This window comes from Doryrhamphus excisus, linkage group LG2, assembly GCF_037039965.1.
Source record: "Doryrhamphus excisus strain RoL-2023G ecotype Guam linkage group LG2, RoL_Dexc_Guam_v1.1, whole genome shotgun sequence".
Classification (NCBI taxonomy): Eukaryota; Metazoa; Chordata; class Actinopteri; order Syngnathiformes; family Syngnathidae; genus Doryrhamphus; species Doryrhamphus excisus.
The window spans coordinates 3,974,724-4,104,818 of record NC_136358.1 but is presented as its reverse complement, the minus strand read 5'-3'; the positions used below and the strand labels follow the sequence as shown (position 1 = coordinate 4,104,818).

At 39.6% G+C, this 130,095-nt stretch overlaps 2 protein-coding genes across 2 annotated transcripts; both read left to right on the top strand.

The window, feature by feature from the left end:
• Positions 1 to 14,607: 14,607 nt before the first annotated feature.
• Positions 14,608 to 104,093, top strand: LOC131125136 (phospholipid-transporting ATPase ABCA1). The gene is made up of 49 exons (XM_078795770.1): positions 14,608 to 14,729; positions 21,147 to 21,275; positions 24,053 to 24,146; positions 24,220 to 24,361; positions 24,430 to 24,557; positions 28,608 to 28,729; positions 29,084 to 29,281; positions 32,247 to 32,321; positions 32,410 to 32,605; positions 38,155 to 38,294; positions 40,216 to 40,332; positions 43,052 to 43,249; positions 44,214 to 44,419; positions 44,526 to 44,702; positions 56,721 to 56,943; positions 58,913 to 59,134; positions 60,468 to 60,672; positions 61,512 to 61,628; positions 62,661 to 62,832; positions 62,941 to 63,072; positions 63,142 to 63,281; positions 63,951 to 64,088; positions 65,102 to 65,290; positions 65,874 to 66,214; positions 66,991 to 67,042; positions 67,271 to 67,369; positions 67,464 to 67,496; positions 68,945 to 69,081; positions 71,744 to 71,871; positions 74,266 to 74,364; positions 76,190 to 76,379; positions 82,707 to 82,801; positions 84,331 to 84,436; positions 84,567 to 84,641; positions 86,656 to 86,825; positions 87,563 to 87,740; positions 87,823 to 87,938; positions 88,715 to 88,859; positions 88,950 to 89,073; positions 89,872 to 90,001; positions 90,081 to 90,201; positions 90,416 to 90,478; positions 93,683 to 93,789; positions 94,927 to 95,068; positions 95,409 to 95,543; positions 96,955 to 97,058; positions 97,217 to 97,309; positions 102,193 to 102,436; positions 103,798 to 104,093. Exons 2-49 carry the CDS (start codon positions 21,210 to 21,212, stop codon positions 103,900 to 103,902), a joined length of 6,729 nt encoding a protein of 2,242 aa, XP_078651896.1. The 5' UTR covers positions 14,608 to 14,729; positions 21,147 to 21,209; the 3' UTR covers positions 103,903 to 104,093.
• A 7,794-nt stretch (positions 104,094 to 111,887) lies between these two features.
• caap1 (caspase activity and apoptosis inhibitor 1) lies at positions 111,888 to 116,065 on the top strand. The gene is made up of 6 exons (XM_058066366.2): positions 111,888 to 112,095; positions 112,266 to 112,457; positions 114,044 to 114,128; positions 114,213 to 114,267; positions 114,338 to 114,384; positions 115,229 to 116,065. The coding sequence occupies exons 1-6, from the start codon at positions 111,991 to 111,993 to the stop codon at positions 115,606 to 115,608; spliced, it is 864 nt and encodes a 287-aa protein (XP_057922349.2). The 5' UTR covers positions 111,888 to 111,990; the 3' UTR covers positions 115,609 to 116,065.
• The last annotated feature ends 14,030 nt before the right edge of the window (positions 116,066 to 130,095 follow it).

Here is a 130,095-nt window from a genome sequence, read left to right as displayed (position 1 = left end):
GGATAGTGGCGGTCTGGGTGTGAAGACGTAGGCAAGATCAACTAGCGCCGGAGCTCATTACTCTCGAGTGGACGGAAAAAGATACGTCAAAGGACAATGTAAGGTCACACAGACTGATAAAAACAATACCAATCTATATCTGTTGACTGGCAAAGACAAAGGTCACCAAAATGAACCATAAAGTCATACGCCCCCGAGGTTCCTCAGAGCGAACTTGTTTTTGAGATTTGTCCGACTGCTACCAAATTCGAACCAAAGTACGAGACAGATAAGCAATGCAAAATTGTAAAAATGTTGACCATGGAAGCCAGGCATAATAGTCTCCGATTGCTTTTTTTTTTTTTTCATAGATTGTCCTTGAACTTAAGTAAAACTAAAATCATGCTGTTTGCTAACAGCAGAAAGGACACGTACCAGCAAATACAAATAGACGTGTGGACATTGAAAGGGTGAAGACAAATACATTTCTGGGGATCACAATAGATGAAAATATGAGCTAGAAACCTCATATTACAAATATACAACATAAGGTGGCCGGAAATATTTCAGTATTGAACAAAGCAAAACTTGTTCTCAATCAGAAATCACTCCACACTCTTTATTGCTCTCTGGTTCTACCATATCTTACTTATTGTGTGTAAATATGGGCTAATAACTATAAAAGCAATCTTCACTCGCTAAATGTTCTGCAAAAAAGGTCAGTTAGGATAATTCATAATGCCGCCTACAGAGAACATACTAACTCCTTATTTCTAAAATCACAAATAATTAAACTTGCTGATATAGTTCATCTTCAAACAGCTAAAATGATGCATAAGGCTAAAAATAACCAATTACCTACAAATGTCATCCAATACTTCTCTACAAGAGAGGAGAAATATAACATTTGAAACACTTCTATGCTAGGACTACGTTAAAAAGCCATAGCACCTTGTCATATCACCTTGTACTTTGGTACGTGACAAAAAAAACAAAACAAAAAAAAACTTAAACTATATTAGGAAAGCAGGAAGTGAACAAATGTAACAGTTACTGATTGTAAAAGCACCAGATGGAGGGGTAGGATTTAATAAGCTTTGCTTCTTCCTACTCCTTTTGGACATGTGGAACTGTGAACTGATTATGGGATGCACTTAATTGTAATCTGATGCATGTTCCAATATACCCCCCCCTTGACTTTAGCACTCCTCTCCACTACTTTCTTACATCCATCATTGTCACGGAATTTGATGTCCTTCCACTCTTTCATCATACATAGTACGTACCTCTCCACCATCTTCATTCTTATTCCACAGGCTGTTAAACAGAGTGGGGGGTGGACTTATTTGCGGGATGTCCTGCTGTGAAACCTCACCGTGACGTCTTTGCTTGTTCGAATGATCTTAGTACGTTTGATTTGCATTTATTCATCATACGGGTTTTCATTTATATGCAAAAAAGCCTGCCTGCATGTGTGTGTGTCTGAACCATGAACACAATTGGGAACCGGCATGATCGTTTAATTATTAAAAAGCCCTTATTCTTTATTAGCTTAATAACCGCTTCAGACCTCCGCTCAACAGCTCATCATGCTGACCTATCTGGCTAAGGAAACTGCATTTAGCACCATGATTCATTGGGTCAATACCACAGGCAGTTGAAGAACTTTATTTTTATTTTTTTGCTGTTTCTTGTCTGTGGTATAGCCCAATTATTTGGTAATGGTTTTATTTCATTTGAACATGCATCAGATTACAATTGAATGCATCCCATAATCAGTTCACAGTTCCACATGTCCAAAAGGAGTAGGAAGAAGCAAAGCTTATTAAATCCTACCCCTCCATCTGGTACTTTTACAATCAGTAACTGTTACATTTGTTCACTTCCTGCTTTCCATAATACAGTTTAAGTTTTTTTTTTTGTTTGTTTTGTTTTTAATACTGCACCTCGTACCAAAGTACGAGGTGATATGAGCATCCAATGACATAATGGGTACCATAGTAAGTGTCAATATAGTGATATATATAGCACATCATGACTGGTTCAAGACTCTTCATCCTTGTATTTAGCAAACATCAACTGCTTGTATTGTTTCTTGAATTGTTTGAGTTCCTTACTCAATCCATTCCATAGTTTGATTCCACATACTGAAATGCTATGGCTTTTTAACATAGTCCGAGCATATAAGTGTTTCAAATTTAGTTCTTCCCTGAGATCATATTTCTCCTATCTTGTAGACCAAAACCCCATTTTGTCTGAACACGAAAACACTTTCTAAACACCTTCTACTGTAAACAGAGGCCATCAAATACAGTGTAAACGTGGGAGAAATAGTTTGCATCATGTAGTGAGGATCTTTGTTTTTAGTTCCAGCAGAGCTCTCTTGTCATATCTATTATCTTTCCCAAGCAGTACGGCCTTCACTTTATTCCCATCATTTGTCATTTGAGGATCTTTGACTAGCGGAAGGTTCTTAAAAGCAGCAGAGCAGACGTGTTTCCATACTTTTTTGTCTTGTGTATGCCCAGAGCTTTTTTTTTTTGTCATACTATGATACGTCTAAAGTACTAAAAGTTGGTTCTGGATTCTTTGGTTCCGATACGCTCCCACGACACACGCAGGATGTACCTTCTATACCAGCAGCAGGGACGGTACATTTTGCCATTTTGTTGTCCAATTAGTGGCGGCCATACTTTGTGCATATGCTCCCCTATACTCGCCCCTCTGTTGTGTTGTCTGCAGCGTAACGAGATTCTGTTACCAAAGTTACAGAAGCCAGGCTCTGCAAGAAGGAGGAAAAATAAATGGCAGTCAATCAACCCATTATTGATCGGCAAACCGGGAACTCTCCCAATCCTCCCCATGTCCAAAGGTACCTACTTCAGTCATATGTGTTGATTATTCTCCAACCATAGAATGTTACATGGGTCTTTAACATTTAGTATTTCGGACTAAATGTATTGTTTTTCATAAACTGTGTTTGAGGTTTATCGGAGAGTTTGCATGTTCCAGATCAAATCCCAAAGCCTCATGTCTTTTTCCATTGACAGCTGAGTTTAAAATTAATAAGGTGACGAGTCAAGGCATTACAGCGCAGCAGTGAAACACCTCCCGCCTTCTCATCTTCAGGCAGTGGTAATCCATTACTGAGCTCTAATAATGGTGCCACTCATATAGCCACCCCCCCACCACCATCCTTCGAGAACCTCGGTGTGAGTCACGCCTGGGGTTAAGGGACTACTATGGCGAGGAGTATGACGATGACGGATGTGTATGTTGACTGCAAGGACAAATGATGATTAGCAAGAGTCGAGGCCACTCTGTGGGAGGCCTACTCCCGACAGTATGTCATAGCAAGTGGACAGGGACAGGACAATGCTAACTCCACATAATTATTAGTATTTTTTTGGATATTAATACACATATGCTATATGGGAAGTGGCAGCTGAAACACAAACTACTAGTCCAGTGGTTCCCAAACTGTTCAGTCGCTTATCCCTGGGACACCTGACTGGAAGTCATGTACCCCATTCGCTCTGACGTTATTAAAGCTCACCTCTGTGCATTTACGCACAGCATTAACATTTGTCAATAAGGAAGAGGTGAAAAGGAGAACAAAAATATTAGGACCGCCAAAAATAGCGTACCTGATACGTATATCTCATAAAGTTGAATTTTTTTGCCGACTCCAAATTGTCCATAGGTATGAATGTGAGTGTGAATGGTTGTTTGTCTATATGTGCCCTGTGATTGGCTGGCGACCAGTCCAGGGTGTACCCCGCCTCTCGCCTGAAGACAGTTGGGATAGGCTCCAGCACCCCCCATTCATGAATGAATGAATGAGTTGTGGACTCCTATAGAGCAGCTTTACACAATATCCCGCACAGACAGCTTTCTAGATCTTCTGGACTCTGCGACTCTTCCAGCAGTGTTTTCTTGGATTTTCTGTCTCCCTCTCAAACGGTCCGTGTAATTTATTCTCGCCGTGCCCCCTCCACTGTGATTGCTCATACTCCCAAGTGCTCCCGAGGACTTCTGGATATAGGTGCGTGTTTCCTGAGTGCAGGCAATCTGCAGCTCATACGTATAAGGAAGTTTGCGTTGCAGTGCCGTCAGTCCAACTGGTTGTTAAAAACAAACTTCCAAATGAGCAAACAAGACATCCCCCCGTGACCCTCGCGAGGAAAAGCGGTAGAAAATGAATGAATGAATAATATGTACAATTAATAAATATTGGGCTCCAGCATACCTCCGCAACCCTGAAGCGGCATAGAAAATGGATGGATGGAATTAATAAATATAATTAATTAAAAAAGCAGGAAAAAAGACAATCTCACTAAAAAAATAACACAGAACATTATCTTTGATTTACACTGTATATTGTTTGTTTTAAATTTTTTTTAAGAAAACAATAGAAATAGTATCAAAGTGGCCCCCCACATCCTTTGACTTTTCCGTATGCAGCACTGCTTTAAATACTGTAATTTTACCATTCGTAGCTGTTTCAAAGGCTTTACTGCAATAATAATAAGCATTGACAGAGCAGGCGTTCAATGCTTTAAAATGTCTTCGGAACGGATTGTGCTCCACCAATGCAAATGTTGACACGGCTATTAAAGCCGTGACAACCCAGTTTGAGGGTTCTAATCTCAACATCTGTCTCACATTTTGTCCCTAGAGCACAGAAATGTCTCTATATCTTCTTGTGCTGTACAACTTTAGCTGTACAACTAGCTGTCAAACTGCTCCTTAGCTCATTCCTGCTGTACGCCCCCCCCCCTTTTAAAAAGACATGGAGGTGAGTGCCTTTTAGCTGAAATGCAAAAAAAAAATCCTCCCCCTTTTTTGCTGTCATTGCTACTTCGACTTTCTGTGAGATTTATTTATTTGATTCTGTCTCTCACGTCCCCATTTAAGAAAAAAAAAGGAAAGGAGGTCTGTGGGCTTTTCATATCAGTCAGCATGATGGAATGCACCACTTGTACCTCCTTGGAGATTAAGCAGCGTGAAATGTCAATTTGGAAGAAACGGGCAGAAAGACAAAGTTGAGTGCAGGATAAAGGGAACAGAAGAAACCGGGAGAAAGACGGAGAATTCAAGACTCGGTCCTGCGAGAACGGGGAAGACACCAGGGAGGATGAAATATTTGGACTTGAACTGCCAAGTCAACCTGATTCTATTCTATGATGTTTTAAGGACGTCCTATAAAACACTTGTCAAAGATCCTCTATACGACAGGAGCTCTGTGCTGTTTTAAACAACAGACTGCAAAAACGGGCCTTTTTCCTGTGGAAGGTTAATGAAGCCACCTTTTCCCATCATGCCCACTGGGTGTTTTTATGGCGGAGGAATTAATTACTTGTGACAAATACACCCCGCACTCAGACGAAACGTCGTTTTCAGCCAGGCGGCCTGTGAACAAAAACATTTTTCCAAAGCGTCAGTTATATTAGCCGTGAAGTCGCCTATAATCGCTGGACGCTACGAGAGAAGTAGCCTCAAATGTACGTGCTTTGGTATGCTTGACATTATCTCGCCTCATTTTGGCTCTGGAAAAGGTATGGAAGTACTTTGGAGTCCAGTAGTCCTCCTTATTAGTGTACATTAAACCATGAGAGACACAACTGACCCGATTGGAAAATTACCATCATACATCCATTTTCTATTGCTCATCCCCACGAGGGTCGCAGATGTGCTGGAGCCTATCCCAACTGTCTTTGGGCGAGAGGCGGGGTATTATATTAATATATTATTTATTAATCATACATATTATTCATTCATTCATTTTCTACCGCTTTTCCTCACGAGGGTCGCGCGGTGTGCTGGAGCCTATCCCAGCAGTCTTTGGGCGAGAGGCAGGCTATTATATTAATATATTTATTAATCATACATATTATTCATTATTTACCGCTTTTCCTCACGAGGGTCGCGGGGTGTGCTGGAGCCTATCCCAGCTGTCTTTGGGCGAGAGGTGGGGTATTATATTAATATATTATTTATTAATCATACATATTATTCATTCATTCATTTTCTACCCCTTTTCCTCACGAGGGTCGGGGGGGGTGCTGGAGCCTATCCTAACTGTCTTTGGGCGAGAGGCGGAGTACACCCTGGACTGGTAGCCAACCAATCACAGGGCACATATAGACAAACAACCATTCACACTCACATTCATACCTATGGACAATTTGGAGTCGCCGATTAACCTAGCATGTTAAAGCCTCTCGCCCGAAGACAGCTGGGATAGGCTCCAGCACCCCCACGACCCTTGTGAGGAAAAGCGGTAGAAAATGAATGAATGAATATCATAATATATTAAATATTATATAAGAACATAATAACTTCAAGGGGCGGCACGGCGGTCAAATGGTTAGCACACAGACCTCACAGTTAGGAGACCAGGATTCAATTCCACCCTCGGCCATCTCTGTGTGGAGTTTGCATGTTCTCCCTGTGCATGCGTGGGTTTTCTCCGGATACTCCGGTTTCCTCCCACATTCCAAAAACATGCTAGGTTAATTGGCGACTCCAAATTGTCCATAGGTATGAATGTGAGTGTGAATGGTTGTTTGTCTATATGTGCCCTGTGATTGGCTGGCCACCAGTCCAGGGTGTACCCCGCCTCTCGCCCGAAGACAGCTGGGATAGGCTCCAGCACCCGCGGCGGATAAGCGGTAGAAAATGAATGAATGAATATACGTATGGCATATGGATGACATGAAATTGAGTGTTTACATTTTTGTTATTGTGTGTGGCGGGAACAAGGTGGCCAAAATTGCTTTACAGACTGCCATAACTATCCCATAATATCACTTCCCAGAATTTGGTAGCGCCCCCTACCTGCTAGACATATTTCTTCACACTGTACTTGTAGCCCTAACTGCAAAAAAAATGCATGCATAAAAATGTCATGTTTGTTAGAAACAACTAGGAGGGCAGACCAGGGACACCAGTGATCATGTGTCATGATGAGAAAAAAAAAACACAAAATAAATATTAATATTTGTACATGAGTCCATTTGGAGTAAAAATTGCAGATTTCCTAATGAAATACAGAGACTAAAATGAAGACGAGCGTGGCTTCTCAGCTTAGTGTGCAAGCCACGTCGTTCCACAGAGGAAAAGCCAGCATTTTTGCATCAAATGCATTCGATATATTTTTATGCTCTGCTGAATGCAGTCAAATGACGGCCGAGATAGAGGGTGATATAACCAAACTCAGCAGGAGGTGGTCAGAAGTATCGGAATTTTCCCAGAGAAGGATAGAGTGCATGTACAGCACATGATACTAAATAATTGGGATTGAAGTAATTAAAAAATGAATTATTTTTTTGGCTATGGTTTTAGTGAGCAACGTGTATTAATGAAAGGAGTCAGTGCATCACCCTTACTGAAATTTTCAAAATGGCTTTGCCATTAAAAAGACACCAAATTTTGGTATCTGGTATTTGGTACCTTGAATCTGACCCTCGGTTTAAGAGTATGGAGGTTGATCCAGGTCCAACAAAACTAGTGTTGTATTTGTATACCGTGCACATTGTCACAATGACAAAGAGGTTCCTATCTGCGTGTATCCTTTTTATAATCCCCCGGAGAGCAGGCAAATTCGGGGACCTTGTAAATCACAAGTTTAGTAATTTTAGTATCATTTGCATGATCCATGCAGGACGTGACGATATATTCACGCACCTGTCAAGTAGTCGTGAAATTCTCCTGTATGGCTAAAAATGTTGTTCTCCCTAAAGAAAAGCATGCGGAAGATACACATTTCATCCATTTTAAAAAGCACTGTCGTCCGTATCCTGCGGGAGACGTGACAGCGGCATTAGTCAAAACAAGGGACACAGTGTGTATACAAAGGCCATACTGTCCCAACAGATATATTAGCAGTCTAGCAGCCTCCACGGGATACATCATATATTACTTCACGCTGAACTCATCAACTATTTATTTTTTGGTGCACCCGTGACTACTTTAAGTTTTTTTTTTTTTTGCTGCGTTTAGCTAGCATTTCTATTACAAAAGAAAGATATACAGTAGGGGTCTCAAATTCAATTTACTTGGGGGCCACTGGAGCTAGGGTCTGGGTGAGAATGGGCCGAATCAGGTTTTCCAAAAAAAAAAAAAAAAAAAAAAGTTTTATTAAAAACAAAAAAATTTAAAAACTTCACTTTGGTTCCGATTTTCTACAAAAAAAGCTCTGATAAAACATTCCACTGTTCTTAAATATCTTAATTTTTATTTTTCTACACAAAATAAGATGAAAAATAAATAAACAAATCAAGAATAAAGAAAATCAATCAGTAATAAATAAATAAATAAAATAATAAAACTGCAAATAATAAAAACTTAAGAAACCACATAGTTGGCGGGTAGACAAATTATTTTTTCAGATTAAAATGAACAAAGCATTATTAGAGCCCTGTAGACATGACAAAACACGACTATAGTCACATTTATACTCTTTTTATTTACAACATATTGCGCAACTGCAGGGTCTTGAGACACATGCTAACTCGCAAACTAGAGAGCTAGCGACCAAAAACTTACCACTTCCACACGGATAGGGAGGATAACTATTAACAGTTATTTAACCTTTAACATGAACATTAATCAAATGTAATATTTTTTTCTGGGTACATGATACCATACAGCATCCATATCAAAACTGGAAAGCCAACGAAATACAGCTGGAATAGGTGCAGATTCTAGAAGATCTAGAAAGCTTTCTGTTCGGGTTATTGCGTGCAGCTGCTCGATGGGAGTCCACAATACAAAACAAACCCAAAAAAGTCCACTTCAAAGTCAGTGTTCATGATCCACAGTAAGAAAGACACTGGGCAAAAACGGCTTACACGTTCCAAGACCAAAACCACTCCTGAACAAAAAGTAATTCTGCATTTTATAAAATATCAACCAAAAGGAGAAAGAGAATGTCCGGCCGTCTGCTGGTCACCTCAAGCTGAAACCAACAAAAGTGCTTATGTCGTTTTGCACTCATGTCACTCCTCATGCAAATCTTAGAGGTGAAGCTCTCCTCTCACTAAGTGCATGCAGTATGTATAGATGCGTTGTGGTGCATTGCAGTATACTTGCTGCGCTAAGGCGATGACTTATCTCCACCTCTTAAGTCAGTAGTACAGTACAAAAAGTGCCATGCATGCAGATACATGAACATGCTGCCTTTTTTTTCGTGCAAACAATCCTCCGGCATCGACTATTTTCCTCTTGCTGTGTGTTCTCCAGTACAGAAGTCAGTTACGCTACAGTGGAGCTCCGGGCTGCAAAAAACACCCAGTAGTGATCCATATTTTGTCAATAACTGGAGTAGGAAGACACAGATTTTTTTTAGTTTTCCTGTATCTTAAGTGTCTTTTATTGCATAACCAAATCATACTTTGTTTATTTAGTAGGTGATCTGGGGTCAGTCGTCAACAGGAAAGACGCCATTTGTACAAGAATGTTTTGCTTTACATATGTATTATTTGCAATAGCTCAGTGGTTCTCAAACTTTTGACAGGCACCAATGAGGTACCCCTTCAGACATGCACCCCCGAGTCCTGCACACTTAAAAAAAAAACATAAACCGGATTATGTTAATTAACCTGAAATATTGAACGTACTTATTTGTTGATATGGATATGATGCACATAGAGCAAGGAACAACTTGCTGCTCTGTCTCCTTTCTGCTGTGGTCTGCTCGCACCGAGGCATTCGGGCACCCTCGTAATTTTGAGTGTTAGGCGCCAATTTTTTTTTTTTTTTTTTCACATACCCGCTATGCATTGAATTGAAGTACCCCCTCGGGGTACTCATTCCCCACTTTCATAAACAGCACGAGTACTTGTAGTTCATCCACCTATCTATTTTCTATACCGCTTATCCTCATGAGGATCGCAGGTGTGCTGGAGCCTATCCCAGCTGTCTTCAGGCGAGAGGCGGGGTAGACCCTGGACTGGTGGCCAGCCAATCACAGGTCACATATAGACAGACAACCATTCACACTCACATTGCATACATTCATGTTTATGCAAATCTTTGTTCTATTGGTGTTTTCAATATATGCCTAAAATCCAAAAGACAAATAATCAAAATGGATTTTGAACAGTTTGATTAAAATGACAGCAAATAACTTTCAATTGACTTTCAATCGAAAACATAAGTACTTTGCGTTTTGCATTTTTTGGTAATAATGACTGCATAAATGATTGGATTTTAACAGAAAATCTGAATCTGTCCAGGAGGCATTTTGACCCTAAGTCCGAGCCACATCATCTAGCTTGTCTCTATGTGGAGGAGCAGTGGCTCTCTTGGATGAGAGAGCTCCTACCCTATCTCTAAGGGAAGTACAGCGCAGCCAAGCAAAATCATTCAGGATGCTTGTAGCAGCGACCTTGTCCTATCTGTTTCTGCACTTTCTGTAGTTATTAATTATTGTTGTATGTGCATTATAGGAAAAATTTTGAATATAATAGTCGAACATAGCAGTCAAATGAGTCAAAACCACCCTATTCCCTGCATTTTGTCCATTCCATTTGTATCCCAACAGACAATATGTGGCAGATTATTTTTAGAAATGATTACCCAGGTGCCCTTTTTAGGCATTTTTTTTTTAAGCAGAGCTATAGACGACATTCAGTGCGAGCGATTACTCCTGAACGATGCCTGCCTTTTGTGCGCTCAGATTGGAAACTCTTTCCGCACAGTCTGAATGCTGAATGAAGCCTGGCAACCTCATGATCCATTCAAATAAATAGGATCATTGGGAAGCGGCGTTATCAAACCCGTTTGAGAAAAGGTCAGCCAGCACAACAGCCGTGTGTAAAGGAGGATTTGAATATAGCCATTGTGTCCTGGTTTTCCCCTTCTAGTGGCTTCAAACACACCGTACATTTTTTATGCATGAACATTTTTGCAGACTATGTTTTGCATTCAGGGCTTAAGAAAAAATATACTATATAGCAAAAAGGGGAGACTATGGTGACAATCTGATCTTCCGGTAAAAGCCAAAATTTCACATCTTGCTTTGACCACTCACATTGCTCATTTAAATATCACCCACTATCTTATATATCCTGTCAAAATTTCAGTGACCGATAACAAAAAACAAATAAAATCGAATGAAGTATATGTATCACCTGTCATTTTCATTATACAAGTGTATAATTAGTTTGGAGCTGAGTTTTGCATAACAAAATGGTAATGGTTTTATCAGATTACAATTTAATGCATCCCATAATGAGTTCACAGTTCCACATGTCAGTTCCATCTGGTACTTTTACAATCAGTTTTACATTTGTTCACTTCCTGCTTTCCCTAATACAGTTTTTTTTTTTTTTTTTAATAATGCTATGCTATGACCATACAATGACATAATGGGTACCATAGTAACTGTCAAAACATATACAAAGCTGACAAAAGTGCTTTCAAAAATTTAAATAAAGTAATACAAGAAAAATACACCCATTGAATTTCATCTGTGTGACTAATATATGTCAAAATTTTAAAACGATAAGATAAATCTCCTTGCAGTATTACATTAAAGTATACAACCTGGACATTTTAGACATTTCCTGTTGAGGCTAGTATTTCCCATGCTAGCAAGCTCACATAAACTACTTTTCTCGCGCTAGAATACACAGAAAAGGGAAAGAAATATGTGTTCATGTTTCAAATACCGCAATGTTTCACCCACACACACATTAATGATATAATTTACTTTAAACTTTATTATTTAATGTCATCCATATGTCTAAAATAACCTGTCGAAATTTGACAGCGATCCATTGAATGAAGTCGTACTTAAGCTATGTCGCCTGTCATTTCATCAGTAGTGAGTTAGCACCACCACTTTGGAGAGCTAAAACCAAAAAGCTATCGCTGAAAGAAAAACTTGCCAGCCCCCGGTCCGCAGTTTGAACCCCCCTCATCGGCATCCAAATATGGAGGTGTTCTTCTACTCCCACATTGTCAAACTCGGGTGGAAAGTATCCAAAAAAAGTGAAATAGCTAGATCAGATGTGCTTGTGCCTGTGCTCAATCCGTGTGGGACGTGTTTTTTTTTTTTTTTGTCTTTTTGGCTTCGTCAAAACATTGCAACAGCATCTGTCAAGAAAAGGTTGGCGTTTTTTGTTTTTTCCCCTCAACTTTTCAGGTGTCTTCTTTTTTTTTTCCACCTCAGGACATGTCTCCGCCTGCGATGCAGAAGAAGAAGAAGACGTGGCACAAGAATAATAGAAAGCTCAGCTGTGACCTCCTCTAAGGCAACACCTGTATTGGGAAGCGTGTCCCATCCAAAGAGTGGACAGCATGTGGATGAACTTCCTACCTTGAGGTATGTATGGTTTTTGTCTTTTTCTGCCGTATTCTTATTGTGTTAAAACAGACACAATGTATATTTTGCTTTGTTGTTGATTTGTACTGTTGTGTCAGGCAATAGTAAGTACCAGAATTAATTCCATGTTAGGCCCCATTTGCGACTATGTAGCGTGAAAGTACTCCAGGTGATGATCTTTTCTTAAGGAGGGAAGTGAATTTATTAAGGGTTTTATAGCAACAACTATACATACTAAAAAGATGGCGGTGGTTTATTATGCTTGGTAATAAAGAGTGATATGAAAATGGTATACATGAGAAAGGTAGACAGGAAGTAAACACTGGGTATTTTGGTGCTAATTAGGACCCATGTGTGCTGAAAAAACAATTTTCTTTCAAGTTTTTTTTTTTCCAATGGAAATGCATTTTTTTTGCAAATAAATATTGCAATTAGAGATGATAAATAATAGCGAGTAGAATCTATTGCATGGTGCCGCGTTTCCTGTCATGATTGTAATCAAACCGCCATGTCCCTCGGGCACTTTCAAACTGTTCTTTGGTACTTTTCATTTAAGTTCTCACACTGCCACTGAACATACAGGTGAGACCTTCACTGAAGCAAAATAATTGCCTGGCCTAATGATGTGCTGCCGCTCCGAGGGAGCAGCAATGCCAGAGCGCACCTGCTGTTCCCGTATCAGTAAACCTCCCCGTCCCGTCTAGAATACTAATAGAAACACAAGGAAGGAGTGCTTCTGCAGCATCAAATATTTTTTGTAGTTGTTTTGAAACCATAAAAAAACAGTTAAAACACAATCTTTACCAGTGGAGAAGAAGCATGATGGACCGCAACCCCCCCCCCCCCCCCCCCCCAAACTCAAAGAGTGCCGTCAATCTCAAGTAAGTGGTCCCCGATTTTTAAGAAGGACGCTGGAGGGTTTGCTCCAAATATAGGGGGAGTCACACTCCTCAGCCTCCTCTACTTGAACCTCTACACAAGGTGCAATGAGGTTTTCGTTGTAGTCCCACCCATGCCAGGGTCCTGGACCCTGGAATTTGTCCAACCAATCCACATGTTTTGTGGACTTCATTCATTCATTCATTTTCTATCGCTTTTTCCTCATGAGGGTCGCGGGCATGCTGGAGCCTATGGTCAAAAGCTTCACTCTGAAAAAATGTCAAGCATTAAGGGTATCGACATCATCTGACAATTGAATATACAGTACATTAGGTCCAAAAATGTGCATTGAGATACTTGTTTTAATACAAATATGTAATGGTATTTAAACATATATGTAATTTTTAAATATGTCCACCAAGTAAAGATAATCCATGCATCCATTTTCTATGCCATATATCCTCATTAGTGTACCAGGGTTTTGCTGGAGCCTATCCCAGCTAACTTCTCGCGAGAAGCAACCAGTAAAGATAATTGTGATTCATTCATTTTCTACCGCTTTTTCCTCACAAGGGGGTTGCTGGAACCTATCCTAGCTGTCTGTCGGGCGAGAGGCGGGGTACACCCTGGACTGGTCGCCAGCCAATCACAGGGTACATATAGACAAACAACCATTCACACTCACATTCATACCTATGGACAATTTGGAGTCTCCAATTAACCTAGCATGTTTTTTTTTTGGAATGTGGGAGGAAACCGGAGTACCCGGAGAAAACCCACGCATGCACGGGGAGAACATGCAAACTCCACACAGAGATGCCCGAGGGTGGAGGTAAGGTATTTAATAATAATAATAATAATAATACATTTTATTTGTATAGCGCTTTTCCAAATACTCAAAGACTGTACAGAAGAATGTTGAATAAAGCAAGTAAACATAGTAGAAGAGACACCAAAATACAACATTCATTCGTTAATACACAGTTAAAACATTAAAAACATTAAAAACAGATTTGACCAGGTCCCTTGAAGAATGAGTTCAGGGCCCACTACTTCCAAGTTATCTGATTCTTGTTTAATTGGAGCAGGATTCTTGTTCGCTGTGAAGTGAAGAAACAGGTCATACAGTGAGTAAACTGATTTATTAACACGTTTATTAACCCTTGGGAAGCACGTAAATACAGGTAGCAAGGTAAGACATCCCCTAATAGATGCTAAAATCAGGTTTGGAGAATTGTAGGTCATCATCCTTCAACTCGCCATGTGACCTAGCTAACAAGTGTGCGTGCACGTGTCCGTGGCTGCCTCCGGTACAAGGGTAAACACGCTGTAACACACACCACCTGTGTGCTATCACCGTGGCTACTGTCGCCATGGTGGGCTGAGCGGAGGTCATTTGCATGCTTTATGACTCCAGGTAAAAGGAGAAGAAGACGCAGGTGGGCAGGGCTTCAGGTCAATCGACATGAGGACTTTTATTGTGATGCACAGCTCTCACATGGCCGCCAGCAAGTGGTGACGGCAACACAGCAAGGAGGTAAGCTTGTTTTTGTCATTTAGTATGTCTTTTAATTTTGTTGCTTGTTTTGTCTCTGCTAGAATGACTTAGTCATGGCTTACCTAACTCTTTCCACCGAGGGCTGCATACTGACTATGTTGATATTTTTTTATAATTTTAACGAGTGTTATTAGTATTACCATTTCAACTTATTTTCTTCTAATTACAAATGATTACTTTTTCTATTTTCTGTTTTTATGCTGTAATTGTCCCTTTTCTAAAATCCACCCAAGGCCTATAAACATGGGGCTGTGAGCCTCCCGGAAAAATGGCTCCCGGAAAGACATTTGGACATGACTGGCTGACAGTATTTAAAAAAAGGAAGTTATGGTCTCATAATTTAGTATGTGTCATACAGTACGGTGAACTTTAACTTGGTTCCTTGTTAATGATTACCTTCTTCAGTGACTTCTGTGAAATACCTCGGTGTCAAAGTGTATTTAGCTCACACACAGAGTATACACAGTATTTATATATGCACATACACATACACACATACATATGTATATGTATATGTGTATATGTATGTATGTATGTATGTATGTATGTATGTACGTGTATCTATGTGTATATATATATATATATATATATATATATATATATATATATATATATATATATATATATGTGTGTGTGTGTACCCCACCTCACGCCCGAAGACAGCGGTAGAAAATGAATGAATATATATATATATATACTGTGTATATAAATTTTTTTGTTAAAATAGCCAACGTTTTGTGAGTAGTGGGGTTACAGCAGGGTGGAGATCTAAGCTCGGCAGTCACAGCAGGTGAGATTTATAATGAGAAGTCCAGTGTGCGTCGTATGGTTTTACAGATCGTATATTTACTTGTGTACATACATTCAAAGATTTGTGAGCATGCAATGTTTTGGGATGGAATCCACTCCACACTTTTACAAACGAGGCCCCTGGTCTCCCAAAAAACCAAAGCGGTGGTGAAGAAGGCTCGGCAACGACTCCATTCCCTGAGAGTTCTCAGCGAAAACAACTTAGAGGAGAAACTGCTGGTGACCTTCTCCCCAAGCGTACTGGTATTCTGCATCATGGTGCGGTACGCAGGGTGCACAGTGGCACGCACAAAAAGGCACCGCAGAGCAGTGATCAGCACAGCACAAAAGATCACATCGCTTACAAACTCAGTGGAGCCAAAAGCATCATCAAAGACAATTCCCACCTGGCCGTCACCTGTTTGATCTGCTCCCCTCTGGAAAGCGCTTCGGGTCACACAAATCAAAAACAGACTCTCGGTAATAGCTTCTTTCCCAGCACTATCACAACCTTAAATTGACACAATTAAAATACAAAGTAAATGTCAATGTAGACAACCCCCAAAATAGTACAAAAAAAACTGTTTGATTTATTTGAAAGTGCAAAGTTATTATTGCAGTGGTGTACTGCATTGTACTGCTATTGTGTCCCTGCATGTAGATAAACATGAAACAGTTGGTGCAGGGAGGACATCAGGGACATTAAGAAGAAGAAGAGGGAGACAGATTGAGCTACCTTGAGAGGGCCTAGACAGTATCCTTTTTTTTTTTTTTATTTTATTTTACAAATGCTGCTGACATTCTGTGCTGTCTTATGCTCTTTTCCGCGTGACAAATATCTGATTAGGCTTTGCTACCTAGTATGTAGTAATGTGTTGTCTCCCAAAGGCCACACATGTGTCAGCGTGTTGTCATCTTGGTAGTTTCGCTCCTTTTTTTTTTTTTTTTCTCTGCCTTTATCACCTACTTATTGGAACTAATATAGCAGTCATGCTTCAGTTAATCTACGGCTGCACACCACAGCATCTGGCATCGGTTAAGATAAGATAAGATAAGATAAGATAAGATATGCCTTTATTCGTCCCTCAGTGGGGAAATTTGCATTGCACAGCAGCAAGAGTACAGAGTCAGTTAAGCAGTACAAAATACACAATATAGAAAAATAATATAAACAACCCAAGTATTAACAAAATCAACAGTTTTACCCAGAGTTATATACAACACAGTATGTAGATAATATGAAACGAGATGAGATATATGACCAGTCTATACACTGAGATCTTGCTAGTGAGTTAATATGAGGCATTATAGAAATACTTCACATAGAACTTAATATATTGTATTTAGAGACTTAATATTGCACGTGGAGGTTTATCAGATATTGCAGAGTGAACAGGGTCTGGAGTAACTATACTGAATGTAAAGTTGACATTTCTGGTATACATTACATAACAAACTTAAATTGTATGATTTTTTTTGGCTGTGGGAGGAAACCGGAGTACCCGGAGAAAACCCACGCATGCACGGGGAGAACATGCAAACTCCACACAGAGATGGCCGAGGGTGGAATTGAACCCTGGTCTCCTAGCTGTAAAGTCTGCGTGCTAACCACTAGTCCGCCGTGCTGCCCCATTTATAAATTAATTATTATTTTTTTAAAATAATGGTAATATTTGAACTGCAATTTAGAGAGGCGCAACTGCATTTCATAAATAAACACTCTTTGTGCAAAGTACAACAAATACGGCAATATACAGTACAAGTTATGTTTTGCTATTATAGCGAGTTGCATTATGTCAGGATGCGGAGACAAGGCTGAGGGGTGCAGTCAATGGAGTCTTTAAGACGGGACGGGCAGCATGACTTAAGGAAATACAAAAACACAACATAACAAAAATGAATGTACATGGAAGTACGTAGGTGGAAGTGCGAGAGTCCACTGACCAGTCGGTATAAGGAATGCCCACGCCAAGGTTCCTAAACCTGGCAGTAGGCTGCAACCCCAAGGAGATCATTGATAGATCAGGATATGGTGATGTCAGAGGTGACGAGGACGGAAGAAGAGCATTAGATGAAGGCTGTGTAGCAGGGTCAACAAGGAAACTTGGACGGAATTGTCACAGGCAAGGATTCATCCTCATTCTCCACGCCACCGAGAACGTGGAGCGTTCTCTGCAACACACGACCACGTCCTGAAAACGCTAGCCAAGGTCCTGGAGAGATGTTGACAGGACAAAAAAAAAATCACAACCAGTCAAGAACCACAGCAACGTTGTCATGGAAGGTGAGGAACCAAGATACACCATGCCAAAGTGGGACATCTTCGATTCCCCACAGAAACCACCTCCATGTTGTTTGGTCTACCTACACAAGGGCATTGCACCTCATCACACCGACAATTCCATAGGAGGAAGTGATTGAGGCTGCCTTTGAGCACAATAATGCCAAGTACACAGAGGTGTTTGCTGAGTGCCGGGAGGCTGGCTGGAAGACCACCATCTCCCCCGGTCGAAGTGGGATGTCTCGGCTTTGTGTGTCTGCCAACCATACGCCTCCTGAGGGATGCAGGAGTGACTTGGAGGTAAGATGAAGAAAGCAGTAACAGAACTGTCAGATGAGGCAGAAAAGGGCAGCTTTTGGCTCCGGTTGAGGAGGAGGGACAGGTGGCGAGGAAAGAAATAAACCCCACAACGGTGGCGAAACATTGACCACAATGGTGGTTGCCGGCTGACGACCCTGCACCTTAACAATGGGCACCAGAGGAGGTGCGGCAGGCAGATATTTAACAATTAGACATTATTGTAGAATAATCAGGGCGGCACGGTGGTCGAGTGGTTAGCGCGCAGACCTCACAGCTAGGAGACCAGGGTTTAATTCCACCCTCGGCCATCTCTGTGTGGAGTTTGCATGTTCTCCCCGTGCATGCATGGGTTTTCTCCGGGGACTCCGAAAAACATGCTAGGTTAATTGGCCACTCCAAATTGTCCATAGGTATGAATGTGAGTGTGAATGGTTGTTTGTCTATATGTGCCCTGTGATTGGCTGGCGACCGGTCCAGGGTGTACCCCGCCTCTCGCCCGAAGACAGCTGGGATAGGCTCCAGCACTCCTGTGACCCTCGTGAGGAAAAGCGGTAGAAAATGAATGAATCACAATTGGTTGCTTCTCGCGAGAAGTTAGCTGGGATAGGCTCCAGCAAACCCCTGGTACACTAATGAGGATATATGGCATAGAAAATGGATGCATGGATTATCTTTACTTGGTGGACATATTTAAAAATTACATATATGTTTAAATACCATTACATATTTGTATTAAAACAAGTATCTCAATGCACATTTTTGGACCTAATGTACTGTATATTCAATTGTCAGATGATGTCCATACCCTTAATGCTTGACATTTTTTCAGAGTGAAGCTTTTGACCATACGTGTGTCAGTGAATGCAGCACAGTGTTGTGTTGTGTTCATAAAAGACCTCTTTGTAAGGACACAATAACCCCAAATAACAGCAATTTTTCGTGGATGTCAACAGAGAAATACCTACTGATACAGAAGTGTTAGTTAGCATAGAAAACATTGTTTCCCTAAGGCCAACAAAGCGCTAATTTAGCCATTTGGAAAAGAAAAGCCAGTGTCAGGAGCCTAAATGACAGTGAATAAAAGGGAGCTGCTGCTGTAAATAATGTAAACACACAGAGGGGAAACGGCAGGAAGAGGGAAATGGAGCGTTAAACGTCAAGGCCAGCTCACCCTGGGTGGAAAAATGCCCATCCTCACCTGCTCCAACTGGTGTACATATTCCATTGCAAAAGAATTTTCGCCCTGCTTGATAATACAGTCATATTTTTCTTGAATTCGACCCGAAAAAAACCACAAGTGACAGGTCTCAGTTTGCAGAATGACACAACAAATACGATTCAACTCACACCGACAGCAAGTCTTTAAGGGTCAAAACGGCTGTGTTTTAAATAAAATGTAGAACTTTGCCAATCATGTCAAACTGATGTGGAATATGCATGGATGGAGGCACGAGACAAATGAATCTCGGCGACATTTAACGGTGACCAATAAGTGTCAAAAAGTTGACTTTTAAGCCAAGCTATCAACTGACATTTTGTGCAAATGAACGGACTAGTGCCGCTGAGGAAAAGACAGGAAGCAGAACTGGAGTAGAGATGAGGATGCTGAGGTTCCCATTGGGAGTGACCAGGATGGATAGGATCAGGAACGAGTACATCAAAGGGACATTGCATTAGAGGCCTTGGAGATGAAGTCAATGTCCAGAGGAGAGATAGTGAATATATTGGTAGAAGGATGCTGCGTTTAGAGCTTCCAGGTGGGACGCTAGAGGAAGACCAACGAGGAGATTTATGGATGTAGTGAAGGAGGACATAAGGGTAGTTGGTGTGAGAGAGACAGATGCTGAAGACAGGGTTGGATGGAGGAGATTGATTTGCTGTGGCAACCAATAAAAATCCACTCAGGTTGAAAATCATTTGAATTTGAATGCTTTCAATTTAGATTCAGATTTTTTGTTTTGATTGTAGTTCCTCACAATTCTCAATGCTAATGCTTTTTTGTTTGTAGGAAGGTAAGAAGGTTTTTAGTGCGTTCACCAGAGTTCTTTTTGGATGAAATGTCTGAACTTTTCCATGAATTGTTTATTAACTTCTTATCAATTTTACTATGACTGTCTTATTTTCAACTAGTATCACATTTAAAGGGGACTTATTATGCTATTTCTGGAAACTTTGTAGTCTCCTATAGAGCAGCTACACACAATAACCCTCACAGAAAACTTTGATTTTGCTGAATTTGTGCTTCCTGCCTAAATGGTGCGCCTCCGGGCATGCCCACACCGCTGTGATTGGTCACACGCCCCAAAGTGCTTCCCAACTATGAACCATATAAGGAAGTCCGCCCCTCTGTGACATCACAAAGGGGCAGTTTTACCACGCCTTTTGAAACCGAGCGTTTTGAGCCATCTCAAACTTCTTTCAGGACTCATTTCCAAATGCGGAAACCTTATTATCTGAAACTTTGGCATCGTTTAACACGAGAATACAACATTCTAACTATATTAAACGGTCAGAAGAGTGGAAAAAACTAAATAGGTCCCCTTTAACTTGCATATAAATGTTTTGAAGTTTTTTTTCTACAAGAGTACAAGGTCTTCAGTGTTGGTATAAGTTGTTTTTTTATGAAACCCTGATGTTGTAAACATGATATAGCAGAAACCAGTCTTATTTCGAAGGCCGGAAGTGTGTTGCGTGAGCCCTAGCTCCATCCTTTATTTACACCAAACTTCCACATCAGCTAGCATCCTGAAACCCTCCGTTACAAGAAAGCCGCTCTTCAATACAATGTATGTACAATCTATGGCATTGTATATCATGGTGTTTATCATTTTTTCAATGTAAACGTATGATTTCTGCATAGAGCATACTTCACAGTAATATAAAAACATTCTAAAGGTAATAATTCCAAGAGCAGGTGCTTGCACCTTAAGCCCTCCCCCTTAGGTCTCTGGGAATGGGAATGATTAGCACTCGCTCTCTGTATTCAAAAAGCAAATAAACCTTTTTTTCTCGACCACCCCCTGCAGGTTTTATTAAGTGGACCAGTTGCCATAGAGACGTTTGGCAGGATATTGCCGGGACAAGGCTTAATGGGTCTCCTGACGCAGTTCGCTCTGCTCCTGTGGAAGAACTTCACCCTGCGGAAGAGACAAAAGGTGCCCATCAACCCCAATGTTTTTTTTTCTTTTAAAAAAAAAATGTAAACAAAAAAAAGTTACCTACAGCGACTAAGGTATAGGAGATTGTCTTCTATGGATCTAAGCTGCCTTTAAGTCCCTTTCCTCCCCGCTGAGAACAAGAGCAATCTTGCCTTTAATACCGACCAATTCAAAGTGTCACCTTCAATTTTAAGATGTCTACTTCTTGTGCACATGATGTCACATTGGCTGTATTATAGCGCTAACAAAGTCAGTCTTCAGCTTAATGAACAGGGAAGGCGAACTCCTATGTGTGTGACTTGAAGGGCAAATACTCTGTCCCGGCTTTAACGCGCCAAATAGAAAGAAAAACACATAGGGAGTAGTATATGACAAAACCCCATAATAATCTTTCAAAAGAAACGTATACATGGCCACTAAATCATGTGACCCTATCAAACTGGATGACAATCATGCTTGTTTGTCTTACTAACAGGAAAGGCTGCCTGATTTTATGCGCCTTATCTGACAGACATTTTTGTGTGAAATACGCACACCATTTTTTGTTTGGACTTTTAAAATAATTTTCTCCCTATAGAAAATTCCTTAAAGCCTCCAGGAATGTGGCGCGAGACGGCAGCGCTTCCGTGCATAGATAATGTCCTCCTCTGAAATGATGCGCAAGACTGGAGGCATAAAACCATGCCAGTTATAAAACGTTAAAAAGCGCTTGGCGAGGCATTCGTATAATTGGTCATTAACCTCCATGAGGACCCTCCACCAGCGCTGTTGTCCTTGCCAACTCCCACCAGTCTCATCTAATAGTCATTTTTCATGTCGGGACAAACAAACTGTCCCCTTTAACTATCCCGAAGACAAATTAGCGCCACGTATTTCTGTATATTTAGACACATCGTAGTTTCTATGTGCAGTAAAGACAAAGACGGTGTAAAATAATTTTTAATTTGCCTGTTTTTCAGCTTTTTTTTTTTTCTTTTTGATGTCTTTTGTTCTACGCACTGCTGTGTTTCAGACGCTTACAAAGCAAGTGGGTGGATGCGCTGAAAAAGGATAGAAAAGAAAAAACTGAACCGCTTTTGTGACAATCTGAATTCTGAATTGCGGCCCTTCCAGCAGGAAGTGACCTCTTATTCAATAATCATAAAAGCCGAGGCAATAAAATCATGATCATGTGCAGATGGCGAGTCGTGACAACCAGGAAGTAGTAGTAAATGGAAAAACTTGGTCAGAGGTGAGATTTGAGTCAAAGCCTACAGTAGTCCGGAACACGTGCATGGAACTTACTGTAGACCATTCATTCATTCATTTTCTACCGCTTTTCCTCATGAGGGTCGCGGGGGTGCTGGAGCCTATCCCAGCTGTCTTCGGGGGTGAGGCAGGGTACACCCTGGACTAGTCGCCAGCCAATCACAGGGCACATATAGACAAACAACCATTCACACTCACATTCATACCTATGGACAATTTGGAGTCGCTAATTAACCTAGCATGTTTTTGGAATGTGGGAGGAAACCGGAATACCCGGAGAAAACCCATGCACGGGGAGAACATGCAAACTCAACACGGTGGAATTGAACCCTGGTCTCCTAGCTGTGAGGTCTGCGCGCTAACCACTAGACCGCTGTGCCGCCCCTACTGTAGACCAGTGCTTCTCAAATAGTGGGGGCGCGAGAGGCTTTCATTTGAATCCCGACTGACCAACAAACACAAATTTATAGTCGTCAACATGCAATTTGAATACATTTGTATAGTTTGTTCTTGTTCTTGTAATCTTGTCTCCCCTTGCCTGTGATGGACAAAGGGGCTCACTCTGGTCATGCCGTTGTTCTATTGAAGAAACGTGTCAAAGTGCTGAAACCTCTTGGAAGCAAGAGAATTCATTTATTGTGTAATTCATTGGCTGCACGGTGGTTAGCGCGCAGGCCTCACAGCTAGGAGACCCGAGCTCAATTCCGAGTTTGCATGTTCTCCTCGTGCATGCGTGGGTTTTCTCCGGGTACTCCGGTTTCCTCCCACATTCCAAAAAAAAAACATGCTAGGTTAATTAGCGACTCCAAATTGTCCATAGGTATGAATGTGAGTGTGAATGGTTGTTTGTCTATATGTGCCCTGTGATTGGCTGGCCACCAGTCCAGGGTGTACCCCGCCTCTTGCCCCGAAGACAGCTGGGATAGGCTCCAGCACCCCCGCGACCCTCTTGAGGAAAAGCGGTAGAAAATGAATGAATGAATAATATGTATAATTAATAAATATTGGGCTCCGAAGACAGCTGGGATAGGCTCCAGCACGCCTGCGACCCTAGTAAGCGGTAGAAAATGAATGAATGTAATTATTAATTTCTTTATTATCATCCCAGGCCTACTGCCCACGAGACATTGTTTTCGGAATGACAAATCTTGTGACATGAGAACTCGAACCATAACGTCAGGGGCTACCACACTCTTTCTCTTTGACTAGTAAACAATAGCAGGTGAAGCTCCCTAATATATTATCTACAGTGGAATATCTCCATCGAAATCGTTTATTTTTTTTTAACAACACCATCTGGCCCTCACAGTGAGTGCTGAGAAAAAAATCTGGCCCTCGGTCAAATGTAATTGAAGACCCCTGTTTAGTGTATCTGTAGAATACCACCTTAAGGCAACACCATCAGAAGTCAAAGCTTCCATGTCACACAGAAAGACTCCTGTTAACAGATATTTAAGTGGTTTCTTTAAAACAAGTGGCATGATCATTTTAATGTTGCCTGGTTTTTTCTTTTTTTGGTCGTTTAGGTGCGGTTGGTCGTGGAAATACTCTGGCCTCTCTTCCTGTTCTTCATCCTGGTGGGAGTTCGCTTCACAAACGAGCCAACCTACAAAGGCCAATGTAAGTATTGGGACGCTAATCTTGATGCGGATTTGCTGAATGAATTCCCACACTTTTTCCGTTTTTCCACAAGGCCACTACCCGAATAAAGCCATGCCGTCGGCTGGTGTTTTACCTTGGATTCAAGGCATGCTGTGCAACATCGACAACCCCTGCCGGAGTTACCCCACATTGGGGGAGGCGCCGGGACAAGTCAACAACTTTGATGACTCTATGTAGGAGCCATAAGTTCAACTTTTTTTTTAATCAACAACAACAACATTCTTATGGGATTATCTCACAGAATTTCGGGAATACTGATTGAGCTGCAAGACCTACTGGTGAACAGATCCATCCTCAGTAATGTCCAGCGACTAGTGGAGGATGCCAACCAGTGGACTTTGGTCCTGTCACAGTCCACCTTCAGTAACGGTACCAAGATTTCAAATAGCCATATTGACACAAATATAACATTTCATTTTGTATTTTTGTTTAACTTAAGTGTGTGTGTTTGTGTGCGTGTGCGACAGAAAGAAAACCTCAGATTTGCCACCATCTAAGTTTGCATTAGAAATGTAGATCCTGAATATGAGAAGACTTGTCTTTTTCAAGACCTTTTCCAGAGCCTCTTTTTTGTCACTGATGTATGTGTGTGTGAATGACTATAAGAAAAGCGTGTGTGACAGAAAGAAAACCTCAGATTTGCCACCATCTAAGTTTGCATTAGAAATGTAGATCCTGAATATGAGAAGACTTGTCTTTTTCAAGACCTTTTCCAGAGCCTCTTTTTTGTCACTGATGTGTGTGTGTGAATGACAATAAGAAAAGTGTGTGTGACAGAAAGAAAACCTCAGATTTGCTACCATCTAAGTTTGCATTAGAAATGTAGATCCTGAATATGAGAAGACTTGTCTTTTTCAAGACCTTTTCCAGAGCCTCTTTTTTGTCACTGATGTATGTGTGTGTGAATGACTATAAGAAAAGCGTGTGTGACAGAAAGAAAACCTCAGATTTGCCACCATCTAAGTTTGCATTAGAAATGTAGATCCTGAATATGAGAAGACTTGTCTTTTTCAAGACCTTTTCCAGAGCCTCTTTTTTGTCACTGATGTACAGTGAAGAAAATAAGTATTTGAACACCCTGCTATTTTGCTATTTCTCCCACTTAGAAATCATGGAGGGGTCTGAAATTTTCATCGTAGGTGCATGTCCACTGTGAGAGAGATAAACTAAAAAGAAAAATCCAGAAATCACAATGCATGATTTTTTAACAATTTATTTGTGTGATACAGCTGCAAATAAGTATTTGAACACCTGAGAAAATGAATGTTAATATTTGGTACAGTAGCCTTTGTTTGCTATTACAGAGGTCAAACGTTTCCTGTAGTTTTTCACCAGGTTTGCACACACTGCAGGAGGGATCTTGGCCCACTCCTCCACACAGATCTTCTCTAGATCAGTCAGGTTTCTGGGCTGTCGCTGAGAAACACGGAGTTTGAGCTCCCTCCAAAGATTTTCGATTGGGTTCAGGTCTGGAGACTGGCTGGGCCATGCTAGAACCTTGATATGCTTCTTACGGAGCCACTCCTTGGTTTTCCTGGCTGTGTGCTTCGGGTCGTTGTCGTGTTGGAAGACCCAGCCACGACCCATCTTCAATGCTCTGACAGAGGGAAGGAGGTTGTTCCCCAAAATCTCACAATACACGGCCCCAGTCATCCTCTCTTTAATGCAGTGCACTCGTCCTGTCCCATGTGCAGAAAAACACCCCCAAAGCATGATGCTACCACCCCCATGCTTCACAGTAGGGATGGTGTTCTTCGGATTGTACTCTTCATTCTTCTTCCTCCAAACACGCTTATTGGAATTATGACCAAAAAGTTCTATTTTGGTCTCATCTGACCATAAAACTTTCTCCCATGACTCCTCTGTATCATCCAAATGGTCATATGCAAACTTAAGACGGGCCTTGACATGTGCTGGTTTAAGCAGGGGAACCTTTCGTGCCATGCATGATTTCACATCATGACGTCTTAGTGTATTACCTACAGTAACCTTGGAAACGGTGGTCCCAGCTCTTTTCAGGTCATTGACCAAGTCCTGTCGTGTAGTTCTGGGCTGATTCCTCACCTTTCTTAGAATCATTGAGACCCCACGAGGTGATATCTTGCATGGGGCTCCACTCCGATTGAGATTGACCGTCATGTTTAGCTTCTTCCATTTTCTAATGATAGCTCCAACAGTGGACCTTTTTTCACCAAGCTGCTTGGTAATTGCTCCGTAGCCCTTTCCAGCCTTGTGGAGGTGTACAATTTTGTCTCTGGTGTCTTTGGACAGCTCTTTGGTCTTCGCCATGTTACAAGTTAAAGTCTTACTGATTGTATGGGGTGGACAGGTGTCTTTATGCAGCTAACGACCTCAAACAGGTGCATCTGATTCAGGATGATACATGGAGTGCAGGTGGACTTCTAATGGGCAGACTAACAGGTCTTTCAGGGTCAGAATTCTAGATGATACACAGGTGTTCAAATACTTATTTGCAGCTGTATCACACAAATAAATTGTTAAAAAATCATGCATTGTGATTTCTGGATTTTTCTTTTTAGTTTATCTCTCTCACAGTGGACATGCACCTACGATGAAAATTTCAGACCCCTCCATGATTTCTAAGTGGGAGAAATAGCAAAATAGCAGGGTGTTCAAATACTTATTTTCTTCACTGTATGTGTGTGTGAATGACTATAAGAAAAGCGTGTGTGACAGAAAGAAAACCTCAGATTTGCCACCATCTAAGTTTGCATTAGAAATGTAGATCCTGAATATGAGAAGACTTGTCTTTTTCAAGACCTTTTCCAGAGCCTCTTTTTTGTCACTGATGTATGTGTGTGTGAATGACAATAAGAAAAGCGTGTGTGACAGAAAGAAAACCTCAGATTTGCTACCATCTAAGTTTGCATTAGAAATGTAGATCCTAAATATGAAAAGACTCCTCTTTTTCAAGACCTTTTCCAGAGCCTCTTTTTTGTCACTGATGTTTGTGTGTGTGAGTGACAATAAGAAAAGCTCTGGGGAGTTTGGTGCCACCTGTTAGCTCACATACTCTATATAAATCTGTCCACACCAAAGAATGACTGCATCATTACATTTTTTTAATCATATTTTTTCCTCCTGATATTTTTGAGGGAAAGGAAGAAAAGCTTTGCCTCACTTTGAGTGAAGTTGTTTGGCACCACTTGTTGGTCCGAAGGTATACACCAGTAGAACCTGTACCGAGGACAACTTTGCTTTTTCGAATCATGGTCACTGGTATGTGGGTGTGGCAGAAAGAAATTCGGACTCACTTGGGAGAGAAGTTGTTTGTCGCCACCTGTTGGTTCACATGTCGCATGTCGACCCGATCCGAGACCCATTCTACTACTTTAAGGTCACTGGTGTATGTGTGTGTGACAGGAAAAAAAAACGCTGACTTGTTTGTGATTTTCGTGACACCTCCACAGACCCTAAATTTAAGGCAGTAGATCTTTCAATACACGTAAAAAGGATATAGCTGCAACAGCCACGCCCTTATATCTTTGTGTTGTTGGAATGACACGTCCAGGAATGTGTTGTCCTCATTTATCCATCCAAAAACAACGGGGCGTGATTATTTACGACGTGGTTTTGCATGAAGACTTGACAGATCATTTGTCTTGATAAGTTGCTGCTTTGCATTAGGCTAATTCGACCGCCGCGCTATTCCGATCTAAATTGCAAATAGGCAAAGAGGGAGGCGATGCTTCCGTCACCGTCATTCAACAAAACATCTTGCATTTGCATTTTGTGGGTCGCTAGCTTGGTAATATCCAAGATTAAAATCCATCAAAGGAGAATAATTAATGGCGTGTCTGAGGTGAGACAGCCAAAAAAGGTCGTTAGTAACAAACAAGAGGCGAGATGCTATTAAAAGTTTCGGATTAACAATAGGTGTTAGCACTGTTGTTTTTGGTTCGGTTTTGGAAATAGATGTGTGCGCTTTTTTTTTTTTTTATTTAACCTTTGTTGAAACTTTTGTCTATTGATTTTTTTTTGAAAATTTATTTTGACATATTATGGTAATAGTTTTATTTTATTTGAACATGCATCAGATTACAATTGAATGCATCCCATAATCAGTTCACAGTTCCACATGTCCAAAAGGAGTAGGAAGAAGCAAAGCTTATTAAATCCTACCCCTCCATCTGGTACTTTTACAATCAGTAACTGTTACATTTGTTCACTTCCTGCTTTCCATTATTTTTTTTTTTTAATTACAATTCGAGGATTATGCTTGTTCCTAGTTTGAGTTTTATCTGTTTTATATTGGAAAGTGTATAAAATAATTAATTTTAACACATTTTTATTTGGGATAATTAGGTTGCACAGTTTGTTCATAATATTTTTTTTTTTGCATGATGAAGTTCATCCAATAAGTTTTCTTATGCAATCATGATTCTTTTGTATGTGAAGGGTTAGCGCTAAGGAGCATTCTACAAGACAACGAAACATTCTCGGCCCACTTGAGAGAGAATCTGTCTGTGCCGCCTCCTGTGGTCGAAAGCCTCATGACTGCGAAGATTTACTCCAATCCGGTTAGTATATAATAATAATCATAATAATAATAAAACACTCAATTGCTCTTCCTAACAGTTATTACTGCTAACAGAAATAAACAAAATACAATCCCAGTCTACTGTATGAACTGTATAATTGAAATGCTGCACATAAAGTGTCAAGAAAGAAATCCCAGCGGAATTCACATTAACTTTTATTATGAATGTTTGGAGCCACAGCAGTTAGCAAATTAAAACGGTGGCGCTAAGAGATAAAGGTCTCGTCTCTACATGACCACCAATGTGATGTGAGGATATATTAGCCCATTGGTAGGATGGATTTGTTTGTTGTTTTGAGAATTGATGAATAAAGTATATCTATCCATCCGGTAGATGACAGGTGTCCCCACACAAGGACAGCTATTGGACATCCTCTGTGAAGGTGAAGACATAGACCAGTACATCCAGTTCAGAAGCCCGGGTGAAAAGGACGCCTTTAAGAACGTCAGCTGCTCATTTAGCACTCAAGAGCTGGGCGTCACCCAACAGGAGTTCCTGCAGAACCTGGACACCAGAAAAGTCTTTAGACAGGTGAGGTTATTTTCAAACTGGCGGGGTACACCCTGGACTGGTCGCCAGCCAATCACAGGGCACATATAGACAAACAACCATTCACACTCACATTCATACCTATGGACAATTTGGAGTCGCTAATTAACCTAGCATGTTTTTGGAATGTGGGAGGAAACCGGAGTACCAGTAAATGCTACACAAAGATGCCCAAGTGGAGAACACAACCCAGGTATTCCCGACCTCCTGACTGTGTGGCCAACATGCTGGCCAACATGCTAACCACTTTTCCACTGTGCAAACAATCATTCATTCATTTTCTACCGCTTTTTCCTCACAAGGGGGGGTGCTGGAGCCTATCCCAGCTGTCTTTAGGCGAGAGGCCGGGTACACCCTGGACTGGTGGCCAGCCAATCACAGGGCACATATAGACAAACAACCATTCACACTCACATTCATACCTATGGACAATTTGGAGTCGCCAATTAACCTAGCATGTTTTTGGAATGTGGGAGGAAACCGGAGTGCAAACAAACGTGTACCTGATTAATGTTCTACATGGTCGGAGAGGGATGATCTTCCCTTTTGTTCCCCCTTCTTCTTCTTCTTCTTGAAATGGCAGTTGAGACTGAGTAAATTACCACCACCACCACTACTATGTAACAGAAAATTTCCCACCCTGATTAGGAGGTGCAGGTGCGCTGGTGTACCACAAGATGGTCTCCCCCGCAACTCTAAATCCATCATTTATCAATCCTCTCATCTACAGTATGTAACAACACTGAGTGTCACTGGTGGCAACATGTCACGTGCGTACACAACATAGACATGTTATATATATAGTCATTAATTTGATTGCTCCTCCCACCAGTTATAAAGTCTACACACAATCTTATGACATAGAAATGAATTAAATGATAAAATAATCTGTTGAAGTCCACAGTATGCTCAGTACCGCACTAGCATATGTACGTCCTTGGTGTGTCATATAATTAATGCAATCGCTCCTCCTGCCAGTTATTAGTGCTAAATGCCATTCAAAATAATCTACAAAGTCAAAGCCCACAAAGGGCTCATTTATGCGCATGCAACATAGAATTAGTATCACTCCACCTTTCACGTTAACCACCACCACCACGAGTACACAAAAACACATCTAATAATGGAAGTGGTCATTTTGTAGATAAAGCAGCAAACAAAAAAAAAAAAAAAGAGAAAACATGTTCCGATGGAAACGTCTAAATCATCGTCTGTCATTCAGCAACTGGGTGATAAAGTCTTGAATTTCTCCACATGTCCTTTCATTCACGTTGTTGTTGTTGTTGTTGTTATCACTGTCAGCCTTTAAGTCTTGATGTTCCTCCTGTCGTCATTTGCTGATGGCTATAGCATATCTTGTCCTGTTGCTTTATTTTTTGATTGTTCAAATAATCTCCCCCACAAACTTCCCTGCCCTTATCGCTTATTTATTGGATTTGCCGTGCCACATATTTTCCCCTCAAAGATAAACTCCACAAGAACAAACAAAAAATAAAAAAAATAAAAAATACAGAGGGACTGGCATCAAATCCCAGCACGATTTAAAAACAGGACATCGCTTTTTATAAATATTTCCCACAACTTCAATGGGAAACATGGTGGTCAATATGAAAAGGAGTTTTGCTATAACAAAAATAATGACTAGTCAACAATTATGTTATATATATATATATATATATATATATATATATATATATATACAGTGATGTGAAAACATGTTTTTCCCCCTTCCTAATTTCTTATTGCAATACAGCCATGCAAAAAAAATAATTCGACCACCTTTGTTTCTTCATTTTCTTGTTCATTTTAATGCCTTGTCACAACAAAAATAGCTCACAGAAATGTACCTTTAATTGCAACAGGCATTAAAGTGGATCAATAAACGGAAGAAACATACGTCAAAATATTTTAGTTAATGACAACAACACAATTAAAAGTTTTATTTCATTAATATGGTAGAAAAAAAGTCCAAACATACATGGCCTTATGTGGAAAAAGTGATTTCCCCCTAAACCTAATAATGGTTTGGGCCACCGTGAGCAGCAACAACTGCAATCAAGCGTTTGAGATAACTTGCAATGAGTCTTTTACAGCGCTGTGAAGAAATTTTTGGTCCGCTCATCTTTACAAAATTGTTGTAATTCAGCCACATTGGAGGGTTCCATTTATCACAGCAAAATGGCCCCAGATCATCACACTACCACCACCATATTTTACTGTTGGTATGATGTTCTTTTTCTGAAATGCAGCATTGCTTTTACATCAGATGTAATGGGACACACACCAGATCATCGCACTACCACCACCATATTTTACTGTTGGTATGATGTTCTTTTTCTGAAATGCAGCATTGCTTTTACATCAGATGTAATGGGACACACACCAGATCATCGCACTACCACCACCATATTTTACTGTTGGTATGATGTTCTTTTTCTGAAATGCAGCATTGCTTTTACATCAGATGTAATGGGACACACACCAGATCATCGCACTACCACCACCATATTTTACTGTTGGTATGATGTTCTTTTTCTGAAATGCAGCATTGCTTTTACATCAGATGTAATGGGACACACACCAGATCATCGCACTAACACCACCATATTTTACTGTTGGTATGATGTTCTTTTTCTGAAATGCAGCATTGCTTTTACATCAGATGTAATGGGACACACACCAGATCATCACACTACCACCACCATATTTTACTGTTGGTATGATGTTCTTTTTCTGGAAAAAAAACTCAGCTATTTTATGGTATGTTCGCAGATAAGATGTGAAGTGAAGGAGTTCAAACAAGCACTCTTGACGAAGAAGTATAAAATGTTTTCTTCATAGACTGTGAGGGAGTGCATCCAGAAAAATATTTTTTGTTTTTTTTCTTATTTGAAAGGGTGTTTTAAATTCATCATGTTTACGATCCATAATCAATATATTCCATCAGCTATTTTTGGATGCAGTGGATGAGCCAGGGCTGCTTGCGAAAACCACATCAGATGCGCTACCACTGCTGAAGGAGGTTAGCATTCCGCTCATTTTTTTTATATTATCATTTATTTATGACGATAACACTACATGGTTTTATTTTTTATTTTTTCTTATACCAGGTGAATCGGTTGCAGAACTCGGGGATTTTCCAAGTGTCTTCTTCGTTGGAATTCCAAGGGGACATGATTGGCAGCATCAATATGCTTCTGTGTGGAAGGCAACTTGACTCCAATTCCACCAACGTGACCCTTGCTGCCCCAGAGACAAGACAAGTGCTTAGCAACCGGTCCGTCTCCAGTGAGCGCAACACATCCAGTAGGTGTTACTTCTTCCAAAATACTTCCTATTTTCCTCAATATCTTTTATAATATCATATCATATCAAAATGTTTTTGTATGCACGTGTACTTGTGTTGGTGTTTACTCAGATGGGATGTGTACTTGTGGGTGTGGACAGATACATACTTGGTAGCTTCATAATTTACAGTTGGAGTCAAAAGTTTGGAGAAACTGTTGCATTATGGGGCTATGTGGTTAGCGCGCAGACCTCACAGCTAGGAGACCAGGGTTCAATTCCACCCTCGGCCATCTCTGTGTGGAGTTTGCATGTTCTCCCCGTGCATGCGTGGGTTTTCTCCCACATTCCAAAAACATGCTAGGTTAATTGGTGACTCCAAATTGTCCATAGGTATGAATGTGAGTGTGAATGGTTGTTTGTCTATATGTGCCCTGTGATTGGCTGGCGACCAGTCCAGGGTGTACCCCGCCTCTCGCCCGAAGACAGGGGGTTTTTCCGGGTACTCCGGTTTCCTCTCACATTCCAAAAAAAACATGCTAGGTTAATTGGCGACTCCAAATTGTCCATAGGTATGAATGTGAGTGTGAATGGTTGTTTGTCTATATGTGCCCTGTGATTGGCTGGCGACCAGTCCAGAGTGTACCTCGCGCAAAGACAGCTGGGATAGGCTCCAGCACCCCCCCTCGTGAGGAAAAGCGGTAGAAAATGAATGAATGAATGAATGTTGCATTATGAGAACTTGAGAGAAATGAGAAACTGTTTCCAAAGCTTCGACGTTATCATGTGTAGTTGTGACACTCATTCCGGATAAGGATGTGTACTTTTCAGGTCTTAACAAATGAGAATGTTCTGGAGGGTAAATAAAGTTGGACACATTTTTGCACATTAATGTGCGGTGAGGTTCATGCTTGGTGAGGCACTCTTTTGGAGCTGTTTTATGTTCATACAGTTTTCTTATTAAAAGAATAATGAGAAAAAAGAGGAAAATAATTAACTTTTGTTTAAAAAAAAAAATGTCTTTGAAATGTTTTCAAATAATTCTTTGTCCAATTTTTTTTTTACATTTTGAGCTTCTACATCTGTGCTGTCAAATTAATTAATTCCTTAAGCAGAGCATAAAAATATATAGTATTTTTCCTCTGTAGACGAACAGCAGTGACAAGCACCTCCCATATCCCTATCTACAGTATTGTCCGATAATGGTGTCACACTTATATTATATTACACAGTTTGTAGACTCTGTCGTCTCCTCCCCAATGGCATGTAATTGTTCAAAAGAAAAAAAAATCCCCAAAATCCACAGTGCCTTTTTTGATTGACTTAACAGGCATTTGTATTTCTATGGACGCATACTTGCCTCATATTCATATTAACGTCCACTACAACCATCATTGCACTTTTCATGGGATCTTTTGTAAACAAGCCCTTACAGAAAAGACAGATAAACAGAATGGCTGCTTATTGTTGAGTGATATTATGTGCGCCAACGTGGCCTGGGGCTGAATGGACATCGCCCGAGGCTGCGAGGCATCTGTGAAATACGTAATGACGCTTCAGCGGATGATTGAGGCACGTCTTTTCAAAGATGTTTTCTGTGTTTTGTTCCACAACATTCACAGCTCGGCTCTTGAAGGTTATGACAGCTTCATGTAAAATTGAGGGTAAACGCGACTAAAGATAGATAATATAGATAGGTATAGTAGCGAATTTAAGCCTTAAGAGCAAATAATCAGATTTTCATAAGATGCAGGGAAATACACGAGGAGTACTGCTGAATAAAATAAAATAAAATAAAAGCAATGACATGTTTGCGTCAGTACAAATTAGTGCGAACATGTTAGCGCACTAATGGCTGTTTTAGCTTCGCCGTCCGAATCATTTGGTACATTAAATGAATGCGATAATGGCCAATTGCGAGAGCTTTTGTTCGGCATTAAAAGCCAAGGCTTTGTATGAGGTTTTTTTTTTTTTATGTTCCCTTTTACAATTAGCATCTAAATGTTTTTATTCCAACGACGGATTATTAATTTGTCATGTAGCTACTTTGTTTCAACTAAGTGTAAAAAGTAGTTGTTTTTGTTCAATATATCTGGCTGTTTTAATGACATCTTCACAAAAGATGTGATGGAAGGGAATTCATTCAAGCATTTCTAGGAAATAATATGTAAAAAAAAAAAAAAAGTATTTTTAAAGTATCAAACAAATGTTATTGCGATTTGAAGGAGTTCATACATATCCTTAATGCTAATTAGTCGAAAAAAGCTTTTTAAAAGTCATAAAAACAGATGACCTTTGACACAATTTTTGTTTTTTCAATGTATGATGTAATATATAGTATTTTTATGACATTTGGGAGGGAGTTCGTGCAGTTTTACGCTAAACAACATATTCTATCCACTTCCTGATTGGCATTTTTTGCACGTTTGTCATACTTAAATGTTTTACATCAGGGGTCTCAAACACGCGGCCCGCGGGCCAAATGTGGCTCGCATGACACTAGTTTGAGGCCCCCGCCTTGATATGAAAGTTTAATAATGTTAGTGCGGCACCGCGCAAGTTTGATATGGATGCTGTATGGTATCATGTACCCAGAAAAAAATATTACGTTTGATTAATGTTCATGTTAAAGGTTAAATAACTGTTAATAGTTATCCTCCCTATCCGTGTGGAAGTGGTAAGATATGGATGCTGTATGGTATCATGTACCCAGAAAAAATTATTACGTTTGATTAATGTTCATGTTAAAGGTTAAATAACTGTTAATAGTTATCCTCCCTATCCGTGTGGAAGTGGTAAGTTTTTGGCTATTTAAGTTTAAAGGAAATAACTTGAAGGCTACCGTTTAGGTCGCTAGCTCTCTAGTTTGCGAGTTAGCATGTGTGTCAAGACCCTGCAGTTGCGCAATATGTTGTAAATAAAAAGAGTATAAATGTGACTATAGTCGTGTTTTGTCATGTCTACAGGGCTCTAATAATGCTTTGTTCATTTTAATCTGAAAAAAATAATTTGTCTAGCCACCAACTATATGTGGTTTCTTAAGTTTTTATTATTTGCCGTTTTATTATTATTATTTATTTATTACTGATTGATTGATTTTCTTTATTCTTGATTTGTTGATTTATTTTTCATCTTATTTTGTGTAGAAAAATAAAAAGTAAGATATTTGAGAACAGTGGAATTTTTTATCAGAGCTTTGGAACCAAAAAAAAAAAAGAAAATTGGAACCAAAGCAAAGTTTTTTTTAATTTTTTTTGTTTTTAATAAATGTGTTTTTTTTTTTTTTGGAAAACCTGAGCTCCAGTGGCCCCCAAGTAAATTGAGTTTGAAACCCCTGTTTTAGATGATCAAACTGATTTAAATACTAGTCAAAATGCATTTTTTTAATGAAAAAAATAAACCTACAATGGATTGGATTTGATATATTTTATTTAATATCAAATATGTAGTGTACAGTATGTATAACTTGAGGTTCATACAGGAGAGGATTTCTTTCAGACACTCAATAAATAAGTCTGAGACAGGTTTTTATAAGTAATAAAAACAGATGACATTCAGTGCGGTATTTGTTTTTTGAAGTATAAATGTCACGTCTTGGCATTGTGTAGTTGTGGCGGTGACCCCGGTATGCGGAGAGCAGGACCCAAAGTGAAGGTAAAAGTCTTCTTTAATCATTAAAGCTTCGACGCAGCGACAGGAAGCCACACAAGAATTGATGCTCCAGCACACGAGCGATGTCAACGCATCAACTAAACAAATGAAATGAAGGTGAACGAGAAAAGCAAAGTAGGAAAATGTTAAAAAAGAAGGACAATTTACTGCTACAAAAAGTAGTAAAAGTTACAGTGAAGGGTACTAGTACACTACCTGTACCAGGTACAACCCCAATGACAAACCAAAGGTACGATCCAATCCTCAGGTCGCATGTAAGCAGCCGTTTTCATTGCAATTAAATAGTGGCCCTCTTTACCCGCTCACCATTTTGACCATATGCTCCAGGGAGGTCCACAGCTAATGGCTGCCGTCCTTTATTTAGATGGTGGACAGATGTTGTCTTCTTCAACAACAGATGTGCAATCATAGTAGCTAAGTTAACAAGTGGACAAGACACTTATGAGCTTTAATGTCAGCTAGAGGAGATGATCAGTCAGAAATACGGCATAAAAAGCTTTGCAAGGAGAGAGAAAGACAGGGAGAGAGAGAGACTCTGTGTTACAGAGTTCTTTTCTTTCATTCGTTTTCTACCTCTTATTCTCACAACTGTCATGGGGTTATGCTGGAGCCTATCCCAGCTGTCTTTGGGCGAGAGGCGGGGTACACCCTGGACTGGTCGCCAGCCAATCACAGGGCACATATAGACAAACAACCATTCACACTCACATTCATACCTAGAGGGAGGAGAGAGGGAGGGAGGGAGAGAGAGGGAGAGAGAGAGGGGGAGAGAGAGGGAAGGAGAGAGGGAGGGAGAGAGAGGGAAGGAGAGAGGGAGGGAGAGAGAGGATGGAGAGAGGGGGAGAGAGAGAGAGAGGGAGGGAGGGAGGAGAGAGGGGGAGGGAGAGAGAGGGGGGGAGGGAGGAGAGAGAGGGAGGAGAGGGGGTAGAGAGAGAAAGGGAGAGATGGGGAAGGACAGAGGGGGTAGAGAGAGAAAGGGAGAGGGGGAGGGAGAGAGGGGGAAGGAGAGAGGAAGGGAGAGAGAGGGAGGAGAGAGAGAGGGAGGGAGAGAAAGGGAGGGAGCGAGAGGGAAGGAGAGAGGGAGGGAGAGAGGATGGAGAGAGGGGGAGACAGAGAGGGAGGAAGGGAGAGAAAGGGAGGGAGGAGAGAGAGGGAGGAGAGACAGAGGGGGAGGGAGAGAGAGAGAGAGAGAGGGGGGAGGGAGGAGAGAGAGGGAGGAGAGGGGGTAGAGAGAGAAGGAGAGAGGGGGAAGGAGAGAGGGAGGAAGGGAGAGAGGGGGAAGGAGAGAGAGAGGGAGGGAGAGAAAGGGAGGGAGAGAGAAGGAGGGAGGGAGGGAGAGAGAAGGAGGGAGGGAGGGAGGGAGAGAAAGGGAGAGAGAGAGAGAGGGAGGGAGGAAGAGGGAGAGAGAGAGAGGGAGGGAGAAAGAGGGAGGGAGGGAGGGAGAGAAAGGGAGAGAGAGAGAGAGGGAGGGAGGAAGAGGGAGAGAGAGAGAGGGAGGGAGAAAGAGGGAGAGAAAGGGAGAGAGAGAGAGGGAGGGAGAAAGAGGGAGAGAAAGGGAGAGAGAGAGAGGGAGAAAGAGGGAGGGAGCGAAAGGGAGTTAGAGAGAGTTCTTTTCATTCATTTGTTTTCTACCGCTTATTCTCACAACTGTCATGGGATTATGCTGGAGCCTATCCCAGCTGTCTTCGGGCGTGAGGTGGGGTACACCCTGGACTGGTGGCCAGCCAATCACAGGGCACATATAGACAAACAACCATTCACACTCACATTCATACCTATGGACAATTTGGAGTCGCCAATTATGTGTAACATAAAATCTAACTATTTTTTAATTCAAAATTGAATATTAATCCCCCTAATAATCAGTAAGCTTGTAATTGTCACTGTGTGTTGTGTAGGTTCTTTTTGTCAAAGCCTGGTCAACACACTGGAGGGAACACCTGGCCTGAGCTACTTTTGGAGGACCTTCAAGCTGTTTTTCCAAGGCAAAGTCCTTTTCACACCGGACACCCCTGCTGCTCGCCTCATCATCAAAGAGGTAAAGTCTGTATAGATCAGGGATCGCCGACACGATGCCCACAGGCACCTGGGCAGCCCCCCCCATGACCACATGAGGTGCCCGCAAGGCGGCTTTCCAGTTAATAATGTGTGAGCACGATGAAGAAATGCATTCTGAAATCCAAAATATGAGTTGTGGATACCAATATTTTGTTAATGTTCTAGTAAAACAAGCATATTCGGTTTGTTTGGGTGGAAACAAGCTATGGTAATGGTAATGGTAATGGTTTTATTTCATTTGAACATGCATCAGATTACAATTGAATGCATCACATAATCAGTTCACAGTTCCACATGTCCAAAAGGAGTAGGAAGAAGCAAAGCTTATTAAATCCTACCCCTCCATCTGGTCCTTTTACAATCAGTAACTGTTACATTTGTTCACTTCCTGCTTTCCATAATACAGTTTAAGTTTTTTTTTTGTCGTTTTTTTTTTAATAATGTACCTCGTACGGAAGTACGAGGTGATATGAGCATCCAATGACATAATGGGTACCATAGTAAGTGTCAATATAGTGATATATATAGCACATCATGACTGGTTCAAGACTCTTCATCCTTGTATTTAGCAAACATCAACTGCTTGTATTGTTTCTTGAATTGTTTGATTTCCTTACTCAATCCATTCCATAGTTTGATTCCACATACTGAAATGCTATGGCTTTTTAACGTAGTCCTAGCATATAAGTGTTTCAAATGTACTTCTTCCCTGAGATCATATTTCTCCTCTCTTGTAGAGAAGTATTGGAGGATATTTTTAGCTAATTGGTTATTTTTTAGCCTTATGCATTATTTTAGCTGTTTGAAGATGAACTATATCAGCAAGTTTAAGTATTTGTGATTTTAGAAATAAGGAGTTAGTATGTTCTCTGTAGGCGGCATTATGAATTATCCTTACTGGCCTTTTTTTGCAGTACATTTAGCGAGTGAAGATTGCTTTTATAGTTAATTCATTCATTTTCTACCGCTTTTTCCTTTTCCTACGAGGGTCGCGGGGGTGCTGGAGCCTATCCCAGCTGTCTTCGAGCGAGAGGCGGGGTACACCCTGGACTGGTCGCCAGCCAATCACAGGGCACATATAGACAAACAACCATTCACACTCACATTCATACCTACGTATGGACAGAGTACCCAGAGAAAACCCACGCATGCATGGGGAGAACATGCAAACTCCACACAGACATGGCCGAGAGTGGAATTGAACGCAGGTCTCCTAGCTGTGAGGTCTGCTCGCTAACCACTCGTCCACCGTGCCGCCGCTTTTATACTTATTAGCCCATATTTCCACACAATAAGTAAGATATGGTAGAACCAGAATAAAAGAGTAATAAAGAGTGTGGAGTGATTTCTGATTTGAGAACAAATTTTGCTTTGTTCAATACTGAAATATTTCTGGCCAACTTATGTTGTATATTTGTAATATGAGGTTACCGGCTCATATTTTCATCTATTGTGATCCCCAGAAATCGAAAATAGATGTTAAAAACATGAGAAGCCATTTTCCTTTTGCAAAAGTAGCTCTCACAAGAAAAGTTGTTGGAGATCACTGGTTTAGATGGACGGCAACAAAAGCTTTATGTGGAAGACAACACAACATTTAATAAGCAGTCGGGCTTTCAGCAAATGCAACAAGATATTAGCATCATCTCGCATCAGCAAAACTAACAAGGACGTGTCACGGCGCGTGCACAATTAGCACTTTCCTCTCTTGGTTGTTTACAAGTCCACCATTTATAAAATGGCCTCCTCCAGGGGATTAATGTTGTATTCAGCTAAAACAAGGTGCTACTTAATAGTATAAATCTACTATATCACTACCTTTAATCAGCTTCTGGATAAAATCGTCGAAATATCCTCCAAAAATGTCATCTGTTTGTATACTTTTCTTGTTGTTGTTTCAGGCTAACAGCACCTTCAACGCCTTGGCTATGCTAAAGGAAATGGCCGACTCGTGGAACAAGCTGGGGCCGCGTGTTTGGGATTTCTTCCAGAACAGCACACAAGTCAACACAATTCGGGCAAGTTATGCGTCCCTATGCGTTCCAACAAAGTTGGCGGAACGAAGGGGGTGAATTTGCTATGCTATGCTATGTCGATATTATAGATAAACACAATGTAAACAAGGGTCTTCTTAAGATGATCAAGGATGTTGTGAAAGCATCATAATATGAAGGGAGGATGACGGAAATGAACTGGAGAATACGAACGCAAGCAGTCGTCACAGCATACCTTTATGCATTCATTCACAGCGTCAGCATTTGCGAACAAAAAAGAGGTAAAGCGCATATTTCCTAATATATGCGTATTGACATACATTCATTTTTACCATTGAGAGGGAGACTCTGTATTACAGAGTTCTTTTCATTCATTTGTTTTCTACCGCTTATTCTCACAACTGTCATGGGATTATGCTGGAGCCTATCCCAGCTGTCTTCGGGCGGAAGGCGGGGTACACCCTGGACTGGTCGCCAGCCAATCACAGCTCACATATAGACAAACAACCATTCACACTCACATTCATACCTATGGACAATTTTGGAGTCGCCAATTAACCTAGCATGTTTTTGGAATGTGGGAGGAAACCGGAGTACCCGGACACGAGTACCCGAGCAGGGAATTGAACAGTAGCATTACAATCAATACTTAATCAAATACTTAGTGCAGGATACAAAAAAGCACCACATACGTAGGTGACAAATGACAACAAAAATAATGAGTCACTAAAGGCGATCGACTTGCAGCAATGCCTAGTAGGCGGGGTACACCCTGGTGGCCAGCCAATCACAGGGCACATATAGACAAACAACCATTCACACTCACATTCATACCTATGGACAATTTTGGAGTCGCAAATTAACCTAGCATGTTTTTGGAATGTGGGAGGATACCGGAGTACCCGCAGAAAACCCGGGAAGAACATGCAAACTCCACACAGAGATACCCGAGCAGGGAATTGAACACCTTTATGCATTCATTCACAGCGTCAGCATTTGCGAACAAAAAAAAAAAGGTAAAGCGCATATTTCCCAAATATATGCGTATTGACATACATTCATTTTTACCATTGCCTTTGAAAGTTTTCCATGGCCTGGTTCGGCCCTGACCCGACTCGTGGTTGGGTACCCCTGGTCTTGAGGACAAAAACGCAGACCGGTCCAATTATAAAGAATCACTTATGGATGATGTACACACACTGCAAAAGAGAGTCTGTTCAGTATGGAAAGAGAGGCAAGGAAGTAATTAGGGATAAGTAGAGGATAATTTTCATCCTGGCAGAAAGGATTATCTATAGAAGTAGAGGACATGGACACTTTGCCTCCACCTCTATCGTCTCCCTCCCTCTCTCTCTCTCTTGCAGTATTTCCTTGACACTGACATTACTCTAGTGTCACTCCAAATGAGCTTATAGGCAGCTGGAGAGGAGAAGCTCCGAACAGGCGGGGTATTCATTACCCTAGCGCTAACCTTTACACAAATGGGGCCTCGCTAGCCTCCTTTGTCTTCATTTTCTTCCCCGCAGCCTCTCTCTTCTCTCCTCGCTTTCTCTACCTCGAAACCACGTAGCTCGTCATCACCAGGCAGTTGTTCAAGGTCACAGACATGTTTTATCGTTGATGGGCTGGTGATTATGACGACGGCATTTTGTAAAAAAAACTGAGAAAGCGGCTCTAAATAGAGGCGTTCTAGTCCAAAATCGCTATAATCTGTAGCATCAAAATACTTTTTTGGAAGATATGCTAGCATATCTTTACATATCCTCAAACTTGTATATTTAGTCATTAGACAAATAACCAATGGCGGCCATGTTTTGTAATTCAGCTTTTCCCTTCTGGGGTTGCCATAGCAAATCAATCGCTTCCATCCTACCCTGTCTCTCTCACACCAACTACCCTCATGTCCTCCTTCACTACATCCATAAACCTCCTCTTTGGTCTTCTTCTGCGCCTCCTACCTGGCAGCATCCTTCTACCAATATATTCACTATCTCTCCTCTGGACATGTCCAAACCGTCTCAGTCTGGCCTCTCTCACTTTATCTCCAAGGCCTCTAACATGTAATGTACTTGTTCCTGATCCTATCCATCCTGGTCACTCCCAATGGGAACCTCACTGCTATCCCCAGTTCTGCTTCCTGTCTTTTCCTCAGTGCCACTGTCTCTAGACCAAACAACATGGCTGGTCTCACTACAGTTTTGTATACCTTTCCTTTCATTTTAGCTGAAACTCTTCTATCACACATCATCACGTCTGACACTTTTCTCCACCCGTTCCATCCTGCCTTTTCACAATCTCCATTGTCTAATATTGATAAAAGTCCCCTATGGGTGTGTACCAAAACACCAAAACACCCAAAAGTTACAGTGGTTTGTTGAGCCGTGTGAGAAAATTCAAGTCAACCGACGAATGGAGTTCATTAACAGCACAAACATGTGGTGTATTGGTCAGATAAAATAACAGCACAAGCAGGAGAGTGGGGGGGGGGGGGTGCATGTTTTGACAAATGTTCACACTTATGCATGCAGCAGAGTTTCAAAATATTTCTTCTTTTCAAAATATGTTGATTTTTAACTTGGCTGTCATCCAGATCTGCCCCCCCCCTTTTTTGCAGAAGATGAGTATCCTCTTAATTGTGACTGGTAGTTTTTTTCCCCACTCAAGTGCTTCCAGTATCAATGGTTTCTCAATGGGAGTTTGTGTGATTAATTGTTGTTAATGGTCCAAATCAATGTCGTTACAGAAGCTGCTGGCCAATCCGATGTTTGCAGCAGCGCTCGACCGACATCTGAATGGCACGGGCTTGACGTCGGCGCTTATCGCCAACTTCCTCTATAATGGCCCCCCGGAGGGTCGACCTGCAGATATGCCGCCGTACGACTGGCGAGACTTTTACAATGCAACCACCCAGACGTTACAGTTTCTCTCCGACTTCTTGGGTGTATGTATGAAGTTTATTGTTTTTTTTTTTATCAAAACTCTGTGTTCCTTTGCTGGGAAAAGCAAAAATGTCTTATCGAACCGCCTTTTGTGTTCGTGGAACAGATCGTTTTGTTGCTTCACTAATAATCACTTTGTTAGAGGCCTCGCTAACGCTCCCGGTTGATGTTATTGATCTGCAGCACACTTGCTCTACAAGGCTGATGATAAAAAGTGTGTCCACACACACAAAATCACAGCCCGAATATTTGCAAGATATCGTTTTGATGTAATCAAACTAAGAAAATATACAGTTTTAAAACATATTACAATAAACAGCAACAGCTGGTTGTGTTTAGCTTACTTTCATTTAACAGGCAAAGAAAATAGAGAAGAAATAGTAATAATATACAACAGCAACAAAATAATTGGTCTGTAAAGAGAAAAAAAATGTTAGAATCCCGACAACTGCTGCCAAAGTATTATTTACATCGTTAATATTTTGTATTTCTAGTTTGAATTTTTAAAAAGGTGAGAAATTTTGCTACAATTGAAAGCCAGTCGGCGGCACAGCGGTTGAGTGGTTAGTGCGCAGACCTCACAGCTGGGAGACCAGGGTTCAATTCCAGGTGTGGAGTTTGCTTGTTCTCCCCGTGCATGCGTGGGTTTTCTCCGGGTACTCCGGTTTCCTCCCACATTCCAAAAACATGCTAGGTTAATTAGCGACTCCAAATTGTCCATAAGTATGAATGTGAGTGTGAATGGTTGTTTGTCTATATGTGCCCTGTGATTGGCTGGCCACCGGTCCAGGGTGTAGCCTGCCTCTCGCCCAAAGACAGCTGGGATAGGCTCCAGCAGTAGAAAATGAATGAATGAATGAAAGCCAGTCATCCAATTTGAAATCTTAACATAAATGCTAAATAGAAAAGTGTCCTTTTTTGTGTCATTTTAGACTAATTTAATCATTAATTTTTTTTCCTTTGCAGTGCTTGGACTTGAACAAGTTCGAGGCGGTGCCGAGTGAATCCCACCTGGTGAGCAAAGCCTTGGAATTCCTCAAGAATGACACTTTCTGGGCCGGGGTGGTTTTTCAGAACATGGAGTCCGACTCCGACAAGCCGCCTCCTCATGTCAGGTACACAATCCGGATGGACATCGACGAGCTGGAGCGAACCAACAAACTGAAAGAACGGTACGTAAAAAAAGCAACTTTACCTCCACGTGTTTGGTTTGACTTGGTTTAAGAAGGCACCGACCGACGATAGCAACAGCATGTCCACATTTTTTTATTTCATAAGGTCATGGTCTCCCGGCGCCCGAGACAACTCTTTTAATGATCTGCGCTACATCTGGGGGGGCTTTGCCTATCTGCAGGATATGGTGGACCAAGGCATCATAAGAGCACACACGTCCAAGACACGGTCACTTGGTGTTTTTGCTCAGCAAATGCCATACCCTTGCTATGTAGATGACACGTGAGTACAAACGTTTTTTTTTTATATTTTTATTCCTGCAAAAACCCTCCAATAAGATTGTCTTTGTGATATCCATGGCATCGAAGATGCTGCTTATCCTGCAAAAAAATCTTCCCTGATTAAGATTGCCAGTGAGAACATCCCTGCCATCGTTATGTGCAACCACTGAGTCCTTATTCATGGGGGATATATTTTGCTTAGTCAAGACCAATAGTCCAGACGTGAGGAAATGAGCATATGTAAGACCCTTTCTAATTGGTTTATGCGTAGGTAAGTTAGTCAATTTAGTAAGAATCCTGAGCTGAAAGAATTTTTTTTTTATCACTGAACTGATTTGGTTGTCAAGTGTAAAAGAGCTGTCAATAAAAACACCAAGATTTTTAACACGGGGGCCCCTATAGCATTGTTGACACCAGTAAGGACTGTGTCCCCAAAAATCACAACCTCAGTTTTCTGTTCATTTCAGGTCAAAAAAATGATTTACAGCCAGGTTTTTAAATGATGGGGGCAGTTTTTTAAGGCCACAAAGGAATCAGTTTTGCATTGTAGGAGTAGTTATCGTTGGACATCATCTTGAATTGTGGTGGTTTTTAAAAATTTAACCAAATAGCAAAACCAGACAGGATCTAAAGTAGAACCTTGGGGCACCCCATAGCCAAAAGCGGAAGTCTATGGGGAAGGACCTATTATGGTTTTCCCACTTTTCTGACCTATAAAACTTGTTACAATGTTGTAATGTTGTTACAAAGCATCAGATAATGTGGTCTGCACATTTGGAAGTGAGCCCTGAATGAAGTTTTGGTGACATATTTGTGACCAATCACAGCAGAGTGTGAGTACCGAGAGGAGGGCTGGGCTGGAGTAAATTAAACAAAAGCAGGAAACCATGGAAACACAGAAATAAGTGCAAAATCTGCAAGATCTAGAAACCGTACGGGCTATTGTGTGTAGCTGCTCTACAGGAGTCCACAACTCAATACAAAGTGCCGCAAATGAGCATAATAGGTCCCCTTTAAGTACAATTTAAAGTGCAATACATGTCTCTGGGCTGGACAGAATATATATATTGTGGTCAACTGTGTCAAAGGCTGCTGTCAAACCTAAAAGCACCAGCATAGCTGAACTAGCGGTCTGTTAATAAAACCATTGAAAAGTCATTGAAAAAAAAAATTAAAGTGCAGTTCCTCTATGACAGGATTTTTAAAAGTAGATTGACATTTTTAAGCAATGTTGTATGAGATTCCAGCTAGGCGTAGGCCACTTTTTCTAACACTTTTGACAAGAATGGGGGTTAAAAAATGGGTCTGTAATTTCACAGGACAAATGGGTCTAGGTTGTGCTTTCTTAGGATTGTTTGAATGCACTTGGAACACAACCAGAAGTGATGGAAGTATTTATTAACTTTCATGCGAAAGACCCAACTGGATGAAACACATCTTTGACCACAGGAAGACCAATTGGTGGGTCTTACACTTTGGACTATCTTAGACGGCTTAGCCAGTAGTAGGGGCTTAAAGTCTTTGAGTCCATCAGACAGTTCTGGCGCTGTGCAATAAATGGTTACAGATCAGGTGGAAATTTTGTCAATAGAAAATAACAATACTTTTCACATAATGACACAGAGGGAACCACTCCATTAGATTCAGATGAATTTATAATCCTATTTAAAACATTAAAAAGAACCCCAGGTCTATGACTGTTATTGGACACAAGGTTGGAAGCACAGGGTATTGAGTCTTTACAGCCGTGACAGCTTTCTGATGATTTGATAAGCATTCTGTTAAATGTCCCCTGAGAGACTTTCAACTTGTCATTTTTCCACTTTCTTTCCGCTCGGCGACACCCTCGCTTCAGTGCACAAGTGGTGTCGTTTAGCCATGGTTCACCACCAGTAAGCTTAGACCACCTTTTCGTAAAAGGTGCAAGTGGAGTTAATCAAACCCCTCTAATCAAAGATCCTCTATATGACAGGATCGGTTTGATTTTTTTTCAGGCTGCACTGCAAAAAATGTGAGTCAAAAATTCCCTATGTGACAATTCTGGCATAGATTAGGCTGCTTATCTCTTTGAATATCTTTCTCTCACTAAGATTTCATGGGAGTCGATCCCTGTTGGTGTTATAGTACTTCCATTAATAAAGACAAATCCCATCGATGCCATCAAAAAGGAAGATAATTACCAGACGTGAAGTAATCAGTGCCACTTCAAGAGCATACAGATCTCTTTTTCAATATCTTTCATCTTCCAGTATCCTACCATAAAAAAGGCACACACACACACACACACAGAAACAACAATATTACATGATAGTGCCATCTTGGAGTGGGGGACACATGGACTACAAATAAGACCAAAAAGTAATAATAAAGCCACAGACGTACAACAACATTGCATGCTAGAGCACAGACAAAAAAAAGTAGTCCTGCGTGCAAAAATGATTGATAAATAATTACAGAGGATAAATGAAAGCCATAAAAGTGTGGCAATACCCTTCAAGTCCCGCCACCATTTACTTCCTGATCCGATAAATTATTAAGCTCTAAAAATTGCTATTTCATTCATTAATAACTGAAGCGAGACAAAGGAAGATGGGATGAAACGCATCGCGTAAGAGAAACAGTAAGGCATGATGGTCCTTTGCTGGTAATTTACCTGCTCTGTGCTAAGTTTTAGTACTTAAAAAAATGCATTGTTTTAGTTGGAATAAATTCCGACAAAAATGCTACAACTTGGAGCTCAACTTAAAAAAATATGCCTATTTTAAAAATTAAATATCGTCACAGAAGGATGATACTTACAATATCAATATATAAATACATATATACAACACAATATAATTTGGTTTACCGAAATATATTTATAGTCATAAGCCATTTATGTAAATCATCTAAAATATAATTTACATCAATCACGATATACAATCTAATTAACCCTTAGATGCACGACTGACTGGAAGTGGGTCAAAAATGACCCATACTAGAATCAATGCGTTTTTTTATGCCAATTTTGCCATTTTAGTTAGGAATAATGACTTGTATGATATTTAGTATTATATTTAGGACCACACAAGAATGATTTCATGTTAGAAACATCTTCATTTTTCACTTTTTTACATCTTTGAAAAAGAAAATGACCCCGAACAACAATAGAAAAAGTGAGGATCCATTGTTTGTTGCATAAAGGTAAGTTAAAAATGTGAATGGCACCTCAACCAGTCCAGTCCGCCTCTCGTCCAAAGACAGCTGGGATAGGCTCCAGCATATCCCATTTTCAACAGAAGTGGGCTCATCTATGATAAAAAGATATTGTTCAATATGACTGTATGGAGTCGAGTCTTTATAGTGTTGCCATTTTTACTTTATTATATTGTTTGTGCGCCACAATCAACCACAGGTTACCCCCCCCACCACCCCACACCTCACCCCCCACCCGTCGCCCCCCACCCACCAACCACTATTAACCTCCCTGGTGGCATTTTGCACTCGAGATAACCAAAGCATTATTTTCATTTCTCTCCTGCTGTCTTCCTAAGATGATGCTACAGGATACATTCTGACTTCCCCTCCACATGCCCGCCAATAGCACATAAACACATCCTTTATCAGTGGCCCGCGCGTCACCTCACGCTTGCCAATCACCGCATCTCTTGTTGGGATCCCTGGGCTGTGATCTCCGTCAATAACTAGGTCTCTAACGTCCACACTGTCTGCTGGACGACATTTTTTCACTGTGTAAAAATGAGGGAAATCATGTCGGGAAAATCTGAGTATTGAAAACAAAATAATGCGGCCTAGCGGTTAGCATTATCTATTAAAGTTTAGTCCTTACTTGTTCTTGTTTTTGATTAATAATTATGTATTTTCACTAGGGCGGCACGGCGGTATAGTGGTTAGTGCGCAGAGCTCACAGCTCGGCGACCCAGGTTCAATTCCACCCTCTGAGTTTGCATGTTCTCCCCGTGCATGCGTGGGTTTTCTCCGAGTACTCCGGTTTTCTTCCCACATTCCAAAAACATGCTAGGTTAATTGGCGACTCCAAATTGTCCATTGTGAGTGTGAATGGTTGTTTGTCTATATGTGCCCTGTGATTGGCTGGCGACCAGTCCAGGGTGTACCCCGCCCAAAGACAGCTGGGATAGGCTCCAGCACCCCAACGACCCTTGTGAGGAAAAAGTGGTAGAAAATGAATGAATGAATGAATGATGTCATATGGGGTGCCCCAAGGTTCTACTTTAAGTCCTGTCTGGTTTTGCTATTTGGTTCAATTTTTAAAAACCACCACAATTCAAGATGATGTCCAACTATAACTACTCCTACAATGCAAAACTGATTCCTTTGTGGCCTTAAAAACTGCCCCCATCATTTAAAAACCTGGCTGTAAATCATTTTTCTGACCTTAAATGAACAGAAAACTGAGGTTGTGATTTTTGGGGACACAGTCCTTACTGGATGAATATATTTTCACTATAGAAAGTGAATGTTTGTAACAGCGTTATTTGTCCATTTATTGGTTCAAATCACACGTTAAATGTGCAATTCGTTAATTGAATGTGCTGTCAAAGCCACTTCATTTCTTCCACCTTCCTCTTTGCATGTAATCACAAAAAAATTTGCATATGAATAAGAGACTGCCTTTGCATTGTGAGGCTCATAATGACGCTGAATGTAGCTCAACAGTATATAAGACAGACGACGGGAAACAGTCTTTCAGTCTCCCCAAATATAGGTCAGGTTGTGCCAAATGTACGCGAGCTTGGAGACACCTTCCCGCCGCGGAGTTCTCTTACTTAAGCACCTTTGATCGATCCGGCAATGTATAATGCAGGAGCATCTGGTGGCAAGGTTGTCGGTGTCAGACACGGCGCGCTTGACTGATCCTGCACAAGGAGTTAAGTCTCTAGCGTTCCGTCAACCGTTACACAGACGTCAGCATTAGTATTCAACACCTTTCTCTTGCAGCCTGCATAGCAATGTTAGCGCTAAGATACATCATGTGCCGTCCTAACATCCACATGCATTTCAAATCATGGGAAGGTATATTATTGTCTTGTCGGCTATTCTGTCTTGTCTGATCACTAAAATATCTTACAACATTTTAATTTCTAATTGGTAATAGTTTTATTTCATTTGAACATGCATCAGATTATAATTGAATGCATCCCATAATCAGTTCACAGTTCCACATGTCCAAAAGGAGTAGGAAGAAGCAAAGCTTATTAAATCCTACCCCTCCATCTGGTACTTTTACAATCAGTAACTGTTACATTTGTTCACTTCCTGCTTTCAATAATACAGTTTAAGGTTTTTTTTTTTAATTTTTGTTTTTTTTTTTACAATCCGAGGATTATTCTTGTTCCTCGTTTGAGTTTTATGATTTTTATCAAATAATTCATTTTAACACATTTTTATTTGGGATAATTAGGTTGTACATTTAGTTCATAATATTTTTTTGGCATGGTGAAGTTTATCCAATAAGGTTTCTTATAAAATCATGATTCTTCAGTAACTGTTACATTTGTTCACTTCCTGCTTTTTGTTTTTTTTTTTTTAATAATGCACCTTGTACAAGGTGATATGAGCATCCAATGCCATAATGGGTACCATAGTAAGTGTCAATATAGTGATATATATAGCACATCATGACTGGTTCAAGACTCTTCATCCTTGTATTTAGCAGACATCAACTGCTTGTATTGTTTCTTGAATTGGCTCATCGTTGTGCATTGTTTGAGTTCCTTACTCGATCCATTCCATAGTTTGATTGGTAAAGTAAATACAAACAATAAGTGTACCTTCACAGAGAGTGTACTTTGCGACATTGAAAAAGAAATGCTTCTCTGTTGAAAAGGCAGCATTTCAAAAATACTCCAAATGTTTTACAGACACTACGGATTGCTTGAGAGAAAATACATTTCACAAACAACAAACCCACAATTTTAGTGAAAGATGACGTATTAAATGAAATTTTGCATTATTATTTTTTTATTATTAACATTATTGTTATTTTTGTTACTTATTATCCTAACATCGGTGATTTATTTGTTCTCAAAAAATGTTGACGATAATCATTTAGCATCAATTGCATCAACTGCTTGTGTTGTTTCTTGAATCGGCTCATCAATTAAAACAGCAATTGAATCTCGATGCCTTTTGAACCTTGACCACATGATTGAACCCCAACTGTTTTACCTAAAGCCATACCTTAAGCCACTGGTGTCCAACCTCAATGATACGCCATGAGAAGCATTGCTTATGCAGCACAACAATCCAACAGCGTTTTAAAAGAGGAAAAAAAATCTTTGACACATATTTTTGACAAGATTTAGGCTTTTTAAGTCAGTAGTCTTAAACTTTTCATCAGTGCAATAATTTTTTTGTCTCACTCCCATTTGGTCTTTTTGCATTTTGAAGATCTACTGAGAAACTACTTAAGATCTAACAGTCAGTAAAATGTTCTTCAGAAGTATTTGCATTTTTAGTTTATTTTCTTTATTTAACGAGACACATCGACTGAGTCAGTGCCTCCATAATAAAGCCAATGTAGCACTTTTATGTGAGTCATTGGCAGGATTATTGACATGGCATTTTGGTGGCATTATGAAGATGCTGTCTTATTGTGTCGGTACAGTGTCCAGTCAGACAATGCTGGACCAACTCGCAAACTTTATGAAGACTCGCTGGTGATTTTTTTTCAGGTAGAGGCACTGCAATGATTGGTCAAAAATGGGAAGACAATTTTTTTTAACCCAATATCGACAACTCAAAAAATGAAGGGTGTTATTCTTCACGCATCTTGAAACGTTTATGCAAATCAACCTCCTACATCCCACCCTGTCTTCCGCACCTCCTCTTTGTTCTTCCTCTACACCTCCTACCTGGCAGCCTCTCTGACTTTATCTCCAAGGCCTCTAACATGTAATGTCCTCCTGATGCATTTGTTCCCGATCCTATCCATCCTGGTCACTCCCGATGAGAACCTCAGCATCCTCATCTCTACCTCCTGTTCTGCTTCCTATCTTTTCCTCAGTGGTACTGTTTCTAGACCAGGGGTGGGCAAACTTTTTGACTCGCATTGATATGACAAAATTTACGGGGGAGGGGGGCAGACTATATATTTTACACGTAACAGTCCACCTGGTATTATTGTATCTGTAAAATTGTCATGCAATCTGCTATTATTATTTATTATTTTATATTTATATTTAAATATTTTAAAAATAATAAAATAGTATAATAATTACAATAAAATTAAAATACTAATTATTATATTATTATTATGTAAAATATGCAAATATAACAATAATATTATATATAATTAATATAATAATTACCATTAATATAATAATTATAATAATCAGAGTAGTTCTAATAATAATTATAATAATAATCTAATAATAATAATAATAATTACAGTGAGTTGATTTATATGTTTTATAAATGCAGGAAAATACATATTCATTAAAAGAAATGATCAAACCTGTCTTCGGGCGAGAGGCAGGGTACACCCTGGACTGGTCGCCAGCCAATCACAGGGCACATATATAGACAAACAACCATTCACACTCACATTCATACCTATGGACAATTTGGAGTCGCCAATTAACCTAGCATGTTTTTGGAATGTGGGAGGAAACCGGAGTACCCGGAGAAAACCCACGCATGCACGGGGAGAACATGCAAACTCCACACAGAGATGGCTGAGGGTGGAATTGAACCCTGGTCTCCTAGCTGTGAGGTCTGCGCGCTAACCACTCGACCACCATGCCGCCCAAAATGGGAATATGAAAAGCTTAAATTATTTGATAGAAATGGGAGTATTAATACATTTTGTATTTGTATTATGTATATGAGGTGTGCACACACTTGTTATGAATGCAAGTCAAAATGACCGACCTCTTACTATAAAACATATTTAATATTTAAACATTAAAGTTTGAAAATACTCGACTAAATACTAAAGAGTATTTGACGTATTTGAAAAACTGTGCCACTGTTTGTGTCACAATGCGATTTTAGGCTAAATTAAGGAACCAAAATGTTTTGAATATCAAATTTGACATTTTTTTCGATCCAGCCAAATGGCTAGGAAAAGAAAGTATTCCACACATGATGACTTAAAATTGAAAATGATATTTTCCCTGTGCAACCAGCTTCATCCAAGCTATTGGAGGAGTCCTCCCCATGTTCCTGGTTCTGGCCTTCATGTACACCACATGCATGACCATCAAAGGCCTAGTGCTGGAGAAGGAGCTGCGGCTCAAAGAGGTCCTGCGTGCCGTCGGCGTCCGAAACAGCGCCCTGTGGCTTGCCAGGTTCACTGAGAACATTGTGCTGCTCGCTGTGCCGTGCGCTCTCATTAGTGTCATGGTTAAGGTCAGTAGAACAGCAATAGTCTAGTCGCCCAGCGCTAACCTCATATGGCTGTCTAATCATCACCAATCAGACTACAATCCAATGATTGTACTTGATATATCAAATTATCTGTGATCACCGTTGCTAGCATGGCTTGCTCACATTATCAATTTTTCCAGCTGTAATTACATTTGGTAAATAAAAAAAAACACTCCCGACTTGAACAGCTGGGCCTCCCGTTGGCTTAATGTGTTTGCAATTTGTAAACATTAATAACGATAAATCCTGTTTACATGTAGGGAAGGAGAGGAATGCAATACTATTTATCACAGGCCAGCACGGCAGGTTCTAAATGCTAATTTAACACCGCATTAATGATATTCAACGGCAATCAAGCAATAAGCAATAATTAGCATAAGAATGTTGGGATTAAGTGGGGACATGGTGTCTTTTTCAAGTACTCTGCAGTTGGTTTTGTAAAGACCTATTTGCTTATCCGCGGACTGCTACTGGGACACAAGTGGGGACTTGACCAACCCTGACTGAGTCGAATACCCTCAACATATTTTCTTGTTTTGTTTTTTTTTTAATTCAAAGTAAGGAAAAAAATTCCTGGTAAATTAAAAAAAAAACATTTTTATAACCTACAAATATGGCCTTATGGTGTAATAACTGAAGTAATTCATTTGGCTCCCATGTGGCCCAATTTAGATATAGGTCATGGTAGATACCCTTAACGCAACCACGGTTAATTAAAAAAGAAAAATCACCCAAGGAAAATAAAAACTGCAAATAGAATATAATAGTTCACAAAGGTCATAGTACCATTAAGAGGCCAAACCCCTACCTACCCCCAAATCATAAAATTAGTTTTCCACACCTGGTTCAGTTGGCCCCCCTACCTCACTCAAAACTCTGGTCAAATAGTCTCATTAGTTTGTGCTACGTTTGTGCTGTTTTGTGCAGGTAAAATGAACATTTGTGCTGCTTTTGTTTTTGAGTTATTACAATTTATAACATAGGTCGACCAAAGGTCAGCCTACCCCCCCTCCCTCCACCATGCTCCGAATTGAACTAAAATATTGTTTTTTTTTGTTGTGCTCGGTTTGTGCTATTTTGTGCAGGTAAAATGAAAAAAATTGATGCATTTGTTTTTGAGTTATTACAGAGTTAATACAGTGTTACTACAGTTTATTACATATGTCCACCAAAGGTCAACCAGCCCCCCCTGCCCCAAAATGCTTGGAATTGAACCATACTGGTGCCATTTGTTTGTGCTCATTTGTGCTGTTTTGTGCAGGTAAAATGAAAAAAAATTGATGATTTGTTTTAGTTATTACAGAGTTAATACAGTGTTACTACAGTTTATTACATATGTCCACCAAAGGTCAGCCAGCCCCCCCCCCAACATGTTTGGAATTGAAACAAACTGGTGCCATTTGTTTGTGCTTGTTTGTGCTGTTTTGTGGAGGTAAAATGTAAAAAAAATTGATGCGTTTTTATGAGTTATTAGAGTTAATACAGTATTATTACAGTTATTACATGAGTCAACCAAAGGTCACCTAGCCCCCTAACATGCTCTGAATTGAACCAAAGTAGTGTCGTTTTTTTGTGCTCGGTTTGTGCTGTTTTATGCAAGTAAAATGAAAAAATTGATGCATTTGTTTTTGAGTTATTACAGAGTTAATACAGTGTTACTACAGTTTATTACATATGTCCACCAAAGGTCAGCCAGCCCCCCCAACATACTCTGAATTGAACCAAACTGGTGCCATTTGTTTGTGCTCGTTTGTGCTGTTTTGTGGAGGTAAAATGAAAAAAAATTGATGCGTTTTTATGAGTTATTACAGAGTTAATACAGTATTATTACAGTTATTACATGAGTCAACCAAAGGTCACCCAGCCCCTAACATGCTCTGAATTGAACCAAAGTGGTGTCATGTTTTTGTGCTGTTTTGCACAGGTAAATTGAACGTTTGTGCTGCACGATGCACCGACGGTAAATCAAAACTAAAACTTAGTTTGAAAAGGCAAAATTCCAATTAAGAGTGCCAGGATATATTTAAATATTGCAATATTAAACTTTGAATGGAGTGTTGATAAGCTCTAGTCGCGCATTGTATCGCTCCAGCCGCTATAAACTTCTTTCACCGTTCCTCCTCAGTGAGTCAATTCACGATTTTACATGTCATCCAGGGATGCTCCTCACAAAAGTAGTGAAAAATTGGGCCGAAGTCACAAAAGAAGAAAACCAACAGTCCCATTCAAGCATTGAGCTTTAACCGAAAGATGTGCCAGCATAGTCGAAGTGTGGGCTGGTTTTTATAATATGGATGGACAAAAGCCAGATAAGGACTTTGCAGTGTGGAAGAAGTGTCTCACAACAAACAGGATCTCTATTAATTACAAATCAGAACACAGCTCGGAATAACAAGTGCTGAGTTGAAACGTCGCTTTTAATTCAAGGGTACAAAACATGAAGCAGTATTTTGCAGTCCAAGGCATCTCTGGTAGGTTAGATTCTATTACATTCTATCCTATTCATACGGACGAGCATTGCAAATTAGCCACGGCTACAAGTACTATAGTATATGGCATGTGAAAATACCAGAAGCTGCAGAGGTCTTTACAAGGATCTTCTTTTGAAATGGTTGGTCGTAGTTGAAAGGGAAATTCCACGGTTGTGATGGCAAACATTATTGAAGTGTATGATAAAATGAATCGTTTGGTCTTTTCTTGATTGATGATTTAATTGTGTATATTGGGTGGAAAAAAGGACACATAAAACTGACAGGAATATTATACTTTTACTGAGTGGCTGTGATATTAACTCTCATTGCGTCCTGTAAAACAGAAGTCACCAGCCATTAGAATAAATGCCACAAATAAAGAATGAATGGAATAAGATATTCATTACACACAGTGGTGAAGTTTAAAAACTGGTAAATTGAAACTATAGATGGTTTAAATATAGAGGTGCCCTACATACCAAAAATAGACACGGTTCACGTGGCTTAATTTTAATTTTAATTTTAATTTTAATTTTAATTTTAATTTTAATTTTAATTTTAATTTTAATTTTAATTTTAATTTTAATTTTAATTTTAATCCACAAATTAGCTAAATTAAAATTAATTAAAATTAATTTTAATTTTAATTTTATTCCACAAATTAGCTGAATTAAAATTAATTAAATTTAATTTTAATTTTATTCCCCAAATTAGCTGAATTAAAATTAAAATTAAATTTAAAATTTTATTCCACAAATTAGCTGAATCCTTCTTGATGCAAGTTTTTTTTATTTTCTTTTGACTGGAAATCATAACTACAGTTATGGTAAATATGTATCTCATATGTGACCTATGTTTTTTTTTAATGCTAGACAGTTTTGGTACAATTCCGATGTTTTGCTCCTATGGTTACATGAAGACAAATGTGACACAAAAAAACTGATATTTTTTTTCCGGAAAAAATTAGCAAAAGGTACCAAAATCGATAATTCCATATTGCATAAAATTTTTGTCCAAAATGTGGTTGCTCAGAATTTCCAAAAGAATAAAACCTGGTCCAGTTGTTGTGAACTGTACATCATTGACCTCACATGGAAGAACATAGCCATGTCCACAAAGATAATTTTCGTATGGCTCCCTTCCCCCCCATCCTCCAGGTTCCTACGAGCTTTGGCGCGCTCCCTCCCCTTGTACATGACGCTAGCCTGGATTTACTCAGCGGCCATGATCATTAAGAGTATCGTGGCTGAGAAGGAAGCCCGACTCAAGGAGACTGTGCGGATCATGGGCCTGAGGAGTGCCATCTATTGGCTGAGCTGGACTGTGTCCGGTGGGGTACCGTTGGCATTCAGCTCTCTGCTCCTTGCGCTTATACTCAAGGTGATCCTGTTGATTGACAGATGATTTGAGGAGAATCCTATCTTTAATTTTTGGGAGTTTTGAACTATTTTCCCGACACTGAGCCTTCCATTACTGTGGAACAGGCTAAAACCAATGAACCAGTGTGGATGCAAAGGTTGGGTCCTGTTTATTATTGATCCCATTGTTGTGGAACAGGGTAAAACCAACAAACCACTGCAGTTTTTAGTCTTTGTTTTCATTTTGGAGCATTTAGTCTTAACATTATTTCAATGGCCGGCACGGCGGTCGAGTGGTTAGCGCGCAGACCTCGCAGCTAGGAGACCGGGGTTCAATTCCACCCTCAGGCATCTCTGTGTGGAGTTTGCAGGTTTTCTCCGGGTACTCCGGTTTCCAAAAACATGCTAGGTTAATTGGCGACTCCAAATTATCCATAGGTATGAATGTGAGTGTGAATGGTTGTTTGTCTATATGTGCCCTGTGATTGGCTGGCGACCAGTCCAGGGTGTACCCCGCCTCTCGCCCTAAGACAGCTGGGATAGGCTTCAGCACCCCCTTGTGAGGAAAAAGCGGTCGAAAATGAATGAATGAATATTTCAATGGCGACCAATGCCTCTCGCCCAAAGACAGCTGGGATAGGCTCCAGCACCCCCTGCGACCCTCGTGAGGAAAAACGGTAGAAAATGAATTAATGAATGAATGAATATTTCAATGGGCATATTTCAGACACAGTGAGACATGGTGATTAATCATGATTAATTCATTTGAAAACCATGATTAATCTGATTAAACATTTTAATCATTTGACAGCCCTAGGTTCTATTGTTGAATAATGCTGCAAAATATGAACTATGGCATTTGTTTGGTTTTCAGCTATTGTGAATCATATAGTACCATAAAGTACCCTCAGATTTGTAGCCCTAATGTTTTCCTCTCCTAATGTTATGATGTCATCTCGTGGTTTCCTTATTCTGATTCACCCATCATCGGTTAAAACCAACGCCCCACTGTGATAATCATCCAGTTATAAGCAGTTTTTTTTCTGAGCAGTTCTTTTTACTGCGGCATGGCGGACAAGTGGTTAGTGCGCAGACCTCACAGCTAGGAGACCAGGGTTCAATTCCACCCTCGGCCATCTCTGTGTGGAGTTTGCATGTTCTCCCCGTGCTAGGTTAATTGTCCATAGGTTTGAATGTGAGTATGAATGGTTGTCTATATGTGCCCTGTGATTGGCTGGCGACCAGTCCAGGGTGTACCCCGCCTCTCGCCCGAAGACAGCTGGGATAGGCTCCAGCACCCCCGCGACCCTAGTGAGGATAAGCGGTAGAAAATGAATGAATATAGTAGAGATCTTTTTAAAACTTTATGCATACATGACCAGTTTGTTTTTAAGATTGCGCTGTCCATGGTACCATTATCTGATGCAAAGTCTCTGTCTGGTTGTTGTTGTTTTTTTCCTCCCCGTGCATGCGTGGGTTTTCTCCGGGTGCTCCGGTTTCCTCCCACATTCCAAAAACATGCTAGGTTAATTGGCAACTCCAAATTGTCCATAGGTATGAATGTGAGTGTGAATGGTTGTTTGTCTATATGTGCCCTGTGAAAAGCGGTAGAAAATGAATGAATGAGAAATCTACCCTGATGGTCCTCTCACTTTGCAACAGGCTAAAATAAAGAGCAAAACCAGTGACCCACTGCAGTTTTGTGTCTCTCATGTCTGACTAAGGGTGGTAGCTTTCATTTTGGAGAGTTCTAACCAATTGGTACTATGGAGGTGTGATGCTTCCATCACTCTGGAATAGGGTAAAAACAAACTACCACCACCGTTATTGTCCAGTGTTTGGCAGTGATAACTCTCCACAGTTAAGGGTATGGTCCTCCTCTAAACCAATGTAAACCATAATCAGTCCTAATCCTGTTTGCCTGAAAATAATAATAATGAATTAAGTCCTGCTGTCTTCTCTACTCTGAACTTTGTCTTTTTTCTTCACAGTACGGTAAAATACTCCAGTATAGCGACCCCAGCGTCATCTTCGTCTTCCTACTGGTATTCTGCTTTTCCACCATCACCCAGTGCTTCTTCATCAGCGTCTTCTTCTCCAAGGCCAACCTGGCGGCGGCGTGCGGCGGTCTCATCTACTTTGTCCTCTACCTGCCGCACGTCCTCTGCTATGCCTGGAGGGACGTCCTCACTTTTGGGGTTAAGGTTGCCGCGGTAAGTTATCAGATTCTAGGATGGTAGCTTTAAGGCGTTTGGCAGTGGGAGACAAACCACTGATCAACGTGCAGCCCTTTCAACGTGTGACCTTTTATGACGCTACAGTGGTCGTTTGTCCCCAAGATGTCCTTTCCACAGGCAAAGACGTACTGCTTTGGCAATTAGTCCTGTCGCCAAGGTTTGTGTTTCATGACCATGAGTCGTTATTTTTCTTACAAATCTTCGCTATGGCTGTTTATCATCACTGGCATTGAAACAGGAGTTCAGAACATTATATTATAACTTTAAAATTAAATACAGGATTATACAAATAGAAAAACTATGTATATACAATATAATACATATTTTAAAAATGTTAAAATAATCTAATGTAATTAAATGAATTAAATGCCATTTTTTCAATAGGTTTAATGAGTTTAATACATTTCCTACATTACAGGAGTTCAAAAGATTGGATTCTAAAGTCTCCCTAATCTAAAAAAATAATTACACAACAGTAAATTAATTATATAATAAATCTAACTAAAAATGAAATAAAAATATACAATTAAATACATTTTAAAACACAATTAAATGTATTTAAATACAAATACTGTATATAAACATGATTATGATAGTTAAGATCAAATACATGAAAATACATAAAAATGTTATATATACATACATACATACATAAACAAACAAATACAAATAAATTCAAAATCATGCATAACATTGCATGAAAATAACGTGTATTACTGTAAACTACAGTATATTAAATGCAAAATGTAAACATTTTAATCAATCATTTTAACATAAGTATATCATACAGGAAAAAAATCATAAAATAGATGCAAATATAATAGCAATAATACATGTCAATAATATAGAATTCAGTAAAATAATCATAAAAATAATAAAAAAAACTGTAAATAGTATTAATAATAATATCAATAATAATAATGTGTATTTTAATGAGGAACAAAGACAACTTTGAAACATTTTAACTGAAAGAAAGCAAATAAGATTGTGTAAAAAGCTGTCAATATTCGAGCCAATTGAAGGTACTAATCCAGCGCCTCCATCCACAACCCGGAGACAGCCAGTATCCATGATGGTTAATCTGGGAAGCCTCAGGAAATGTTTCTTCCTGAGTACCAATGCTGCGAGGAAATGAGGCGTGATGCTAGCAGATGGCAATTCAGAGTGATAGCCTGCTAATGTTTCCTCCATCTTGGATTTATGACTTGTTTTCAATCCATATGCTAAAGCATTTAATCATATTTTATGGCTGTTCCTTGAATGCAATACGGGCATGAAACAAGATGCTAACAGCGACTTATTGTTGTAGAGTTTATTGTCCTGCGTGGCTTTCGGCTTCGGATGTGAGAACTTCTCCAAGTACGAGGAGCAAGGTGTCGGCATCCAGTGGTCCAATGTGGGACAGAGTCCCGAGGATGGGGAACGCTACACCTTCATAGTGTCCATCGCCATGATGCTCTTGGACGCCGTCCTCTATTGGACACTAACGTGGTATATTGAGAATGTCTTCCCAGGTTTGTTTTTACTTTTGACATACTTTGGCGTACTTCTAGTTTGCCCTTCTGACAACCGCAATTAAGATAAAATATCACTGTGGTAAAAAGTTGCTTTTGGATCCCAAAGACCAGAAGCTAACTGCTAACTGCTAAATGCTAAAGACGAACTTCCGCCACTGTCAGTGACATGCAGGCAAAATGGATCAACTAAAGATACCAGAAAAGTCAAACGGCAATGAGTTTGATTGCAGAGCGATCGGACACTCTGGCATCAATAGCTTTAGCCTGGAACCATTGATTGTCATGGTAATATACAAAGTTTATCCCTTGTAAACTCGATAAATTTTGTTTCTAAATACCGTACGGTTCCGTTTTTCTGACTGTTAGCATGATAAAAACTAGCATCGTCATTAATTTTATTTTATTATTAAACTACCAATGATTAAAATAGCTAGTAGGGACGTCACAAGACATCTATTGGGTCCACAAGAAGGAGGCTATGCTATGACGTTTATTGTCCAGTGTCACATTACACATTACACAAGACATTACACACGCAGTAGAAAGTATAATTAATGTTAGCATTATATTGGCGACATGCTGACAAGCAAAAAAACGAGCACACACACACATCATCCTCCACCCAAAGCACTTAGACAGCAGGCTTTCAATGTATTGCATTGAGAGGAGAGATTTGCCGCAGCCCTCATCTCAGTGTTCTGCTCTGTATTTCATCAGGAAATGTGCAAATTAAATAAATTAACAGCTGTTTGCTCACTGTGATATTTAGCACTGTAGTACCTGTCTATGGAAGTAATAACACAATCATTTTGTGTTTTTGTGACTCTTGTACTCAGGCCAGTTTGGGATCCCCAAGCCGTGGTACTTCCCTTTCACTGCATCTTACTGGTGCGGGACGACATCCTTGCCTTCCATTGATGATGAACTGCAGAAGGATGCTAAATTGAATAATGGTATACACACACACAGTGAATTGTGTCACCATCTTACTCCTCATCGTCACGTCAGATGATAAAAACACGTTGCTGGATGAAATACTCCCAATTAGGCTATTCAGGCTATTTTTAATCTCCACTCATTTCTAATCAGGGTTACCACTAATTAGCGTTTTTACACTTTATGTTGAAGAGGGGTCACGTTTATTATTAAAGAGAAACTAATAGTGATGCAAATGTGTTCAGAAAATGGACATACTTGTGGAAAATAGTGCTTAAAGATGAATAGCAGACGTGCGTCCCGAAACTGAAATGACGTCTGCAAGTAGTTATCGATGTGGTGAATAACAACATCCTATTTCAGTTTAATGATCAGTTGGCTGTAAAAAAAAATTGCTTACTCAATTCCTTAAGAGCCAACAGTACAAATTATATCTCCCTTTCTTCTTTTTGCATTTTAAAGCTCTACTTAGAAGATCCATCCATACATTTTCTGGACCGCTTGTCCTCTAAGGGGATGCTGGAGCCTATCCCAGCTGTCGGGTATGCCCTGGACTGGTCGCCAGTCGCAAGGCACATATAGACAACAATTCACATTCATATCCTTGGGTTCCCGTGTAATAATAAATAATAAATAATAGGAGACCGGGGTTCAATTCCACCCTCGGCCATCTCTGTGTGGAGTTTGCATGTTCTCCTTTTGCATGCGTGGGTTTTCTCCGGGTACTCCGGTTTCCTCCCACATTCCAAAAACATGCTAGGTTAATTGGCGACTCCAAATTGTCCAGAGGTATGAATGTGAGTGTGAATGGTTGTTTGTATATATGTGCCCTGTGATTGGCTGGCGACCAGTCCAGGGTGTACTGGGATAGGCTCCAGCACCCCCGCGACCCTAGTGAGGATAAGCAGTAGAAAATGAATGAATATAGTAGAGCTCTTTTTAAAACTTTATGCATACATGACCAGTTTGTTTTTTTAAGGTTGCGCTGTCCGTGGTACCATTTATCTGATGCAAAGTCTCTGTCTGGTTGTTGTTGTTTTTTTTAACAGAATATCTGGAAAAGGCCGACCCCAATTTAAGAGCCGGGGTGTCGGTGCGGAACCTGGTGAAAATCTACAAGACTGGAAACAAGTTGGCTGTGGACGGGCTGAGCGTAGACTTCTACGAGAACCAAATCACTTCCTTCTTGGGCCACAATGGCGCCGGAAAAACCACGACGATGCAAGTTATTATATATCCATCATGCATGCACACAAAAATAGTGGTAGACAGACAGAGATACAATGAAATTTTGATTGCACGTCATAAGAATATAGAATTTCTGCACAGGTCCATCCTAACGGGACTCTTCCCGCCCACATCTGGTACCGCCCTCATCAACGGCTACGACATCCACACAGATGTAGACACCATCCGCAAATACTTGGGAATGTGTCCTCAACACAACGTCTTATTTAATGAGTAAGTTAATCCAGTCAACCACCTTTGAGTGGACATCCACGTCCACTCTTTTTTCCACTCTAATTACAGGCTAACGGTGGAAGAGCATATATACTTCTACGCCCGGTTGAAGGGATGTGGCGCCACTGAGGTGAAAGCGGAGCTGGACCAAATGATCGAGGAAATCGGCCTGCCGCACAAGCGCAAGGACCTCGCCAAGAACCTGTCAGGTGCGGTGAGCATTAATAACTGGCGGGAGGAGCGATTGTATTAATGATACCATTAGCTTGTGTATTATCTACCACATTAATGTTGTTATTATATGGATTATTTTGCATTTTTGCATACATATTTTGCATATTTATGTCATGCAAGGTGGCGGTTTTTGTAAACAGGCAACATGCAAATTTTACATAAATGTGCTTGTTCATTAGCTAGCACACTGCTGGTATTTATTTGCGAGCAAACACCACCATATAAGGTTTATAACTTGAGGGAATAACAAGTACTTGCCTGATACATGCCTTGCATAAATGTGCTTGTGCATTTGTTGGTGTATTGATTTTGTAGATTGTTTTGCATTTTTGTGGTTATTTTCTTATCATGTAAGTAAGTAATCAATTGCATTGATTATACAACACATCTACCTTGTGTAATTGTGCCGGTGCATTACCTTGCACTGCTGGACTTGACTTTATGGATTATTTTAGATCGTTCTGAGTATTTTTATCATGCAGTGTCTTGTTTATCATTATTAACTGGAGGAGAAGCAAAAACGTAGCATTGTATCCGATGTCAAATCAAACCATGAGACTCCTTTATTTTGAAGCGCTTGCTGGGAAAAGAAAAAAAGAGTAGCGACAAAAATAAACAAAACCTCTTTTCCTTGTCCTTTTCAGGTGGTATGCAGAGAAAGCTGTCAGTGGCGATAGCGTTTGTCGGCGGATCAAAAATAGTAATCTTGGATGAACCCACAGCAGGGGTGGACCCCTACGCCCGCAGGGGGATCTGGGAACTGCTGCTGAAGTACAAACAAGGTACACCATCACTGCTTGCTTCACCCTTTTAAAGTTTGCAACGCTATCTGGAAAAATCCTAGAAACAAACATCACAGAGGAGACGACCTTATCTCAATGTTTCCAATATGTTTCCACTATCTTGTGTGTGCTATACAGTGTTTCCCACAGGATTACAATCTATGTGTGGCAATTGTGGGTTGCATGGGGCGTAATCATGTAGTTATTGAATTGGCTGTAATTGAATACTGTAACGAAATGAAAAGCAAAACCAATATGTTTTGAATTACATATGAACATTCTTCTGTTGCTTCTTTTTGTTGTTTTTTTTGTGTGTCACAAACAAGACTGAAGTCTAGTGGTTAGCGTGCAGGCCACACAGCTAGGAGACCCGGTTTAGATTCCCTGCCCGGGCCTCTCTGTGTACCTCGTGCATGTGTGGATTTTTTCCGGGACAGAGCCCGGAAAGGTACAGCCATCACTGGTTAGTTAAAAGGCGCATTCACATTATGGAATAGAACATAAAATACAAGTAATGAGGCCAAGAATGAATACAGTGGTTCTAGGACAGAGCCCTGGGGGCACACCCGTGGTGATATTACAGTATATAGGACAGTATACACTCAAAATCAAAATTTTAAGACCAGCATGCACGGTGGATGAGTGGTTTTCTCCGGGTGCTCCGGTTTCCACCCTCATTCCAAAAACATGCTAGGTTAATTAGCGACTCCAAATTGTCCATAGGTATGAATGTGAGTGTGAATGGTTGTTTGTCTATATGTGCCCTGTGATTGGCTGGCGACCAGTCCAGGGTGTACCCCGCTTCCCGCCCCGAAGACAGCTGGGATAGGCTCCAGCATACCTGTGACCCTAGTGAGGATAAGCGGAACATGTGTACGAGGCCGCACGTTTACAGTTTCGCAATTAAAAATGACTGAAAAAGAGTAGGAAGAAGCTGAGTTAATTTAATCCTATGCTTTTGCTGTAACAAGACTGGTTATTATTGTTATTGTTTTTCATTATTATTATAACAGGTCGCACTATCATCCTGTCCACGCACCACATGGACGAGGCGGACATCTTGGGTGACCGTATCGTCATTATCTCCAATGGCAAGATGCGCTGCTGTGGCTCATCCCTCTTCCTGAAGAAATGCTTCGGCAGCGGTTACTACCTCACGCTAGTACGCGGTGGCGTGGGCAAGACGAGCACACAGCGGGGCAGCACCCTTCATGGTCAGGCCGAAGAGGTACGAGTGACAGTTTTATCATAACAAACAACTCTTTCATAACATTTTTAAAAAACTAATTCACAGGAGCAACAACACACTTCCAAGCGAGGCAGCATGGACGGCAACGTCGGGAAGCATACATGGAACAACTTGGAGCCTCCAGGTCGGCCATTTATATCCCACCACTATTGTAAATATAACCAACAGCATTAGTATTCCACATCACTGGTGACTTTTTAGATGCTTTTCGCTGCCTTCAAAAACTCTTATGCTGTCTGTTAAGGGGGCTGGACAGTGGATGAGTGGTTAGTGCACAGGCCACACAGCTAGGAGATGAATGGCCAGAAAGGGTCAACCAAACTGACCTCTATTTCTCCAGATTTCACAACCTTGGAGGGGCTTCTACACATTTTAGGTACCCCAAAAAAAGTAATGCACAATTTTGTGTCATACAAGCTAACTTTGGCTTCTTCTGTGCAAAGAATCTGAATCCCCTGGAGGCTTTTTTTTGATGCCTTAAAAGTCCTTTCCCTGTAAGTTCCTGCAAGTTAAAAGAACATGAAGGCTTTTTGAAGGCACCAACATGGAATATTCTCAAATGACCGAGTCAGTGAAGTCAATAGAGTATGATTTTTACTTACTGGAGAGAAAAGCAAAAGTCACCAAACGCCACAAAAAAAAGCAGCAACTGAAGTCATGCCTTGTCTCTGTAGATTTGACAGCACTCAGTCAGCTGGTGCGCCACCACGTCCCCCGGGCCCTCTTCCTGGAATGCATCGGCCAGGAGATCACTTACATCCTTCCCTACGATGGAGCCCATGACGGCTCCTTTGCGCGGCTCTTCCACGATCTCGACATGGCCATGGCCGGCCTGGGCTTGACCAGCTACGGCATTTCCGACACCACACTGGAAGAGGTACAGAACACGATACTCGTAAATTTGGGTAACAGGGTCACAGGCGTGCTGAAGCCTATCCTAGATGTCTTCAGGCGGGAGGCGGGGTACACCCTGAACTGGTCGCCAGCCAATCACAGGGCACATATAACATTTTTTTCAACACAACACATTTGGAATGTAGGAGGAAACCAGAGTACCTGGAGAAAACCCATGCAAACTCCACACAGAGATGGGAATCGAACCTGGGGTCTCCTAGTTGTGTAGCCTGCGCGCTAACCAATCGTGCTACAGTGCAACATGAGTTATTAGACATTTTAGACCAGGGGTCTCAAACACGCGGCCCGCGGGCCAAATGTGGCCCGCAGGACACTAGTTTGAGGCCCCTTGCCTTGATATGAAATTTTAATGTTAGTACGGCCCGCGCAAGTTTGATATGGATGCTGTATGGTATCATGTACCCAGAAAAAATTATTACGTTTGATTAATGTTCATGTTAAAGGTTAAATAACTCTTAATAGTTATCCTCCCTATCCGTGTGGAAGTGGTAAGTTTTTGGCTTTTTTAAGTTTAAAGGAAATAACTTGGAGGCTACCGTTTAGGTCGCTAGCTCTCTAGTTTGCGAGTTAGCATGTGTCTCAAGACCCTGCAGTTGCGCAATATGTTGTAAATAGTAAAGTAAATTGAGTTTGAGACCCCTGTTTTAGACCATTTTTGTTTCAATGCTTTTGTATACATGACACATCAAATTAATGTATAAGAATGACATATGACACTTGTGAATATTTTTTTGCCAGATATTTTTAAAAGTGGCAGACGATCCGGGAGCAGATGCAGACATTTCACACAGTAAGTTCAGTCTTTTTAATCCCTCTTCCCTCCCTTTTTTTTTAATCCCTCTTCAAAAATGTTCAATCAGAAATTGCATTTTGTGTTGCTCCTAAAACACCCAGCTTCTACAGGAAGTGATACATACCGCATGAGTGGGCCCTTATTTATTTTTAAACTCTTATTTATAACACCAAAATTGGGTCAAGCCACAAAAAAAAAGAACATATTTTACTTTTATTCCCATAGTAACAAAACAGGAGAGAAGCGGCGGCAAATCCAAGCGGAACAGCATTGCCCTCGCCACCACCGTCCATCCCGAAACGGAACAACAGGACGAGACAAGCGGCAAGTCTCATTGAATCTATTTCAGAATAGAGGGAAAAAATGTTTAAATAATGCAGCTAGGTCAGTCTGTGTAACATTTTATGGTTCCGTGCAGGTGATGAAAAGAAGTTTGCAAGTAAAGTTGAAGGTAAGCTTGAACATCCTTTTGTAATGCTCATTAATTACAAATTCTAGGCCGTATGATCAGGCATATATTAATATTTTCCTTGAATATTTCTGAAATTAGTTGTGAAATCAGATGTGTAAGTATATATATGTGGTCCAAGACTTTGAGATTATTGCTTCTAAGCCTGCATAAATACAGCAAAAAAAAAGTAAACTAGGGATTTTTCTAAATTGTATGATATAGATTGTGTCATATGAATATCAAAGGAGCATCCTTGAAATAAAAATACTGTAAAAGTATTCAACATGTAAAAATATGGTACATAATGGTAGTTTCACTGTTATAAAAAGTATTTTTATAATTTTATTTTTTATTTATATAAATATATAATATATATATAAATATATATATTTATATAAATAAATATATTATATATTATTTATGTATTATATATATTTTTTATATATTATATATATATTTTAATTTTATAATTACATAATGCATTTTAATTAATATATGAATTAGTCTGAAAACAATTGGATTGTCTTTAAAATATAAGGGACATCCTTCAAAAAATAGTACGACAATATCTATGAATATGCTGATTAAATTTTAATAAATTTAATAGAAAATGCACTTATATAACCTCAAGTATTATTAGCCCATTCAAAGATCTTAAAGATGCGTTCAACCTGAAGGATATCATAGAAATATTCACGTATATAATCCAGCTACAAAATTGGATTAAAGAAAATTGTGATATCGTAAATGAGGTCCTTTCGGGTATAAAGGCACTTTGGGTTAAAAATAAAATAAAGAAAAAGATAAGTAGTGCATGTCATACATTATATTAATTGTTAATTGTTAACAATAATGAGGATTTATTAAATAAGATATATACAGTAAAGGAGTGTACTTTGCGACATTGAAAAAGAAATGCTGCTCTGTTGAAAAGTCAGCATTTCAAAAATACTCCAAATGTTTTACAGACACTACGGATTGCTTGAGAGAAAATACATTTCGCAAACAATAAACACACAATTTTAGTGAAAGATGACGTATTAAATGAAATTTTGCATTATTATGTTTTTATTATTAACATTATTGTTATTTTTGTTCCTTATTATCCTAACAGTAGTGATTTATTTGGTCTCAAAAAATGTTGACAATAATAATTTACCATCAATTTGTGGGAAAATAAACATTTTGTGACTTGATTAAATAAAAAAGTTTGTTTGTCTAGTCATATTTTTTCATTGTACTGTTCCTAAAGTTAATGTTAAAATCTCGTTAATGTTAAAAAACACTTGACTGGCAGTGGGGGATATAAAACGACTATTCCTGAATTTAAAAAGAAAACGTTTTCAAGGAGCAGCTGGCGTCTTTGCCACCCAACACCCGAGCAGCCCATTAGCTGCTCTGAAGCGCATGATGAATAATCACCCAGCGGGGTTTAATGTCCACATCAGATTTACAGAGGAGCGGTGGTGGCGGACGAGGCTCTGCGGTGGTCACCGGATGGGAGCTGATCAGGCGTCAGTTCCTGGCACTCTTCATCAAGCGCTTCCACCACGCCCGGAGGAGTCGCAAGGGACTCATTGCCCAGGTAATAGTCGCCGTCTGTCATGTTGATGAATCCGAGGCTACTACTTGAAGAATGTTAGCTAGCGTTGGAACGGTGATGCAGGAAGCGTGGGGATTGTCATCTATCTTGATGGCGTTCATAAGGGAGCAGAACCAGAAGACGACAATGTCTTGTCACTTAAAGTGCTCATGACACCAACAAATATCTGTGAAAAAAAAGACAAAATTAAAGAACTCACTTAATAAATCATATTTGTCATACTGCTGTCATTAATAAGTAAACAAAATTGCGATATGAGTGAAATTCATTCATTCATTTTCTACCGCTTTTTCCTCACAAGGGTCGCGGGGGGTGCTGGAGCCTATCCCAGCTGTCTTTGGGCGGGAGGCGGGGTACACCCTGGACTGGTCGCCAGCCAGTCACAAGGCACATATAGACAAACAACCATTCACACTCACATTCATACCTATGGACAATTTGGAGTCGCCAATTAACCTAGCATGTTTTTGGAATGTGGGAGGAAACCGGAGTACCCGGAGAAAACCCATGCATGCACGGGGAGAACATGCAAACTCCACACAGAGATGCCCGACGGTGGAATTTAACCCTGGTCTCCTAGCTGTGAGGTCTGCGCACTAACCACTCGACCGCCGTGCCGCCGCATTTAAGAATATTAGACAAAAATGTGGACTTGACTTAGTCCAACGTCTTCCAGGTTTTTTACTTTTTATTCCCATCTGCTGAGAAATATGAAAACATTTGTCCCTCAAAGTTGACTGAAAGGAATTGGAAATGTGAACAACCTTACTCTGTGAGTAAGTTATGGTATAAATATTGCGAGTGACTTGCACCAATAAGCCAAACCTGTGACAAGTTTCTTCATTTTTTTTTTCATTTCACATTGCATGCTAATCATGTGTTTCCATTTGCTGCTGATTAAATACAACCAGGCCATAATTGCGATGAGATGACAGGCCACTATTAGCCCATTAAGTGGGTGTCTGTATTATTTCTTTCTATATAATACCGTAAGTCAACATCAATAAACAGCCACATTTCCGACACGTCAACATTCATTTTTTATCAGGAGCTCTTGCTAAGGTACAGCCATCACTGGTTAGTTAAAAGGCGCACTCACATTATGGAATAGAACAGAAAATACTAAGTAATGAGGCCAAGAATGAATACAGTGGTTCTAGGACAGAGCCCTGGGGGCACACCCGTGGTGATATTACAGTATATAGGACAGTATAAAATCAAAAATTTTAAGACCAGCTGAAAAATATCGCCGCACGGTGGATGAGTGGTTAGCACTTAGGCAACATAGTCAGATTAGTTAGATTATGGCTGCATGGGTTTTTTCCAGGTACTCCGGTTTCCTCCCACATTCCAAAAACATGCTAGGTTAATTGGCGACTCCAAATTGTGCATAGGTATGAATGTGAGTGTGAATGGTTGTTTGTCTATATGTGCACTGTGATTGGCTGGCGACCAGTCCAGGGTGTACCCCGCCTCTCGCCCGAAGATAGCTGGGATAGGCTCCAGCACCCCCAGCGACCCTTGGTAGGAAAAAGCGGTAGAAAATGAATTAATGAAAGTTGCTAATCAGGGGTTGCACAGTGGATGAGTGGTTAGCATGCAGGCCTCACAGCGAGGAGAGCCGAGTTCAATTCCACCCTCGTCCATCTCTGTGTGGAGTTTAGGTGGCTTCTCTGCAGGGACTCCGGTTTCCTCCCACATTCCAAAAACATGCTAGGTTAATTGGCGACTCCAAATTGTCCATAGGTATGAATGTGAGTGTGAATGGTTGTTTGTTTGTATGTGCCCTGTATGTATGTGCCCGCCTCTCGCCCAAAGACAGCTGGGATAGGCTCCAGCACCACGCTAATGAGGATAAGCAGAATAGAAAATCGATGGATGGATTAAAAAAATTGCAAAAAATTACATTTTACACTGTTTGATCTCCCATTTCTTCTTTTTGCCTCTTAAAAATGTAATCAGTGTATTTTCCAGTGTTTGTTGTCCATAACGTATGCCAGCCCATACCATAACACTGCCCCCATGGACCCCTCGATCCACAACACAGGTGCTTTTACAGTAGACAAACAACCATTCACACTTCTCCTTTAAATAAAACCCATGCTGGCAAAAAAAAAAAATTGCGATAAACTCATGCATTGTTCATGGCAAAATGCTTTGGCTTTGCAAGTGGCGCTAATGACTTTGGTTTTTTTTTTTTCCAACACTCTCTCAATAGAAGAAGCACCAGCTGTCACCTGCAATTACCATCAAATAAGAGAACAAGGCTGAGAGAAAGCGTTTCGTCCATTAAGCTTTGCGCCAATTGCTCTTTATCTTCCTGCTACTGCTTTTTTTCGGCAGTCTTAAGTTGAGGATTTTCGTCGGCCAGCCTCTTGAAATTTGCAAAGGCCAATTAATCAAGCATGCGCCAACGACGACATACAAGTGATTAAACATTAAAGATATCTGACCTTTAAGCCGCCTCTTGATGAAATGAAAAAACGAATTACACGCCAGAGAATTGAATGGGAGTAAAAAAAAAAAAAAGAATACAAAAGAATGCAAAAAAAACTAATTATTAAAATATAGTTTTGTGTTCAATATCAAATTCCCTTGACAAATATGACGTTTTAAATGATTACTGTCACTGTGCTTGCTTTAGGTGGTGTTGCCTGCCATTTTTGTATGCCTCTCTCTTATCTTCTCACTCATCGTGCCGCCGTTTTACGAATATCCCCAACTGGAATTGCAGCCCTGGATGTACGGATCTCCTCAAAGCACCTTTTTCAGGTAAGCACACATGCTGTGATATGATTGTGTTTTTGCTTCATGTTGCCTTTCATCTTCTTGCATAAATAGCCACCCAACATCTCTGGAGCTGTACTCGACATATTTTTGTTAAAGAATAGCACCATTTATTGACTGCCGGCATTGACTCTGTAAGAAACAAAGAGTTGTACGACATGTCTTAGATGTCTTAATCAATTCATACTCCCAATGCTATCCGTGTCCCCATTGGATATGAGCGCCAATCACTGTTATCTCAAAGATAATCCCTACTGTCTTCACTGACACCTCAAGGTATTTTATATCCCCTGATGTTCATTTCAGACGGAATTAACTTTGGCCTCAGTTTTATTGTAATTGACCTATTATACTATTTACAGTCAGCTTTGCTGCATTGTGGAAGCAAGACTCACAAGACTTTGTGAGATTATAACGCGACAAGATTTCTCATTGCGATCACACTTTTGTGGGCACTAGTACTGGGACGATAATAAGTTAATTAATTAATCCTAATAACAAAAAAATAAATGAGAATGAACTTGATCATTTTGCTGACTTCAATTTAAAAAGTGTTTTCCCACTTCCTGTTTTTTTTGTCACATTTAAATGTTTCAGCTCATCAAACAAATTCAAATATTAGTCACAAAATGCAGTTTTCAAATGAAACGTTTTTTTTTAAGGGAGGGCGGCACGGTGGAAGAGTGGTTAGCGCGCAGACCTCACAGCTAGGAGACCAGGGTTCAATTCCACCCTCGGCCATCTCTGTGTGGAGTTTGCATGTTCTCCTTGTGCATGCGTGGGTTTTCTCATTCCAAAAAAAAAACATGCTAGGTGAATTGTTATGAATGTGAGTGTGAATGGTTGTTTGTCTATATGTGCCCTGTAATTGACTGGCAAACCAGTCCCGGATGTACCCCGCCTCTCGCTCGAAGACAGCTGGGATAGGCTCCATCACCCCCCGCGACTCTCGTGAGGAAAAGCGGTCGAGAATGAATGAATGAATTATTAAGGGAGAGCAAAAACAAATCTACATGTCCCTATGTAAAAATGTGATTGTCCCCTAAACCTAATAGGTGGTTGGGCCACACTTAGCAGCAGCAACTGCAATCAAGCATTTGTGATAACTTGCCATGAGTCTTTTACAGCGCTGTGGAGGAATTTTGGCCCACTCATCTTTGCAGAATTGTTGTCATTCAGCCACATTGGAGGGTTGTGAAGCGTGAAGTTAATATTTAAGGTCATGCCACAGCATCTCAATATTGTCCTGCCGAAGAACCCGAGTTGGTTTCAGCCTGAAGTCACCAAAAATGACCATACATTCTCTTTCAGGATTTTTTGGTAGACAGCAGAATTAATCGTTCTATTTATCACAGCAAGTCTTCCAGGTTCTGAAGCAACAAAACAGGCCTTGACCATCACACTACCACCACCATATTTTACTGTTGGCATGATGTTTTTTTTCTTACTTCTACAAAATATGTAATGGGACACACAACATAGGTTTGAATGAGTGTGAAACAGTGTTTGTCTATATGTGCCCTGCGATTGGCTGGCAACCAGCCCAGGGTGTCTGTTCCAGCATACCCCCGCAACTCTAGTGAGGATAAGCAGTATAGAAAATTGATGCATGGACAATGCAAGAGGTTAGCATAGGCAAAAACAGGCCAAATAAATAATACATTATATAGCATATTGGCACACACATTTTGGCACTGTGCTGTTATTAAAACATTGGTTATGTTGCTACAATGTTGTAAATGATGCTGTGGTCAAATACAGTTATGAACTATTGTATTAAAATTTTGTTAAAAAAAAAAAAAAAAATGCTGGCTCTCTCCAATTAAGCAGTTAAAGCCCCTTTGCACTTTAAGTAATAAACACACACAGTATGATTACAGTATTTACAATACACAAACCAACTATCATGTATCATATTCTTCCCCCATGCTCAAGCTTGTCCAAAATGACCTCTACTACGGCCAATAATAATTCCATAATATTGTCTTTTCACTTGAGCACCCTTGAAAGCGTCCCCTCTTAAACTAAAAAGATACCAAATGATCCGTTTGAGCGTCTTCTAATGAATGATCATGATCATCAGCTATCTTTTCTTCTAATTTCTCAGCTGCTAACTAGGATTCATTAGTTCCACCACTTCCGTATATACGCATGACTCTCTGTTTTTATTATCAGGGAACACAAGTGGCAAGCCAGCCGTTGTTAATGGCGGGACAGATGGCTGCACATCATCCTTTTTTTTTTTTTTTTACTATCTTGGATTACACAGGCGTACGACCTTCATAGAGATGCCTCTTGATGAGATGACTAGCGCTATCGTGTCATTGTTGGACAAAAGATGTGGTCTTTACATTGACTTTATGCTTTATATATTTGCAGTAATGATGCTCCAGAAAATACTGAGTTGTCTCAGGTGGTGGAAACGCTGGTGAACCAACCTGGTTTTGGTACCCGCTGCATGGACGGAGATCCTATTCCGTAAGTAATGGGATCTAATAATAAGTACAATAAAGTCAATATCGATATTTATACCACCCTGGTTATTGTGAGGTATAATGGAATCATATATTACAATATTGACGCTTTGTTGCACTCCGAGTTAAGATATTGTATTGTAAGAGATGATACGATACATCACAACATTGATATGATATTTTACACAACCCTTAGTAAAGATATTGTATCATACACAATCATGCTGGTATTTTGTCCTGATACACAACATCGATATTTTGGCAGCCATTATCAATACTGTATAGTATTGATAGTGATAGCGATACTGTATGTTGCAATATTGATACCATATCCCACCACTAATATCAGTTTGTATCATGTAAGGAAAAAGAGAGCGGAAAAAAAAAATCATACGAGATGATATGCTAACAGCTAATGATAGCAAACCTTGCAAAAAAGGGCCGAGCATGATGATAACCATAGAACTGAATATTCATCACAAATGGATTGCGTCTGACCTTTTCACGTTCCACTTGTTTCTCCTATATCAGCTTGTCCAACAAGCCACCAAAAAACAATTTTCTTTTGTTGTTTGCTTGCTTGCTGTCGGGACATTTATTTATTTATTTATTTATTTATTTCCCCCCACATGAAATGTCCTTTAAATGTCAATGAGTTTAAATCAAAGCCTGTGTTGATTTATGGCGCCGTACATCAGCTATGTATATATTTAATGTGAGTGTGCGATGGCCATATAAACGTGTCCAGCTCGCAACGTGGTGTAGCTTGTATTACCTTCTGCATGGAGGAATATGATGGAGCAACTCAGTAGTGCATCTTTGTTCCCCCTACATTAGTATTTACTCTATTAGAACAAAAATAAATATGAATACATTCAAAATAGATGAATACATACAAAGGAGTTAAGAAGTAACTCAATAAAAAAAAAAAAAAAACATTTGCCTGAATACTTCATGGCGGCCCATTCGTTAGCACGCATGCCACACAGCTAGGAGACCTGACTTCGATTCCACACTCGGGCATCTCTGTGTGGAGTTTGCATGTTCTCCCCGTGCATGCGTGGGTTTTCTCCGGGTACTCCGGTTTCCTCCCACATTCCAAAAACATGCTAGGTTAATTAGCGACTCCAAATTGTCCATAGGTATGAATGTGAGTGTGAATGGTTGTTTGTCTATATGTGCCCTGTGATTGGCTGTACCCCACCTCTCGCCCGAAGACACCCTGGGCTCCAACACCCCCGTGACCCTTGTGAGGATAAGCGGTAGAAAATGAATGTATATATGTTATGAATATACGGTACCTAATATACTGTTCTAACCTACAAGGGCATCTTTTGTCCCCCTACGTTATTACTGTATATGGTCCAATAAAGCATATAATAGATACAACAAATATATATATATAAGTATAATAAGTATATATAAGTACTTATATAAATATAAGTACAAAGTATAAAAGTACAAAATGATAATAATAAATAATAAAATAATATAATTCATAAAAATATATACAAACATGAAATGATAAAAAATACTAAAATGTACTAAGTCATAAATACATCTTTGTTGTTCTTCAGCAGCACTGATAAATTAATAATTAGTAATTAATTACAAACGTGACTAATTACTATCAACCTGATTTTTTTTTCTACCACTCCCGAGAAAGGCTGGTCATCTCCTGAAATAATAAATAATTTTTCAAATAAAGAAGAACAATAAACAAATATTTGAAAATATACATAAACACAAATAAAAGGGATAATTACAAATACACAAAACAAACAACAACAATTAAGTGAACGTAAAACAAAATGCATATTTACCTGCAGGAATCTGCCTTGTGTATCCCTTGGCTCTGATTGGCTGACTCCATCTGTGGATCAGTCGGTGGCTGACATCTTCCTCAATGGCAACTGGAGCATGTCTGACCCCTCACCATCCTGTCATTGCAGCACTCCTCAACGGGCCATCATGCTGCCCGACTGTCCCCCCGGTGCTGGGGGACTGCCACCTCCTCAGGTACTTTTTGTAATTCATACACAAATACAATACACTATCTTTTATGAAAATATTTAGTTTGCATTGTTGTTGTGTTCATTGGTTAGCGTTTGGTGTGGAAGTGGAGTGGGTCATGATGTAAAGTGAATTAACTTCGAACTAACTTTCAGAAAACCAAAAAAAAATATTCATGATACAGGCCGTGCGGCACGGCGGTTGAGCGCGCAGACCTCACAGCGAGGAGACCAGGGTTCAATTCCACCCTCTGCCATTTCTGTGTGGAGTTTGCATGTTTTCTCCGGGTACTCCGGTTTCCTCCCACATTCCAAAAACATGCTAGGTTAATTGGCGACTCCAAATTGTCCATAGGTATGAATGTGAGTGTGAATGGTTGTTTGTCTATATGTGCCCTGTGATTGGCTGGCGACCAGTCCAGGGTGTACCCAGGGTGTACTGTCTCGCCCAAAGACAGCTGGGATGGATAAGTGGTAGAAAATTAATGAATGAATTAAAAGGGTTTCAAGTTCAATGGTGAACATCGAGCTTCTAATTCTGGTGTCAAGTACAAAAAAGACACTAAAGAAAAAGCAAAAGATCTTGGACTCTAAGCAGTATGTCCTGAAAAACCGCAGAGCGCTCTGTTCCTATACGAGTGCAACCTGAGAAGTTCCACTATAGACCTCACACAAAAACTGAGCCGTCAGCTCTGTTTGGGCTGACTCATTTGCAAACAATGTGTACAGCGACACCGCTCTGGCTTGCTCAAACGATAAAGACATCAATCGTACTCCGGCGTACGTGGTGGCTTTATCAATTCATGCGCACGGCTATTCATCTGTGAAGGTTAAACAACACCAAGAGTCAATACCTCGGAATTGATAATAAGGCTTAGCATCGCCTGACATTTCCATGGAAACCATCATTCCCACACCGTGCCACCTGTGGTGTCCTGTGTCCATGCGTTTTATTTCATCTTGTCTTTTATGGAGTTTCTCAAGGGCACACAACTCTTGTTAAAGATCCTCTACAGGACTAAGCGAAACAGAAAGTCATAACTTCATAACTTCAAGTGGTTGAAATCAACTGTTTTTGTGTTGATTTGTAGCAAAAGTTATATCCCTTCAATTATGTATGTTACAAGTTACAAGCTGTTAGCTGTACTAGCTGAATGGGACCAATCACAGCGGATTAGGCATGCCAAGAGGTGGGCCATAATAATAATAATACAGTAAAGTCTCGTTATATCGATATTCTCGGGAGTCGGAAAAAATATCGATATAACCGGACTATCCATATATCCGATCCTGCGTTAAAAGTGGGCAATAATGCACTCGACATTGTTCTATACTATAGAACAATGTCGAGCAGCTTAAATCAATCTTTGCTTAAGGATTTCAATACCAAAAAAGAACACGGCGAACGGCTGCTTCCAGTCAACTTTATTTTTCACACTTCCACCACCAGAGCACTGCACACACACCGATTCCCGCACTTCACAGGTCATGCTCAACCCGCCCCACATAGCTGGCCAAACACATGCCTGCAACAGAAGAACCAACTGCGTTCGTGGTTCCTCTCGTGTGTATAGATTCTATACCGGCATGTGTTTGGCCAGCTATTTGGGGGCGAGTTGAGCATGACCTGTGAACCAGAAAGTGCGGGAATCGGTGTGTGTGCTGCGCTCTGGTGGTGGAAGTGTGAAAAATAAAGTTGACTGGAAGCAGCCGTTCGCCGTGTTCTTTTTTGGTATTGAAATCCTTAAGCAAAGATTGATTTAAGCTGCTTTTGTATCGATATAAGCAGACCAAATTGGCTGGCGGGAGATGAAAAGGGCATCGTAGTAACCGGATTATCATAATAACCGGGTATCGTACTAACGGAAGTAATTATATCATAAAAGACTAGAAATTTGCCGAAAATGAAAATAGTATCGTAATAAGTAGTAATTCGTTATAACCGATATCGATATAACGAGACTTTACTGTAATAATAATAATAATAATAATAATACATTTTATTTGTATAGCGCTTTTCAAAATACTCAGACACTTTACAGAAAAATTGAATAAAAATAAGTAAACAGAGTAAAAGATACGTTGAAATACAACATTCATTGGTTTATACACAGTTAAAACGGCACGGCACATGGGCCATGGGTGAAATAAATTCATTCATTCATTTTCTACCGCTTTTCCTCACGAGGGTGCTGGAGCCTATCCCAGCTGTCTTCGGGCGAGAGGCGGGATACACCTTGGACTGGTGGCCAGCCAATCACAGGGCACATATAGACAAACAACCATTCACACTCACATTCATACCTATGGACAATTTGGAGTGGCCAATTAACCTAGCATGTTTTTGGAATGTGGGAGGAAACCGGAGTACCCGGAGAAAACCCCACGCATGCACGGGGAGAACATGCAAACTCCACACAGAGATGCCCGAGGGTGGAATTTAACCCGTGTCTGTGCGCTAACCACTAGACCGCCGTGCCGCCTCGTGAAATAAATTAAACCAGAAAATTTTGGAAATTCAAGGAAATACACTTGGAATAGATGCAGATTCTGGAAGATCTAGAAAGCTTTCTTATTGTTATTGTGTTTACCTGCTCGATAGGAGTCCACAACTCAATACAAAAGGCCGAAAATGAGCACAGTAGGTCCACTTTAAGTAAAGAGTTTGGCTTTTTGAAACAGTTTCAAAAGTAATACTTTTGTGTCACAAAAATGCCTCCTCAAATAAAATCAGATCCCACAGTAGACCTCAGGATCACTATGCGCTGTTTCCTGTCCATTGTTGTTTGTGTTCCACAGTGTTTACATGCGTCACTGAAGAGAGAGGCTCGCGTCACAGCGGTCTTCACCCATTGTGCAACACACACAAACAATGGCGACGATGCGCAGTGAAACGTCTTAACTTGTACCCGACCTTTTTTTCCCCCACATTTCCTATTGTAATACAAGTACTCCAACACTCTGTTTTAACTTTAACCTTAAATACACAGAAATTATCACATTATTGTTAAATTGGCCGCACACTAAATAAATTATCTGCCCAAACTTTGACCAAAATAAATTACATAGCTAGCCTTGTTGCTGTAAAATGTAAATTGTTTTGTAATTTTAAGCTGTTTTGACCGAGTATACAATCTCCTGCTGGGTCTTAATGATGAATTACGCCTCTCGCATTCTCTCTATCATTACGAAATTGTTGAAATTTCCAACAGTTGTTGGCTTGTTTGTTTGCTTTTCAGCATCATTTGGAATGTGTCAGTTTTCCCCGGTCCCCTTGAAAGCATTTTGATGTTTCTTTTTTCTTGATCTCCTGCAGCAGAAAGCAGTCTACCATGCAAAAAAAAAAAATAAAAATCTTGCCCATGATTGCGTTTTTTTGTGCAGATTGGACTGGGGGAGTGTCTGTTCCACTTTATGAAGGATCACTCTGCTAATTAGCGCTCTCTCGCTAACTAAATATGCAAAAGAAGAAGAGTGTGTCTTCCGCAGCAGGCAGCGTGTCGCACGGCAGCCTAATTGGACGCTTGAATGTAGCCATTTATTCACGGGAAGGGGGGTGGGGGGGGGGGGCATCCAATTAGGCTCCTTTGACATCAGATGCTTTTTTTAGCTTAATTGTCTGTTATCATAACGCTGTAGGGAGGAGATGTGCTCCACACTTTAGGGAATAAATATCACCTGCAGAAGACAACTTTGCCGGGTTTTTGTTCAGGCCGTCTGGATTGATCTGTGCTTTTTGTGTGAGTTAAATTCCACACCTATAAGCCCATGGCAAAAATCTAGGGGTGTCCTCTTACAACTTTTCCACTTCTTTTTCATTAATGTCTTGAATATCTTGAATCTCAGCTGATTATTTTGAGTGTGGAATATTAGAAAATGCTCGTTCAAACAGAGCTTTCCTTTTGAGTTAGCTTTCTGGTATCATCTCTTATGTTAACGGGTTGGTTTTGACCCATGTATTAAATCTATAAAATACACTAAAAACAATAAGTTACCATCATATTTGCTTCTCATGTCTTGGTTATCTTCTTAGGCTTCCTCATTCAATGAAAATGTTGTTTTGGTGTGGGCATGTAGGCCTTTTTTTTTGTCACTCTACCCCTTTTAAAATGAACCTCAAAAGAATCATATTAATAAATTGAAGGTTCTTTTGTTACCTGGCTATTACTGAGGGATATAGAACATATCTCTTAAATCAATTAGTTTTATTTATTTTCTCATTTTAGTATTAATCACTAAAGAAACATTGATAGTGTTGGGGTGAATTTTGACCCATATATATTAATGTCAAGAAAAGGTAGTAAAAGTGATTGTTTTCAGCAACAGAACTTTAGTATAAAGTGAAATGAAAAAGCAGAACAGGTCCAGATCTTGGTTCACTGTACTTCTTGCCATTCTTTCCATGATCCAAATTGTAAATGTTGAAATCAGCCACTCAAATGAGTGAATTCGCCTCACATGTCTGGACATTGTTTTTCTGCTGGTATACTGGAAAAACGGTCAAAATGAGAATCCCCTGAAGCTTACATGATGAAAAAAGGTGCTGGTTGTCATTGTGTTGGCTAATTGTACACTTATGATTTCAGTTGTGGCTCAAAATATTGCTTTATAGTCATATTATTATAACCGGGTCAAAACCGACACTAACAATACAGTGGTCATAATTTCAACCAGACCATTTTAAATTGTAGTCAAAATTATTTTTTTTGTTTTATTTTGTTGAACTAGAGTTTCCTGACAAAATCAAAAAGCCTTGATGCAATAAACAAATGTTATGTAATTCTTTTTATGCATTAAACTGTAAAAGCGACCCTAACATAAGAGGAGGGATATAATCGTCAAAAACAAACAGACCCAGTTTGTGCTGCCCACACTGGTCTATAAATGTGAATGAATATTTGGTGGTGCTTAGAGAGGCTGTCGGTGCAAATTCGCATCCACGTTTCCATCAGACTACCCTAGGGCAGCTGTGTCTACAGATATAGATAACCACCAGCAGTGGGTGACGGAGGAGTGAATGAATAATGGCTTCACTTCATTGTGAAGCACTTTGGGTGCCTTGAAAAGTGCTATAAAAATTATCCAATTAATTTCTTTCTGCATGGGGGGGGTATAGTTTTATCCACAATGCCGTCAATGTCGTGGCAGGTAAGTATAATATAGTGAGGTTTGATGTGCTCAATTAAGTGATTAAACCTGACATTACTCACCACCGATATGGGGTTGGCTTTTTTTCTGTTGTGGCTAATGATGTTTCGCAATCCCGCGGTGGTTTCCCGTGTGATGCTGCTTCACATGCATGATGAGTTTGAGTGTATTAAACCTCCCGGGTTATGTGCTACCACGGGAAACTTAATGCATGACAAGTTTTGCACTCAGCTGCGACTTCTTTTTTTGGACTTTAACAAATAATACTGCCACATTGCTGACACCACTCCTGTTCCTTGCTACGTTCTTAACTCGTTAGCACAGGGGTGGGCAAACTACGGCCCGGGGGCCACATCCGGCCCGCCAAGTGTTTGAATACGGCCCGCCCAATCTTTCCAAAGTATTTCATTTAAACTCAACATACAACCTGGCATCATGGCCTGAGCCAACCTTTTGATGGTTTTATCAATTTCGTTTTTTGACATGGTCTGTTGTTTACAAAGTGCTCCTGAAAAAAGGGACACAAGCACATAATAATAATAATAATAATTATTATTATTATTATTATTATTATTATTATTATTATTATTATTATTATTATTTATTATTATTATTATTAGATTATTATAATTATTATTAGAACTATTATGATTATTATAATTATTATATTAATGCTAATTATTATATTAATTATATATAATAGTATTGTTATATTTGCATATTTTACATAATAATAATGTAATAATTATTATTTTAATTTTATTGTAATTATTATAATATTTTATTTTTAAAATATTTAAATATAAATATAAAATAATAAATAATAATAGCAGATTGCATGACAATTTTACAGATACAATAATACCAGGTGGACTGTTACGTGTAAAATATATACGTAGTCTGCCCCCCCCCCCTGTAAATTTTGTCATATCAATGCGGCCCGCGAGTCAAAAAGTTTGCCCACCCCTGCGTTAGCACATAATGTTGTTATAATCATGTGGGCTCTATTCGGCCGCTGCTGTATTGAACTGCAGATGTGGAATCTTGATTCAACTGAGATTCCGAAATATATCTTATGTTGATATCTTATATACCTTATGTTGATATAAGCCTGATACCTCATAGCAATATGAATGGACAATTGATGATCACTTGAAAATGTATGACATATGTTTTATTTTTACAGAGAATCCAGAACACAACTGACACGCTCCTGGATATGACAGGACGAAACATTACGGACTTCTTGGTCAAGACGTATAAGTACTCTGGCCAAACAAGGTACTGATTAATTAGGTATACACTTCCATCCATCCGTTTTCTATGCCGCTTATCCTCATTAGAGTTGCAGGGGTATGCTGGAGCCTATCCCACCTGACTTCTGGCGAGAGGCGGGGTACACACTGGACTGGTCGCCAGCCAATCACAGGGCACAATTCGACAAACAACCATTCATACTTTACACTGACAGTTGCCAAATACTCAGGGTAGGTTATTAGGTTAGTTGGAGACTTAAAGTTAGTATTATTTGCGCAGTGGTATCATCCACATTGAAGGTCACATGTTAAATGGTCATATTAAAAAGATAATGTGATAACAGACTATTCTTGAACCTATGTGAAACAAAAATTATGCTGTTTGGCAGAAAAAGACAAATCGATGTTGCAGACGTTGAAAGGGGGAATGAACATGTATTTCTGTGGATGATAATAGAAGAGTCTTGAGCGAGTCAGATTATGTCACATCTGGAAATCACATCTGGAAATCACATGTGGAATACAGGAAGTGAATAAATGTATTGCAATAGAAACAGATGGCGGGGTAGGATTTAATAAGCTTTGCTTCTTCCTACTCCTTTTGGACATGTGGAACTGTGAATTGAATTATGTGATCTATTCCATCACATAATTGTCATGCTGCTGCAGACGCAACACAACAGAGGGGGTGATTTGGCACAGTCAGAGCCACCTCCCCCTCTACAAATTCTTTGCATAGGGTCCCACTATCCATAGGGCCCATTTTGTGCAAGGGGGCCAAATGCGCAAAGGATGCACACGGCTGGTATGACACCTTTCCTGCTGCTGGTCTTGGTTGGTATAGAGGTCCTGCTGCTCAGCTCTGTGCATGAGTGATAGGTGTGGCTGCTGTGAAGCCCGGGACCAAATTCTTGTCCCAGTCCAGCCCTGAATTCAGACATTAACAAAAGTGACACTGATTAAAAATCTGAAATATGGTATAACATCCATGATATGCATTACGATCTTTATTTCTACTGAATCTGTATTTTCTAATCAATACACTATATTTTTACATTATGTTTTAGCGTGTTAGCCACACAGTCAGGAGATCAGAAAGACCTGGGTTCGGTTCTCCACTTGGGCATCTCTGTATGGAGTGTGCATGTCCTCCCCATGTGTGGGTTTTCTCCGGGTACTCCGGTTTCCTCCCACATTCCAAAAACATGCTAGGTTAATTGGCGACTCCAAATTGTCCATAGGTATGAATGTGAGTGTGAATGGTTGTTTGTCTATATGTGCCCTGTGATTGGCTGGCCACCAGTCCAGGGTGTACCCTGCCTTTTGCTGGAAGTCAGCTGGGATAGGCTCCAGCATAACTATGACCCCAGTGAGGATAAGCGGAGTAGAAAATGGGTTAATGGATTATATTTCAGCAAGAGGTGAAAAATACCAAAATGTTATTTTCTTCATAAACTGAAACATAATGAGATACTTTATTTTAATATGTAAATTAGTTAAGAAAAACAACTTTAATTATGTGTGTATGTTTATATTTATATCAAATTTTTTAAGGTATGGGGGGATCTCTGTTGGGGCAGTCAATTCTCAAGTGCGTCTGAGTGAGGCGGCCATTGAAGCCACGATGGAGGATCTAAAGAGACTGTTTGGTTCTTTCCTGGTAAGCCAAACACAGTATTTATGCATCTACAGTTATATACAGTACAGTAGATATATACAGGTATATATGTACATTTATTTATTTTAAGTATACATCCATAAAATAAAATCTTCTTTCTATTTCTGTTTAGGGAAACATGACCGATGAGATATTCCACACCGGTGAGACTCTGCTGAAGAAGCTTGGAACGAAACACAACATCAAGGTAGAACTATTATCAGGAAGGGGGCAAACACCCTTTCAAACCAGCCCCGCCCTGATTGATTTAACTGATATAAGGAATGGTAGAAAGACAATGGCATTGAGGCTTGCGTGCTAACCACTCGGTCACCGTGCAGCCTCAGCGTTTTCAATCAAATTTTGTTCTAAGTCAAACTCTTACCTAAATGAACATTTAATTCACTCACACTGTGCACAGAACCGAAGATGGACATCAAATACAGTATTAAAAAACAATATATACTATAATTAAACAGTACTTTTTAAAAATGGAAAAACATTTATAGGTCATTTTTTTGAGCAAGCAGCACAAAGAGGTGATGATGCAACTCCACAATAGAAGAGAGCATGTCAGTGCATTTTTAAGCTGAAAAAGTGACTACAAAGTGGCAGAAGTGCATTTTATAAGAGCCATGCAGCAACTAGGAAGTGACAAGACTTGGACCCGTGTTGCGCGCACGTGCACACACACACACACACTTCTGTTGCAAATGTGAAAATGGTTCATGGTGTTACATTTGTAAAAAATATTTTTTTAATGTATAACGTGATTTTTTTTTGTGGGTGCTCGAGTGGTTAGCATGTGGGCCACATAGTCAGGAGATTGGTAAGACCTGGGTTCAATCCTCCCCATGTTCTCCCCATGCAAAAAACATTCTAAATTCTAAACTCTAAATTGTCCATAGGTATGAATGTGAGTGTGAATGGTTGTTTGTTTATATGTGCCCTGTGATTGGCTGGCGACCAGTCCAGGGTGTACCCCGCCTCCCACCTGAAGACGGCTGGGATAGGCTCCATAGAAAATGGATAAATGGATGGATGTTTTTTTGTGTGTTCTTTATGCTGTGTCAAGTCAACGTTATGCTTGAAACATGTGTATCGTTTCACAAAATGCTCTTTTTCTTCTTTCTGATATTTAAGTGAAACTTACATGTGTTCTACTGCTGATTACTAAAGAACGGGAAAAGGTTGAAACGTGTTTTTTTTCTGATGAAAGGGAAGGGTCTAACATTTCTTTTGGCATCTACCTCGTCTATATACCCCAAGAACACAATATTCTGTGTGCCTCAAAAAATGAGTCAAAATCATCAAAAATGGTACCAAGTACCAAGAGGGGCACCTTTTGAAAAATGGCTGTGATTGAAAGAATGAATGCAAGGGTTGAGTGTTGCGACCAAAAGTGCAGCCAGTATTGGTGGACGTCATGATTATGTTCATGTCGAAAAAACTGAGGACCACCTGTAAGGGAACGACGGATACACAGTCATTCCGTACAATGACTTTGCTGTGTTGTCCTCCCTTTTTAATACACCACAAAAGTGTCAAGCTGTGTGTGTGAGAGCCAACACAAGCATTTTTTTTTTAAAACACGACTCGTGAGCAAGACTTTTTTTTGTCCCAATTAGCATTGCACACTCAGTGGGGAGTCCGCCATTTCCTCTTTTATGCATTTTTGTTTCTTTCTTTCCTTCCACCCAGAGAGCCATGAGCTGAGAGAATTATCGTACTTCCATTGACGGGAAAAAGAACAAAGTGCAAAAAATGAAATAAAATAAATGGCACGGCGGTCAAGTGGTTAGCGCGCAGACCTCACAGCGAGGAAACCAGGGTTCGATATCACCCTTGGCCATCTCTGTGTGGAGTTTGCATGTTCTCCCTGTGCATGCGTGTGTTTTCTCCGGGTACTCCGGTTTCCTCCCAGATTCCAAAAACATGCTAGGTTAATTGGCCACTCCAAATTGTCCATAGGTATGAATGTGAGTGTGAATGGTTGTTTGTCTATATGTGCCCTGTGATTGGCTGGCGACCAGTCCAGGGTGTCCCCCGCCTCTCGGACAGGAGAGTCAGGAGTTCTCCGGACCTAAACTTTTCTGCAGGGATTGTTAAATAAGACATGTCTCAACACTTTGGTCTATGCAGGAACGGGAATATGATATGAAGAGGTTCCGTCAAGTATCTCAGGTGGCTATGAAACAACTAAGGGCGGTTGTTGTCCACAGGTATGGTTCTACAACCAGGCGTGGCACGGCATGGTGTCCTTCCTCAACGTGGCCAACAACGCCATCCTGAGAGGGAATCTGCCAACGGGACAGGACCCCCGCCTTTATGGCATCACCGTGTCCAACTACCCCCTCAACCTAACCAAAGAACAGCTGTCCTTCGTGGCCCTGTGAGTCCAGTCAACAATTATGGGCATAAAATTTTCATTTTTAGCTGTGTTCATTTGATATAGAATGAAACTACAGGACATTATTTAAAATCTAACAAAACTGCCTTTTTTCACATTGATATCGTGCTATATGTTTGTACAAATTGTTAGCTGGTTAGCGTTTTAGTCGTGAGAATAAAAATGCCAGGTGTTAGCATTTTTGTAATTTTGTATACATTTTCCAAATAAACAGAAATAGATCCATGGCTTTTGCTAGCATGTTAGCTGCTAGCATTGTTAACATTTCCATTGCATTAAAGTAGCATTACCTTACAAACCAAAGTATCATTACCTTACAAACCAAAGTAGCATTACCTTACAAACCAAAGTAGCATTACCTTACAAACCAAAGTAGCATTACCTTACAAACCAAAGTAGCATTACCTTACAAACCAAAGCAGCATTACCTTACAAACCAAAGTAGCATTACCTTACAAACCAAAGCAGCATTACCTTACAAACCAAAGCAGCATTACCTTACAAACCAAAGCAGCATTACCTTACAAACCAAAGCAGCATTACCTTACAAACCAAAGCAGCATTACCTTACAAACCAAAGCAGCATTACCTTACAAACCAAAGCAGCATTACCTTACAAACCAAAGCAGCATTACCTTACAAACCAAAGCAGCATTACCTTACAAACCAAAGTTTGTTTCAAATAGTGTGTTTTCCAACTGTCCGTGTTGACTACCCAGTGCCACGACGTCCACTGATGTGGTGGTGTCCATCTGCGTCATCTTCGCCATGTCCTTCATCCCCGCCAGCTTCGTCCTCTTTCTCATCCAGGAACGCGTCAGCAAAGCCAAACACCTTCAATTTGTCAGCGGAGTCAACCCGGCCGTCTACTGGCTGGCCAATTTTGTCTGGGACATGGTAAGCACCATCATTATACCATGCACTGATTACAGTAATATAATAATATTCATAATTGTAATAATCATTTTGTGTGGGTCAGTGCAACTACGCCATCCCATGCGTCATCGTCATCGTGATCTTCCTGTGCTTCCAACAAGAATCGTACGTGTCGGCGGACAATCTGCCTGCACTGGTTCTGCTTCTGGTTCTCTATGGGTAAGCCCTAATTTGAATTATTTAACGTTATTTTTCATGTTTATGTTCTTGTTTATTTAGCAAGATACTAACTTAATCTAACCTAATAAACAATATGGCTGAAGTTAAGGCTGAGAAATATAGCTCTATTTTCAATGATGCCATGTATTCAGATGGGCGGCCTAGTGGTTAGCACGCAGACCTCACAGCTAGGAGACCAGGGTTCAATTCCACCCTCGGCCATCTCTGTGTGGAGTTTGCATGTTCTCCCCGTGCATGCGTGGGTTTTCTAGGGGTACGCCGGTTTCCTCCCACATTCCAAAAACATGCTAGGTTAATTGGCCACTCCAAATTGTCCATAGGTATGAATGTGAGTTGTCTATATGTGCGCTGTGATTGGCTGGCGACCAGTCCAGGGTGTACCCCGCCTCTCGCCCCAAGACAGCTGGGATAGGCTCCAGCACCCCCCGCGACCATTGTGAGGAAAAGCGGTAGAACATGAATGAATGAATGTATGTATTCAGATGCTGTTTCAAAGCAGAATTGCTAACATGCTAACAGTCATATGCTAACATCTGCTCATGTGATAGCACTTGCTATGAAGACATATAGCAACAGCTTTGTGATTACCAACAGCACTAAAGCAAAAAATAACTTTACATCATGATCTCAGGCTAACAATAAAATGCTAACAATGCTAACAGTTTTACATGTTAAGAGATGGCAACTTAAGCAAAAGAAATCGCTAAGGTAGCCCTTTAATATATGCATATTTTAAAATATATCTTCATACACAGGTGGTCCATCACCCCCATGATGTACCCTGCGTCCTTCATATTCAACGTCCCCAGCACCGCCTACGTGGTGCTAACATGCATTAACCTTTTTGTCGGCATTAACGGCAGTGTGGCCACGTTCGTCATGGAGCTCTTCGACGACGAGGTACTTAACCGAGTGTCCGCTGAGCATACAGGAAAGTCAGCTTTACAGATACCATGTCTGTGTTTTTGTGTGCACCCCCCCCCCCCCCAGAATGTATCCTACATCAATGACATTGTCAAGCAGGTGCTCCTAATCTTCCCTCATTTCTGTCTGGGCAGAGGATTAATTGACATGGCTAAGAACCAAGCCATGGCAACCCTCTTTAGCAGCTTTGGTAAGTTAGCATGTTAGCATTTGAGCTGTTCAGTGTTGAGCATGATGTATAATCCTTGCTATATTGCTTTATGTTAGCATGCGCCCCTTAGTGATAGAAATAATGTCAAAGTTGCCTTTGCACTAACTTTTCTCACCTTGCTATCCTGTTATGGGTTAGCATAACAACTTTTAGCATTTTATATCATGAGACTATAAGGTATTTATATGTATAATCTTTTGGGTTTGCCTTAGCACTCACTTCACTGGAGTTGCCATTAGCGTTAGCTATTTACTCTCAGTGTGCCAATAAAATGTTATTCAGTCTCGTTGGGCTTTTTAAATCTGACTTCAGGACGTGTAATCCTTCAAGAGCTGCTTTTGTACTAACTTTACTGAAGTTCCCATCTTGCTATTGTTTCTTACCATACGAACATATGCTTAGAAAGGCACATAATGTCCCCATAGCCATTGTGAGCATGCTAGCCGTTAGCATTGTTAGCATAGTTAGATTCTGAGCCCAGCACGTACTTAAAAGGTTTGTTTCAAATGGCGCATGAAAAAAAAAGCAAGAAGCCATTTCAACTGTCGTTACAAAAAACACTTCTTGTCGTAGCAGAAAGATTACCGTGTTAGCGTTTTGGCACTGTCATCCATTACGTCTTTTTTTTTTCTTTAAAGCCTAAGTGGCATTTTAAGCTGTCGCACATAATACATCAAAACACCTCAAAGAGCAGCTCTCTGTCGGCATGACATCTTGTTGTTTTGATCCTCATCCCGCTCTATACATGATTTTTATTTTTATATTTTATTTTATTAGGGGAGAACCGCTTCAAGGATCCGCTTAGCTGGGACATGGTGGGCAAGAACCTATGTGCTATGTCCATACAAGGGGCAGCCATGTTTGCAATCACCATTCTCATCCAGTACAAGTTCTTCTGCAAACCAAGGTGACGTCACAACATGCTACATTTAGCGAACAAATGTTTGTCATAAACAACAAGCATTTTTGTATTTTTTTTTAAACAGGCATATTTCTGCAAATTTGCTGCCAGGCATGGAGGAGGACATTGACGTTGCTCAAGAACGGGATCGGGTGTACACGGGAAAAGCCCAGAATGACCTTTTGAGGATCTATGATCTGACTAAGGTATTGTTTTGTTTTTCTGGAGAGACAAAATGCTAACATGCTAATTAACAGTTGCTGTGCTAATATCCGATATATCCGATATAGCAAGAAATACATTGTTTTGATGCTTAAACTGCAGTGTACCCTGCTTAATGAGCGTAGTATATGCAGTTTAGGCACTATATATTTTCTGCTTTACACGCTAACATGCTGACATATCATTGGCTTACTGCAGGTGTATCCAGGGAAACGTACTCCTGCTGTTGACCGTCTATGTGTGGGTGTGCCTGCAGCAGAGGTGAACCAAATATTTGTATTTTATTTAAAAAAAACTACTGTCCATGACTGTAGCAGATGAACTGTTTTTAAACAAAGAAAAACATGACATATCATAAGATACAATTGTGAACTTGCTGTTATCTTGCAATTGAATTACTGTTCTGCACTTAATATGAAATATATATCAGACAGCAAGAAGACATTTTTGAAAAAGCTTGGGATGCAATTTTTTTTAAATTAACATGTATAAATTGATAAATAATGAAATATTAAATATAAAAATTTTGAATTTCATCTAAAAATTAGGCATGCCACCGATCAGCATTGGCCGATATCAGTGAAAAAGCATAGTATATCTAATACATATGATATTGTGAAGCAACTACAGTATATTTTGTTTTTATTTAATTTAAATAATGAAAATAAATTGCTTATTTGATGTTTTATTTATAGTATACAATATTTCATTGAGGGTATTTATTAGATTATATATAATTTGAATGCAAATTTTTTTTTATTTAGACACAAAATCTAAACACTAACTTTAATTCAACTTTAATTAATCTTTAGCTGAAAATAACAAAATATCCCAAATATATGCTCTTTTGAGCATCTTTTCTTTAAAGTGGTAACCTATTTTCTATGTTTAGTGGGGCTTCTAAATGTCTATATTGGACTTTTTTCCCCCCAACATAATCTCAAATGCTGACAAGCGCTGGTATCAATCCTTTCCTCCTTGGCTGCTGTTTACTCAGAGCTCAGTGGAAATGCCAAGATCAGTATTGTCATACGTCACCACACATTCCAATGAATTATTTACTGTACATCAAGCTTAGTTTCGCTGTCTCCTATGCATTTTCACCCCGAACAGGTTGCTAACATGCAGCCAGCCACCAATGAGGGATAGAAATGTAATATATATATATATGACCGACTTAGAGCATCCAAAGATAGGAACGCTAGGATTTTGAAGAAGCGGCTTAACTCCCATCTAATGCTGGTATTTATTTATTTTTTTTTTTTTGCTAAAATGCCTGGAAAAATTAATAAGTAAAGCTAGCAAGCTGATTTAGATTGCCCTATCTATTTCTCAGAAATATGTGCCTTCAAAATAAACAGTTTGGAGGTTTGTACTGTAAAAACAAATGAGTTCTTACCTAATACTATATCAAATTTGACAGCAATACCGCAAAAATTGAGTATTTGACACAGGTTTTTCTGAAGTTAGGATTACGCCAACAACGCTTGTTATTGTTTGTTATGATTATTTGGAAAATGAAGTCAGGAAACAAAATTTAAAGATGAACAGTCTACATTTTCTGTTGCCTCATTGCACAGGTTTTCCTTGATGTGTGACAAATCCCACACCCCTCCACTATATCAATGCTTCACCCGCATCCTTCTGAAGAAAATGTAGCATATAACAATCTATTTTCACCTAAAATTCCTAAACAGTCCAGAAATGGCGCTTGATAAAGTCTGAGGTTGCTGTTGTTTCTCCTTGGCCATCAAGGTTTTGTTTCTATTCTTCTTGGATTTTTTAACACCCTGTTTGACAGCGAGGTGCCAGTCAGTGAGTGGTCGCTTGTACTTTTTTCCCTGGCATCGATGTTGATACCTGACAGTTTCATGTCTCTCAATAGCCTTCTGGTAGCTCTCCATACGAGTCCATTCTATGGATGTGTACAAGACATCGAAAGCGCCTCTCGGTGACAATAGACGAGAGTATGGCTGGTATATATATATATATATATATATCCCAGCACATTCCTGTACGTCTGTGTTGGGTACCCTGTTCTGTTACAAAATATGAAGGATGTGCCATAAGCGCCTCAGATGCTAACTGCTGAGTTTCCTCTCATGTCTCGCGTAGTTGATCCAAGCCTCACTACTGCAGAGGAGTCTGTTAAGTGTCTTTCTCTCAGTTTGGTCTCCTCTGCCTGCTGCTGCGATAGTGAGCTAGAGATGGTGGACCCAATGTACGTATGTGAAGTTCTCCGTGACTTCTAGAGTATACCCACTGATCGTAGTTCCTGGACCATGGCGTCTGTCTTCTTTTAAGACTGATCATCAAAGCAAACTCTATACATGTGCATGAAAGGCGCCTGACAAGCTGCTGAAGGCTTTCTACTGAGGGAGACGTCAAAGCGAGGCGAGTCAGATGAGTGAGTACCTCTGTGACTTTAGTCATGCCACGGAGATGAGTAATGTTGAACAACATGTCATCAACCTTGGTGTGAATATGCATTCCTTCACTGCAGTCTTTTATGGAATACTGGAGGAGCATGGAGAAGAATAGTATGGCAAACAGCATTGGTGCAAGGACACAGACTCGTACTCTACTGCTGAGTGACAAGGCTTCCAAAGTCAAGGCTTCCAAAGTTGCACTATTGAAGACGATAGTGTTATGTATATGCTTATGGAATGAGAAGATGATATCTAGTAGTCGTGGGGGGGCAAAGGATCTTCTGCAGTACCTGTGAAATCATCTGCTGCTATCATCACTTCTGCAGCTGGCATAATGAGGAGATCTTGCCTACAGTTGGCTGGCTAGCTCGGACACCACACTGGGACTCTGAATAAATGCAGGAGGTTAGGGTCTGCATGTGTGCCAAGACTACACAGGAGAAGGTATTGCCAAAAATGCTGAGGATGGAGATGCCCCTGTAGCGATATTACAGTAGTTGCGGTCACCTTTGTTCTTGTACAAGGTGACAATGTTGGCATCTCGCGCATCCTGGGGGATGTGGCCCGAATCCCAGCAAAGGCAGTTGATGCAGGGGCTAAACCAGTACGGATTTCCCATGTCGTCAGTTGCAAGGCAGTCAATGTCTGAACTCTTCCAGTCTATGTGAGGTGTCCAGTTCTTCTATGACTGACTGGTCTGGAGTGGCATCGCTGAAATGACGTTGATGACCTTTTTCCATGCATGGGTATGGCCACAAGGCAGCTGAGGTACTTTTTTAGGTATATAGGTAAAACCCTGAACCGGTCGCCAGCCAATCACAAGCCACATAAAGACAAACAACCATTCACACTCACACCCATGGACAATTTGGAGTCGCCAACTAAACCAAGCATGTTTTTGGAATGTGGGAGGAAACCGGAGTACCCGGAGAAAACCCATGCATGCACGGGGAGAACATGCAAACCCTGGAATTGACCCCTGGTCTCCTAGCTGTGAGACTTTCTTAACCATATATGTTTTTTTTTTCTCCACCAGTGTTTTGGCTTGCTGGGAATCAACGGTGCTGGGAAGACCACCACTTTTAAGATGTTAACAGGTGACATCCCTGTCTCTAGCGGAGAGGCCTTTCTCAACGGATACAGGTGTGTTACTAGCCAGTAGATTAGCATAGCATTTTTTAATGGATTTAATACCAGTATAATACAGTACATTTTTCACTTCTTCCACTATTACCATTATTATTGTTGCTGATTGGATAGGGTTCTACTGCCTTATAAATACGGTGGGCATTTTGGCTCAAGTTGACAAGTCCTTCCCTCCAGGATTTCACATGCATGATTGATGATTTCTCTGCCTGGGTTGGGTGTGGAGTTTGCATGTTCTCCCCGTGCATGCGTGGGTTTTCTCCGGGTACTCCGGTTTCCTCCCACATTCCAAAAACATGCTAGGTTAATTGGTGACTCCAATTTTTTCCATAGGTGTGAATGGTTGTTTGTCTATATCTGCCCTGTGATTGGCTGGCGACCAGTCCAGGGTGTACACCCAAAGACAGCTGGGATAGGCTCCAGCATACCCGTGACTCCCTTGAGGAAAGTTGTGGCAAATGTTGTGATGTTTTGGAGCTTTTCTTAAATGAATTTGTTATTTTTTTTAAGGGTTCTTTGTAACTTTAACCCCCAAAAAACAGGACTTTAACAAACCTAACAAAATTTAGCAATTTACCAGTCCCACTAGAATCTTGCAGGATTTTTTTATATACCTGATTTTGCATAGTTTTTTCCCCCAAAAATTGTGACGGAACTGTGTGAATTGTGATGGGAAATTTTTTTGTGTGATTATTTTTATAAAATTGCAGGAAAAAATGTAAGTTGCAATAAATGGTTGTGATTTTCACTTTTTGTAATTATGGTGGGGACATTTGTTAAAGAACAAGTAATTGTTGAGCAAATATAAACAACAAAAAGACAACATGGAACACAAAAACTAGTAGTAATGGTACTAATAGTGCACCTCTATTCCTGTAAGGAAAACACTAAAATTGATATCTCAGCCCTCACCTGAGAAAAAAGGGAAATAAGGGCCTCTTATTAGTAAAAAAAAATGTCTATTTGAGGAAATGTTACATATTTATAAATGAAGCATTTTCAAGCTAAAAATGTTGTCCACACAGTCAGGTGATCTGAAAGATCTGGGTTGAAACCTCTATTGGGCAAATTTGGGTGGAGTTTGCATGTTCTGTATTTCTATTTTTTCTGATTTTTTCACTTTTTTTTTTTTAGCATACGAACAGAAATGGGAGACGTGCACCAGAACCTGGGCTACTGCCCTCAGTTCGACGCCATCGACGAGCTGCTAACTGGCCGTGAGCATCTGGAGTTTTATGCCAGGTTGCGAGGGGTTCCGGAAAAAGAGGTCGCCATGGTAACTTTTCATATTTTTGTTGTCATCTGACAAGCGATGATTATTACCAGTTGCATGCAGGCCTAGATAGATCGAAGCCATGCATCAGAAAAAAAATGGCCGCCGGTAGAAAAGCAGATGTTGTACATTATTCACCACTGTTGAGGCCTCCCAGAACTCCTTTCCTTATCTTGCTCGCTCTGCATCAAAAGATGGCTGGCCTGGCCTCGACCGCAGGCTTGAACCTGGCGCCAGGGCTTTGATGTGCCCACTGTGGTTTTACTGTACATTCTGAGTATTGTGTGTTGCAATAAAAATGTGCTGCAATGCGGTCACTGTCCTCTTTTTCTGTCCTAAAAAGGTGGCTGAGTGGGGCATCCAGAAATTAGGGCTGGTCAAATACGCCACAAAATCAGCGGGGACATACAGCGGAGGGAACAAACGCAAACTGTCCACCGCCATCTCCCTGATTGGTTGCCCTCCAGTTGTCTTCCTGGTGAGTTCATACTTGCAGTAAAAAAAAAAAATTCAACTCCAAAATATGTTTTTTTTAACTTTTTATTTTTCTTAATGTTTCATTCAAAATTATAGTAATTAATAATAACAATTTCTGACTTAATTTTATTATCTTATTATTTAAAAAACAATATGATATAGACTATTTTATAAAAATGACATACAGTATATGCTTTACAATGGACTTTTTTCCCCAGACAGATGTTCTCTAAGCTACAAAAAGGACTCTTCATATTGAACAATACATCCTTGACTGGTGCTTTAGCAGTAGGTCCTTAAAAACTGCAGAGCGCTCCTGTCATTATAGAGAACCTTGGACTTTTGCAGTAGGTCCTTAAGATGTCCATAATAAATAACATTGCTAAAGAGTAAGGTCCAAAAGCGTTTGTCCATGCGTCATCCATCGTATTTACTGAACCAGAGCAAGGCTGGCCTTCGCTTTGAGCCGGTGGGACAATGTTGTTGCTGCACAATTGTCTGCATACGTAGGCTGGCCGTCCTTGAGGCACACGGACAGTAACACTTGGACGGCAAACAGCCATGGTGGAATCAACCCAGGGGACTTGTAGGAGGTCTGGAAGGAAACCCAGGCAGTGGAGCGAGTTACTGGCTCCCTCGCTCTAATCACGCATGGACAGATGTACCCTGAGGAAAAGTGTCCTTTTTGGGTTTTTTTTTTTCCTCCCCCTACTGCTGGAGACTCTAGAAATTGTCCAACTACTTAACTGAGACACTGACACATCACGGACACAGCATTTGATACACCTGCAAAATGAGCTGTATTTCCCCCTGTATATATTACAATAAAATATTAGTATAAAACTTGGATGAATGAATTTTGGGACAAATGATTATTTCCATATCATTATTACTAATGGATTCATGCACTGAAAGCATGACATGGCTTTTTAGTCATTTATAGAATCAAATCTTTTTTAAGACCCTACAAGTCTGCTCCATAAATAATAAAAAAACTAAATTAAAGTAAAATAAAATAATATAAAATAAATCATTCATTCATTCATTTTCTGCCGCTTTTCCTCACAAGGGTCGCAGGGGTGCTGGAGCCTATCCCAGCTGTCTTCGGGCGAGAGGCGGGGTACACCCTGGACTAGTCGCCAGCCAATCACAGGGCACATATAGACAAACAACCATTCACACTCGCATTTATACCTATGGACAATTTGGAGTCGCCAATTGGGAGGAAACCGGAATACCCGGAGAAAACCCACGCATGCACGGGCAGAACATGCAAACTCCACACAGAGATGGCTGAGGGTGAAGGGTGGAATTGAACCCTGGTCTCCTAGCTGTGAGGTCTGCGCGCTAACCACTCGACCGCCGTGATAAAATAAATCAAATTAAATAAAATGAAAGAATTTTTTTTGCAGGATGAGCCAACAACTGGGATGGACCCCAAATCTCGGCGCTTCCTGTGGGACTGCATTCTGAGTGTCATCAAGGAGGGACGCTCTGTCATTCTCACCTCACACAGGTAGGACCATCTATCACCATCACCGATCCTTAATAAATGGTAATACACCATGACCCAAGTGAGAATAAGCGATATATAAAATGAATGGGATGGAAATTTTAATTTGATATATTTTAGAATGAATTATTGTCAATGAATGTTCTTATTTCGCTTCACAGTATGGAGGAGTGTGAAGCACTGTGCACACGTATGGCCATCATGGTCAATGGACGCTTCAAATGTCTCGGGAGCATCCAGCATCTTAAGAACAGGTACATTTATGATAATTATCGGCCCAATATCAGCATTTAAATATGATACCGGGATCTTCCCTTTAATGAGCACATGTAGAAAAATTTCTATTTTGCTGCCAGAGCTCATATTGAACAATGTAGACTAATAAATAATAAATCAAAAAAATAAGGACATATTGATAAATAATTGAATAAATACATTCTATATAAATGTTTTTGGGCTAGTCCTACTGCTGCTATTAAATACTACTTTCTTAAATGTTGCAATAAACTGAAGTATTTATTTAGCAACAACAGTTAGCTTGCATCATCGTGTCCATTTCAGGCCATAAAGAGTATTTACAAGATAACAGCACTTAAGCACTTTTTTACTAGCGAGTGTAAATCTTAATCGCTTAATGCATTTTATTAGCGCTCCATCACTCTAAGCAATTTTACTGAGCATGTTTTTTTTCATTTTGTATTTTTTGCATTTTTAAAAATGTATTTAGTCATTACTTTATTTTTTATTTTTGTAAACTGACATTTTGAAATGGCATTCATGTGGTATTGTTAGCCTGCATAGAGATGATGGATAGATCCATCATCAATGAACAAAGCGAAAGAGAACAAAGTAGTAACTGGAATGCGATCTACACTGCTAATTTCTCATTAATCGTATACTTATCTCCTCAGAGCGTTGCATAATTAATGTTTCATGAGGTGCGAGGCCACGCTAATGAGCCGAAAGGCAATTAACAACTGTCGGGTCTTTTTACGGTAGCCGTCACTAACGCAATGCTACATGATTGCGCTAACACGTCACCTCGGACCTCGCCTATGGGGATGAATTGTTTTTACGTGAAGTTTCATCAATCAGATACAGTTACTGTCCGATTTTTTTTAGAGGGGAATTAATTCTTTGCGTTTTTCAATTCTCCATCCCCATTGATGTTTTTTTTGTGATAAATAACAATGGTTTACTTGTTTTCACTCTTAACATCGCAAACATCGGAAATTAGGAGCAGATGTAACATCTTAACAATACTAAATTATTTATTATGTTGTGTGTGTTTTATTTTGATGTTTCACCTTATGAACAAGTATTTTGTGTGTGGGGAAAATATATTGCTAAAGCTAGCAAAAAGGCTAGCTACTACCGCTAACCAAACACGGCACCTCAGACCTCGCTTATGGGGATTAATTGTTTTTACGTGAAGTTTCATCAATCAGACACAATTACTGTCCGATATTTTTTGGACGGGAATTAATTCTTTGCGTTTTTCATCTCTCCATCACCATTGATGTTTTTTTTGTGATAAATAACAATGGTTTACTTGTTTTCACTCTTAACATCGCAAACATCGGAAATTAAGAGCAGATGTAACATCTTAACAATACTAAGAATTATTTATTATGTTGTGTGTGTTTTATTTTGATGTTTCTCCTTATGAACAAGTATTTTGTGTGTGGGGAAAATATATTGCTAAAGCTAGCAAAAAGGCTAGCTACTACCGCTAACCAAACACGTCACCTCGGACTTCGCTTATGGGAATTAATTGTTTTTACGTGAAGTTTCATCAATCAGACACAGTTACTGTCTGATATTTTTTGGACGGGAATGAATTATTTGCGTTTTTCATCTCTCCATCACCATTCATGTTTTTTTTTGTGATAAATAACAATGGTTTACTTGTTTTCACTCTTAACATCGCAAACATCGGAAATTAGGAGTAGATGTAACATCTTAACAATACTAAGAATTATTTATTATGTTGTGTGTGTTTTATTTTGATGTGTTTTTCCTTTTGAACAAGCATTTTGTGTGTGGGGAAAATATATTGCTAAAGCTAGCAAAAAAGGCTAGCTACTACCGCTAACCAAACACGTCACCTCGGACCTCGCTTATGGGGATTAATTGTTTTTACGTGAAGTTTCATCAATCAGACACAATTACTGTCCGATATTTTTTGGACGGGAATGAATTCTTTGCGTTTTTCATCTCTCCATCACCATTCATGTTTTTTTTTGTGATAAATAACAATGGTTTACTTGTTTTCACTCTTAACATCGCAAACATCGGAAATTAAGAGCAGATGTAACATCTTAACAATACTAAGAATTATTTATTATGTTGTGTGTGTTTTATTTTGATGTTTCTCCTTATGAACAAGTATTTTGTGTGTGGTGAAAATATATTGCTAAAGCTAGCAAAAAGGCTAGCTACTACCGCTAACCAAATACGTCACCTCGGACCTCGCTTATGGGGATTAATTGTTTTTACGTGAAGTTTCATCAATCAGACACAATTACTGTCCGATATTTTTTGGACGGGAATGAATTCTTTGCGTTTTTCATCTCTCCATCACCATTCATGTTTTTTTTTTGTGATAAATAACAATGGTTTTACTTGTTTTCACTCTTAACATCGCAAACATTGGAAATTAAGAGCAGATGTAACATCTTAACAATACTAAGAATTATTTATTATGTTAGGTGTGTTTTATTTTGATGTTTCTCCTTATGAACAAGTATTTTGTGTGTGGTGAAAATATATTGCTAAAGCTAGCAAAAAGGCTAGCTACTACCGCTAACCAAATACGTCACCTCGGACCTCGCTTATGGGGATGAATTGTTTTTACGTGAAGTTTCATCAATCAGACACAGTTACTGTCTGATATTTTTTGGACGGGAATGAATTATTTGCGTTTTTCATCTCTCCATCACCATTCATGTTTTTTTTTGTGATAAATAACAATGGTTTACTTGTTTTCACTCTTAACATCGCAAACATCGGAAATTAGGAGTAGATGTAACATCTTAACAATACTAAGAATTATTTATTATGTTGTGTGTGTTTTATTTTGATGTGTTTTTCCTTTTGAACAAGCATTTTGTGTGTGGGGAAAATATATTGCTAAAGCTAGCAAAAAAGGCTAGCTACTACCGCTAACCAAACACGTCACCTCGGACCTCGCTTATGGGGATTAATTGTTTTTACGTGAAGTTTCATCAATCAGACACAATTACTGTCCGATATTTTTTGGACGGGAATGAATTCTTTGCGTTTTTCATCTCTCCATCACCATTCATGTTTTTTTTTGTGATAAATAACAATGGTTTACTTGTTTTCACTCTTAACATCGTAAACATCGGAAATTAAGAGCAGGTGTAACATCTTAACAATACTAAGAATTATTTATTATGTTAGGTGTGTTTTATTTTGATGTTTCTCCTTATGAACAAGTATTTTGTGTGTGGGGAAAATATATTGCTAAAGCTAGCATAAAGGCTAGCTACTACCGCTAACCAAATACGTCACCTCGGACCTCGCTTATGGGGATTAATTGTTTTTACGTGAAGTTTCATCAATCAGACACAATTACTGTCCGATATTTTTTGGACGGGAATGAATTCTTTGCGTTTTTCATCTCTCCATCACCATTGATGTTTTTTTTTGTGATAAATAACAATGGTTTTACTTGTTTTCACTCTTAACATCGCAAACATCGGAAATTAGGAGCAGATGTAACTTACTTAGCAATACTAAATTATTTATTATGTTGTGTGTGTTTTATTTTGATGTTTCTCCTTTTGAACAAGTATTTTGTGTGTGGTGAAAATATATTGCTAAAGCTAGCAAAAAGGCTAGCTACTACCGCTAACCAAATACGTCACCTCGGACCTCGCTTATGGGGATTAATTGTTTTTACGTGAAGTTTCATCAATCAGACACAGTTACTGTCCGATATTTTTTGGACGGGAATGAATTCTTTGCGTTTTTCATCTCTCCATCCCCATTCATGTTTTTTTTTGTGATAAATAACAATGGTTTACTTGTTTTCACTCTTAACATCGTAAACATCGGAAATTAAGAGCAGATGTAACATCTTAACAATACTAAGAATTATTTATTATGTTGTGTGTGTTTTATTTTGATGTTTCTCCTTATGAACAAGTATTTTGTGTGTGGGGAAAATATATTGCTAAAGCTAGCAAAAAGGCTAGCTACTACCGCTAACCAAACACGTCACCTCAGACCTCGCTTATGGGGATTAATTGTTTTTACGTGAAGTTTCATCAATCAGACACAGTTACTGTCCGATATTTTTTGGACGGGAATTAATTATTTGCGTTTTTCATCTCTCCGTCACCATTGATGGTTTTTTTTGTGATAAATAACAATGGTTTACTTGTTTTCACTCTTAACATCGCAAACATCGGAAATTAGGAGCAGATGTAACTTACTTAGCAATACTAAGAATTATTTATTATGTTGTGTGTGTTTTATTTTGATGTTTCACCTTATGAACAAGTATTTTGTGTGTGGGGAAAATATATTGCTAAAGCTAGCAAAAAGGCTAGCTACTACCGCTAACCAAAACCTGTGGAAAATTTGGAGCTAAAATGAATTTCTTTGAGTTATTTTTCATTTTGAAACTTTTTTTATGAGATATCATTGAAAAAGAGAAGAAAATACATTGAAAGTTATTTGAAGTTTGCGGACTCCAACATGACAAAAGTGTTTTTGTCTTTATGTAGTATTCAGTCTGGAAGACACTGCGTGTTTCATAACATTTCATATAATTTCAGATGTTAATATGACAGAAACTACTTGGTTAAGGTTAATGAAACTTGAACAATATACGAATTATTTCTCCAAATTTGAATGAAAAATTCAAATATATGTGGATTTCATAGCGATTTAAAATTTCAAATTGTTCTCTTCCAGCAAAGACCATCTCCATATGTGTATAGATTAAAACATTAAACATCATATTTTAAAAACATGCTGTCAAAATGACAAGGAGTTAAGCTTTTTTACGTTTTTATGATAACTTATTTAACAATCAAATGATCAAAACGTTGAATCAAACGAATCAGTTAATCAGCACCCATTGCTGTGATGTAATTAACTCCAGGTTTGGCGATGGCTACACGGTCATCATACGGGTCTCCGGCTCCGCTCCACTGTTGAAACCCGTGGAGGACTTTGTCAGACAAGCGTTCCCAGAAAGTGTTCTCAAGGAGAAGCATCACAACACGCTGCAGTACCAGCTTGCTTACAGCCAGGGGGCGCTGGCGCACATCTTCGAGCACCTCAGTAGACAGCAGGAAAGGCTGTGCTTGGAGGACTACTCCGTGTCCCAGACCACTCTAGACCAGGTAACGTGGACTAAATAATAAATATTTGGACATTTTGTAGGGGGATTTCAGGGACAAGGACATTTTTTTTGGATGCAAATATTAACTTATTCAATACCAAAGATGTATTGATATGTTTTTTAAACCCAAATACTCTGCATGGATCTTTTCCATGTAAAAAGGCCATTGACAGCAAGGAGGAAGTTATCCTCACGAGGGTGCTGGAGCCTATCCCAGCTGTCTTCAGGCAAGAGGCAAGGTACACCCTGGACTGGTCGCCAGCCAATCACAGGGCACATATAGACAAACAACCATTCACACTCACAATAGCGAACTAACAAATCATTTAGTAGACATAATCTCAAAACATGCTACTTCAAAGCAAAATGTCTAAGTACGCTTTGGGGCTTCTGGAGGCTTTTTTTGTGTGTATCCTGTCGTGACAAATATGTCCGCCGGGGTTTTGTATCAGTCAAACCTACAGGTGGCGGAGGCTGAATTATTTTTTTTTTTTTTTTGCTTCAAATTGCGGGGCTTATTGTTGATCCCTGTCCATGTTATAGACTTACTCAACCTTGTTTTTTTTTTTTACCCAACGACCCACCACAATCGTGGACTCAGTGGTGAGTGTGTCTGCTCTCAAAAGCCTGCGATTACCTCAGCACCGGGTGACTGGGTGGGTGGTGAGTATGACCTCTAAGGAGGCCAGAAAGGTCGTTGGGCCACTCCACGGGCTCTTGGAAAATATGTTGTCTGTTGTAGTAATTGAGATTTTCCCAAAAGTAATAAAAAAAGGGGGGGGGTAATCATCAGTCTTGTACAGTATGTTCTACATATGTATGTATGAACACTTACTGTTAGCCTCCAACCTACGGATGTCAGTATCTAAATCAAAGCTGAGGCAGGAGGTCATGTGACGAGGTCGCACAGAATCTGTCGGGAAGCCGATACGCTCGCCACTCAGTTGGTGATTTATCAAGAGGAGGACTCGACCTCAAGTGAAGCTCCGGGCTCACACTACAATTAATATTGATCCTAGCCAGCTAGGCTAGCATTGATATGTACCACAAAAGTGTACTTTGAGAAACTTGGGGGAAAAAAATGTGAAAATGGATCAATAAAAAAAAGCAGACTGGTGGTATAACTGTGTTACTTAGCAAAGAACTACATAGTCAACCGCTGATGATGTCATAGATGGACAACTGAGCTTGGGGACAGTGACTTCCTGTTCCGGTTTCCAGTTCAGATATTAAGACGACAGAGGGATTCATTCAGTGTATTTATAACACGACATGATGCACGCCATATTTTTCTATAACTTATACTTCTTTTCTATTGTACTAATTATGACTTTAGTACTAACTATGCCTTTCTGTTTGCAGGTTTTTGTCAACTTTGCCAGAAGTCAGCATGGTGAGGAAGACTCTCAGGGCTATGACAACACCGTGGACACCTCTGATGAAGTACCAAAGTTGCAAAAAGTGTAAAAATACATACATATATATATATCAATAAATGCAAAAAAAATCATAAATAGTGCACTGAACTGTATATTAAAATTATTTATTATTCGACAAAACATGTTTCGTCTTCCTCAGGTTCAATTGTATTTCATTAAAATGTTATTTTAATGATTAATTTACATGTGCTGCAGATTTTATGTTGATTTTATGTGAAATTGTGCAATTATTATAATATTTTAATATTATATATATATATTATATATTTAATATTATAATATTATTATATTATATATAAGTAAGCGGCTTTGTTGCATTGCTTACACCAAATATTGACTATTTTTCCAGACAAATTTGAACAAATGAAATAAAATAAACATTTTAAGAAAACATTTTGGTAAAAAAATAAAATAAAGTTTGAAAATATTCACAAATTGTCATTCAGTTTTTTTTCCACTTTTTATTGTCAATATATCATGTAGTACGCATGTCATTATGTAGCAGATTTGTTGCTGCAAATTCCAAAACAGAATGACTGATGTATTTCCATTAAAGTGGACCTGTTATGCTGATTTTGGACTCCTATAGAGCAGCTTCACACAATGTCCAGCACAGAAAACTTTTTAGATCTTCCAAAAAACGGTCTGTTTTAATTTATTCCACCCATGGCCTGCCTCTGGGCATGTTCACTCAGCTGCGATTGGTAACAAGACAAAACGGTGCTATACACAAGCATGCCCATGTAAGGAATTCCTGTTCACTGTGATGTCACAGTGAGCCAGTGTTACAAAAAACTCTCTGAAACCAAGCGTTCAGAGCCAAACCAAACACCGTTATTTGAACTTTGGCATCGTTGGACACGAGAATAATATTTATAGGTCAGGAAAGTAGAAAAAGCATAATAGGTTCCCTTTAAGTCCGACGGGGGTTCAACTAGCATCGACAAAATGAGGGTAAATAAATGGAATTGCTGTCCTCCTATGAGGTTGCTTCATGCTGAGGTCTTTAGAGACCACCAACAGCGATGAATGTCACACTGTTAGCTGTAGCAACAATATATATTTTTTTTATTTGATCATCTTTACAAGCTGAAGTTAATGTTGTATTTCATGACATCATGTTTCCCTCAGGCCTCCGCAGCTTCTCCTTGTTTTTCCGTGATGGCTTTTTGAAGGTTTATGAAACACAGCACCAATGTATGGTTGTGATGCTACATTTTAGGGCATAAAAATAGTGACCTCCATATCCCAACAATTAGTCCTCTAAGGCTCATAGTCGCTGTTTGTGCAGTCATTGGTCAACCGTAATATATACTGTACACTGATTAGTCAATATTTGTAGGCCTGTAAAGAGTACAAAGCTTTACCTCGGTGTGGAACAATCAGTCCTATGAGGCGTGGAGTCACTGTTTGTGCTGTCATCGACTTGTCGACGTGTCAGTTATTATCAACATATCGGCTGTGATGCCTTCATTTTTAGGCATGGGAAAAAAAAAAAGGTAGAAACTCAATGAAATCAAGTGGCCCCAATGCCTTGGGTGACGCCGTCAGCACAAAAAGCAGTTCCCAGAAGACTAGATTATTCTCTCGTGCAGTCTGTAGACAAAACCTTGAGCAAATTTTCGCATGAGAGCCCCCAGGCGATGAGATGCATGTTGGCAAACGTCCGCTAACTCTTCTGCAGAGCTTGCAAGTGGAGCCAAGAGCAGACTTTCTTTTTTTTTTTTTTTTTTTTTTTTATGACTGCATGGCTTGTCGAACTCAATATGAAGTCGCTGCTCAGACGAGAGCTTAAGAGTGGGGGAATTTCTTGAAAATAAATGTCACAAATGAAAAGCGATGAAATGTAAGCATGTTAATAAGATCAATTATAATTGATATGATTATAAAATTATCATTCTTTTTTCAAATGAGGAAATATAAAATCAATTGAAGAATAAATTATAATATGAACGTGAGTGTGAATGGTTGTTTGTCTATATGTGCCCTGTGATTGGCTGGCGACCAGTCCAGGGTGTACCCCGCCTCTCGCACCAAGACAGCTGGGATAGGCTCCAGCACCTCCCACGAGCCTTGTGAGGAAAAAGCGGTAGAAAATGAATGAATGAATGAATGAATGAATAAATAAATAATAATTCCATTTTTTAAAAACAAAATTAGCATTTTTTGGACTTAGTGTAGTTTTTTTTGTAGTGTTTTTGACCAAGTATGGGATTCCGGTGTTAAAAAAATGCTTCAATATTGTAATATTGGCAAAATATGATATATTATGAAGAAGGTATAGTATTGCTGTGGTAAAATACATACTATATAAAATTGTGTTTTTTTTTCAGCCCATTTTGTAACATTGTATTATATCCGTACATACTGAAATGTGCATTTTTTTTGTGTTTTTTTTTTTTTACTCTTTTTGTCAGCAAAATACTGTTTTTCAGCATACAAGTACATTAGGGGTATTTGATTTTTGTTGTAAAAGATACTGTTTTTATACCAAGTGTGATATTTTTTGCTGTAAAAGATGGATTTTTAGTCTAATAAGTATGGGGGAAGTGAAATGTATCACTGTGGTATAGTAAAATGTTGCATTTCCATGACAACACAAGGCTGAATGTCACAAATGAATAGCAATGAATTGTAATCATGTTAGTTAATAAGATCAATTTATAATTGATATCATTATAAAATTATAATTATTTTTCAAATGAGGAAATATAAAATCAATTGAAGAATAAATAGTAATTACATTTTTTTTTTTTTAAAAACAAATTGAGCATTTTTTGGACTTAGTGTAGGTTTTTTTTGGTCGCCAAAATTAGTGTTTTTGACCAAGTATGGGATTCCGGTGTTAAAAAAATGCTTCAATATTGTAATATTGGCAAAATATGATATATTATGAAGAAGGTATAGTATTGCTGTGGTAAAATAAATACTATATAAAATAGTGTATAGTGTAAATCGTTTTTTTCAGCCCACTTTTGTAACATTATATTATTGTTATAGTATTGTTATATCCGTACATATTGAAATGTGTTATTTTTTTAACTCCAACAGTATTTTGTCAGCAAAATACTGTTTTTCAGCATTCAAGTAAATTAGCGGTATTTGATTTTTGTTGTAAAAGATACTGTTTTTATAGCAAATGTGATATTTTTACTGTAAAAGATGAATTTTTAGTCTAATAAGTATGAGGGAAGTGAAATGTATTATTGTGGTATAGTAAAATGTTGCATTTCCATGACAACACAAGGCTGAAACTACTGTAGTATTTTGTTGACAAAATGCAGTATCACTGAGCTAAATCTAGTATTCTTCCAGCATTTGAATCTTGACTTTGGTGGCAAAAATCTGCATTCCCTTTAATGTCTCCCAAGACCTTTATGTGGGAAATGATGCTGATGCAGGCCATCCGTGGTCATGTTCAATTAATTGTAATGATTGATGCCCTGTTGCTTTACTGCCCTCTAGTGGCTACTGTGTGCATCACTTTAAAGCTGCGACGCTAAAGGACTAATGCACTTTGTTTTGTTTTGTTTTTTATAGTAAACAGTCTCTAATGCAAACTTTATTGTCCAAAGTGCTGCCGTCATCAGCTCAGCTATATTTCTTTACAGGCTGTAAAATGAATTGAGTTGATATTGATCCATGGACAAAGTCATTACTTACTGATCAATCAATCATTTTTGAGTGCTTGAGCAAAAAATATGAAGTTAAATGTATTTTAAAAATACGTCAGTCATGTGATCATTACTAAATCACTGTGGAATGTCTTGTTTTTTTGTCATGTGTGTTTTAACTGTTTTAATTGTTGTTTAAGGTCAAGCATTGCAAATTAGCCGTGCTACTTTTTGAGCCACATACAGTACAGTGATATACAATATAGTTTGTTTGAACAGCCTGGACAGATTATAAACACAATTAAAGATATAGTATGGAACAATTCCAAATTTGAAATACAGTTCCCTATTGATGTTGGTGTATAATGTGATAATGTGCTTTGTTGCCATGGAGACCGCTAATGGCCAACATAGGCAGTTTTGTAGACTGAGAGTTGTTATTTTGGGCAGTGTTTTTGAAGAAAATGTAACACTATACTGAAAAAAAAAATGTCACATTTCCATAGCAAAGTACAAATAAAACGGGAAATGTTTTTTTGATTATGTATTTTGTGACAGAATACAGCACAATAGCAAGATATTGTAGATATCCTTGTGGTAAATCATAGTGTATTTCAATGTGGTGGAGTATTTCATATGACAGCATAAAGTATTTTTGTCATGTTTCTACTGCAACCTTTTTATTTTGTAGTTTTGTTCCGGTCCCTGCTTTCTCCTGGTCTGTGGTTTTCGGATTTTCTTGCAGAGTTCCTCGAGCTGGGCCGAAGGCACGAAGACTTTTTATGAAGACTTTACGTAGACTTTTTATGACTTTTAAAATAAGCAATTTTGAGGTCAAAATGTTGGATTTGTGGCAAAATATATGGTTTCCCAAACTGAGGGTTGGGGGCCAAACTCGAATATGGGTACATTTTTACTGGGTTCCCTCTTTGTAAAATGTTAGGGGAGACGTGCCAACAAAGCCCGTGTTGGCAAAGTCATTATTGTAGCATATTGTAGTATTTTGGTGGTACAAAATATTGTTTTTGAGCCACCAATATTATTATTGTTTTTGCAGCAAAGGGTCATTTTTTATGTTAATATAAGCCATTTTGAGGTCAAAATATTGGATTTGTGGCAAAATGTATTGTTTCCCAAACTGAGGGTTGGGGGCCAAACCCGAATATGGGTCCGTTTTTATTGCTTAGTGTTTATTATTATTTATTATGCTTATTTATGCTGAATATGTGTGAATACTTTCTGACTCTGCAGCTGAATAGAGTTGTTAGGGGAGACGTGCCAACAAAGCCCGTGTTGGCAAAGTCACCTTCTGCTACCTCGCCACGCAAAGATGGCGCAGCGGGTGCCACGTGACCTTAGGCCTCGGGACAGATGGCAGGTGCGGACCCTTGGACCAGCTAATGAGCAAGGCGTGCCAAGTGTTGTAGGACACTGGGGCAGGGCCTGGGTTGCTCACCTTGGCCGTGGAAACCCTTGATCCCTTACTTTTCACTTGTTACAGTTTCACCGTAAAATACCGCTTTATTATATAGGACTGTATATATGTCTGTTGCCATGGAAACACTTATTTTTTGGTTTATACAAGTGTTGAAACAGCCAGGACGCATCTTTGGGACTTATACATAAATTATACAGTATACACAATTAAAGTAACAGTATGTAACAATTTAACTTTGAAATATGCATTTATATTCATGATGGTGGTAATAATCATTAATAGTCTGCCTTTTGTTGGCATGAAAATCCCTAATAGGTGGTTTGTTGGACCAGCCAGGACCCATCTTAAAGTGTTTATTTTTTCTATAAAAAGCATTTCCTTTGTCAATTTGGTGGTAATAATGATTAATAATGATTTTGTTGCCATGGAGACCCAAATTGACTTCAAAGTGTATTTTGTTTTGTTGTTTGTTGCCATGGAAACCACTAATCATCACATGAAAATCCCTATTTGGTGGTTTGTTGGACCAGCCAGGACCCATCTTAAAGTGTTTATTTTTTCTATAAAAAGCATTTCCTTTGTCAATTTGGTGGTAATAATGATTAATAATGATTTTGTTGCCATGGAAACCCAAATTTACTTCAGAGTGTATTTTGTTTTGTTGTTTGTTGCCATGGAAACCACTAATCATCACATGAAAATCCCTAATCGGTGGTTTGTTGGACCAGCCAGGACCCATCTTAAAGTGTTTATTTTTTCTATAAAAAGCATTTCCTTTGTCAATTTGGTGGTAATAATGATTAATAGCATGTTTGTTGCCATGGAGACCCAAATTTACTTTACAGAGTGTATTTTGTTTTGTTGTTTGTTGCCATGGAAACCACTAATCATCAACATAGGTGTCTACAGGTGAGTGTTGGGGCAGCCAGGACCTCTCTTATATTATGTTGGCGCTATGTTATGTTAGCAGGTAACCTTGATGTTAACTTTACATGCTAACATTCCACCATCTTTGATGTGATACGAACAATTAAAGCAACAATAGGAAACAATTCTACGTTACAACTGCATTAAAAACATTTTCCATCCAACATTTAACATTAGTAGTTCAACTTTTCAACTTATTAATAGCTAACAACAAACATGGCTAATGTTTCGAAGGGCGTGGCTTACATACAAAGCAAGAAGAAGGCTGGTCCATACATCACAGTTCAAAACCTCCATTCACATTGTAAGCACATTGTGAATAAACACCTCTCTGAGAGAGTCAATCAAATCTCCTAAGTTACCCGTGACCTCGTTCTTTTTATTCGCCGCCCGTTGGAGCCGATTCTGTCCAGGGAAGTATTTCAGCGAGAGGAAGGGATGGGAGAAGCAGTCGGAATATTAGTCACGGATAAATCAAGGGGCTTATGGGACTTTAAATAACGCTGGTGACAGTTTGGAATGGCAGTAATATATCAGACGGGGGCCACTGTCAGTCATGCTTAGCGGCTGCCTGTCGACTTGATGTTTGGAGAAATGCAGTGTTTTGAAAAAAAAAAAAGTATATTGCATACTTTTACTGTTAACTAATATCAATCATTACTAAAATGTGTACTGTATTGTTTTGTTTATGTATTTTGTATTTATTATGTAATTAGTATGTATTTACACTTAATGTTATTTCATTTTAGGACGGTCTATATTGTGATATTTTGGAGGTAAATAAATGTATTGTTGGGACTAATAAAATTTTTGGTACCTCAAAACAGTGTTTTTAAGCTACTAGTAATATTATTGTGGCAAAATATAGCTGAATTTGACATTTGCAGTATATACAACTTTAGTGGTAAAATACTGTGGTTTTGAGCCAAGTGTAACAAATTATTAACACTGTCAATCAAATACAGTATAGCATAAATTAGCATTTTCAAACAAGGCATTTCGGGGGTAAAATATAATGTTTTGAGCATATTGTAGTATTTTGGTGGTACAAAATATTGTTTTTGAGCCACCAATATTACTATTGTAGCAAAATGTGGCATTTTACTTCACATCCATTAATCTATTTTCTATGCCGCTTATCCTGTTTAGGGTCGCAGGAGCCTATCCAAGCTAACACCCTGGAGTGGTCGCTAGCCAATCACAGGGCACATATAGTCAAACAACCATTCACACTCACATTCATACCAATTAACTGCAATTTTGGAATGTGGGAAGGAAAACATGCAAACTCCCTAGAAGAGAATCAAACCCACGTCTTCCTGTTCTCCTGGCTATGTGGCCTACATGCTAACCATTTGTCCACCGTACAAAAACATACTTAAACACTTGTGGTTTGCATTCCACTCTAATACGGGACCAGTGCAATCTTTACCCTCTTAACAGGATGCACACGGGAGCAGATGTTGCAAAAGAAAAACACACCACAGTGATTGTGATCGATGCGCAACCGCCCACCCTATCCGGGGCATAATATGGCGGACGGCATCAGGATAACAACCTGCATTATGTGGAGACAGCTGTCGCCATGGCGCCTGGGCAGGACTATATCGCCTAGGCTTCTGGGCCTTATTTCAGCCAAAGGCAGGGAAGCCAATTAGAGTGATTTACAGCTTGTGTGTTGCCGACACCACCTTGAAAGATGCATCCGTGCGCTGGTTAAAGGACACACAGTATATGATACCGGGTTGGTGACAAGTAGGGTTTTAGAAAGTGAGGAACCATCATGAAATCCAGTTAGCCCTACACCATTATTAGTACTATAAAAATTTATTTTTTTTAAATCATTTTTTTCATGACAAATAATATGTTAAACATTTATAGATTCTATTCTTCTCATAAAAAGAAAAGTACTGGTTAAAAAAATAACAAAAACATCCAATCCTTTTGTAATTCACCCAAAGTACCACCATTTTGCCGTTAGATGGGAACATATCACAGTTGTTGTTCTTTCCGTAGAAGAAGAAAAAAAAACAGCCGCTGACTGATGACGTCATCACCCCGCGCCGCTCATCACAAACAGCCACAGCTATCATTAACCTAGCGTGAGTCATATATTTGGAGTTTTTTGTCGCTTAAAATGCTTAAAAAGAAGTCAAGTAGTGGCGAAAAGAAACGGAAACACGCCCCGACCGATGAGCGGCATCGTGGGAGTAAACGTAGAAGCGCCGACGGTAACAAAGAGGTGAGATTTGCAAAGCTTGCATAGAAGCTAATGGTGATGAGTTTGTGGACCATCTGTAGCTTTCGTAAGAGTAGTAATTATTTGTTTTTTTTTAAATATGGGTTAAACTCTTAGAATGCTGCTTTACTTTGACCTTAATAATTGACGGTAGTACACCTATGTTCATTCAGGACTCTAAAGATGATCTCGCTGACCCAGACCTGGACAGGGTTGGCAGTGACATTGAGGAAGGTGGGCTCGATCTCGGGGTGCCATTCCAGCCCATCACCGCTTATGTGAGCGACAAAAAGGAGATGCTGGAGCAGTGCTTCCGTGTGCTGGGTGAGAAGAAACTACGCAGGATGCTGCCAGATGAATTCAAGGTAAGGTGCATTTCTCTGGACATGAGACAATAGAAGGGGGGGTAGAGTTGTCTAAAATACGAGGGACACTGAACGCGACACTGTGCATCGCTATTCCTGTAAATGGAAAAGCGGTGTCATCGCTTTTTTTACGGTAAAAAACTGGCAGCTGGGTTGCCAACTACAGTTTTTTACAGTGTACATTTGCACAGTGGTACTATGGTTTCTACCTTATCAAAGAGCTGGTTCTTGAAACTTTCTTGGTCCTTATGGTGGGTTATTTTGCAGCTGTAATCAATAAAAGAACTCGAGTTAAATGGTGGCATCATAGATGGAGTGATAAAGCAAGGGGACAATTACTTCCGGGTGGGAGTTGAGGGCGTGCTATCAGCCATGTTTTATCATAAACACATATTATGAACATATGCATTGTATTAATAAGTTGAGTCACCAATAGAAGTCTTTGGTAATGCGATTTGGTGATACGTTGGCAATATGACGAGTTTGTGTGACATTCTCATGTCAATTTTTCAAATGATTTTCAAATGCAAGATTTACTAGTGAGTGTAATGGATGCAAGATGGCCGAATAAAGAAGCAATATTATATATATATCAACATAATAAAGTGTATGCTGTAATACTGCAATCTATTCAATATTGGTATGTGGTTCCAATATCAAAATAATTCACAAATCGGAAATATCCAATCCATCCTGCGGAGGTTTCCGATCCATGAGCCTTTGCTTTTATGTTTATGTTATGAAATGAGTCCACAAGCCAGCTTCTGTACTAGCTGGCTGAAAAATATGGATTTGTTTTTATCAGTTCTATTATCCAGTTAATTAGTACAATTTAAATCATGTTATTTACATTCACTATCATGTCACAATTTGTTTTAGGAAATACATTTTATATATTTAATATATATATATGTAATAAGACAAAGCATAGCTCAAATAGGCCCTGATGATGAGTAAGACAAATGGACTTGGATCCGATCCCCCCACACCTCTTAGGTGATGTTCCCCCCTTTTAAGAAGGGAGACTGGAGGGTGTGTTCCGACTATCTTCTGCCTTCCTGGTGAGGTCTATTCAGGCGTTCTGGGTAGGAGGACCTGATTCAGACTCGTTTCCATTGAGTGTTTGACTCAGCCAAGCCTTCCCGTTGTCACCGATTTAGGGTGTTTAGGGGATCCAATTTGGTGGCTGCAGGATTTGGTCCTGCTGCCATGATCTTCAAGGATCGGTTCGCGGCAGGGATGAGAATTATCACCTTAAAGTCTGTGGTCATGGTTCTCGCCTTGAGCAAGACACAGGACACGTTGCAGAAATTATGCCTCTGAACTGACCTGGGAAGTCCTCAGGAACCGCCGAGAGGAGCTGGATAATGTAGCCGGGGAGAGGGTGTCTGGGCCCTGATGGATGGATGGATGGAATATTAGTTATTTCCCTTTTAATGAAAATATCTGACGATGACTATATTATTTTATTTTATGAGCTCATATAATAGTTCATTACATTTTCAAGCTCCAGTTATTGTGGGTTAATTACTTTTTTAACCTATCCCACTAACTTCTTTTTGTTTTTTCGTCACTTTGTCCTGCAGGACTTTAGCTTAGAGGAAATTCGAAAACTGTGTTGGCAGCAACTGGAACCAATTTCAGAGCGAAACATTGTGCAGATCCTATCTGGTATGATTATTATTATTATTATTATTTTTTTGTATTTAACCATTCCACGTACACTAATAGCTTTAAAATATTTGTTGCATTCAGGGGAGCAAGTGACTGAAGAAAACATCAAAAACACACAACAATCCTCAGAAATCCAGTGAGTTCCTAAAGCAAAATGTTATTTAATGCAGCATTCTTTATTATTACTTTTACATATTTTTATTAAGACAAGAAAACAGCGTGAAAGAAGCAAGCGGTGACATCACCAAGCAAGGTATGTTGAGCATGCAGAGTGAACTATGTAGTTCTAGTATGTAATTGTACTAACGATTTTATGACAAAAGAAACCCCTCCAAAGTTGAACAAATTGTCCCGCGGTTTACTTTTTATTTTGCACACCTTTTGCGGTTTCTTTGGCTTTTTTTCGTGACTCTTAAGCAGCAGCTTCGACTAAAGAGAAGACAAGGACGAGAGAATAAGACTATTCATCGGAAGTATGTAGTGTTTTTTTGTTTGTTTTTATGGCTAACATACTTCAATTTACGCTTGCATGACAATTAATAATTCTGTTAGGTTGCGTTTTGCTTTGCTGGAGCCTATCACAGCTGTCTTCAGGCGAGAGGCGGGGTACACCCTGGACTGGTGGCCAGCCAATCACAGGGCACATATAGACAAACAACCATTCACACTCACATTCATACCTATGGACAATTTGGAATCGCTAATTAACCTAGCATGTTTTTGGAATGTGGGAGGAAACCGGAGTACCCAGAGAAAACCCATGCATGCACAATCTCCTGACTATGTTGCCTACGTGCTAACCACTGATCCACCGTGCGGCGATATATTTCAGCTGGTCTTAAAATTTTAACAGTGATTAACTAGCTTTTGCAATCGTGTTGCACAAAAAAATGTTAAAGTAACCATGTTTTAACACCAAAAGTGGCAAACTTCTTTTTACACTTTTTACACAGCTAAGAATGTTTTAAAGTAACTAACTAACTACAAGGATTGAGTTATAGATAGATTATTTCCATTCTTTTCAGTTAGGGAATCACTACTGAACTGTACTAAAACATTTTTGCATTGATATGAACCCAGAATAATTTCCTTTCCAGAGGCGAGTGCCTCCAGCGAGGACAGCGATGTCCTCAGCATCAACGCCGACACTAGTGACATTGACGCGCCCAAAGATGAGCAGCCGGTGGACAAAAATGCCGGCGTGGTGCCTCCACCTAAAACGGAGGCAATCCAAAACGACATCGACCGAAGCGTCAGCGAGATATTAGCGTCTAAGGACGAGGAAACTAGTAAAGACAGCCGAGCATTATCCATCCAGGACGTTCCGAACCGTGCCGTTGTCACAGCTAACGCCGCAACATCACCGCAACATCCGCCATCGCTTCGGCAGCTGGAACTTCTTGAATTGGAGATGAGGGCGCGTGCGATAAAGGCCTTAATGAAAGCCAGTAATGGGAAGGCAGCTAACCAGGGATAAAATGCTGCATGTTTTGATAGTGTTTATCAATATGTATCAATACCGCCCAAAAAATGGGCTTTTAAGCCCCTCAGTTTGTCAACCTCCATGCGTATCATCACTCCACCATGTTGTTTTTTTTGTTTTTAAATCAAACTGTAAATAAATGAAACGCTAACTTGTACCAATGGAGTGTGTTTCTCTATTTGTCCACGAGATGGCAGTGTCACTCTGCCATAAAGTATTGCAGCCTTTCTGCTGTATACAATGACTTGGCATCTTTGCATTCCAGCATCAACTTGAAGCATTTATGCAGATGCATTGCTCCGTGGAGGGGATTTGCATTTAAAAGGCTTATTTCAGAGGCCGGCAAGGTTAAATGCGCTATTATCTATGCATTTCATTGATTTCTAGGGGAATGCATGCTAAATGTTTCTGTGGGTGCAGTTTATTGGTGTCATTTTACTGCTATTATGATGAGGTACATGGCTTTTAAAGTAGAAATGTGTTTTGGTAGCATAGATACATAAACATTCAGCCGATTATTCATTTACATTAATTTCATTTGCTATTTTTATTAGATTTTTTATCCATTAAGTTGTGGTAGTGGTACATATTCTTTTCATTGATAATTTCTTATTTTGTAAATATTCTATACAATCATGCCACATGTTTTCCAATGAGATAAAAAGAGAAATAACACTTGAAAAACCTAATTCTATTTCAATATTACATACTTTAAACAATGCACTAATATGAAACAATAATACCGTAAATATTTTAGTTGCTAAAGAGAGACTCCCTTATTATTTTCTGTTGTTTTTGTGCAACAGGAAATGGAATAGAACTAATGACTCTCTCTGACAGGCAATAAATAACAGCGTGACTCAGTAGCCACATTTAATTTTCTGCCAGCAACATTTTTTTTTTTTTTTGTCAAAGATGTCAAGTGTTTCTTTTTTAATTAAACAGCCATTTTTGCAACAAGACCCATTACTGTTCTTGTCCTTTATTTATTTTTAGGGAATATAAGTCATGCTATTCAGGACTTGATTCCTCCCATCTGTAAAGTAACTTTGTGTCCTGATAACAATCTCTAGTTTGTTTTTGTCATATGTAACTGCTATATGGAAAATTACTATTTTGCGTTCTAATCACAAACTGATTTAAAACACTTGTTCCTGTAGTGTAACCCGGCAGGGGGCCACTGTAGCTACACCACGACTCCCCTCCATGACAACCCGCATGGGCGGCCATCGGAGGTTACTTTGCATACTTCGCAGCAAGAAAAATGAACTGTGGAGACGCTGTTGGCATAGCAAATGAATCAGCGTCGCGAGTGCCGTTAATGATACAGTGAAGAAAATAAGTATTTGAACACCCTGCTATTTTGCTATTTCTCCCACTTAGAAATCATGGAGGGGTCTGAAATTTTCATCGTAGGTGCATGTCCACTGTGAGAGAGATAAACTAAAAAGAAAAATCCAGAAATCACAATGCATGATTTTTTAACAATTTATTTGTGTGATACAGCTGCTAATAAGTATTTGAACACCTGAGAAAATGAATGTTAATATTTGGTACAGTAGCCTTTGTTTGCTATTACAGAGGTCAAACGTTTCCTGTAGTTTTTCACCAGGTTTGCACACACTGCAGGAGGGATCTTGGCCCACTCCTCCACACAGATCTTCTCTAGATCAGTCAGGTTTCTGGGCTGTCGCTGAGAAACACGGAGTTTGAGCTCCCTCCAAAGATTTTCGATTGGGTTCAGGTCTGGAGACTGGCTGGGCCATGCTAGAACCTTGATATGCTTCTTACGGAGCCACTGCTTGGTTTTCCTGGCTGTGTGCTTCGGGTCGTTGTCGTGTTGGAAGACCCAGCCACGACCCATCTTCAATGCTCTGACAGAGGGAAGGAGGTTGTTCCCCAAAATCTCACAATACACGGCCCCAGTCATCCTCTCTTTAATGCAGTGCACTCGTCCTGTCCCATGTGCAGAAAAACACCCCCAAAGCATGATGCTACCACCCCCATGCTTCACAGTAGGGATGGTGTTCTTCGGATTGTACTCTTCATTCTTCTTCCTCCAAACACGCTTATTGGAATTATGACCAAAAAGTTCTATTTTGGTCTCATCTGACCATAAAACTTTCTCCCATGACTCCTCTGTATCATCCAAATGGTCATATGCAAACTTAAGACGGGCCTTGACATGTGCTGGTTTAAGCAGGGGAACCTTTCGTGCCATGCATGATTTCACATCATGACGTCTTAGTGTATTACCTACAGTAACCTTGGAAACGGTGGTCCCAGCTCTTTTCAGGTCATTGACCAAGTCCTGTCGTGTAGTTCTGGGCTGATTCCTCACCTTTCTTAGAATCATTGAGACCCCACGAGGTGATATCTTGCATGGGGCTCCACTCCGATTGAGATTGACCGTCATGTTTAGCTTCTTCCATTTTCTAATGATAGCTCCAACAGTGGACCTTTTTTCACCAAGCTGCTTGGTAATTGCTCCGTAGCCCTTTCCAGCCTTGTGGAGGTGTACAATTTTGTCTCTGGTGTCTTTGGACAGCTCTTTGGTCTTCGCCATGTTACAAGTTAAAGTCTTACTGATTGTATGGGGTGGACAGGTGTCTTTATGCAGCTAACGACCTCAAACAGGTGCATCTGATTCAGGATGATACATGGAGTGCAGGTGGACTTCTAATGGGCAGACTAACAGGTCTTTCAGGGTCAGAATTCTAGACGATACACAGGTGTTCAAATACTTATTTGCAGCTGTATCACACAAATAAATTGTTAAAAAATCATGCATTGTGATTTCTGGATTTTTCTTTTTAGTTTATCTCTCTCACAGTGGACATGCACCTACGATGAAAATTTCAGACCCCTCCATGATTTCTAAGTGGGAGAAATAGCAAAATAGCAGGGTGTTCAAATACTTATTTTCTTCACTGTATATTGAAATGAACTATTTGTCAGGCGGCGGGGAAACGGGTTTTGCACGCTTATAAGATTATTTCTGGCTGATTAATCAAGGTCTGCTGAAGTGACTCGAGTATTAATCAGGTCATTCTCCTGCAGGAATTAACAATTTTTTTTTCACCTACCCTGCACAATTAAAGGTCACGCAAAAATGATGAGTCACTTAAAACGTAAAAGATCCGTCATGTGTCAAGCGGTCCAGTGTTGATAACCTAACCTTATCGAATATGAGAAGTAACGATGTGTCATAAAGAGCAATCTGGGTTGTGAGAGATGATCAGCAGGTTGTTTTTCTCTCATTTTTCATAAGTTAATAACTAACACCTTGCATAAAATAATTGCTTTTCCACCACTCCGAACATGTTTCTAAATGACAGTGGACAAAAATCTAGTCGTATCAGAGTGTTCATAGGTGAATGACAAAGTCAGACATACCAAGTACTCATGATTAGTGGTCACATGCCTCTCCGCCAGGACATCAACATAAACATCATCACCTCAAGGATACCCAAGGATTTGCCCTCAGACTCAGGTACCAAAAAGAATCTGGTCTAAGGTTATTATTATCATAATGCTAATTATTCGTTCGTTGACTGGGTACACTGACTATGTTAGAAAGCCCCCAATTTTGCATGTGTAAGAAAATGTATGCTTTCCGGCATCGAACGTGCATCAGATTACAATTGAATGCATCACATAATCAGTTCCCAGTTCCACTGACTCTGTACTCTTGCTGCTGTGCAATACAAATTTCCCCACTGAGGGACGAATAAAGGCATATCTTAATCTTAATGTCCAAAAGGAGTAGGAAGAAGCAAAGCTTATTAAATCCTACCCCTCCGTCTGGTACTTTTACAATCAGTAACTGTTACATTTGTTCACTTCCTGCTTTCTATAATACAGTTAAAGGTTTTTTTTTTTTTTTTTTTTTAATAATGCACCTCGTACCGATGTACGAGGTGATATGACCATCCAATGACATAATGGGTACCATAGTAAGTGTCAATATAGTGATATATATAGCACATCATGACTGGTTCAAGACTCTTCATCCTTGTATTTAGCAAACATCAACTGCTTGTATTGTTTCTTGAATTGGCTCATCGTTGTGCATTGTTTGAGTTCCTTACTCAATCCATTCCATAGTTTGATTCCACATACTGAAATAACGTAGTCCTAGCATATAAGTGTTTCAAATGTAGTTCTTCCCTGAGATCATTGCTTGTTAGCTTGTGTTGCTGTGCAAACCCTCTCCATTTTAAATTAGTAGCCTATGTGTGCAGTTGAAAAATAAGACCTAAACATATTATCATCGTATAGTATAACAAATTTAGTAATATATCAAAAATGGTTCACTGTGTGGTTCATGTTTTTGAAGTGTGCATGATGTCCAGTCAATTGTCTGAAAGGGTATGCAACTGTGAAAAGTTTGGGATCCATTACTCTTGTGGATTCTAGTTGGAATGGGTCCTTTTCTGCAAAAGGGGGCTACGTCAAGGGAGCGTTTCCATGGTAACGCAGCGACGGCTCAATGCTTCTCTCTGGGGTAGTATCCATGGAGCTCCATGCTTGGGAAACGATGATAAACAAAAAAAAGGCCGCAGAGTGTTGGCTAAAACTCAACTAACACTCGTCTTTAGCAGAGTTTCCCTAGGTAGAACACTTTAGCTATTTAGTCAAATGATAAACACAAACTGGACCTTTTGTGGTGACCCGTGCCGATCAATTTTTTTTTTTTTTTGCATTTTTGCAAATTACAACCTTTGGTGTCAGAAATGTCACATTAATTCCCAATTAATGCCTGCCAGCCGACATAATGGAAGACTCTTATAGCTGCTCATTTTGTCAGTTTTGTTTTGCTGCTCATTTGATATGTCTGGGAAAATGCCCGGTTGGTAGACCTGAACCACCTCTCTCAGTAATATCCGGCCTTTGTTTAGTATCAGGCACGAGTCCATCCCCTTGCAACCCATTTTGGTCACCATTCACAACAAAAGATGTTTTAATATAGTATGGTGGCAGAGGTGAAAATCTGCAAAGCACAGATCTTATGTTTTTGACAGAATTTAAGTTCTTTTTCATGGAGTTGGATGAAACTTTTTGGAATTGTCGGAAATGGGATATGGAAGAACTGATGTAATTTTTGGAGTGATCTGAATCACTGTTTGGATCTAGGGATTTTTTAAAGGATTCTTTGGCATTGCGAGAGTGGAAAATTTTCCGCATTTGTGCAGGTAAAAATGGAGCCAAAAAAATGGGGAGGGGGGGTACAGGACAAGTTTCTACAGGTTCTACAAATTATAAAAAAACTGATTCAACTGATTATTATTTTGGTGTGAATCATATGCACGGAACTATAGCGCTATAGTTGCTACTCTTGTTTGTTTGTTCATTAGTTAGTTTCTAGAATTTGTTCTTGTTAAATTTGTTGTTGTTTGTTGTTGCATTTTTCCCTGAGAGCAATGGCTTGCGTGTCCGTATGGTAACGACATGAACGACAAAAAAAAAACCATTTCAGAGCACCCATAACACCGTTGCCATGTAGATGAAATGTAAACTGTGCACCCTTAGTTCTTTTTTACAATTACGTAAAGACTACACACTTTGATGTTTGTTCATTAGTTCCTCAGTTAGTCATTTTTGTTCCTTTTTAATCCTTTGATTTCATCATGTCCTCCACATTTTGCATATGATTGACAACAACCCCCCCCCCATTCTCTTAACACTGCTTCAGACAGCCCTTCACAGTGGCGCGTGTACTGTAGCACTCTGTTGCACACCCCAAAATAAATAAAAGCATTGTCTGTTGACTTTCTGCTGTCGGCATCAGCCTGTCTTAAATTGTCTGGGAAGGCAGTAGAGCATGAAATTGAGTTGAGAACTGTACGCCTTGAAGAGGGGGCGCGCACACACACAAACACAAGCGTTTGTTTTTATTCATATGGCGAGGAAGGGTCAGTTAAAGATGAATGACAGCTCAGGAGGTTAGAGATTTTGGCTATTTTAAAAGGCAGAATGTCATTTATGCCTGTGTTGCACAAAGGTCATGCGTTGAACTTTTTCCACCTGAAAAATTAAAGGATGCGAGTGGCCAGTTGTATTGTTCACCTTTCCTTGTGTCCTGGTTCATTTTGTGCAATTTTATCAGGAGACTTAGGGCAATACCACAACCGAGGAGAGACTGTGGAGAATTAGCAGGCTACACCAATGTTAGCATGTGTGTCAGTGTATTTCTCAAAAGATCAAGTCTGGTGATGAGTTCTTGAACCCTGAGGACCAAATATAGCTCCTGGTCGTACTGGTAGTAAAGCTCCAGTAGAAGATAGAACCACTAATTATGTACAGGAAACGGAGCCTAGGAAAAATACTTCAATTTTTGGTGCTAATCGTAACCACACTTTTCTTCATTTCTCAATGAATAAAACATGAATACGCCAAGAAAAAAACACACCATGGGCCATTAATGATAGATGGCCTCAGGCCAGACTTTGAACATCCCTGGTCTAAGGGTTGTGCTCCTGCAGTGAGGTTTTTATTTTTGTCACATTGACAGTGGCCATCATTGTTAGAAATGCCATTCACGGCAGCCGCTGCACACAAAAGCCAAAAAAAAGGGCAATTTGACTTGAATCACTGGGTAGCAGTTGAATTGCCTCACGGCAATGAAGATTAATTCCGCTAGAAAAATAGCACCGGAGCGCCTTAATTTCCCCAGAACCTGATTTCACTCAAACTTTTGTGCTGTTCACTTGAGATATAAGCAGCCGTATGTATTTATGCTTAAAAAAAAGAAAGAAAAGCCTTTTTTTCTGTTGCCACCTTGTGATAAATGTGTAGCTAGTGGGTGATGTATGCCTGAAGATTGTCGAGGCTAACTGCTACTTTGAGTAATAGCCTCCATCCTTTCCTTTGTGAATGCAATCGTTCAGGTTGCTTTTTTAGTAGCACTTTGTTTCTAGACCCTTTGACAGATAAAGGTTAACTAAATATACCTATGTGCTGGGATTGGAACATACCAATACATATATAATGCACTGCATTTTCAGGCTAGGACAAATTATGAATAATAGCTGGTGGATGGAAATGTGGCAGAAATTTTAAGAAGTTTTTTTTTTTTTTTAGAAAGTATCTGTGTTTGTGTCTGTTAATTTCTGCTTGAAATTTCTACTTTCTGATAGTCTATGAGGCAGTGAATGTATCGTAACTGCTGATTGGATGAGCCATGAAAAGTGAACCGGTTCCAACCAGCTACAGCTACTGTAGCTACTGACCACTGGGTCACACCTACACGCATACGAAACTAGCCATCCGACCCACACCAGGAGACCATTTAAAGGCTCCGGATTCTGTTGTCGGTGAGTTCATTAGTCGATTGGGGTGTGACACCATGACTTTCGGAGATTGGCGTTTTTCACAGTATTCTAATTTTCCTAGACACTGCATTTTGGGTTTTTCATTATCTGAATTTCAATGAAATATTTCACTCTGTGTAATGAATCGGTATAATGTATGGGTTTTACATTCTGAAATAAGTGACAAAAAATATTGAACGTTTTCCAGATATTATCATTTTTTTAGATGTACCTATCTATTGTTAGTTTTTAAGAGGACAAGAAGAATTGTTTTAACGGTTAGTTAGAGCCTTATTTCAGTTTTAGAGTAATGCTATAAAACTCCAGAGGTACCTGAACAAACGATTACAGAGGGCTTCGATTGTTTTTAGAATTATGCAAACAGATGGTAATGGTTTTATTTCATTTGAACATGCATCAGATTACAATTGAATGCATCGCATAATCAGTTCACAGTTCCACATGTCCAAAAGGAGTAGGAAGAAGCAAAGCTTATTAAATCCTACCCCTCCATCTGGTACTTTTACAATCAGTAACTGTTACATTTGTTCACTTCCTGCTTTCCATAATACAGTTTAAGGTTTTTTTTCCCCATGAAACTTTGATTCATTTAGTTCGTAATGAGAATAATAAAGATAAGAGTTGCATCTCTATATGTAGCTTCAAACGCTGCGGAAGAACAATAGCGAATCAGGAGGGCAGCTTAATGTCAGCTGGCAATCACCTTGGCGATCTACCAGTTGCTTACGATCGACATATTGAGCACCCCTGATGGAGATAAACAATTCCTATGAGAGGTTTTGTTTTGGTTGTCCTTCATTTAGTTTTGAGTATTTTTTCTCTTTATTTACCATTTAAAAATATGACCTGACAAGGAGGTGACTTGAAAATACATCAAATCTATTTTAAGCACACACACCTCCCCAATCAAGTCCACTCAAACAGCAATTCCCCCTAAAACTTTGGCCATTCAAGGCAATTGCAGAACAACTCAAAGTGACAAAGCATGTGATTGGAAGCCCATTACGGCCGTCCTGAGCGGCAGCTGGTACCTGGCCGCCCCCCACCCCTGCCCGCCAGCCCCCCCCCCCCCCAGCAGTGCCTCTGTTGTGACACCACGCCACAGATGACCACAAGGGTCTCGCACACATACACACACACAAGTGTCCCGGAATGCCTCTCATCAGGATTTAATGGGGCGGCAGCATGACGCATCAAAGGCAAGTAGGTGGTCCGCCCAAGCCATCCACCCCTCATTAAAAGCCCTTTAATGGGATCTAAAGGAGGAACACAACATCTTTGTTTTTTTGTTTAAGGGCTGACTTGTCATTCAGCTCTCAAATATTGAAGCCAGTCCTGGTTTCTTGCCTAGTATTAGCATAATAACAGTCGAGGGTCTCAGGAGAGAATTGCAACCTGTAAAAAAAAATGTATTGTTAAAAAAACTTTATTATTTTTTTTTAGCAGTATGCTCTATGAGCAGAATTTGTGTGCCTTTATTATGAAGGCAGACACAAAACCAGCTACTGTAATGTACGACGAACAAATGAACAAACTAACTCATTAACAATTATATAATTATTCAAAAATTACACTAAATTACATGGAACTCATCTGTGTAGTCTTTGTGTTACTGTGAAAAGGAACATATGAACATGTGAATAAAGAGACAAATTAGTATATGACAATAGAATGGACATGGAATTGGACATCGGTTGTGGAGGCTGTGTTACTCTAAAAACGAACAAAGTGATGCTTGAAAAAAACGAACAAACCATCTGATTTACTAAATGACAATAGTAACAATATCGCTCATCCTCCACTGAGTTTCATTCTAATAACAAACTAAATCGATGACAAAACCCCCTAGAATACCCATTGTCCTCTACAAAGTTTCCTGGAAATCCTTTGTGTAGGTTTACACTTATTCTGAAAACGGCAGACAGAGGAATTGAATTGACAATCATTCATTCATTCATTTTCTCACGCTTATCCTCACAAGGGTCGCAGGAGGTGCTGGAGCCTATCCCAACTGTCTTTGGGCGAGAGGCGGGGTACACCCTGGACTGGTCGCCAGCCAATCACAGTGCACATATAGACAAACAACCATTCACACTCACATTCATACCTATGGACAATTTGGAGTCGCCAAATAACCTAGCATGTTTTTGGAATGTGGGAGGAAACCGGAGTACCCGGAGAACATGCAAACTCCACACAGAGATAACCGAGGGTTGAATTGAACCCTGGTCTCCTAGCTGTGAGGTCTGCGTGCTAACCACTCGACCGCTGTGCCGCCCTAATTGACAAACAAATTGACAAAATAAAGGACAATAGCCAAAGTAACTGTCATGCTCCACTGAGGTGTAAATTCTTCGTGTTGGCTTATTTTTCTAAAAATCTAACTTGCGGATGAATGAATTAACAATAGGAACAGTACCTGTCATCTTCCACTAAGTTCCACATGCAGTGTTGCATTATTATAAAATTTAACAAACACACAAAATAAACCAAACATATAAACCAACAAGAAAAAGAAAACACTAAATCCATTATTCTAAAGAAGAACAAACAAAGAAACAAAGGAATGACCCAACTACATCAAGAACTGATTGGTGATCAGAGCTTGACTAAAAAGGGCAACACTGAATCTGCTGATATCAATGACTACAGTATTTACATCGAGCGTCATTTAAGAAGAGCATCACAGGCATTGTTTGCCTATTTTAAAGGAAGTAATAACTCCATTTTGCAATTTGATAGACTTGAAGCCAAGGTCACACTGTCTTGAAAAGCCATCAAATCTATTTAATATCGATTCCTTTTGAAAAGTCAACAGATATGATGCCAGGCAGGGAAGAAACACACGGATACATTACAGTGAGATCAATTTTGGCACACAATCCCTAAGTGGGATTACGGTAGATGTCTTTTCTACAAAACCTTGAGGCATTTACTGGCAGGGGGGGCCTCATAAAAAATTCAGTGACAGAGAGCGGTGCAGGAGTACCATGTTTGTCTGACTTCTTCTTAAAGATGTTAGACATTGTTTTTTTGTCAAAAATTCTATAAATGACAGGAGTGCTCTGCTGTTTTTGCATTTTGGTGCTTTTAAACACCCCCTGCTTGTCGGAAATCCTCGAAATGATGGGAGTATTATTTTGTTTTTGTTTTTTTGCACTACGGTGAAGAAACTGTCAGTCAGGTTTTTTTTTGGTGTTTGGTGCAAGATGAGTCATTTCAAAGGACTGTTTGCTTCAATGAGATCAGTATCACCTCCGTTTTATTTTATTATTTTAAAGCCGCCACAGACTACATTCAACAAGCTTTTATGTTTCGTGCACAGAAACCAATAGTTGCATCATTTTGGGAAACTTGAAAGTCTCTAACCGTTCTCTCTGTCAGCGTTTTTTAGCTTCCTCTGCCGTCGGCGATAACAAATAAGACACAACATACAGAAGTTTGGCAAGTGTGGGAGATTTGGGTCGAACCAAGGGATGAGGGAGGGCGGACGGGGGTGGGGGGGAATCAAATTTGATCTAAATTGCATTTGCTCTCAAGCATCGGAAGGTTTTCAGGCAAGATGGATGTGACAGTGATTTCATTTGTCAAAGTAGATAAATCATACATATTGAGCTTGTCGCACTGATTTCATTTGTTACGAGGAGCCACGCTTGAATATAGACATTGAAGGTTGCATCGCATTGTCCTTTTTCCATTGGTTGCTTTTTTTGTAGCCTTCAAGAAGATCCACCGCTTTGCTTTCTGCGCATACAATCACGGTTTTGAACTACATGAGGAAAGCTGTACTCAAATTAAACTTCAGCAAATCTTTGATAAATACATTTACGTTCTTAGTTGTCGCTTGCAATTTTTTTGATTACTTGTTAGTTTAATTAGTGATTTTTGTATTGCTCAAAAACTACACAGAACTACACGTTTTTATGGAACATTCAAAGGACTGCATTGCTTTGTTTAGTGAGCAACAGTGGTTGTAAAAGATACAAGACAGCAACACGTATTTGGATAAAACAACACATACCTTCTTCCAAATGAAGAAATAAATTACAAACAATTAAATATCTAACCTGCAAATGCAAGATAAACCGGGCTAACATTAAAATAGATTCAGGTTGCGCTCGCCCTCCTCACAGGGTGTCAAAGCCCCCCCATCCTTCCCCCCCGTGCTGTCCAACTCTCTGCATTAATTATTCCACAAGCCAAGACTTAATTTGACTAATCAGCAGTTCTGGGACCGGGAAGCCCCACTTGAGTGGCAAATGCCAATATCCACTCTGATGGCAAGGACAAAGCGAGGCGTGACGATAGATCAACAAGCCGATATGGACAAACCCATCCATCATCATGTCAGCCCATGTGTCCACTGGGTGAGTTCAGAGGCTAGCTAGTTAGCTAGCGGGGCAGGTAAACAAACTGTAGCCTGCAAACAATGGCCTCTAAGGACTCTTAATTACGACAGAGGAGCTGATGGATTGATGCGCAAAAACTGTTGTCGGTTTTATTCCAGAATTTTAATCACGACTCTGATAAAATGTGACCAAGCAAAGGTTGCAAGTGGACACTAACTGTAAAGTCATATTTTTGTGTCGTTTTTGCATAATCCTGCTAATTAACTGACAAACAAACATGGTTTGATGGGTTCTGACTCGGTCACAGCATTACCCCTCTGCCAGATTTTAAGGAAATGGATTGTGTTTTTGTGTAATCCTACTAATTAAGTGGCCAAATAAATGACAACAAGCTAACATGTTTTTATGGTTCTCCCCAGATCAAAGCACTACCCTGCTGCCGTTTGTGGAAATATATCATCATTTCTGCACTAAGTCTTCCTCTTCATAAATGAACTTATAATTCCTTTTTCACTTTGTCAATCTTTCTCCCTTTTGCTGTTGCTCTCGGCGTCTTCTGTCTAGAGACAAATGATCCCTTTCGCTTGAGCTGCAGAAGTCCAGCCTTTCAAAAAGGCATTTAAAGTCAATCTTTGACAACATAAAAACTCACAAGTTTGTACTGTTTTGGAGCAGACGTACTGTCTCTTTTTATTCAACACGTGAGCACAGCGTATCACAAATGCTGCCTTTACATGACATCATCCTTGTGACTCTCTTTGCAAGCATGACCAATCAACAATAGTGACAGTTGGCGGTCCGAAGAGTCCAAACAGAAACTAGTAATTGTACACTTGATCCAACGTACTTAAGATTTGTCAGATCAAAACACGATTTAAGCGTTCACTTTGCTACTTCCTGAAGCTACAGGCTAAGCATCATGGGAACTGTTGTTTTGCCATAAATTAACTGCATCACTGTACAAGTTGGGATCCTCCTGTCAGAAAAAAGTAACAGCTTATAAACCGGAAATTGCAGTATTTGGTTTCTGCGTATTTGGATGTAGTTTGCAATACTTAGTATCAGTTAATTATCATTTACTGACAAAAAAACAACAAACTAATAAGAACAACCAAGAACTAAGAACATTTGATTGCGCACTGATGTTATTATTATTAAATTTGTTGCACAGTTGGTAAACAATTTTGGAGACACAAGATTTCCATCCATCCATCCATTCTTTTTCTATGCCGCTTATCCTCACTAGGGTCACGGGTATGCTGGAGCCTATTCCAGCATTCCAGTCTTCGGGCAAGAGGTGGGGTACACCCTGGACAGGTCGCCAGCCAATCACAGGGCACATATAGACAAACAACCATTCACACTCACATTCATACCTATTTTTATTGTGGTCTGTTGAATGTTTGTCCACTCTTCAACGGTTTTGTAAATTTGCTGGACATTGGCAGGAAATGGAACACTCCCATATACATTGATCCAAAGCATCCACCCCCCCCCCATCCCCCACCCACACACACCCACAAAAATTTGCAACATATATGACATAGTATGGTTTGACAAAATGGCACTTTATGGAGTGGCCTTTTATTGTGGCCAGCCTTATGCACTGCATTTTGTGGACATGTTGTGTTCTTTGAACTCATGAAATTTTGATGCTTTTTGGTGAGTGTAAATACAATATGTCTGTTACATACATCCCACAATGGTAGGAGAACTATTATATTTCAGGGTATCGACTTCAACTTATCATTTGTGGGAACAACGTTTATGACATAAACATCACTGAGACTGCAGACTTTTTGGAAAATATACTTATGTTAAATAACGTAAAGGGTGGGTCATTGTTTCAGTGTTTGTTCGCTCTTTTTCACCATAGTTCTCATATTGTGAAGGATCTTTGAATAACTTCCAGCTATGTTTGAATTGGATGTTTTTCATTTCAAGCGCATGAAATATTCAAAGGACAGACATGCGCTTGACCTTAAAAGCCAGCCCTGTTATTATTACGATATAAAAACTATGCAATTAACTGAGGTGTCTGTATTTTTTTTTTGTACAAAAAAAAACGCTACCCGGAGTAAATGCTATATTATTAAGGCAATTTCTGTGGTGACATGTTAATGGAGATGTGGCTGTTAAAAGGAGGCACTGGATGGAGGTGTAATGATGGTGTTAGAGCTAAAGGGTCGGCAATATGCTGGTCCAATTCTAAATGCAATTCGTAAAACCTCAAATGAACTGTGAAAACATTATAAACCATAAATACTCATATTACATTATAAAAAATAATGAAAGTAATGTGTTTGTGCGAGCACTTTATGTAGCTAGACATGTTACTTTGCATTTTTGGCAAGGGTCCTGGGAAATCTGACCCATGCCACCCACTGTTTACCTTGGTTGAAGTATGATGCAGGTAGCGGGAACAGTTGGTCGTCTCTCCAACACAGCAGTTTTTTTTATTCTGCTACGCAACTACAACCATCGAGCCATTCAAGCAATTGACAGTAAATAGACATATTAAGATAATATATATGTAAGAAAAATATACATTGAAATATACATCCATTTTGTTCCTTAACTCATTCTTTTGTCTATCTACTTCACTTGCCCCTAAAATGGGTGCTAAAGGCGGCCAGGCTTCGGTTCTCACCGCTAGGCCTGTTAGCATTAGCGAATATACACATGTATATACACAGACTTTCTCTTCTCACATAAACAACTAACATACAGTACAGAGGCATCAAAAGTCACTCTACATGACTATACTACATATCGTGGTGTATTTAAAAACACTTCTT

Excerpts from the sequence above, each read along its gene's own strand:
- caap1 (XM_058066366.2), top strand. The coding sequence starts at position 111,991 with ATGCTTAAAAAGAAGTCAAGTAGTGGCGAAAAGAAACGGAAACACGCC. Across the intron at positions 112,458-114,043 it reads TGCTGCCAGATGAATTCAAG|GACTTTAGCTTAGAGGAAAT; the intron begins GTAAGGTGCATT and ends TTTGTCCTGCAG. Across the intron at positions 114,129-114,212 it reads CATTGTGCAGATCCTATCTG|GGGAGCAAGTGACTGAAGAA; the intron begins GTATGATTATTA and ends TGTTGCATTCAG.
- LOC131125136 (XM_078795770.1), top strand. The coding sequence starts at position 21,210 with ATGGGTCTCCTGACGCAGTTCGCTCTGCTCCTGTGGAAGAACTTCACC. Across the intron at positions 62,833-62,940 it reads GCCGGAAAAACCACGACGAT|GTCCATCCTAACGGGACTCT; the intron begins GCAAGTTATTAT and ends ATTTCTGCACAG. Across the intron at positions 97,310-102,192 it reads ATCCAGCATCTTAAGAACAG|GTTTGGCGATGGCTACACGG; the intron begins GTACATTTATGA and ends AATTAACTCCAG.